This window comes from Pleurodeles waltl, chromosome 12 (genome assembly GCF_031143425.1).
Source record: "Pleurodeles waltl isolate 20211129_DDA chromosome 12, aPleWal1.hap1.20221129, whole genome shotgun sequence".
Lineage (NCBI taxonomy): Eukaryota > Metazoa > Chordata > Amphibia > Caudata > Salamandridae > Pleurodeles > Pleurodeles waltl.
In genome coordinates, this window is record NC_090451.1 from 69853064 (window position 1) to 69996663 (window position 143600).

The 143600-nt window shown below is 45.0% G+C and overlaps 5 protein-coding genes across 11 annotated transcripts; 4 read left to right on the forward strand and 1 right to left on the reverse strand.

The window, feature by feature from the left end:
* Positions 1-4729: 4729 nt before the first annotated feature.
* FZR1 (fizzy and cell division cycle 20 related 1) lies at positions 4730-55068 on the reverse strand. 7 transcript variants are annotated; one of them, XM_069217459.1, is made up of 14 exons: positions 54932-55068; positions 32933-33093; positions 22279-22404; positions 20336-20399; positions 19991-20118; positions 19358-19440; positions 17712-17895; positions 17215-17280; positions 16696-16798; positions 15843-16027; positions 15525-15758; positions 15334-15438; positions 14165-14257; positions 4730-9647 (listed from the first exon to the last, which is right to left on the reverse strand). In XM_069217459.1, the coding sequence occupies exons 2-14, from the start codon at positions 32999-33001 to the stop codon at positions 9606-9608; spliced, it is 1482 nt and encodes a 493-aa protein (XP_069073560.1). In that variant the 5' UTR covers positions 33002-33093; positions 54932-55068; the 3' UTR covers positions 4730-9605. The 7 variants fall into 7 exon arrangements, with proteins under 7 accessions (XP_069073560.1, XP_069073557.1, XP_069073562.1 ...); XM_069217456.1 differs by lacking the exon at positions 54932-55068 and adding an exon at positions 44256-44376; XM_069217461.1 differs by lacking the exons at positions 32933-33093; positions 54932-55068 and adding exons at positions 24706-24813; positions 44256-44373.
* A 78-nt stretch (positions 55069-55146) lies between these two features.
* On the forward strand, positions 55147-58858 carry LOC138268088 (uncharacterized). The gene is made up of 2 exons (XM_069217462.1): positions 55147-55335; positions 56614-58858. Exons 1-2 carry the CDS (start codon positions 55147-55149, stop codon positions 57745-57747), a joined length of 1323 nt encoding a protein of 440 aa, XP_069073563.1. The 3' UTR covers positions 57748-58858.
* Positions 58859-65704: 6846 nt separating this feature from the next.
* On the forward strand, positions 65705-94304 carry DOHH (deoxyhypusine hydroxylase). The gene is made up of 4 exons (XM_069215861.1): positions 65705-66097; positions 76837-76913; positions 83403-83640; positions 93722-94304. The coding sequence occupies exons 1-4, from the start codon at positions 65824-65826 to the stop codon at positions 94036-94038; spliced, it is 906 nt and encodes a 301-aa protein (XP_069071962.1). The 5' UTR covers positions 65705-65823; the 3' UTR covers positions 94039-94304.
* A 145-nt stretch (positions 94305-94449) lies between these two features.
* Positions 94450-107388, forward strand: SMIM44 (small integral membrane protein 44). The gene is made up of 3 exons (XM_069215862.1): positions 94450-98461; positions 100941-102717; positions 106207-107388. The coding sequence occupies exons 2-3, from the start codon at positions 102489-102491 to the stop codon at positions 106464-106466; spliced, it is 489 nt and encodes a 162-aa protein (XP_069071963.1). The 5' UTR covers positions 94450-98461; positions 100941-102488; the 3' UTR covers positions 106467-107388.
* A 15255-nt stretch (positions 107389-122643) lies between these two features.
* SMIM24 (small integral membrane protein 24) lies at positions 122644-142242 on the forward strand. Its single transcript, XM_069217329.1, has 5 exons — positions 122644-122950; positions 124854-124980; positions 126581-126604; positions 129728-129799; positions 140550-142242. Exons 1-5 carry the CDS (start codon positions 122887-122889, stop codon positions 140641-140643), a joined length of 381 nt encoding a protein of 126 aa, XP_069073430.1. The 5' UTR covers positions 122644-122886; the 3' UTR covers positions 140644-142242.
* The last annotated feature ends 1358 nt before the right edge of the window (positions 142243-143600 follow it).

Genomic DNA, 143600 nt, shown 5'->3' on the forward strand with positions numbered 1-143600 from the left:
AGTTCATTGTGAATCCCCAAAGTGTGGAGAAGGTCTTCTGTGTACGGAGTACGACTGACATTGTTGGATGGTATTGGCTTTGATGAGCCAGTAGTCCAAGTAGGGGAAGACATGAATGTGTTGTTTTCTGAGTAATATGACAACTACCGCTAGATATTTTGTGAATACTCCGAGTGCGGTTATTACTCAAATGGTAAAACCTTGAATTGATAGTGGTTTCCCGCAATGACAAATCTGTGGTATTTGCGATGTGCTGGATGAACAGGAGTATGAAAGTAAGCATCTTTCAGATCTAAAGCGGTCATGAAGTCACCTTGCTGTAGTAGGGTAATAACATCTTAAAGAGTGACCATATGAAAACGCTCTGATAAGACTACATAGCTTGAGAGATCTGAGATCTAGAATAGGTCTTAGTGACCCATCTTTCTTTGGTATAAGGAAGTATGCTCCTAACTCTTGTTGAGACAGGGGAACTGGTCCTATAACCCCTTTGAGACGCAGGGATTGCACCCCTTCCTTAAAAGAAGGAGATGGGTGTGTGAGAGGGGGGACTATTTGGTGGAGTGGAGAGAAGTTTTAGACACTAACCAGGTTAGATAATTGATAGAACCCATTGATCTGTGGTAATATTGGACCATCGGGGATAGACATGCATGAGTCTTCCCTCTACTGGAGAGGTGTGCGCTGGTGGATGGTGTAAGTCACTGGTGTGTTTTTGAGGCACAACCTCTAGAGGTGGATGCCTTACCTCTACCTGTATTCTTTGCACCTCTGAAGGAACATCTATTGTAGACGTGTGTGCCTGGTTTAGTTTGGGAGGTGGAAAACTCACTAGATGTTTTGAAGCCTCCCCTAAATTGTGGCCGGCGAAAATTACCCCTATGTGGTGTGGTGAGTAGGGCCCCCATAACTTTAGCTATTTCCGAATCCTTTTTGAGCTTGTCTATGGTGGTGTCAACTCTAGGCCAAACAAGTGTTCTCTATCGAAAGGCACGTTAAGAACTGCCTGCTGTATTTCTGGCTGGAGGCCTGAGCATCTGAGCCAAGCATGCCTTGTTTTTATAACCCTGGTATTTATACCATGTGCTGCAGTAGATCAAGGGCATGCTGGGTACAAATCATGGCCATTAGGGAGCATGGGATCTGGATCATATGAATCCCATGGGTCAAAATCCTGTGGACTTTCGCCCCAAATCATCTCTGTGAGCTGATGGTGAACTTTGTGGAGAAGATTGTGGCTCCATAATAGATGTAGGAGATTGTGGAGGTGGTGGAGGAGTAGGAGGTGGTTTAGGAGAGTGAGGTGGAGAAGGTTGAGGTTGAACTGGGCCTTGTCCTTGGAGATCTTTTTAGGAGAAGGAGCAGTGTCCAACGTCTCTTGAAAAGTAAGTCTCCGCTTGATTGGGACGGGGGAGAAGGAATTATTTTCCCTGTTCCCTTTTGTATGTGCATCTGGCACTGACGAGCGTCCATTACTTCCAGAATTGACTCTACTGGTGAAGCTGCCTCCATGGAATGAGTGGAGTCTTTAGAAGACAGCATCCTCTGTTCAGAAGTTTTCGGAGTGGAAACCTTAGGTCGGACGAAAGGTGTAGTCTCCAAAGCTGATGTGTAAGGCTTCTTTCTCGGAGCCTAAATGCTCGGATCGAAGAGTCGACTTGATCCAGAGACTGCGTGGGATGCTGCCGAACCAGAGGTCAATGCCAAAGACGTCTTAGCCTAGTCAATTTTCATTGCCGAGCCAGAGGCAATGTAAATGTAATTTTCAGATCAGACCATGGCCCGAAGGCAGTGTTGGACCGACAACCAGTTTGTATGGCTTTCTCAGAGTCTTTGGATGGGAAGTCAGGGCTGATGTACTCATGTTCTGCTGAGGTAAGTGGCTGACTCTTGATGTCAGATTTGAAGTCCGACCTAGAATCTCGAATAAAGAGGGCTACCTAGTGTCCAATCTATTCCTGTGCATGCTCCACTCCCAAAATATCAGGAGTGTCATCCAGTGTCGCCATCTCAAGCCAACGAGCTCTTTGGTCCCAGAGTGTCTTTTTAGATTGAAAAGACTGACAGGCATTGCAGTTCTCTTCTTTATGTTCTGTGGACAAGCACAAGTTACATACCAGGTGTTGATCGGGTGTGTGTGTGGGAATTTGGAAAGGCCTCAAGGGCAAAACCGAAATGCAGTCCATTCCATCAGCCATACATATTCAGACACCACATGGGGGAGTAGGCCCGAGAAGTTGACACCTCGAAGGACAGTAAACTGACCCCGACGCAGTAAGTCCGTTCAAGTATGTTAGGTTTTGGAAACGCGATCGAAATACAATACCGACGCTGAAATAAAGACGGAAGGGAAGAGATTGGGATAGACCGAGCCGAAGAATACCAGAGCGAGAGGAAACACGTCCAAACCCAACGGCGGAGAGAAAACAATCTAACAAAGGACTTGATGTCCATGCGCAGTATCTCCGAGAGGAGTCACCACTCGATTTTGTGACTTGAAAAGATTCTTTTAACAAAAACAACTTGCAGCACTCTGAGCCCAACACTAGATGGCAGACTTATGCAAGGCATGTGTATTACAGCCACACATGCCCCGAACATACCTTTATGCCGGGATGAAGGATTCAGGAAGAACGTTGGAAGATTTCAAATCCAGGGATGTATTGGAGTCAAGTATGGACCAAGGCACCACCTTCAGGTGTGTGTGTGAGACATGTCAACTTTTCATAATCCAGTCTGGCACCTCAGAAAGACTCTTGAGTGACTGAATCTGCAGTCAGAAGAACCTTTGGCGAAAGGGGTAAACAATCAACCCTTTGTGATGAAAAAAACATGAACCCATGGCTTCAGATTTTGAGAAAGCCCTAGAGCATGGACTCCAGTCCACTGGAAAGAAGGCTGTCACTTGCATGTTTCCAATTCTGAATCAAATGAACCTTTACATGCTTTGTGTACAGAGGAAGATAAAAGTATTCCTTATGAAGATGTTGGGAGCATATGCAATCACTTTGCTGTAGACTAGAAAGAATTTGATGACCCACCATGCGATCAATGACAGTGAAATTTTTGCTATGGGTTCTTATTTGTGACAAGTATAGGGATATGTTCCTATTCTAATGGCGTTTTTGAGCAGAGGTTTCTACTTACTTTTTATAGCATTGAACGCTGCGTTCATCAACAGCAAGTCCTGTAACAATCCGCCAAATGTGCTCATAAGTCAAGGACACAATAAAAACTAGAAAAAAGCAGATTTAGCAGTCAAAAACATCCTTCAAGAAGGCCACCAGAGTTCCCGATCCTTAATCATTGACTGGAAAGATGAACTGCAGGACTGGACCGAGGGCAACTCCATAGGGGTGGAAAATGTGTTGAGGATGTTTCACAGATGGGAGATGGTTCGCTGAAGAAGTGGAATTTTTCACACAATGTCTATGAAGTTGACTTATGGCTTGACAACATAAACATCAGCATCAAAGTTCTTGGGACAGAGTGGCTAAAGAAGCAGAGGTGGGGCAACCTTCGACATAAACAACACTGATAACGACACTGATATTAAGCAGAAAAGAAGCCAAAGAAATGCTAAGGAAGGAGAGACACAGGTAAATATGTGACATATCTAATTTTCTTTGTAAGTCGCTTCAAGTACTAGAGGATTAGCCGGTCCCCATGTAAAGGCGATGGAAGAAGGCAGAAGACGGTCCAGGAGAACGAACTTTCAGGCCAGCGTGCAACCATCACACTTCCTTAGTGTTTTCTATTTCCCTGCTTGTCAACGATCACAAGTGTGTACATCATGGACACCGTAAGTGTCCATTCTCTTTAAGCATCTTTCCCCAGACACTATAAAAAAAATTAAAACAAGGCAGATATAATTAACACAGAATACTCTCGAAGGAAGGCAAAAGGGTGCAAAGGTGTTGGGTGCCAGATGTGGGTCTGGGAGCTTGAAAGGGACCTCTTGCTCCTCCACACCCAGTCTATGCAACATGTAAAATAAAAGTTTGCTAAAGCGTTGCAAGGTTCTGTTAATACAAAAAATCCAGTTTTATCTGAAATGTAATTGGTTTTTGACTGTAACAGTGATGTTAGAATGGAGGTATTCCAGGGGGTCATCTTTAAGACATGAGTACCATGATGGAAAGCAACTAATATTTATCTGATAGTAAAAGAAACGGGCTGTGAGACCCCAAACCTTTGACTATGCTTGTGAAGGAGGACTAGGACATTGAACAAGGGACTTTTTTGGAACCCAATCAACCTTCTCTAGGGCACGGAGCAAGAAGGGAGTCATAGCTGTTGCCCTGTGAGCCTCCTAGGGAAAAAATAAAAAAATAAAAAAATAAAGTGTGCTCATTATACAATGTACCCTGGTGCGTTTGAGTCCTTTGGTGATCATTTGAGTGATACCACACCTTTGTAGCTGATGAATCTTGAACAAACCACCGTTAATGACCTGCCGAAGGAGAGACTCTAGCTTAATGTGAGCAAAAACTAAAGAAAAATCAAAAATCTTTTTTTGAACCCCCTACCCAGCGCTGTGAATAACCTTGCGTCTTTTTTTACTCCTCATGTTAACTACCAAGTTAAAACTAGAAGTAGAAGATCCCTTGGGTAATAGAAAAACACACAATCGGACTAGCATCAAGTTCAATTATTTCTTGCACCATGGAATCGAATTTCTTCACTTTTTATAGAAAAAAAGGTAAAGTAGACAACAGACACCAGAGTGTAAATTCACAATTGGTTTAATGTCAATGACATTTCTGTACATGAAGTTCACAATTTATTCCCACCTTCTCGGATGTTTGAAACCCAGAATGTCAGGTGGGCCATATACAATTCTCTTGAATTTACTTAGAGGATGAACTGTCACTTAAACCAAACAACTATACAACCTGGTTATTTTTTCCTCTTTCTTTACAGCTTTTACACTGAAAAATATGTTAAGTTGTATTTTACAGCCATCCCAATTTACAACCATATACTGAACACATTAAGACTGCCAATCAGCAACACAGGATTCAGGACAAAAACTACAAACACGCACAGCCATGCACACACAGCCCCCAACACTGGATGGCAACCTAAGTAGGAAGTATGCCAAATACTGCTCTGTTTATGCCATGACACTTTCTTGATTTCACCAAAAGAGCCTAGTACACAATGTTAAATAGCGACTTAAGCTGGACCGATGTTTATGTACCGTTTTGAATTCGCACTATGCTGTTTTACAAACCTAGCACTGGCTAATACCCATTATCTGATGTTTACATTATTGGGAGTGACAATAAGATTGCTTTGACCATACTAATTTTGACCTGACATGATGAGAAGGTGGTTCTGGCCTCCTAGGACAACGGGACAAATCTCTCCTTGCTTCAACATTGTTCGGTGAGCAGAGGTGAACAGGACGATGCTAACACAGTTTAGTAGGTGTTCCAAGCACTACATTTGTCCAAATGCACCTAGGATTGCTTCATTCCTTGCAAGCTAGGTCTAACCATCTTTAGGAAATTTGAATAAACAGGAAAAAGCGTGAAAACCTTCAATCATGTCACCTCTCCAGTGCTCCAAAAATATTGGAATATAAAAAACAAACATTTTCTCACTTACACTACTAAAGTCACTACATAAAACACCTCACGTGTCTGGGATATAAAGTTGGCAGAAAGACTAACACATTTTTTGCACTCTCCAAAAATCGGAGTTTACGGCCATGATGTATTTGTTCCTGTTTCTATCAGCATTCCTTTCATTATAGAGGGTTAATTATTCTTAGCATCAGTCATAATTGGAAACTGTAGATACCAAAGGCAAGGACAGTGTCCACTTTCAATGATGATGTAAAATGAGGTCTTCGCCACCACAAAAGTTTAAGAAATGGCACTGTATGAACACGAAACATTTACAAACTGAAAACGGATGCACTAGACCCGGTCTCTCATGCTTCGGTAAAAATGAGAGGACATTAATGCGACCACTTTCTGATTTTTTTTTTTTGCCCGTGTCAGGATCTTCTATTCACATGCAACACCAGTCAACAGAAGGTACAAATATGAAGTAGCAGAGAATAAGGCTAGGGCAGCATTTAAAAAAAATGAAAATATATGGGCAATTTTTTTTTTAGTGAAAACGAAATCTCTGCTAAACCGGCTCAAGGCCAAAATGGTACACTAATAAGGAGAAAATCAGCAGGGTGAACTGTCGATCTTTAGGTTAAGAAACCAGTTTGCATGGTAGGGAGTATAGGTCCTTAGCTTCCCCAAACCTGTGCCACTGGAGTAATTTCCAAAGTTACTTTAAACGGTGAGGAGGGTGTGTTTGAGAATTACTGCTTACGTTTCGAAGAAAGAAGTTATTTCAAAAGAAGAAACCGTGATTTAAGAATCCTGTGAAGCCTCCAAGAACAAAATAACTATCAGCAGTCCAGCTGCTCAAGCTCAAAAACAACTGTCGCCTAAAACAGGTATGCAAAAGAAATGGAGAGTGTCTCTTAAAAACTAGAAGGCAAAACAAAAAACAAACAGTGCTAAAAACTTAAATTATGCAGTGGGTGTTTAATAGGATCACAGGAAAAGTTAACTTTCTACATCAATCTTTACAAATTGTGGAATGTTTGGCACAGTTCAATGCATCCATGAAGTAACTGTGGTCAAATTAGATCTAAAAGGCTCGGTGTCAATTTGTTTGTGGTATACCAATGTTAAGGCAAGGGTGAGTTGACAGAACAGCAAGCCAGATTAAGGCTGCTCAAGAGCAATGTAGGAGCAAAAGATGTGGCAAGCTGAAACACCATCAGAAACATAAACTAGTCTCTTGCAGACCCTCTTTTTAATTCCCAGTCCTTTGCTAGTGTTCACAGAATGAGGCACCTAGAAGTGGGTAGGAGACGGGCATTATCCAGCAAGATGAAGGACTCAGAAACAAGAAGTCTAAACTTGAAATTTAGCTTAACGTGGAGTAAGTGCCTGTAAAACATGTCTATTTCTTAACAGGCCACTTTGCAAACAAGGCTTTGCATTACAACAATTTCACTTTAAACTAGGAACATGGGTTCTCTTTTCTGTCTCACCCTTCCAACAACAATCATCCCTGACATCAGTGGCCCCTCTTTGGGTCCAAACATGTAGCAAATCTGTCTGAAGTCTACATCCAGGATGCCAGAAGGCGCCAAGAGAACATACATAATACGCACACATCCGATGCAGTTACAGAGGTGATGGGATATGTTTTTGTACAATGGGTTTTCGGCAACTGGAAGGAGACAATTAGAAAGTTATTATTCCGAAAAACCAAAGAGGGCATTTCTTTAACATGAGCAAATAACCTAGGATCCAAAGGAATACAGAAACTGGACTTTTTAGATCACCCTTTATCAAGGATCGGCCAGGATGTTGAGAACAAATTCAAGACTAGTTGGGCACACTACCTTTAACAGCACGCTGGTAAGGCAAAGATCAAATCGCTATTGTCCCACATTTAAATCAATGACATAACCAAGAAAGACGGCACAGCAAAGATGCAAAGCCTATGCAAAAAAAAAACTGGCAGAGCAAAAGCGTGTGCAGTAGTGCGACAGTCAGAATGCTTCACTGCTTGGCAGCATTGTCCCCATTGCCTCCACATCGGTGCTGAAGTTTATCTTGCAAAATCTAGCATAATTCTTGAAAGACACAAATATTAAGTGCTTCCCTTTGCCTGACCCTCAAACATCCATACATTAAACATAATAATATTTTTTAAAAACAAAGTTAACAGCAACTGAGCCAGCTTTAGATGTCTTGCCCTGTGAAGGCATGATCTAACACAATTATTAAATATGGGCTGTTGGGTTTCTTTCACAGAAAGATGTAGAGAAAAATGTAATGTTGCCTCAGTGCTGGACATGTAAATGATTAAATAAATACCCCCCATAAGTGTAAGGATTTTTTTTCTTCCTTTTTTTTTTTTTTAAATCAGGTGATACACTTTCTTTGACCCCCTGATCTGCTCGGAATAATGTCACTTACCAGTTTTAAAAAAAAATGAAAACAAAGCATTTTCCCTGGCTAAGAAAGCAGAAATCTGGAAACATGTTCTAAATTTCGAACATTTTAAAAGATGGCACTCGGCTGGAAAGTTTTGGAGATCCCAGTAAAAGAACGCAAGAAACCTCAATTAAGATCTTTGACTGACAGGTTATTTAGAGCACAAAGTGGAAAGCAAAGTTTGCGCTTAACCAACAATGTATGCCTGGTATGCTTCGGTAGTTAAATTGGAAAAAGGACTTTGCACACAACTAAAGACAGAGACAATAAACTTAAATTACCTGCTATTATTTGCCCTCCCAGAACCTATCTCTCCTACACACCAGCATCCTCTCCTTTTCTAGCTTTACTTCTTCCTGCCACTTACTCACACCCCCACATCTACCCCCTTTCCAGCCACCGTACCATTTCCCAATCTTGTGCCCCCAGTACCTACCCCGCCCATGTTTGGCTGAAGGCTCTTAAAGCTGCTTTGGGCTTCAGGAGATCGCAGAGAAATCAAACAAATCGTTTGTTTCCAGCAAGAGGAACAGATTCCCCAGAATGGCCAGTTAAGCCACATTATAAATGGAAAGCAAAAAAAAAGCAGGAACACGTGCGGGCCAAACGTACAGCTAACCAGAAGATGAGAGCCCACCAGAGGCGGCCAAGCCCATCACTGGCCAGAGTAAACAAAGCCGGAAGACTTGCAACCACTTTGAAAAAAAAGTAAATATTATGTTGCTCTTAGTCAACCACTAAAGTTAAACGGTTATTGGTTACATTCACTTTTGTTTCAGTTACCTTTAGTCTATTGAACTGTGTTGCCTTACTTTAAACAACTTATTGAAAAAACGACTATTTGCTGGTACGTAAATCTAGCTTATTTTTGTACTTGTCCACTCATCTGGACTGCCCAATAGAAAATTCAGATCTGCCATCTTGGGAGTACAAGTGAATCCACAAAGCCAAGTGACAATCTACAACAAAACGTCCAGACGGTACAGATACACCTCTCCCTCAGTTATGCAGTGTGAATGTCCACGTGAAATGTCATATGATCTGGTTCCGTGTTCCATGTTCCAAAGCTCTGTCTGTTGAAAACCCGGGCAGCCTGAATCCAGATGCATGGCAAATTCTTAGGATAGTGCAACTGTGCTGGAGAAACAAGGTTTCGAATGCAAAAGGCAGAGTTCCTCACTGCGGAGCTCCAAGTCTTCCCAAAGAGCTATAGTTTATTTTCATGACTGTCCACACAGCCAAACCGATGTGCAAAGTAAAGATGCCATGATAGGTCGTTCCACTCCTCTGCCCTTAATCATTTTGCAAACGGAAAAAAAAAAAAAAAAAAAAAAAAAAAAAAAACTTGAGGCTGTTGGCGGCTTTCCCGTTCTCCCCAAACAATGTCCAACAAGATTCACAAATAGTTATTTATTAGGATCTCAAATGGGTCCACAAAGCGCCTGCTTTCCCTCCCATGCCCCTGTCCACTGAACACATCAGGCTCTTCAATGCTCAGGTCCATCATGCACACAGATATAGATTTGTGGTGCTTTCCCCAATGATTCACAACTGAATTATGTCCAAGAGTCAAGAAGTTTATCGTATCCTGGTGAAGAGGTTAAGCACGGAGACAGACTCCTAGAAAAACGAAGTGAAAAGTGGGAAACCATTAATGACAATGTTAACACCTGAACATGAGACTTCAGGCTGGCAGCATAACAAAGGCCATGAAAGAAGGTGAAGGGGGAAGGGGGGCGAAATCAACGAAGTGACAGGGCAACAGTCATGAACAGAAAGGTGGAATAAGCGGTCACCGGAAAACAATGAACCACAAAAACAAAGAAATAAAGAAGCTAAACTCAAGGAGGAAGACTGCCTTTAAAGGGCTGCATAGGGAATGACACTCTCAGGGGGCCAAGGATTCAAAAGTATTGAACAAGTTACTTACCTCTGGGAAAACTGTGCTGGATCATCTCAATGCAGATTGCTCAGGTTCAGAATATCCCCAGACGCAAAACTAGATCCTGAAATGTTCCCATCTATGCTCCCTGTGCACAGGTAGTGACGCCATATGACTCCACAGTAACTTCATACCGATATCAATGTCTTTCTACAAATTGCAGGGCAGTGTGCTAAAACCTAACTTGCAACATTATGACGATGGTCAGGCATCCACTTCATAGAAAGGGGAGGTGGGAGGGCAGTGAGGAATCCGCAATAAGATAAAGAATCCCCCATAAAGAGCGTTAATGAAGATAAGTAACTTGTTTTTCTGCTAGCCTCACTTATAGAACAGATACCAGAACGATAAAAAAGGCGGAGGGTTTAAGGAGTGAATTCAAAAGTCTTGCTGAACAAAGCAGACAAAATGGCCAAAGGACAGACGAGGCTGTCAAGGCAGTAGTGTTTCACAAACTTACATCAAAGCCCACATAGCAGCCTGGCAGACAACCTACAACTGGTGTTTTCTGGCAGACTGCACTGAGCCCACATTGAGTAGCTAATAACTATATACACAAACACATGCATCCTTGATCTCATACTACAAGCAGTGACCACTACCATAACTTTCGTAGAGACCTAGGGAGAGGCAAGAAAGTTCAAAGGCCATCATGGAGAATTTCAAACATTTCGTCGTCATCTGTAACCGCAGGCAAAGTCTCTGGGAGGACTTCAGGGTGGGTATATGAAAATACACAAACTGAATGTCCATCAAAACCAGTCAGTCGCCAGGATCCAGAGAAGAGAGGATCTGAGCCACAGTGAACATTCTGAGTTTGTCAATATCGAGAAAGGCATTCAATGGGCAGCACAGGTTGAGGACTCCATTCACCTGATGCAGTACCACGAATGGCACACCCCTCACCAATCTCAGAGCCCAGCACAGTTAGATGGTACCTTTGGTGGCACGAAATCAATTTCGAGTACCAAGATAGTGGTGTGATCTGTCAAAAATCACCCTGGTGTAATGGGAATAAGAGGTGGGGGGCAAAAGGAAAGGTAGGGCCTAGCCCTTTTGAACAATTTGTAAGGCTCATCAATCCAATATGTTAGACCTGCAGATGGGGAGGTATTATTGTATCCTGCCACCTACTAACTCTTCGTTATCCTGGTAGGGAAAATCAAAGTGGCTTGGAAACTGCTGCAGCGGAGAGGAAAAGCTGGAAAAGGTGTCATTGTTCATGTGAACAGCCACTACTATGACCTCTGCCTGAAAGAGCTGCGTCTGCTGCAGCACTGGCTGGGAATACTAGCGCTGCCACTAAAGTAGGCCTCTGGAAAAGCTCTTAAAACGTTATCAACTGCTAGAGACATTGTCTGGCTGTAGACAATACCTTTAAGTACCTAGCTATAGCACAACTAACTGTAAATTGTTCAAGCACCATGTCTGCCTTTTCTCCGAAAGGTCAAGATCCATCAAAGTGCTTCGTCCATAAGGGACCCTAGGACATCCCCTGAAAACACAACTAAATGCATCCAGGCATGCCTTCTAGGCACTACAATTCTGAAAATGGTACAGCCTGTGCAGTCATTGATGCCCTGGCCTGTGCCAACAGAACTCCGCTGCAGCCTGTCCTTTTGGATAGTTTGGGTTTGTGAGTGCCAGAGGTCCTCCAGAAAGGGTGCCAAAACCTCACTGGCCCTGTCCCATAGTGCATGGATGCACCTATTGAGAAGCCCAACACTATCTAAGGGTAGCAAAGCCAGGAAAAACGAGGCAAGCATTTCTTTTTACAAAGGCATCAGTACGTTTCAACTATCTATCTCGGGTCGGCGAGGGGGTTCGAGATAGAAGCTTTAAGATTGACTTTACTTTTGGATGCATGCACCATATGACTTTCAGGCATTAGGCGGGTAGCCAAAACTCTCAGCTGCCATGGGTTGGCTCTGAGGTCTGCCACGGGATGGCTGACAAAGGGTAGAGAGTGACTTAGACCAAGTGGCCACATGAGTGTCTGCAAGAGCCTTCTTATGTGTTAAAAGCGGCTCAAAGGAAGTAGGACCAGGTTGAAGAATTTCAGTCAATAAAATGGCTTTATTTACCGAGTGGGCTACTGCAACCTAGCACTTTAAAGGCTCTATGCACAACTACAGCAAAAGACCTACTTTCTTCTGTTCAAAGACATGGTGGAGAGTCCAGCTCTGCTGCTAGGGAAGCATTTAGCACACTGGCATTTCGTAAGTTTAAGTATACTGCCCTTCAATCAGCGTAAAGAGGGGAGAGTAGATGGTTTGCCTTTTAATCATCGTCAGTGTTGTGAGGAACATTAGGCACGCCCTGGAACGCATCAGAAAGGCCCTAAGACAGTTTTTAAACTCTGACAGGGCTGAATTCAAAGGAAAGGCTGAAGGTCTGGTGTAGAACTATTGAACAGCCATTTTAGTGATGCCTCTAGGAACGTTATTTTAGCAACTAGGCCTGCCGCTTGTGCCCTTAAGCCCTGTTACATTTTATTCTGCTTCATTTTTTTTCCCCCCCAGAATCAACCACATTCGTGGTGCTGTTTTATTGTCTTTATCTAATTGTTCTTTCACCCAGGAAAGCATTGCGTTCCTCAGCAAGACATTATTTTCACTTTGTGCTTTCCTCAAGGCTGCAGCGAGATGGGGTTGCCAGCAAAGTGGTACGCTGCGTCTCTAACATTCACAAACACACACATCCTTATGTGAGGATATTTTCTCAGATCATAAGCTGTTTTATTATAAAAACACTTCTCTGTTCCATGTACGTTAGAGGGAGATTCCAGCCAGATGACCACAACTGTATGCGGATTGACTCTGCTGCTTGCAGACTACTGGTCCCCTGGCCCAAATGGGGATGGTGTCTCTATAGACAACAGGCTTCCTTGTTTGGGTATGGTATGGGGGATGATGCCTTCCCAGGGTGGAATTCTGAAGGGCGGATTAGGGCTTATCATGCTGTGCTCCAACATAGCTTAGGTAGGAACCGCACATATTAGGCATAGTGACAGTATGGTGGGATGTTTCCTGTGTTTCACTTTTCTTGTCATTATTTTGCTTCTATTATGTTTCATCATTCTAATTATTGCAATTCATGCCATTTTATCGAAGACGCAGCTGATTCAATAAGTCTGATTGAACCATTTTCTGCTTCTGCATGTGCGAGACTAATGTAACTAAGAAAAAAAGATGAGGTCTGATACACCACGATTTCCCTAAGAAGTCATTAGGTCATGCGCCTGGTTGCCACAAATCATCCCTGCTCTTGGGCAGAGATGAGGCGCTGCTGGTTGGCCAGAAACGGATTAGGCTGACAGTTGTCACATGGTGTGGGATTGGACTCAGTTTTCCCACAATTCATGTGATGCTGCCACCCGAATCCAGCAGCCTCATTAGAATAATGAGAGTCCACGTGACACTACTACTGGTTATGTCTTAATTTGTAGTGCAACATAAGCCTGGTGTGGGTCCATGTTGGTTCAAAGTCAGAAACCTGCATCACAATTAATCAGCCAGCAGCAAAGTTGGCATCAGCAATGAAGGAAGTGGGGTAGTGTGAAGACTTTCAGCTTCTGGAGGCAATGTGATATTAACTTCCTGCAAACATGAAACCCCTTGTAGTCTGGTTGTAGTTAAAACATATTTGCAAAAACACACACACAAAAAAATGCTATGGTCAAAACGATTTATGCAGACAGTACACTGTAACATGCTATTTACAGCTTGTCTGGGGTGGGGGAAGGTGTATGGGGGAGGGTTATCATGAGCTACTCAAGATGTCAGTACTCGTGATATATACATACAATAAAATTAGCTATTGTTTTGGGTATAATTGACCTGCAACTCTAAGGAGCTATGGCACACAACAGATTTCTTTAATGTAGCAGCGGACTCAAACACCGGGTGTGTATGCAAGAGTAAAAGCATGCAAGTCAAGGTGTGCAAGATAGGACAGAATAAGAATCTGGGATGCAACAGAGTCCAGTTTTATACATTAAACTGTACAAATTTAGAGTTTAAGCCACAGGGAGATGAATTTGATTTTTGGATCAAGCTCCCAACAACCACTAACGTAACCACTAGATCTCACCTCCTTCTTTAAAAACACACAATATTTATGTAGTTGAACAGTGGAGGGAAGTGCATGAATTCATAGGAATCTGGAAACAAACACACAGAGACAGGTGTTTTACCTTGGTAGAGCGCGTCTTGCTGAAAACATTCCAGAACCTTAATGTTTCGTCCCCTGCACCTGTAACGATGGCCTCACCATCTGGAGACATTGCCTAAGGACAGGGGGATAAAGAGGATGAGAAGCAAGACCAGTGGACCCTTTAACAGACAGTTACGTTAAGCTGAATATCTATGTGGACCTTTCGGGTGCTCTCCTTTCAGCTAAAAATATGGCCAGGAATGCATCATTATGGGATTTCCCAAAAGCTTTTTTTAGTTGGCACCAAAGAACTACATTTCATGAAGGGTACGCTGCTTCTCTCAGAGATGTATAAAGTAAACTGAGCCCCTCTTACCTTTGAGAGCATTAATGATAGCCACTGAAGACATGAGGTTCAACCAGTCTGTGGCAACTTTTAGCCCCTCATTCTGGCTCAAGTCACATGCAGCTTCCAGTGAGATGCCACATACAGGAATGCCCTCTCATCTGATGAGCTTGCATTTCTCTCTCCCTACCTTGACCATGAACTACAAACACCTTAAAAAAATATATGTTTTCAGTTGTCATACTATGGTCACTCAATAGAGACATTGAAAACAAATGTTAGCTTGAAAGGCTGATGATCAGATATTATTCTACTCAATACATTTAATTGGGTTTAGCTCGCTGTACAAATGTAAAGAATGCACTGAAAACACCGTGGGTGACATGGACAGCAAAGACATGCTACCCTCATCCCTCCCTCAAAAACAAAAGAAAATGCCTGTTGCTCTGTACTGAAGCATAACAGGGAGTGAGGAAGCCAACAAGAACTGCAACACAAATGAATTACAATGTTGCTCTTCATGTTCATTTTGAAGCCAAACGTTACAATTTGCAATAATAACTTAATGGGATTTCAGACCATATTGTGGTAGCACAATCTCAGTGCTGTCCATAAACCTACAGAACACTTTCCCTTCTGGCCGAAAGTCTGAGAAACAAGCGACTCCGCTTCAGGAAGCTCTAACTACTCTCATCCTCCACTGAGATGGCCCCTGCTGGAAGCACTTGTACATCTGTGGGGATAAGCGCTAAAGAAATCCTCATTAATATCAACAAAAAACAGACCCACAGAGCAACAGATTACCTTTTTTTACTGGGGAGTCACAGACTGTAAATAGTCAGCAAACCAACAACCGCACTTACCAAATATAAAACCCTGTATGAATGTCCTGTTAACTTGGCCACTTGTGTCAAGGAGGGATACTTCCAGACAAGGATTTGGTTTTGAGAGTATCCATGGGTGCTCACCTGAAGTAAACACAATAGACGAACATTAAGGGTCTGGCTGACCAGAGCTCAGATCTGTATGCCCCACTTCATCCGCAGCTACTCACCAGTTCATTGGCATGTTTTGACCAGGCCAAGTTGCACACTTGGGAGCCTGTGTCAATGCACTGTAATGGCTGTCCTGTCAGGGTGTTCCAGAAGCGGATGCAGCGATCTGCTGTGCCACCACCCGAGGCGAGAAGGCCATGCTGGTGCGGAGACCAGGCAATCGCTTTCACGGCTGCTAAGTGCTCTGTGTACTGCTGGACTGGACTGAGGCTGGAGTGGTTCCACACCAGAAGCTGATGAGAGCAGAAAAAGGAATGTTAGAGACCAACATGTGAATGCTACACTTTAAAAAGTACATGAACAAAGTGCTAAATTACCTTGTTGTCATTGCCACCTGAAGCAAGGAGCTGATGATCGGTAGACCATTTCAACCCGCAGACCTCTTGCCGGTGACCTTGCAGCCGCCGCTCGGACTGGAGTGGAGGTGTTCTAATGTCTCGCTGCAAAATCATTCGATCTCTGCTTCCTGAGGACAACTGGTCAGCGTTCCATGCTAAAGCACCTGTGGCAATTGCCCAGAGGAAGAGGAAGTCTGAGAACCCATTGGCACCATGTCATCCCATCAGAGCAGGCCATTAATCAAACATTAATTCAAACAGCAATAAATGGCACTAGTCAAACAGACAATGCCATGTTTTTTTTTTTTACAGTGCAGGATTGCTATGTACTCTAGATATGGAGGGTAAAATTCAGCCCAGGAGGGACCCCTTCACGCAGACGCAGGGGTTGTTTGTACACAGCTTAGTGCGGGTGGGGGGGGGGGGCAGATGGCAGCACAAAAGGAGAACACAGAAAAGCAGCATTGAGAGTCCAAGACATTACCCCATGAACATTCAGACATAGACCAAGCATGAAACAAGGTTGATTACATGCCTGTAAAGCAAATAAAACGTGTGGTCTATGAGAAACTGCCTGTAAAGGAATGTATTAACTAGAATGTGTACAAAGGGGGGTGGGGTCTACAGATAGGTTCTCTACTTGGAAATGTAAAGTAATTACAGCAGAAGTGGTAACTCACAACAATTGAACAGATCTAGCAGAGCCATCTCACTCTCTAAATAGGAGTTGGCAGACTCCATAAAGAGCAAAGACCTGTTTCTGCCTTTCCCTCATAATAGAGAGAGGTATAACAAACTGCACCCAAAGTGAACAAGCTCTTTATTTGCTTACCAACTCTGGCCGTGTGCCCTTCAAGGATGGATAACTTTTTGCCAGCTGCTGCGTCCCATATCTGTACAAAACCCTTGTGTGTTCCTACTGCAACAAGGTTACCCTAACAAAACAAAGAAAGTTTTAATACAGTGCAAAGTAAGACAGAAACTGAAACAAATTAGCCTCTCCTTAGTCCACGACATTCCCGTGGTACAGTGCATCACTGCAGGCAAAGCTTCCTATGATCGAGGAAGAATGGTCACCCCTTTACGGTTTTAAATCTTCCTACTAAAACCTCAGGGCGTAAAATTAAGACTGCCCAAGCATTTCTCAGTCTTCTCCAATTTATTATTTGGCACGGTCCCCACTTCAAAGCACTGTAAAGACAATATGTAGAAAACATCTGAGAGACATTACCACAGTTTAAAAAGGGCACAGAACCTCAATATATGACATTAAGCATCAACTGGAAAACAACTTTTTTCAGAACAATACTGTGCAAGTATATCGAAATAAATTAATATGAGTTATACTGACCCTTTCTGACCAGCCCACTGACGTTACAGAGTCTCCTTCCACCGAGAGGTCGCATAACCTGGTTACCTGGAATGGTTGATGACAGGAAGCAAAATTTTAATTTGACCTGAAAGGCTAGCGACACTGCCTAAGGTTATAAAGCTGCTCTTCCATTCTCCACATTTCATCAGTCTTTATAGGGTGCACTGAGCCAAGAAAGAATTTCAGGAAATTGATATACTATATGCAGATAGTTCCAGTAGGAACACCAGAGTAGCTCTGAATTCATGGGCCAATTCTCAAATTCCCCGACTCGAAGGATAGAACAGTGGACACTCAGCCTAAAACTACTTCTTAAATGTTGGCTGTGCAGACTGCAAGCATAAATTGAACTTCTGTACCCAAATCACCATCAGCGCTGACATCCCCAGAACTCAAAATCAATTTGCAATATGTTTAGACTCTTCGGGCTGCTCTTTTGAGACTTCCACTGATGAGCGAAGCTTGCCGTTTCTCACCTGGCTCGTGCATGCACTCCACAGGTACACACACGTCCCAAGACCTACGCTGAGAACATTCAAAGAGGACCAGTCCACCAAATTTAAGTAGAAATCGTCTTGCAGTTCAGGTGCATCAAGGACTTTAAAGGGGATCTTTGAGATCTTTCTGGTTGGTTTTCGAGGGGACCGCAACAGCTTCTGACTGTAGGAAAGAGACACAAAATTAAGGTTGTGACTCTCACTGACCACAGAAATTAGTGCTTGTCGAGGTTATGACTATTAAAGAAGACATAAGAAAAAGAAACTTAATTGTAAGGGATTTCAGACTTTAGAAGTTATTAGCTGGCTGCCAAATCAATAATTCTTCTCTCTTCAGGGATGGAGTCTCCTGGGATGCTCTGCTACAAATGAACAGTTGCTCATATTTGTCTACTAGGTTAGGATTACCAATCTGCAAAGATACAGGTCTGTCAAACTACAGGTTTATGGATGCCCAAAGCTGGAGAATCATTAGTGCGATCAATAATCCGCCTCTCTTCTAACTGAAGTGTTATCCAGATTAAACAAGCAAACAACAAGTGTTATCCAGATTAATCAAGTAATTATCAAAAACGGGTAGTAGGAGAGTCTATGAGTCTACTACCTAAAAAAGATATTTGATGCATGTCTGTCCAAAAATGAAAAAAAATCAGTATAATGCAGAAAGAATATTTACAGAATGTTTGGCTGGATAGTCATATCACTGCCACACAACTATTACGGACATACATCACAGTGGCCCTGTACTGGTGCACGCAAGGGTATTTAAGTCAAATCGTTAGCTTTTGGAACTCTAAACAGCAGCGTTGTCCAGTATATTCGAACATGTGTAATATTTTAGTTTCTTTGATAGCATCAGTCTACTTAGACATCTTTGTCAGGTAGGTGGGGCCGAGAATGTGGTTTGCATTCCTTACCTTCTAAACCATTTTGCCGATCCAAAAAGGAAGGTGCTATGTAGACCATTCACATTTTCTTAAAATAACTACACAAAGCAATAATTTGGTTACCAGGCTCTATCTCGAAGCTGTCTATACATGTGCTATTTACCTTAATCCCATGCATACCAAATTCAACTAAATGCAACACTAAGCAAGAAGTGGGATTCAAGAAGGCATGCCTGTGGAATATTTTCAGAGTTGTGACAGGACAGCTTCTGTCTGTGGAAAGTGCCAAATAACCAGTAATCGTTCTCTCATGAACCCGGCCCTTATTAGTGGGCGCAGTCTGCGACGGGGCACCCTGAAGACCTTCAAAGAATTAGAGGGTCTCCACTGGTGATACTGCTGCAGCACTGTCTGCTCCCAGTATTACACCGGTGTTAAGAGAGGTGGCCTTCATTGAAGAGTTTGTTAGCCCATAAGAAAAGGGCTCCATTTAAACCTTGATGGAGACCACCGAGCAGCCATGAAAGGACAGTAGGTGGTACATGGACGGCACTACCATGCAGAGCATAAAAGCATCCCCTACGTGCCAGAGGAAAGGTTTGAGTAATCAAGGCCTACAGCAAGAAGAAAGCCATTATGGTTCTTACAATTGGTTGACATGGAGCAGAGCTTCATTGACTGCACGTGTTAGTTTAATATAATGGATTGTCCATGCCACCTGCCCTCGCCAAGACTCACCTTTTGTTGCTGATGGGCGACAAGGAATATGGAGATACTTCGTTTCCGTCATCTGGACTGGAGCGCTTTGAACTTAGGGAATACTGAAAGAAATATGCGAGGTGAGGAGTGAATCGTTTTTTATCGAATGGCTAAAAGAACACAGCAGTGGAAAAATAACTTTTGAGTTTACGAATGAAAAGTGTCGGTACGAGCAAGCAATATGCGTAAAAACTCAGCGTATACATAAACACAATGTATGTACTGAAATGGAGCACGTCTCTGGATTGATAATAAATATTTTTTGCAACATCACACCTAAAACATTGTTAGTAAAACTCGGTACATTTTCTGAAGCAGTAAAGTTATTCGTGAGTCGAAACACGGCCTTGTTGCCCCCAGATCACTGCAGCAGGCACACCAACTCACTGTGGTACCCATATTACACAACACACAGAAAGTGATGCAGAGAATAACGTGTTGGCTTCGGTTACACCATCAGATCTACCTGCCATCACAGCGCTGCCACCGTGTCTCACCCCTGGAGGCCGGCACGGCCTCCACCCCTCGCAGATCTGATTTAACTAGTCCCAGGAGACAATGAGTGAGGGGGGGGGGGGCTCCGGTGACGGGGTCTCCTGCTGTCAGGCTTACCGTGAAAAGGCTCCTCTTCTCCGGCGTGGAAGGCTGCAGCCTCCGGTCCTCGGTCTGCGGGTCCTGCACCTTCTCGATTCCCGCCCCCAGCAGCTCGTTCTTCAGCAGGGCAGAGTATGCCAGCCCATCTGCTCGATGGAAACAACAGGAGAAAGCCTGAGCATCTGCCTGACTGTGGGCCGGAGCACAAAGGAGGCAGGAGAGGGCGGGGTGCAGCGTCCGGGCCTTGCCCTTTCTAAGGTTTACATCCATCATGCATGACAAAGCCCCTCACAGATGGCATGAACAAAAGAAAAAGGAAGGGGTGGGGGGGAAGGGCACAACTGGCTGTGGCAAAGGCCATACCTTTGCCGTTGTCCGACGTGGCATCCTTTGCTTTCCTGTTCTGACTCGGGGACTTCTCATTCTCCTACAGAGTACAACCAAAAGAGACAGATTTCAGCCAGATGCGGCTAACCCTCACACCAGCGCTCCCATCTACACAAGATTCAAGTGCATCCTCGTTGCTGGGGACGACTTTTTTTTTTTTTTTTCCCAAAGGCGGTGACATAAAATAAAATGTGAAAATTATGAATTTAAAAAAAAATCCTCAAAGATGTTTTTTCAGAAAAGCAAAAATGCAATTTCGTATATTTCTCCAGATCTGAAAAATAAGTGTCTACTCTGCTTGCAGGTCCTCTGGCAATATTCTTGGTTACTTCATGAGCAGTGGGTCTAAATTGTTAAGCGGGTGAAAACAAAATAAGTGTTGATTCTGTGTGCTGTGACAGCAGCGTTTGTACCCAGCAGTATCCAATAACACGGCGGTAAGGAAGTGAATGCACGATGTGTTAAAACACTGTTGAGCCCCCACCCTCCCAGGTAGACACAGAGCTATCAAAATTCAAATTTTTAGTGAATAATTCAGCTCAGTTTTCTCTTACACTTCGGGTTCGTGTATTCTTACACATAATAATGGTCTAACAGAACTAAATGTAGGACAATGCGAAGAGAAAAATCCAAATAAGAACAGCTGCCCGCGTGTGGGACTCAGAAACCGGGAAGCTATGGATGCAAAACGATGATGGCCATTCAAGATGCACCAGCTAAAGCAAGGGGTCACCAGAGACTGAATATACTGGCGGGAGGGGGCCAACTGTATATATTTTTTTTAAAGGTTCATTTAAAAGATAGCTTTTGAAGAGAAATAACATGATAATCGCTAAAGCATTCGTATTTGATATCCACTATAAATGCCTTGCATACTGGATAATACCTTGGTTCAAACCTGCCTCGTCCATCCATTGAATCCTGTTAGCACTGATCAGGACACACTGTCCCCATGAGAAGCATACTCATGATCTCTGCCAGGAATAGCCACATTAACAGCTATTATTGACTGCACAGGAGATGGGGTGCTGCCGTGCACTGTACTAGAGCTCAAGGACAAGCGGTAGGAGGGCGAGGTGAAGAGTTACTATTAGAAGTTGTTCCATTGCTTACAAAGAACATGCAGAGCCATGTTACTCCACCAAGAAAGGTTTGCAGACACGACAGCCAACCCCCAAGAAGAAATAGATATTCTACCACCGAATGGCAGCTGGCCATCGCTAAACACACCTTTCAGTTTTCGCCCTGATGGTTTTGTGCTCAAGCCCTGTTAACATTCTGGATGTGGCTGACGTGTCAGTATGAATTACCTTATCTGAACAATTCTCAAACACAAGCATATTTTAACCATGTCACCTTTACGCGTTTAATGAAACCTGTGCTCCTCATCCATCTACAACCCAACCCCTTCTCCAGGGCAGGAGGAGCTCAGTTGCCATAGGCTAGATACAAGTTCACTCACATTTCTCCTATGGAGATTCATTAATCCATAAACCAATCATCGCAGACCTGCTAATCTGGAAACAAGCTAATTCACATTTACTCTGTGAAGTTAATTTATCTATACACCAATCCCTCTCCAGGCTAAGAGGAGATCAGCATCCACAGGCTGAATCTATAAACCAGTCCCTCACTGGGCGAAGAGGAGCTCAGCAACCACAGGTTGAATAAAAGCTCACTCACGTTTATCCTGTAGAGTTCATTCATCTATAAACCAGTCCCTCTCCAGGCTAAGAGGAGCTCAGCATCCACAGGCTGAATCTATAAACCAGTCCCTCACTAGGCTAAGAGGAGCTCAGCAACCACAGGTTGAATAAAAGCTCACTCACGTTTATCCTGTAGAGTCCATTTATCTATAAACCAATCCCTCTCCAAGCTAAGAGCCCAACCCTGTTAAGTGGGGAAAAAAGCTCACTCACATTTATCCTGTGGAAGTTGATGCTCCAATTTGCCCCAGCACGGGAGGGAATAAAGCGATCCCCGTGCTTACTAGGAGAGGACATGGGAGAATTGGAAGGAGTCAAAGTTCGCCTCATCTCCGGAGCCTGAAAGAAGAAGAGATAACCATGTTATACCTTTATCGATCACAACACCAACAGTACAAGTAGTGTAGAGTACTAGAAAACATGCAGTCAAGGCAGACGTTAGAATGAAGCGTGAATGGCAAGCACCGTCTAAATTTAATGATAAAGACCAGAACATTACAAGAAGAGGGTAGTCACTGAGCGGGAGTAAGTGTGGTTAGACCTATAAGGAGTAAGTTCTCTAAAGTTACTCTCAATTGGGGTCTTTAAAATGATATCAGTGAAATGACTGTGGCAAGTACAACAGACTCCAGTAAACGGATCCCGTTTACAAGAGTAATCTAGCGTCAGGAGATCTGCTTTCTTATTTATTTATAAAAACTGGCTTAATACTTGGAAACAAACGCTTGAAGAAAACTGTACGCTTAAAAAAAAAAAAAAAAAAAAGCTAAGACAGACTCCAAGTGTATCTCAAGTTAAACACCAGTCGTGGCTACTGCCCTGCAATAAATACACCATTATCTGTCTGAGTACTCTTAAGAGGCAGCATGGGACCTACACAAAAATCAACAGCTCTTAACCAAAACATACACTGAAGTCGCAAAACGAAGTATAGTTTAAGGTTGTTTTCCCTTGCATGGCAAAGGTTGGTCAAGGGTTGACACATGCCCAACCCCAGTTACCTTGGTCTGCAGCCTTCCTTTCAGTTCAACCTACAGTCTGCTTGGTTATTTTGCTAAAAGAGCAGTGGGAAGCCAATAGTTCTGGCTTTCAGGTGTCAAAGGTATTCAATCAAGGTATTAACAGTGCAAGCCACAATGGCGTTTATCACATTAAAGACAACCCTACGTGCTTTGCAAATCTGGGGAGAAAAGTAGCGAAAAGGGAAAGGCTTTCTGTACTGAACGCACTTAGGGGATGAATAAATGAATGTGACAAACAGTTTGATGACTGACTGTACTTTTCAGATGTAAAATAATCCTCATGCACGCCAATGGGAGGAGATCCAGGCTGGAAGGCGGGTTGACATGTCGAGCAGTCAATAACATGAGGTGGAGAGAAACACTGCTCTGGGTGAAGTCAGAGCCAACAATACATGTTCTTAAGAATTGGTAAAATGAGGTAACCAACGGCAGTGTGGTTGAGCAAGACCTAAAAACCATGGAAGCACAGTGAGGCCGCGAGGCAGATAGAATGAGGGAAATCACAGGTTTTCTGGCTGAAATATGCCGGTTGACGGAGAGTAGGATTTGCTGACGCGTCGGAGAGCTTTCAGGACAGGAGCAAACAAAGCTCCTATGGTCCAACTAAAGAAGAGGCTAGGCTCTTGGAACTGACGACAACCAATTCTACCTACAACTGCAGTGCTAAAAATCGAAGCTAAAACTACACTGGTAAATATTTTTGGGAACAAAAAAATACAGCTCAGCTGCAATGTCATCATTCAGTCACTTGTACCCATCTCTGGGCTTTTATTTTTCTTGCCTTTCGAAAATTCATACGTCTTGAATGTCAAACGAGCTTGAAGAGCCCTATTCTACACTTCTGAAACTTTTGAAGGTCTCCTTTTTTAAAGAATTTACCTGTTCTACGTTCTATCAAAGAATCACATACATTAATCCAAGGCACCACTTTTTCTAGATCTGCTATTACTCTGTGGCTAGCCATGGCTAGCAGTCAAATGGTTCAAGTTTGTGAGGGAAACTTGTTTCAGCCAATCCTGTTTTGTGAGCCCATCAAGTTGAGTTTATAATGCAAAGCTGAAACAAACTCTGACAGAAGCCACCAGGAGGCACTTTCTGTTAACTATATACAAGATAAAAACCTAATCAGGCAAGAAGCAGGAAAACTGGACCATGTCAAGGAGCTTTCGCACTACACGATAATGGGTCATCACTGCAATACGCATAGACCACAAACAAGCTTGCGAAGTCTGGCAAGAGAAGATGTCCAGGTTGCTCCACCTGATAAGCAAGAAAATCTTTTAACCAGTGGAAGAGCTCCAAATCTACCCCGAAATACTGACGCCACGGAGAGGGGGGGGGGGGGGTGCTACTTCTGCTTGGCAAAGCGGACACATTCTAGGTTAAACAGTAACGAAATAGGTATATTCCTTGGCATCAAGATGGTGTGTGGACATATTCCATTTTTTTTGACTGCCCTCGTTATGACCTTGAAAAAGAGCCCTACGACTGTCATACATACAAAGATGAGAAACTCTTACAGACAAAAAAAAAAAAAAAGTTATTTAACTCAAAAGCGGAGAAAAGGACAAGTGACAAAGCAATAACTTTTCTTATAGAGGGAAATTTAAATTCATACTGGCAAAACTGCATTCGGAATTCCAAACCGTAATTGGCCTTTATTTCATTTCTATCTCGAAGAAAGCAGATGGCTCGGTCTTCCTCATATCAAGACTGGAGACTGAAACTAGGGTGAAAGATGTAAAACTGCAAACGTTAATGACGAACATAAGGAAAGTAGGCTGAGGTTCATATTTCAAAGTATCGGGTGTCAAATACGAACTAAAACACTTAGACTGAATTTCAAAGAGCAAATATCATTTATACAGGGAGAAACCGAACCTTAAAGATGAAGAGATGTGATCCACAAAAGCAGGCCGCATAAAAAGTGAAAGAACATGAAACCTAAAGTTATCGGAAGACCGCAAGCAATTTACAATTCTTTCTCTATGTACATGCAGATATGGTCTATGTTTTAAAAGAGCATTCTGGAGGCAACAGAACCTTAAGAGAAGCCATGCACTATCTTTTATGAATTCTTCAGGAAATAATATATTTTAAATAGCCCAATATTCAACAGATAAGACACGGCCACGCAGTGCAAACTAGTTGGGGGTCACAGCCAGGATTACAGATTTTATTCAGAAGTTTTAACCCATAGCAGCATGTATTCTGATAACATTCCAGTCGAGACAGATTTATTGTTGAGGTGGTGGAAATACTATTAGCATGGATGTTGGAAACTAAACAAACAGCTTCTTCGTATGTGAACCACACAAGACAGTAAGTGGCACGTTGTATAGGATAGCAACAGAACAAATAGAGCAACCCCTTTACGTCAAAGGTGGCAGGGTTTCAAGTAGCAGTCAACAAAAATAGTTCCCTTCAACCCTTAGCGATTCAACATTGTAATTGTAATAACAATTATAATGTCACATGTATTGAGAGAAGCATTACCCCATACATAACAATTACATCAACCCTGTTTTATGAAACATATCACATGCATTACATCAACCCAAATGGCCTGTTGGATCGTACTGCCCGGATGACATTGATTAGTGGTGATTAAACAATGGGGTTGTAGAAATGTTCCTATTCGCAGTGAGGTAAGGACCAACAGACCATTGTGGTTGATGTAATACAGAAAGCAGGGAAACCATAAAGTGAGGTTCTGCGGCTCATGAAGAACGTTTCTCTCAACAGAGGTGACCTATGGTGGTTTTGCCAGTGATAAAGAATCTCAAGCCTTAGATAAGAGAACCTGACTGGATGGAATTAAATCAGAACTAGACCCTATAATACACAAGATTTAGATTTTTGCACACTACACCCATGAGAGAGAAGGTAGCTATAGGGTACAGTCCATTACCTTGAGAATGACCATAGTGATGGCCGAGTAAGATACAGAGGCCTGGATACCAGAAATGCAATAAGTATTGGAATAATGTCATATAAATGTTCATAAGGAATAGGTTATTCAAAGAGTACTGTCCTTTTGGTGCAAGACATTAGCGACATTGAGAATAGTGAGGTTGTACATTTTGTTCTTTTTAATCTATTTAATAATCACTGATCCTTTTGAAGAATGCCTTAGGATTTTGTTGTATTCAAAATAATATTTTTTAGACAAAATTACAGAAAAGGCTCATTTTTAATATTACAGCGAACAAAGCATAAAAAAAAAGAGAGAGAATTTTGAATTCTAAGGGCCCTGAAAGTCAGAAGGGAACAATTCCTGCCAAATGCTATGTAGGATGTCAGCATTAAGGTACCCGACACTCCAGTAAAGCTTAAAATAGTTTTGAATCTTCGAGATGGAGCCTCGAAAGATAGGTCATACTAAAAGAGTTGTCAAGCTAAAAGAAGTTTTCTTAAAGGACAAAGGCAATAGCACTGTATTCCATTTAAGTTACCTATTAAAGGCTACCTGAACAGAAACGGAAACAATATATTTTTTTTAAATAAATAAATCTGCATAGGTGAAAAATAAGGCTGCCAAGGTCATCGCCATATCCACATTTACGCATTTTAATAGAAAGAGTTTAATGGTTTCAATCGAAGACTTGAACAGATAGAGCTCAGAATGCCTGGAAAAATTACTTGGGATAGGTTTGTTGTTAAATTAAGCAAGTACCAGACCAAGCAAATGAATTCCAAAACGGAAGCAAACCTATACATTTTGAAACCTGATAAAAACCACATTCAGAACACTCAGACAATAAACCAATATCATTTAATCTTACTGCCGAAACAACTGCAAATGTTAGCAAAAGGAGGAAACAAAAAGATCAAATTCGCTGTTCAGTGCCACTAGAGAAGATATTCCAAAATAAAGGAAAATGGTGTTGCAAAGAGGCATCTTTACCATCACAATCAAAGAAGCCACGTTTAATCAAGTGAACAAAAAACTTGATGCCAAGTTGTGAAATTAATATTTGGTTTAAGGATTCTGCAGACAACTCAAATCCCTGCAAATCACAGACCTTGAAAAAAAATCTGTAATGTCTTGTAAGTCTACAATACTTTGGTGCAACACAAAGCTGTTTCATTGGAGACTTTCAAAGGGGTGACAGGAATCACAGTGGTACAGGAATCAATGCTAATCCAATTGCATACACCTCCTAGAAGAGACATTAAATAAGTGGAAGGTGAAGTAGTAATTTGTTTGATAATACATCTTATTGATTTCTACAACCCCAACGCAGAAGCAAAAATAAAGGCCGGAAGAAAACGATGATGTTAAGATGCGCACAGTAAATGTATTGGGTGTCTAAGTGGATTTTAAAATGGTATGGTGGGTGGGAATCACCAGATGGCCTACTGCATTTTGAACTCTACATTTTTATTGACAAACTGTGAAAGAAAAAGACGGGCGTTATAGTCTAAAAAAGAATCCACAATCAGGTTCAAAGTAACTATCTTAATTGTAGAGCTGGAGCTTTAAAACAGCAGAACAACTCTCACTTGATGGCAATCGCATTCCACATACCTCCATCACAATGATTCGTAAGTCATTGCTCTCACGTATTCCTCAAAGGTTTGAGGTGATGTTATAGTATAGTAAAACTACTGTATCAGTAACAAACATCTCTACCAGCACTGTACAAATAGCCTGGGTGGCGCCGGCCAGTAGCGCACATCTCAGAAACTAGCACCACTCATCTTCACAGGGTCACAGTATACACAGCAGAGTTACACAAGTTAACCATTTTAAATTCTTCCCTTAAGAAAACTTCTATAATGGTCTGCCTTTAGAGCATACGCGTAGCCGCAAGCCGAGCAGATAGGGCTCGCTCCACGGCAGAGTAAATATACATTATTAAATTTGAAACAACTTCTCATGCAGTCAGTTAAAGAGGATGCTAGGCACAAAAATACTTTCAGATTTAAAAAAAAATCTTAAAGGGAACCACCATGTTAGAGAATGGGTTACCAGAGCAACATAAATCACACTTGAGAAAAGGGACTATAAATCCCATATTTAACATGGCAGCATGTAAGTTTAAAAGGATATTCAAGGGAATTCTTAAACTTACTGAAGTAGGCAGCAGGAGTAAGTACGTTCAATATTAAAAACAAATGTTGAAAGTAGACACTGTAGTTTGCATTCACATTTTAAGAACACATTTTACAAAATGTCAAGGTAAAGTCGGCAGCAGGATGGTATTCCAATAAAGCAAATACCCTAAAAAGAAGGGAAAATTCATCACGCTAAGTGATAATGTACCTTTAAGTCCTACCATAATATATGCTCTTCGTAAACTCACATTCTGCAACTATAATCTCACATTAGAAAACCAATCACTCATTAACGATACCACTACTTTTGACACTTTGCTGGAAACACAATTTTAATACAGGAGTAAAATCAATAATAGAATAGAACATTCCACTACATATTCTCATGTTGAGACAACAGTCCAGAAATAAGTAACTGGCTTTAAAACTCCTCTTTCCCCTTGATCAATGGGCTAGAAGGATATTCTAGGCAGTTAAGTAGTCACACATTTCTCCTTAGGGTTAATTAATTGCCCCAGGAAACATAAACATGAATGGCCCTAAGCCATAATGAGAAGAAGGGGTATAAACACAATATTGAGCTTCAATAGCCAGAGATGGCGAAGGGTGTCACTTACACGCATAAATGGGTTTTGACTTTTTTGTTAAATATCAATGTTAGCTCCAGGGTGTTATGCTTGTTTGGGGATTTCGAGACCACCCAGGGCGGTAAAGGCAATTTACACTAGCTTTTTGAAAAATAATTATCCATAGTACACACACACACTCTCACTACTTCAATAATGAGAGAGATTTTCCTCATGTGAAGCAAACCGGATAATTTCTAATAAGGCAGTGGTGATGCTGTGTGATTAAGTTCATACCAGACAAAATGTGTCCAAAAGGGGAATACTAAAAGTGAAAGAATCATGCTGGCAAACTCTGAAAAGCGAATATGTGGTGAAAAATCTGCACACTTTGCTCGAGGACCCCTAGGTTTTAGCTTGGGAATTTGTGATAAGTCTTTACAATGAATCGGTCTCATTCAAACAGGCACAATAAGTAAGAATCATCTTATAGGTGTGCCTCATCTTCACTACCACTTGCTAAGATTTTTCAGTCTGATGGCGAAGGTGCTCTATTTTTTTTTTTTTTTTTTTACACTCTTCTATTTGGAACTGATCAACTTGGAGGGACATCATAGGTGACAATCATGATCTAAATTAGCTCCTCCACTTGACTGCTGTCCTCCCTTTTGAAAGAGCCTGCAAGGTGGTTGATATTCCTATATGTTCTGGAAAGAAAAGTCTGAGATTCCTGCTCTACGTAAGTGACCACCCCTCCCTTTTCCATTTTCTGTCCAACTTGGTAGTCGAGTTACCCACAATTCATTCACTGATCTTTTGTATTCAGCAGAAATGATTGCATAGTTATTCTAAATACATGTCCTGGGCTCCAGGACAATCTCACTAGACTGCGGCTTAGTATAGTATTAAGAGCACGTTTTCAACTTGGGTGCCACATCTGCAATGGCCAAGATGACTAGCTACCTGAGCACCAGTTTCATTGAAAACGTGGCCCAGATAAATACCTTGAGACCCATACTCCCTTCTCTCCCGTTATCTTAAATACATGTGAGGGTGCTCCCAGACTACTACTGGCCAACCACAGGATCAAAATCCACCAATAGGTCAACAAATGCTCAGCAAACCTGACCAGAGAAGTCATCCTGGTTGTCAACAACTCCTACCAGGCCTATGGTCATTAACGGCTCCCCGGCACGAACCAACTTGCATGTTGAGCCTGCACAAAAACAAGGCGCAGAGTTGCATGTGCTCATATTTGAGAACCACCTCTTGCTCAGAGTCCACCCAATAAAACCAAGCTATACACAGCACAGACCCAATTATTCGCACTCTGCAAAATAATGCCTTGCCTTCCAAAAGAGAACTATAGAACTGCCATTAGGTCCTGATGCAACGAGTGGTAAAGAGCACCCAACTTCCTGAAAGCAGAGCAACTTGAAAGCCTAAAGATAGGCAACCACATCTCACGAGAACAAACTACACAGACCATCTCTAGTGGGGCTGTCCCTATTAATCAAGAATCATCTCTTACTATGTGCCACACACTCACCTTTTGGCAAGGTTAGCACTACAGAAGTACCCATATATAGTGTGTCATCAGGAACCAGAAGGATTTCATGTTTTCTTTTCTGGATCACAGTGGAACGATAGATTTGTTGTTTGTTTCTAGATTAATTCACAAGCAGATCACCTTCACCCAAAACGTTTTCAGGCCTAATCAGTAAACATTCAAAATATAGCATGGCTGTAATGTGCAAAATCAGGTTGTGGAAGGTACAGGTTACAATGATAAACCATTCAACAGACACACTGTTATCCTACAAGGAAAGACATAACTGTGACTAAAGAAAATGTCTACACTGCCACCTGGCAGCTGGACTACCACCCTCATAATAGTAACAGCAAGCGTGACACAGAAAAGTGAGCTGAGCGTGGTAATTGCATATATTTTTATATATATATATATATATATATATATATATATATATATATATATATATATATATATAAATAAAAGATTTGAGGTACTTGTGAGAGGAACACATTCTAGAACTAACAAATTTGCTTCTATGTATCTAAACAGAGAATGGCACTATTTAATGGAGCCAATCATCAACGTCAAACCTTAACTTGACGCCACCACTGAAACCAGACTAGGAGTCAACTTCTGCAATAATGTAATCATTATTACAATTTTACATGGTGTAGACCGCTGAACATCTTCAGAGCAATATTGGTAAGACACACAGCAGCCTGGAAAAATATATACTTAAATTCCAATAGCCTTGCAGTAATTCTGTGGCCTGGAAGAAGGTAAGTTATGTGTATTGAATGTATATTCCCTAAGAGATTTGACTAATGATCTATAATGCTCTTATCATCTAGAGTTTGGTACACAAAAACATTAACGTTTTAATGCCATCAATCAAGCTGTAGAAGTAAGGAGTTCACTTTTGAATTGGAAGAAAAATTAGAAAAGAATGTAGAAGAACAGGAGATTAAACCTCCAACTCTCAGTAGCATAAAAAACAAAAACAAATCTATGGTGTTGAAACGAAGTCAAACCCAACTTGGTCCTGTAAAATGCCCACCTGAGAAACCAAATGCAAAAGTAATACCCATGGTTACAAGTCACAGTCAACTTGAGGGAGAAAGTCTAGCGAAGCATTTAGACAAAAGGGAATTTTTGTAACTAGGACCCAAGTCTGCAGATGTGAAGAGATGCTTTTTAATCAGTCTGTATATTTATTGTGTGCATTTTATGCACCACTACTATGTTGTCTCAAAGCCACTTCAGACATCTCTAGCATGCATTCCGTGCAACAAAATTAGTCAACTTGTGAAGCAAACCCAAATTCTAGTGAAGCATTCTGAAAGCACCATTAAATAAGAAGTAAGGTACATAAACTGGAGTGGTGGCTCCAAATTTGCATCTGTATTTCCTTTCTAAATGAACCAGGATTAAACCTGGCGACCACTTCCACCCCAGTCAAAGACCACACCCCTTCTCTTGTTGAAGGGGCCATCCCACTGACAATAGCGGTTGTCTTCTTCTAGGTCCCATTCTAACCAGCAGGTCTGGGGAGGTTAGAGTGTGTTACTTCTGTGCACAGCCCTTAGAGCTGGACCATTTAAGCACCAATCTAATTCTTGGTGGAGAACTTCTCCACCGCTACTTCTATAATATCAGATTAGTGCTTAGGATGGTGATGGAGATGGAAGGAACGCGCCTGGGACAGATTAAACTAGTCCACTCTGATGAGCTCCAAGTAACTGGAGACAGCCATACACCAGCCTCCAATAGCAGTCACAACGTGTACTCAACATGGCGCCTCCACTGTCCAAGATCATACTGGGCTCAAGAGCACTGTCTTCTAACCTATCCTACGTTAATGACTGGCAAAAGACTAACAAGTATATAATCCAAGAATCTGTTTTGATACCTTTAAATAACCAAGGGACTCTAGCAGCTAGGCTTCCAGACAATAAGCGGTCTTCACAACCTCCCAAATGTTCTTGCAACCAAAGAAATTTAAGAGTAATCATGCATTTTCTTTTATTTTCAAGCTCTCGTTTTAGGTGGTTTTACATTAAGCTTTGTCACAGAGAAATATGGTGGCTACTGATAAAGCACGGTGCTTAGCGTTGACAGAGTGGCAGATTGCAGTAGTCTCAGCATATGGAGAGGCCCTTGCCATAGGCTTGCAAAAATCATAAGCCCAGGGGCACATAGCACAGTGGCAGGATGGTAAAATAAAGGTGCAGAGATATGTGCAGACACACACACACACACACACACACACACACATATACTTAAAGATGGAATTCGATGAGGCAAAGTAATAAAGTGGGATTGTTTACATATTAAAATGTCTGATGATAGCAATGACGTCTTCATGGACTACCTTTGTTCACAGTATTACATTGTTCCATGGATTGATCACAAATCTCATTTTTTGGAAAAACACTACAGCAAAGGTGGGTGGCAGCTGTAGAGTCAAAAGACACGTATCGGGGCGAAGCTTGCCTCCACAGCCATCTACACTTTTGAACATCCAGTTTTCAGTATGCATGCAGCGCAGACCAGACCAGCAGAGGTTTAGCTCAGCAAAGGGAAGCAGCGGACACCCACCCCAAACTGGCAATCCCTGGCCTGCTCCAATGCTAGAGCGAGGCTTCGCATAGTGCGGCCATGCACAGTAGAGTTCTGCAACCTACACAAGGCATTGTGTTCTCATTCTGGATGTTGATCTGGCGTAGGAGGCGCCTCTCGTAATCCTGGTCCATGGCGAGACTGTGCGGCTGGGGGAGCGGGGAGAAGGATGTCAGCCCACCTCAGCTCCTTCTAGGCATGAACACTGAGACCCAATGCCAGTCAGCTATAACAGAAGAAATACATCAGATAAAAAGTATTTACTGAGAGCAGAAAGATACCTACACATAAAGCGTGCATCATGGAACCCTGTTGGGGAGTGGAACCAAAGAACTTCTTACCATAAACGTACAAGTGTGGGCAATCCTTAGATGTTCCATTACCTGCATCAATGTACAGAGACTCCAAACCAGTACTGCAGAGGTGATTTTTTTTTTTTAAACACGACAGAAGCAAGGTTAACGTCGGTGCTCAACCAATAGCGAGAACTGTACTAATACCTTCAAGTTTGTTAACTTAGGTGATCATAAGTCTAGCGCTTAAAATAAAACCGGTGTGTGAAAGTGCTGTAAGCCGAGTGATATGAAAGTAACTCAGTGTGTGTGTGTGTGTGTGTATGCTGAGAATACAGAGTGCGTTCTCAATGAAGTGGACTGAAAGAAACTCTGGTGTTGCAGGAGACCAGTGACACAGAGAACTGCAATATACACAGGAGGTGACAACAGTCACTCCACACTCACAGACACACACAAACCATGTACACCAACATGATGTGAATCTGTACATAGGTTGACTGGGCTTCACTACAAAACATACAGGCAGCGGAAGAAACCCTTTGTCAGGTACAAAGAGAAGATAACACGGAGACGAAATAAGATTGAAATGAAGGAACTACGGATTTGGAACCGTACAGTCAGATTCAACTTCCAGGTAGTTACTGCTTAACCTTATATTCTATGGCTGTGCAATGCATTTGTGATTACTGATAATATTACATTTAGTAACAAACCTTCATTTGAAAAGACAATGTGAGGTGCCTGAAGTGCAGATTAATGTAGGAAAGTGTGTGGAGGAGAGGGGGCTTCCAGGTGGTCTGACATGATAACTGCCCCATGGGCATATTTCCCAATAGACCCTGGTCTAGCTAGGAAGACACAGCAAGCAGCACACCAAGGAGTGCATGCGACACGTATAGAGGCTCACTTTGATCTGATTGTACTCTGAAGGGCTGCTACAGAAAAGACAATGTCCCTACTGCTGTGGATGAATACAAGACAGTCTCACATCCTATGCTGTGAGCTTGAAGTGGTGGCCGCCGACACACGGCTTTCACTGGTCACGGAGAACACCGGAGTCACAAATGCAACTTCTGTGTAAGCCACAGTCACAAACTAAAGCAGGAAACACATGCTCGAGGGCCTAATTTCACTTCTTTAAACAATGAAGTCCCCACCTGCACCTTCAGTGTGACGCTGTCATCGCAAGTTTGTTTACACAGGCCCTTGCACAAAGCAGGACCGCCTCCGCATAGCTCTGCTCTCCTTAGAACAGCTTCAAACAGCAACGGCGGAAGGGCCTGTGTCAGGAGCACAACACTTGACCATCCCAATCGGCAACAAAGCAGCCTGGTTTCCATACCGATTGGGATGTCAAAGAACAACGCTGCATGCTCCCCTTGCCAACCAATCATAACACGGTTACCAAACCAAACACAAGCAGTGGCTAAGATTTAATCTGTAAATGGACACGTGCTGTCCCCTCAGGTAAACACAACAGGTCGATAGCGAGCTACCAGTAGTTCAGAGCCTGCCTCTAATTAGCAAACGTGTAGCTGTAGGCTGCTTTGGGAATATGCAGCTGCCCAAATATGAAGGCAGCACTTTAAATATTATGTACTCAGTCATGTGACAACTGAGAAGCTGACGGTGCAGGATCATGCACTTCCCTTCACCTTCTCAAAACATATTTTTATTATTTTCTTTATCTACTTCGTCCTTTGTCTTTCTCTTCCTATTGTTGTCTTTCTCCTTTCCCCTACTTCCTTTCTTTGCCATGTGTTTTTCTTCCCCCTTTCGCTCATTTTTAGGGCTTTCCCACTAAAGAGCACAAGCTGTCTGTCGGCAAAAAAAAGTGATTGTGAGCTTACAGTGGGCCTAGAACGCGCCCACTGCTTTCCATTAGTTGGCTTTGTCACTCATCTCCTTGCTTCTTGTTCGTTACCCTGAGAGGCTTCACTTCCTCTTCTGTTTATCCCTCCCATGGAGCATGGGCGTATTACTTGTGTCCTTCCACTGCTCATTTTCCAGGTGCTCACCTTTTCTTGTGTTTTTTTCCACAAAAATACATCTTTTCTCCAGGCGTGTCTCGTTATCCAACCCGAACGCAGTGGAGGCGGGAGCTCTTCTTGGCCTGTGTGCTTCTCCCTGCCCACCCTCATGTGCTTGTTCTATCCACCCCACCACCACGTGTTGCTTTCTCTTCAGTTTGATTCTCCACCAGAGCTCAACGCTGCTCTCTGTCCAGTTTGTTTTTTCCCTCACCTGGCTTTCCCCCAATTTGCTGCCTGTCCTTCCTGCACCATCCATATTGCTTTCAACCACCTCCGCCCTCGATTCTGCACCTGCACCTTCTTATGATTCTATACCGTGTTCCTTCCCCTCACCAAACTGAAAGAAAAAACAAAGATTTACCGATCCTACTGAGATCGATAAAAAGGGGGGTGGGCTAGACACATGTGCATCATAGTTTTTCTTCTGCTCTTTAAAGCCATGGCGCACAACATCGGGGATACCGCAGAACATGACTAAAAACTATCAGCAAAGCCAACATGTTCTAAAGATGAGACCTATTGGCTCGGACAGTGCTTGGTTTCCTTTCCCTCACTTCTCTACTTCCTTCTTACTTTCCGTGGTTCTCTTTTCTTCCACTAGATTTCCCATTTTACTCTGCTTTATTCGTTTCTCTTTTCCTTTCTCATTTTCATCTTGCGCTTTTTTCTTTTCCTTGTTTTGTGGTCTCTTCCATTCTATCTGTTTTTCCCTTTACCACTCCTTTCTCTGATCCTTTTTCGTCCTTTAGTCTTTTTTGACTCCTTGTAAAGTTTCCCACACTTTAAAAAAAAAAAAAAAAAAACATTTCAAAATGTATAATTTCTTCCTCTTTTTTTCTCCTGTCACTTGCACATCTTTATTTTTTGTATACGTATTTCTATCCTTTTGTTAAGAGCAGGTGCCTTCTTAAAGCAGTCTCAAAATACATTAATTTGCAATATAGCCTTACAGGGCGACTGCAAAGACCTGTTTACTTGAAGAAAGCTATCAAGATGGCATGTGGTTTGCAAAGTGTATTATCAGGTCCACTGAAACTATGCGGCAGCGGAGCACCAAATTATGCGGCAAGGTTGACTGAATTATGTGGGACGACAGGCAATTTCTGCAGCATAATGTGGCACGGTTTATTGTATTACTTCATTATTTTGTGTTTTTTACACATATTAACATACTGTCTGGGCAAGTATTTTACATCATTGGTACCAGGTTAGCAATCAAATAAAGGAAATAAGCAACTGAAACATGACAAGTTAACCTTTTCAAAAGGCCTTGCGAACACAACGTAACATTTTAGTAATTTTTACCCCTGTCGGGTAATTAACTTTCTTGTTAAAATCTGCAGATAGCAGATTATGTGGCAAATCCAAAATTATGAAAGAAAAAAAAAAAAGATGCGGCCACAGAATTGCCAAGTGGTCCACATTAGTACTATTACTAAAGACTCTAGATATAAATGCATTTGTAGCCTAAAAGGGAACTTTCCAGTTCGCAAGTCTGGGACAAAAAATTAAGTTAGCCAGAAAGTTGAAGCATTTTCTGCCCTTGGTCTTCGGGGTACCGAAATCCTATGTACTTCATGACAATGAGACAATCATCTCTTAGCAGCAATTCATGAGAGCAAACGGGACGAAAATGAGGGTGGAATGCCTATAAGTAATCCTTTCCAAAAAGAGATCTTACACCATTAAAGATGTACTTGAGCAGAACTGATACTCCAAAAGTGGTGTTTAGATTTTCGGGCCTTATGAATCCTTATCGTATAAATTATTATACTTTGGGAATTACCTCTAAGTGAACTTCAGTAATCAGAAGTTACTTTCACTGTAGGAAAGGTTAGAGACCCCTGTGGTACACCACATTAAGATCTTAATATCTGGTGCTTTTGTCTGCTATATTGTGACCCTGGTAAACACTGGAGCTGCTACATTTGACTCCGAGCGCACACTTTAAAAAGCATTATTTGCAATGTGCGTCTGTGCTCCACTGGTGCTAAGCACTAGACAGCGAAAAATAACATTTTAAAAACAGTAAAAAAAAAAAACTAAAAAAAACACACAACAACAATATTTAACTGAGAGCACTATCCAATAACAAGAAATGTGTTTGATGTACGTGAGAATAGTTTGGAGACCTCCCAATACATAAGACCATGAACATGCAGGTCCACAATTTGCTGCTATGATGAGAAGATTCATAGCAGTTTTAAATCTCCCTTTTTAATAGGGCACAAAAATGCCCTTGCACATACACACTCAACTCCCTGCTCGCACCGATCTTGACACATTGTGTAAATACCAACTAGATCCCCTGGTCAATAGCAACAGGCAAATGATGACCTGGAAAACGTGATTTGGGCAACTTTTTCCTCAGTTTTGAATAAGGCAATGCAGACACTCGGCCTAAGTGTTCCTGAACAAGACGTTTGGACTTGGGGCATAAACCTCATTCATTCCCAAGGTACACTGAGATTTCCAATCAGCAGCTTCGAGACCCCGGAATCATAACCTGGATATTAAAAAGGCTCTAACTTTCACGTCATTATGGAGTCATGAAGTCTCCACTGGTCTGACACTTATGTCTTATTTGCTTGGATGGGCATTAATGTACATATAGCAGCCAGGTTCATTCCACCCGAAGCTGCTGCTGCTGCCCTCCTGTTAATAGCAAAGCATAAGCTTCTCACCTTTCAAAGTAATTTTGATTAAGTCTTCGATTTACAGTCTACTTTTCCATCCTCATGACTCCAGAACCCAGTTGGCCAGGGGGTGGTTTGGACAACAGGGGGCTGAATTATGCAAAGAATCCACAAGACCACGACTCATGGACGTGGACATTCCATTCCATTCCATTGTTGCCTTGAGTGTAATTTGAGTTGCTTTGAGTATCACTGGACATTAATTAGGTTGCAGATCACTAAAAAAGGGAGGAGCAAGATGACACGTTTTGAAAGCCCAAGACCCTGCACTAGGGTTTATGAGAAGCAAAACAGGGATGAATCCCAAAAGTGTATATTAGACAATATCACTAAGGACCTAATGACCACCATTCAATCAGTGGCAAGTAGTGATCCTTATTGGTGCAAGAATCATTGACAGTATCAAGAGCCTAATTGTATTTTTAATTTAACTAGATGTGGAGAGTTTGCAAACTACAGTGGGACCTATGTGCTACGGTGACAAACCATGGAGAGCTATCCCTTTCAGGAGTCTACACAATTCCAGGCTTGGAGCTTCTACCATTTCTCTATGGAAAATCGGCACGAATCCATTTCTGGCGAGTTAAAATGTAGTAGTAATTGTTAGAAGACTGCAAAAGTTTGATATTGTCGAAAAACGTCTGCCTTTGGATGGTAATTGTATGTGAAGCGTTTACATTACTGTTCTCAGTCCTGCTCGGAGTCTCTGTTTTGAGGGCAATAAAGTATGTGACCTTTTTGGGGTCTACAGCTCAGAGAAAGCAAGTGTTTCTCTCCCCCGACAGGGTCATAAGACCAATCCTGGTCCAAAAGGTCAAGCAGCGACTAAACAGATCCCCGATATAGAGTTAATTTGACATCCAGGTGTCATTTGTAAAAATAGACTAAGTATGAAGTTTCATGCCAGTTTAGACACTTATTGTGAATTTTAGGGGGCTGTCTGCCTTGTTTAGTATGACAGGTTTAACTGTCTCTCTTTACACCTGGACCCTCATCTGAAATTCAGACAACTTACTGGAGTGTGGCAACAGTCCTATTTAACAAAGCTCACAATATTCAATTGCACCCCTGCTTCATGGCCTCACCGGAATACCATGCAGTTATGAAGAATTTGCATAACCACTGAGAGAAAAGAACTCCCAAATTGTCTCAACGGTGATAGGGTTTCAGACAAGAAAAAAAATATATATATCCTCTTTATTTTTTATTCTCTCTCAGGCAGTAATGCAAGCAAGTTAAGCCTACATTATGCCTTCACGCCTATTAACCTTCTCTTCTCACATGACCCAACTCTTTCAGTCTGTACTCAATATGTGGCTCCTCATTGTTGTACGTTTGCATGCTCTTCCATCTTTCTATGTGCTGAATCATTTACTCTCAATTTCAGGGCACCATCATCTATAAACTTCTTCACCTGGTCCACCCCTCTTCCTTTCAGTCTTGGTTCCGTCACTTTTCTTTATAACTTCATGCCCTCCCTATAAGGTTCTCCTACTTTTCCTTTTAAGGCCTTGGTCAACTGATTATCCATGACAACCCCTCCTCCAATCATAATAATCCACCTGACGGCCACTGTCCATCTGCCATCTAGGTTCTCAGCTCTTCTGCTGTTATAGGTCACTCCTCACCTTGGACATCGGTTGCCTCTTGTGCCTTTGTTCCTCTTGTAGGATTACATGTCTTGCCTAGCACTAGATACTGAAGATTCAAAGAAAAAAGGAGAAAATACACAGCCAATGTATTTTTGTGAGACAATGGTCAGATAATGTATTAGCCTACAAAAACCTCAAGTGACTTCTCAGCAGATGGGAGAGATTGGCGAGCAGGGGCAATAAGAAGCTCATAGGAAGGATCTATGATCTAAAGCTCTTGGTCCTAGACATCATAGTTAAACCTCATATTTATGTGGAGTGATAAAAGAGCAATACCCAACGCCAGCACAGAACTTAGACAAGTGTATCATCCACATTCCAACTTTAAGAGGCAGATAGGTGGACTATATTGGTAGCAACACAGGCAGGATTACTGTTCAAAATCATTGCAGGCTTCCAAGCCAAGAGTTTCCCCACTATACGGAGCAGGGATTTGAATGTGGTAAATCCAAATTCTCAAAGCTCTGGTTTCCAGGGGACAACTTGCTTAACACTTCAACTCTGAACAAAGTTTCCAGCGGAAGGGACAGCTCGTAGTGGTTGCTATGTCTTCCAATGAAGTTGCCATTGCCAATACATACTAGAAGTTTGAATTCAGTCTATAAACACACCCAGGCTCACAAGGGCTTGACATGTCCTTATTTTATACTGCCTTCATATACATGATTTAGTCAACAGTAGAAAACAGTTACTCCCCACCTCACTTCTTTGTAAGAATATGACATGCTACCTAGAAAGGCAAGACTAGAGGAGTAGAGTATTGGCATACGTAAGGGCAAGATCAGGTAATCCATTTATGTGGTTAAAAGATAAAAGTTGTCCTCTATGGCTGTACAGTGTTTTGTTGAATAAAAACCTATTACTTACCCTTCCCCCTTTCATGAACTGCATGCAAGTTGTTTGAGAAACTAGATTATGTTTATTGGCCACAATGAACTGTCCTATTGCATAAAACATTGCAGCATTACAGGATCTATTAAGCTGGTGCGCCGCACTATAATATGTTTTGCTAGAATTTTAAAAATGTCACAGAAAATGTTCAGTTGCATACTGTGAAGCAGGAACTAAAGCTCAGGAACCCCAGCACGTCTGAGGATGTGTCATATGATACATGAAGTAGGAGCCCAAGCTGTCCTGCTGCAGCATACAAAACCTACACATGCACACTAATGGCATAGACACTAGGGGAGAGGGTAGGTTAGGGGATGGTGACCATTTAAAAAAGCCTGCAACCTGGTTTAGTGATTGAGATTTACAGAAGCTCTCAAGAAGGAACACAATATTTATTATGACAAGGCGTCACAGCCAGGTAGCTGTTGCTGTACCAAGCTATTGACTTGTAAAAACTGCTGTTATTCGAAAATGTGACTTCTCAATCTACCAACACAATTCTATCTGAAATCAAAAGCGGGGGCACCCCAACCAAATATATCAACTTCTAAATTGAGAACATGGCACCTCTGCCAAAGACAAATATAGCTAGCTAGGGTTTCTTTGGTATTTAAGAACAAGGCGGTAATACTTAACTCTACCAATGCACCTGTAATTCTACAGAGAGAATGTTTCTTTTCTTCAGGAACTAGCCCAACCCTTATTGTACCTCAATGCCAACACGTTAAAAGCAAAGGCAACAGGATAAAACACAATCAAGGTGTCTTGTACAGTGGTCCTAAGCAGTCAATCAGGCTTAAGCAGACGTAAGGATTTCACATATAAAATGACTGCTATCTACTAATAAAGCTTAAAAAGTGTGACACTGTGCCACCCCTTTCGATAGCACCTTTAAGTACATCTCTTTCTAACAGCTTGAATGCATTAAAGCACCATTCCAACCTTCCTGTTTTTAGAGTACTCAAAGAATTATGATTGACATCATGGCAAGCTTTCGAATTTTAAATAATTCAACAAGGATGTCACAAACATTTGACAAATTACTGAATCAGATCAAACCCATTCTGGTGGCTACCAGTAACCTGTTGCCTAACTATCAATTTGTTCCGTAGGATTACAAGAAATGGTCTGGTGATCTACATCTAAGCAGTGCCACACCATGCTTGCCTTGACAACAGCATCTGCTTAGGGTAAGTTGTGGCTGGAAAGCTAGCCATCTGCCACGCCTGGTTGAAGCACACTGGCGGGCATGATAAAGTTAATGTCCTATGTAGAAAAAATTGCCATTTTGTTATCCAAAGGAAGAATCAAAACACTTAGGGGGTCATTCCAAGCTTGGCGTGCGGCGGGAGCCGCCCGCCAAGCGGGAACCGCCAGAAGACCGTACCGCAGTCAAAAGACCGCGGCGGTCATTCTGGGTTTCCCACTGGGCTGGCGGGCGACCGCCAAAAGGCCGCTCGCCAGCCCAGTGGGAAACACCCTTCTACGAGGAAGCCGGCTCCGAATGGAGCCGGCGGAGTGGAAGGTGTGCGACGGGTGCAGTAGAAATTCAAAGTGGGGCCCTCTTACGGGGGCCCCACGACACCCCTCACCGCCATCCTGTTCCTGGCGGTCGAAACCGCCAGGAACAGGATGGCGGTGAGGGGGTCGGAATCCCCCATGGCGGCGCAGCAAGCTGCGCCGCCATGGGGGATTCCTCAGGGCAGCGGAAAACCGGCGGGACACCGCCAGTTTTCCGTTTCTGACCGCGGCCATACCGCCGCGGTCAGAATGCCCTTAGGAGCACCGCCAGCCTGTTGGCAGTGCTCCCGCCGACCCCGGCCCTGGCAGTCAAGGACCGCCGGGTCGGAATCACCCCCTTAATGTCTAATACAAGAGTTGTGTGCCAAATTTAGAAGACATCCAAATTATGGATAGTCTGGGCGCCAATAAAATGCAGCTATGCAACTTCTTGGAGGAATTCAACAGCGGTAGAATGAAAATAAATAGTTCAAAATGTAGGGCTCAAGAGGGTTGTTTAGTTATGGGAGACCATAAAAAGGTATTGGCTGCAGACTGTTTCTCCACAAACGGCAATCTGTTGATCTTCATGGAGAGACAACCAGTGTGGCAGGCCAAGCTAACTTCAACTAAAAAATCCCGCTTATACACACACAACAGAGCCACTCTTCCCAACTTCAGTGAATACAGTTTGCCAGTGATAATAGGCCTGAGTACGGTAAGTAAGTTCAAGCACGCCAGAGAGATGATTTATTGCATTCAATACATTCAAAATGCACCAGTAAGACGTGACAGGTGGAAAAAACAATATTATCTCAACCAGGAAATAAATACATGAGCACCCTACTGGTGGTAGATTTAAATTTACATCTCTTTGCAAGGCACAAACTCAACCAATTCATCGGATCGATTAGTAACAGTCAAACCTTAAAATTAAAGATCCATTGGGACAACTGGCATTCAGTAACTTAAGGTGCCTGGATCTTTCCGTTTGTACGGGAGTTTTCAGTAGCTACTGTCACCTTTTGGAACTGTGGGCCAACAATCATTAATCTCACAGATATTTCGAAATATGCAGAAACGTGGCATTTCCCGAACACACTTGGTGACTAAAGAAACCTTTCACAAATGTTACACAACCAATAGAGTTCTTCATAGGGCAGTATTTTCGACGAAAATGAGAATAGACGCCACGTATCCCCAAACACAAAGATAAAATATGTCCATAACGTAAACATATGTCAGAACAATCCATTTAAATTTAGAAACGTGCAATGACACGAAACACAGATGGCAAACTGTTACAGGTCACACAATGAACACGAAGTAGTAAAGGCTTGTTACAGTAGCTGAATGTGTGGAAAGGGGCCCATTGGCTACATCACAAAAATAAAGAGACTAAGTACATTGAGGCAATCAGCATAAAGGGATGTCAAAAGTCTGATAGGGGTAGCATTTTGATTTGACAGTTATGCACGTGTGGGTATTTATATTCAACAAAACTGTCCGCAGACGTTCTGCAGAACAACGGAGATGTCAGGCGATTTAAGTGTACATCATAAAAGGGTATTTATAAATTAGTATTGCATCCCACTTTAATGTACGCACTGAAATTATGGAACATATTTCCAATTGGATTCGAATGGAGAGTCGGTGATTAATTTTCACAGACCAATAATTTTGAATCAAGAATAAACTTCAGATTTCAAGGTTCAAGGCACCACATCTCTTATTATTGTGCCTGTGGTGAGGGGCATCACAAGGGGACGTGAGGGACCGGTCACCAGACAAGGGAGGGTTGGGAATGGAGAGCGAGCATCACAATGTTCAACAAAGGGATAGAAGGTAGCCGGTCACGGTGCCAAAGAAGGGTATTTAAGTGGGAGATGTCGCTAAAAATGAGATGAAAGGAGGGTGAAGGGGCAATAAAAGGTGGGTGCCAGGGATGGGTGGTGTCTCTAAAGTGGAAATGTGGGTGATGGGGTATTGGGGGAACAGCGGAAGGAGTGTAAACAGGGAGTCAGAAGAGGGGGTGACGAGGCAACTGCACAGGCTGAGGGGACATCAGAGGGGTACTGATGGGCTACCCTGGGATAAACGGTAAACCTTGCAAAACGTGATTTGAAGCTGTATCTTACCACAGCCGCAGCCGACAGGTTCCTCTTCCTATCCCAGCGGGCTTGTACCCCTCTCCTGCAGGCCCCTGTGCAACCCTCCCAGAGCAGGCCTCTCTGCCCAGCACCAGTCTCCTCCACCCCCTGCATGATTACCACCCCCTCCTCCGCCGCCCTGGACCGTGAATGGTTACGTGCGGCCTCACCTGCTTGCCTCTGACGGCCCCAGCTTCCTCCCAAAACCCGTTCTTCTTCTCTCTCCGCGCCCCCCACAACCTCCGGCCGGCCTCTCACAATATGGCGGCCACAAGTCGCCCGCCCCCTCCCTCCTGCCTCCGCGGCGCGGAGCATCACGGGCCGGTGTGACGTCAGGCTGTTCGAAAGAATACAAACCAGGGCTCGCGGCAGCTCCGAGTTGCTAGGCGACAGGGATTGGAGCAACATCGCGGCCAGTGGTCCAGAGCATCACAAGAACCAGGGCACATCTGGGGCCCCTGAGTGCGCCGGGGCCCCCGACGCAGCAGCGGGGGCTTTCAGGGGCACAAGCAGTAATGTACCCGGGAATCTAAGAACGGCGACGCTCGGCACTGCATACAGGGCGCTACCAATGGTGCACTAGAAAGCAAAATACCAAGAGAATGATATACAAAGCAGAAGGATTAAATACCGTGTCACAAAACACTGAACGGATTTATTTAATTATGCATTTGTATACAGCACGTGCATTTCGCAAAGGTGCTACAGTGCTTTACAGTAGACACGTCATTACATGCATCGCTGCACAGTTTCTCCGATCCATGCGTGTCAACGTAGGCGAGTCCCTTTTTTTCTTAACATTCTGGAACTTGTGTACTTATTTATCCCAGTAGAACACCAAGACCATATGTCTCAGGATTTTAAGAAAAAGCTGGGCCTGACCTAACTAATCACGCATTGACTCGAGAAACATGGAAGCTATGTACATGGATAATTACAGGGGGTTTAAGAATTACCAAATATTACCAAAAAGGGTAGTGGTACCTTAATTAGTTGCACTTTTTTAGCTAAAAATATAGTTGGAGGACGAGGGCTTTAAGATCCGTTTTGAATGTCACCAGCGAGGTGGTCGTACGTAGGTGTGGGGGTAATAGGTTTGGTTGCGCCACTTGAGACAGATTGTTCCAGGAGTCATTCATTTTTAAAGGTGGGGTTTCTAGCAGTACTGCGTTGGCCTTTCGTGATGGTCGAGAAGCCTGGCTCGAGCTTTCAGTGGCTCGCCCACCTGATACCAGCATAAATGCCAGCATTTGGAACCAGGAAAGAGTGAGATTCAAAGAAATAGATCAAAGGCGTTTATTTTTCCCCATTGACTTGTTTTGAAGAAGGGGAGAAAGGTAAAACAAAGCATTTTTTTTAACTTTAAAAACCACGAGTCTCCTGATATGTTAGGGTTGGCACCTTCCAAAGAGAAAAATACCATTCATTTGTTCGTGGTTTAAGTTTCTGCAAAGGTCAGGGCATGAGACATAATAGAAGTTTAAACAAAACTATTTGCTTCTATTTTTAACATGACTTCTCTGTCTTTGTTTACCCTTAGTTATAAGTCTGGGGACATTAATGCAGCTCTCCAAACCACACTCCAAATTTCTATTATATTATTCACTCTCAGCATTCCTAACACTAGCTAATACATACAAGGAATGAGGACACAAAGGATACTATACACCTTCATTTCTTACAAACAACAAAACAACAAACTGCCATTCCCTTACATATAAAGTGCAAGGGCAATCATTCACAATCAATCGCTAACATTTCCAGCAGACATATTCACTCAACAATCTATTAAACTGTGAAATACCGATGCAGACGAAACCCACATGATTTATTGTCAATGCATAATATGTACATGTGATGTAAAGCACTCTTACACTTTGCATTGGGAAAAGTAGCACTGAAGCAGTATAAAAGAAACAAAACAAAATAGTGGCATTTAAATCTTTATTTGTGTAAATACTGGAACAGCCCAACACATCTGGTATTCTTACAGTGCACACTTATGTCTTATATACAGGGGCTGAACGTAGCCAAATACATCCCTCTCAAGTACCTGTAAAGAGATAAGCTGTGTGTCTTTTCTTCCCCTCCATTGGTTTTAGGGGGTGAGGCTCCCAATAACTCCCAGCCAGGATACTTGAACAAAAGTAGGCCTGATGGCCCCTTAACTTCGGCCTTTGTTATGTGCCCAGCTGGAATCTGACAACCCTCCTCTTCACCTGCAAGTTTCTGCTCGGAATGAAAGCAGACAACGTGCAGGCGCTGCAGAATGTGTCCCAGTGTCTACAGAAATTACACCGGGACAAGCTTAGCAGATTTCTGTGGGGCCCACAATCTTTGCATGGTAGATAGCGTCAACCCTGTGAAAAAAGTGGGTAGACTGCTTTTACCTGCATCTAGCCTCGACTCAAGCCCTGATAGAAATGCTACATCCGGTCATAATATGAGAAACTCCACACCTCATATCAAAGAAATGAGACGGTTGGATTGTGACTACCATTGCACAAAGTCCAAGACATGCTACTCTTGTGACCTTCTTGGACACAATCCACTGCCAACACATCTATGCGCACTTGCGATAAGGCCTCACAACATTATGCACATAGGACAGGTAATTCAGTCACTTGACAGCCAGGGCATGAAACCCACTGGCTTCCTTTGACAAAGGGTTTCTTTGTCATCCCTAAGTCCACATATTCAAAACACACACTGAAATGTTTATCATACATTACCTAAACTCAAAAATCCATTGACTAAACTCAAACACAAAACTTGTCATCACAGCTACACTCATACAAAATGTCCCTAGGCAGACACCTCGCTTTAGTAAAATACACAGCACAACAAACTCTCACACATTCTCTATTTCACACAAGTAATACACACATGTTCCCATAACGACAACACATTGCACAACACTTCACTCACAGAAGTGTAACCCAGCACTCCAACATGCCTCCCACCCAGTCACACCTGCTGGCCAAACCTAAACAAGCGCCAGGTTGACAGTGATGACAGCTCCCAGTAGGTGCATAATGAAAAATTAACACACTAATCGAACACTAGACCAGTTCAGCAATACAACTATTCATGCTGGACCATGACAGTAAGTAAAGAAGTATTCACAACACACTAGAGATACATCAAATGCTACCATTCAAACACAACACATACCGACTTCAGCATATAAAAACTAAATAAAATGCATCACAAAACAATCACAAATGTACTCTTCCTCCTGTATCAGACATCTGTCAAGTTTCCCCATCTGTACTGAATGATGATTCAAGAGAAACTTGTAACGATCACCCACAACACCATGGGGTACTACACTTCTGGAGATATCACTTTATAGGCTCCTATCCATGCGCCCTTTAGTGCCTAAGTACTTTCCTTCTCATACATCACACCCATCGGGGACCGCACAATGCAACTTTTTGCTACAGGGTACTCCTTCTCTTCCAACTCAGCACACAGAAGTGTACTACCCCATGTAAGTCTTTACAATACGGTACTAAAATCTCTCAACTTCACATAACATCAGATACTTCCCCATAAAATCTCCAGCAAAAGGGAATGGCTCTTTCCCCAGTTCGCATCAACACATACACAAGTGTACTAGTCAGGGGCGGCTCCTTCGCAACGGCGAATGAGCGTCGCCCCATTGGCTAAGAGCCAGCAGCTAAAAAATAAAACAACATTTTACTATAGTTTTATTTTTCAGCTTCTGGCTCAGCCAGCATGTGCAGGGAGGGACAGGCCTGGGCCATGGGAGGGATGAGGAGTGGCATGCACTAGGTGGACATGTCAGTTTGACCGACCGTCTTAGGCTGGCCAAACTGACATGCGCACTTAGGTTTCTCCAACCTGGCTGTGTTGCACAGCTGGGTTGGAGAAACTGCACAGATTCCCATGCAGTGTCAGACCAAGCCACTCAGACCAATCCTGGCGTTGCTAGGTATAGAGAGCAGCACTAGGATTGCGTGGGGAGCCTGTTCTGGTGTCCCTGGGACTGCCTGGACACCATCATCATCGGGAGAGAAGAGGAGCAAGGTGGCCGGCAGCGGCAGCACTGGTAAATTATATTTTCTTATAATTATTATTTTTGTTTTATTTTATTCTTATTTTATTCTCCCCCGCCCACCTGCCCCTCCCCTTGAGGTTTTCTCTAAATTCCTGACATTTGGACACTCCCAGCCAGCACGTAACAACACAATAAAACAGAAATGGATATTAATCCTCTTCTGTAAACTGGTACCCAGGCTTCATGTTGAGGCAAATGTAAATGCTCACACTGTTCCCCCATGCAACCAACAGGTAAATAATTTAAACTTCCCCACCTTTCTTGCAGTTAAGCTTTCAGGACACCACAACCATAACATAAATTGCCATTTCCAAACAACGGAAGTCAACATACACAGTAACTGACTAACCCAGATGAGATAAATTTGGCATATATCAATATGCAATAATTACCAGCCAAACTATTCCCTAAACTAATGAACCTCACATTTAGTAGGAAACAACCCAAATTTCATAACAGTGGCACATAGAATGATAAAGAGTTCATGAGTGTCATATTAACATCACAAATATTCAAATCTCAGGCAGACATCATTTCAAATTTCCATGACTTCAGGATACACTATATCTCTAACAATACAGTCTCATGTCTATTTACCATGTCCCAAATTAGTCTTCCATAGTCACAGGGACCTTCTCACACAGGCCACCTCCTCTGCCAGAAATGCACCCTCCCTCAAAATACCTTCCAGATTTCACTCGAGAGCACACACCAGCATTCTATTACATCATTCACTCTCAGCATCCCAGACTCCAGCTCAGATAAACAGCGAATGGGCAAACATAGGATGCTAGAGCACTGCATTTTCTACTATTATTTTCTTGAAATGTGTTAGAAATGGGGTTTTTGATTGGCTAGGGCACTTAAGCCAGGCAGAACCCACCACTTTAGTCAGGGCAAGTAAGTTACACACCAAAGATAACCTGTGCTCATCCTCTGGTAACTTGGCACAGAGGAGTCAGGCTTTAGACTCACACCAGTGACACAATAAATACACCACAGAAGAAACTCCACACATGATTATAAAAATACCTTCTATATCATAGGCACATCACAAGACAAAAACAACATAATTTAGAGCTACTATGCATATAGTGCATCTTGTGCAAATGCTGAAATTGTACTCCATCCTGTTAATGCAGGAAGACAAGCGATATACAGTATGCAATACTTTCCAACTTACGTAGTTTAGTGCAGGGCTCAGGGGTTGCAAAACAACATAAAATACATAATCAGTCCAAGTAAGGCAATGGCTTTAGAACAACGTATAAATCCCCAAATAGAATCGTGGAGCGCCTGAACACCTGTGCTCCTACTAGATGATTTACGGTAGGTTTTATGAGCCCTTGCTGAAAGGAATATGATTATTGCCAAAGTCTAGGCCGCAGGAGCCCCTGCACATCTACCCATTGGGTTATGGTAATTCAAAATCTTTCTAATGTTAGCAAGATCATGGCAGAGATTGTACGCCTCCCTCGAGGTCCCACCCTGTAATATGGACCTGCCAGCCTAGTGCCCCCTAGGTATGCCACATGCCAATGGAAGGGGAGGACACACACTGTAGGAGTCAGTGGGAAGACCTCAACGGGTCCTCCATGTGCAGGATTACCAGTGCAGCTGCCCGAAGGCGTGTGGTGCAGCTGCGGAAGCACGGCCCCATTTTGACAAGCAGGGCCACCTGCAAAGGAGCACGGGATGGCGACCTTTCTCATTCGGGCCTCCGGGGTACCTTTGGGCAGACCAATGCAGTCACTAAAGATGCTGGGGGGCTTAGGACATGGGGCTCACATTGCTGTGCGGTGAGTTGTTTCTGCATGACTCCAAGGGTGAAGGCGGGGCTAGGGCAACGCAGGCATTGTGGTGCACTCCTAACTTGCTTTAGGTCCAGCACTCACTATAGGCTGATGGGAGAAGTGAAGTGACACACTCCCAAATTGATCCGGGTCCAGTGCTCACATGCGCTGATGGAGGGAGTGAAGTGACATACTCCCAACTTGATCCGCGTCCAGCACTTACCACATGCACTGGGAGATAACAACAAAATCTCACCACCCACTATTTAAAAAAAGGATTAGGTAGTCTCAGAACCCCACTGGCACGGGGACTCTGAGGGAGCAGGGTCCCTCTAGCCAGCCCCTGGAGAACAATAGGTGCAAGGTACAGAGGAAGCTAGCAAGTAACAGGTCAGCACATAGGACAGGTAGTCCTGATGGTAGTTCCTCCTAGCAAACATCAGACCTCTGGTAAACCAGAATCAGGGAGCAGATGGCAGCAGGTCAACAACCAGAAAAGCATTCCAGTGAGTCCTTTAGGCCACCCAGCAGATAGGCAGCAGAGCAACAGCAGAAGAGCAGTCCTGATGAGTCCTTTGTGCAGCGCAACAGTCCTTCTGACAAAGGTTCAGTTCCAGTTCCAAAAATGCTCTTACCACATGGGGTCAGAGCCTCTGCACTTATACTCCAAAATGTCTTTCTTCATGGGGTGACTTCAAAGGAACCCTTTCAAGTGTAACACAACCCCTTTCAATGCAGTCCTGGCTCCATACATCGGTAGGGGGTAAATCAACCCTTTGTGTGAAGGACGGATACAGCCTATTGACATGTAAGGTGTGAGCATTCTTCTCCCAGCCCAGGATGACTATCAGTATGCAGATGGATGCCAATGTTTCTCCTGTCACACCCAGCCCTTCCTGAATTTCAGCTGTCTGGAAAGTATGCACAAAGTGCAACTGTTACTCTGCCCTAGACGTTGACTGGAGTCAGGCTGCAAAACACTAGAGTATTAAGCACAGAGAAATGCCCACTTTCTAAAAGTTGCATTTCTAAAACAGTAATCTAAAATTCAACTACAGTAGTAAGCAAGATTTCTCACTACCATTCCAAACATGTCCACAACGCTCCTTTCAGATCAGAAATGACCACTTAAAAATTAATAAGAACATTCCCAATGCTAACCTCTGAGAGGAGCAGCCCTTACAGTAGTGAAGAACAAAATAGGCTGTTTGTCACTACTAAGACATGTAAAACATAAAAGAACATGTACTACTGTTGAGACTTACTATTGTTCTCCCCTTTTTTCCCACCAATCCTGCCCCCACACACTTCATTTGACTTGGTACTTTCCAATTGAGTGCATTTAGAATGTTGGAAATGTAGTCAGTCAGAGAGTGATGAGAAAGAGCTGTGGTGAGGTTGGAGACACTGTATTGACATTGATTTCTACTTATAAATAAAGACTTATAAAGTTACCTCACAGTGGCATAACCTCAGAATGGCAGAGAGGATAGGAAGCTGTGTAAGGGACAGCGTAGTGTCTACACCCCTGTAATTTGTTCCTCATCACTTCTCCAGAGCGAGGTAATAGCTTGATGCAGAGAGGTATACTGCTGTCCACTCTGCTGCATTATCGATCCTAGATAACCAGCGGATCTACTTCTGATGGCCGGATTAGCAGTTCTTTCTCAACTCTCCAGCCATCGTTTTTTTTTTAAAAGGGGCTGTGGTGTACAGAACGTCTAGGGTTGCCTCATTCCTGGTTGTTCTCTTCAGGAGAGGCTGCAGTAACATCAGGAAGAACATTTACCTAATTAGTGCTCCAGAGGGCGGCTGATGTGATCTGGAGCCCAGCGCCAACCAGGAAGACCACACCTCGGAGGACTTGTATCCTAGGCCGCCTTGGATCAAAGGGCCTGATTGACGTCCCCTAGCACACACCCTCAGCTGCCTTAGTTTTGCCGGCTGACCTTACCGGGGTGTAGATTCCCTGCACTTGCCGGAGTGAATTTCAGACCGTGTTGTTGTTGCTCTGGTTTATGAAGCGTGGTCTCCACGCTTGAGAGGGAGTATCTCGACCGTGTCAGATTTAATTAAGGTAATACTCGCCTTCTTCCTGATGTTTATGTAAAGTTGCTTGAAATTTTCCAGTAAATTCTCTTATACGCTGTCAGGCACAGCTTCCCTGTGGTTGTCGAGCATACGTTCCTCACACGCTGGTGCACAGCTTTCATGGTACTAACTTGCCTGTCCATACACAACTGAGTGACATTGATGTTAAGTCACTTAAAATTGTTGAGTGCATTCTCTTATATGCTGACAGGCACAGCTTCCCTGTGGTTGTCGAGCATATGCTCCTTCACACGCTGACAGGCACAGCTTTCATGTGCCTAACTTGCCTGTCCATAATCAATTAAAGACTATACTTGCGGACAGGCATGCGTAAACACTCACTCCAGGTGGGCTTTCTTCCTATAACGCAGATGGCACAATGTTTCTGTATTTGAACTGCATATTTCTATACAAATTGATGCTGTAGTACACAGATTAGGACAGTCTTTTAGTACTGCAGTACATTGTATATTTTGTACTCAGTTATTTATATTCTCAATGAATACTACTGTTAAAATACTTGCTTTAATATTCTCCATCCAAGAGTTACTTTGAATTGATTGCCCCAGGTTGGTTGCCTGAATTGTTAACTTTGGAAATTATTGTACGGGGGCTGCAGGAGCCTTTGTTATGCCACTGGTCCCATCACAAGTGCTACAGCCATGTTGAGCAGTCCTAATGTACAATGCAGTTACAGGGGCCCCTCCCATGAAAGTTGCTACTGTGGTTATTATTGTCGCTTCTAATATAGTGGGTCTGCTGAAAGTGCCGGACCTGTAAGCAATAAGTAGGTGCCACATGTATAACAGGTCCACTGAGATGGCTGGCACTGTCCATTAAAATAATACTTAAGTATACAAAAATGTGATGGATGGAATGCTTGAATTAATCTCAGCCACTGGTAGTTACTCGGGGTGGCATACCATTCTTATTTTGCACTCCATTCTACCTCAGTTTGTACCCAGGTTTATGCAAATCAGTCTTGGCCCTTCTCTAATGGGAACATTCCAACCAGTCACGGCTCACACCGCGTGGAAGGGGGGGGGTTCCGGTGGGAATACAAATTAAATTTAAAATAAACACAAACACTTACCTCCTCCGTCATGCCGCTCATCTCCGTTGCTGCAGGCAGGCACAGGCTCCCAGCCTACCCTGCGGCCAATCTTGACGCTGCTCAGACAGCAGCGTCAGGATTGGTTGGGAGCACCCAGCCAGGGAGCTTCCAGGCAGACTGGGAGCCTGTGCAGGCTCTCTCCAGCCCGGCAACTGTTTTGCTGGGCTAGAGAGAGCCCGCTGCGCATGTGTGTTTGGCCAGCCCCAGGCGGTTGGCGAAACACACATGCACTCTGAGGGGGAGTGCTGTGCACTCACCCTCACTGCTCATCAACCCTGTGGCCCCGCTCTTTTATAAGGAAACTATAATAAACAGAGTTTATTATCGTTTCCTTTTAAAGGTTTGTAGCTGCCGCTGCTGCCTGGGGCCATGCTCCTCCGCCCTAATGGAGGAACCACGCCTGATTCCAACCTGCAACGTCCCTAAAACGAGGACCTTGCTTTGCAGTTCGGGTTGAACTGTTCCCTTTGGAGCAAGGTCAGGACTGAAGATTGAAGTCTTTGTATACTCGATTATTATAATAGAACAGGCCTGATCAGAAAGAAGGGGTGGCCACGGAACATTAGTGTGTTGTGGTGTGCTTCAGATACTGCACTCTCTGCAGAGATGCCGAGAAGATGAATGGGCATGTAACCTGAACACCTCTGTGGCCCACTGACAGACACAGTGAGGAGCTCCCACCGCCTTTAGCCTCGGCTCCAGAGCTCTACATCCTGCCCCCTCATGAGTACATAGCAACAACCTCAACTATTCCAAACACTTAGGGGCGACTCAGGTCACCACGTACTACACACCAGTCATATGTTTCATGAAAAACGACATTATGACATCTGGACATTAGGGAATGTAAGATGAAGTAAAGTGTAAACAGTGACTACACCCCTAAACTGGATTACCTTAAGAGTTTTTAGTTTTACAGTTCTTTTGCCAGTAAGGTTAAGCGCATGATTATATGGCCCAACGTAGACCAGTTTCATGTGAAAGTTAGCCTTTACTTACTGTCAGGACTGCCCACCTTACAGGTCTATGTCACTATAATTTCCTGGCGCGTGCGCTGCAAGGAACAGCGCAAACTCGCAAAACAAATATGTTATGCTTCTGACCGGCAGGGGGCGCGGTAGTTTCGTGAAAGCTTCAGTAGTCCAGCAGTTCCATCTTGTTTTCTTTTCAGTGTTTGGAGTCAAGGGAGGAGACAGTGTATCCGTGCAGACTGGGGTGCGGATGGTCCTAGGGGCAGGCAGCAATAGTTATTACACGCCCCCAAGCCCCTTCCCACTCCCTCTCCGTTAGCAGATTACTCGGCGTCACCTGGATACGATTTTGCAAATCGTAGATTTCCATTCATGGAAATTACTGTGTTCAGGTTTGTTACTCTCATTGAACTGAGTGAATACTACAATTCCCAGAGTGCACATCTTTGTAAACGCAAAACTCAGGGAAATCCACGAGAGCCCCGGTGGCATTTAACTAACCCTGCCCCTTCTCGTGCAGTTGCAGTACTCGAGCCCCTGACAGCCTCCTCACACATTGTGGTCTCTTGTGACCCCATACATCGGGAGTGTGCAGGCCTTTCTCTGCCCCGCATGATCAGTCGCTATCTAACCACTCCCACCTGCCCCGCAAGTTACCCCCATGACTGTGGAACAATCCCCAGGTCCTACAAAGCCACCCAGTGACCCAGAGGGGTGCCCATGGATTGCTGTGCCCATCTTGTGTTCACCAACCGAGATTAGACCTCCATCCTTACAGGGCACGGAAGTGTACCTTAGAAATGTGCAAGTTCTCCTCCATTCTTTCGTGGTTCCATGTCCCACAGGCAGGTTGAAGACAGCTTCTTGAGGTAGCCAGTGACTCCCGGCCTGTGGCGGGCTCTCGCTGCTGCGCAGGGGCGTCTGATGACCTCTAGAACAGGTGGGCATCACAGGCAGGCCTTGGCAAGGTCGTGTAGGTAGGCCACTCCTGGGTGCAGGCCCCCTGCCATGCCTGGAGGGCTGGAAGGGCCCGAGGAGGCCCCCCAGGACCTGGTGCTCCTATCCCTCTACCTGCTGCTCCTGAGGAGGAAGGGCCGGACCAGGGCACCGGAAGAGGCTTCCCGGAGGGTGCAGGAGGCGCAGCGGAGGGGCTTACTGCGGCAGTACCACGCTCTACGACAGAAGAGGCTGCTCCTGGTAATACCAACAACTTGCTTTTCATAACGCTATGCCGCCGCATACTGCCCTTGCGCAGCGCCAATACTGTTTTTCATTTCTACAGTAATCATTTTATCGACCCCATGAGGATAAACGACAAAATGTATTGCAAAGGCTCACAGTTGGAACCTACAGGTTTCGCACTCCTCCTGCATATACTTACTTAACTACATTACAGGTGTATGCAAGTTTCCATTACGTCCGTAGTCCACAAATGCTCCATTCAGCCACGCCTGACCGATTTCAATTCGGGTTTCTTTGCACAAGATTTTGTGGTGACTTATGGCCCCCCTTCCCTCCCAACACACCCACACCTGGAACCTTCAAATTAACACACAAAAGGGCCCACACCAGGCACTAGGCTGGTTATCCTCTCAAAGAGAACATTTCGCTGGAAGTGGGTTTATTTGTGAGGGGTATTTGTCATGGAATTTTTGTGGTAAACCTTCGAGCTGCACAATTCAGTACACATGTGAGCACAATAAACAGCAGACATCTTCCTGGAAGGCTTATCATGGTTTCTCACAATAATGCTAACCCTTGTGTACACGCTAAACCATTGTGGAGGGGTTTATTTGGGTACAAAGTAATATTTAATGGTCTTTTTCAAATCAAGTAAAAGTTGAAATGGTCTCTCAAAGGGAAATTTGAAAAGCATTTTTTTTTTTTTTTTTTTTTTACACAATAAACCAAGTAGTACTAACTATATATATATATATATATATATATATATATATATATACACACATACACACACAACCCCAACCCCCGTCAGGGATCTGATTTTAATCCTCTGAGACGTTTTGACAGGCATTACATTACTTGGTAGTTCTTCTTTGCTAACCTTAACATATGAACAATTAATTGCAACAGTGGCCATTTATCTCACTAAAAGGAGGCCACGTTGCCAGGTACATGGGTGCAACAGTTGGGGTTTCTATAGACTCTGGTAAAGAAACTTTAATCATTCCTCTTTGCCGAAGCCTCACACTTTAGTGGATATCCCAGTATACCCCCAAGTGGAGGTCAGTCCCAGTGTGTGAACTCACTCCACAAACAATTCCCTTGCCTTTTGAATGAATAGAACGGTTCTATTAAAAAGTTTTAAAGGTGTAATTTCACTGAAGTGGAAGACAGAAGAGCACCTGAGGGGTGTTGTATGTGTACATACGTGGAGCACTTCGGTTTTCTGTGATTGATTGCTTATGCCTTTGTGTGCATTGCTATTAAAGGTGGTCTTTCTTTATCTATTTCTAGCTACTGATGGCCCGACGGTGGCAGAGCAGGATCTCTTCTGAGCTTGGCACCGACGGCCACCATGAATGGTGGGAGCAGGTGGCCCTCAAGGAGTTCGGGCCCCAAGACTGGCTGGAGAACTTTCGTTTGCCGAAGTCCACCTTCCTCCAAATTTGCAACCAATTGAGACCAAAGCTTTGCCACCGGAACACCAGCTTAAACCCGGAGAAGAAGGTGGCTTTGGCACTCTGGCGTTTGGCCACGAACATTGAGTGTCACCTCGCAGCCTCTCTGTTCGGTGTAAGGCCATTGGTGGTACTGAAATGCGTGAAAGAGGTGTGCCAAGCGGTCATTTCCCTCCTGAAGCCACTCTACCTCCGCTTGCCCCATGATCACGAGTTGGAGAACATGGCCCGGATTTTCAGTACCTGGTGGGGGTTCCCTCACTGTGTTGGGGCCGTGGACACCACCCATATCCCTGTTGTGGCCCCAACACACTGTGACGATGACTACAAAAACGGGGAGCACTGGCACGCAATGGTGCTGCAGGGCGCAGTAGATGGGCTTGGACAGTTCTGGGATATATGTACTGGTTTCCCAGGCGGGATGCATAACGGGGATATTCTCCAAAATTCCTCCCTGTGGACCTTGTCTAGGGATGGTGGCCTGTTGTCCCAGCCTCAGAGACTCTTCAGTGGCAGGTCTTTTAAGTACGTACTGTTGGGCGACACATCGTATCCGCTGCAGGACTGGCTCCTGAAGCCTTACTTGGACAGTGAGAGACTAACTTCACCCCAGTTGCTCTTTAACTACCAGCTGGAGCGGGCCCGCAGCGTGATCAAGAGCACGTTTCAGCGTCTGAGGGCGCGCTGGCAGTGCCTCCTGCAGCCACACAACCCCACAGTGGTGCCCACCATGGTGCTGGCCTGCTGCGTCCTTCACAATGTTTGTGAGATGCACGCCAGCCCTTTCAACAGTGCTTGGCTGGGGACTGTGGAGATGTCCCACTTCCACCAGCCAACGCATCCGTCCTCGCGGGCCCTGGATGACTGCGCAGCTGAGGAAGTGCGCCAACTCTTCTCTAGCTATTTCCAAAATACAGACACAAATATTTCCAGGCAGGCTTGTAATGGTCCTGAATGCCCCAGTAACTAAAGTTCTTGCAAACTTTCCATTCTTCATCAAAAAGCAAAAATTGATTAAATGGCACATTCATTTTAGCGTGATTGAAAATCCCATTAATCTTGGTGTCCAGCAACAAACTTCATCAGTACAGAGAGTTCTTTATGGTACAACCACTGTTGTGGAGGTTAATTCATATCCTTCCCTTGGAGGGACCAAAATTGTTTTCTGTTACAGCAACAAAGGGAGCATCATAAAGTTATACAATGATTTTTTAGTTAAGCAGACCACTCTTCATGCATCTTACCCCAGTAGATCAGTTCGCCCATACACCCCCCCACAAAGGGACAACTATGGAATGCCCTATATAAATAACCTTGTAATGCGACACAGTGGCTTGAGCTTCACCGTTTACGTGGTTAAGTCTGACCAATGCAAGATTCAGGGTGGCATTTGGTGGGAATTAAAAAGAACATCCTATGGAAACATTAAGCATGTTTCCTTTTCCTTTAATCTGCTGGAACACAGCAGCTGTTTTCTGAAAGGGTGTGTTGCACAACACAAAGTGCAATAAATAATACCATGACAAAATTAACCCCTGTGGTACTCCTAGAGTACAGGGCATCATTTAACTATATATATATATATATATATATATATATATACACAGAGGCAGTTGTTTGTTAGGAAAGCATTAGATGTAGAAGGAATTATGCTTAGAGGAGGACTAAATTATGTAGCAGCTTTGACTAAATTATGTTTCATGCTCAGGTAAATTACGGGGCAAATTCTTTGGCAATGTTATTTTGCTGTTTTGTCATTGTAACACCCTACTCTGTACAGAAATATTTTCAGTGCCAATGTATCACGTGTATAGAGCAAAATGTAAGTGAAAGGTGACCGGTTAAACTTTACAAAGGCTGTATCACTGTGCGACCCTACATGTAGACTTTTTTTTTTAAATATACTTTTAGTCTATTTGCGATAGTAACATATTTTATTAAATCTGCAAATTAAGCAGCAGATGATGGATTCTATGGCGAGTGCAGGAAATCCATCATTATGCAGACAATGACACAGGATCGCATAATTCCAGTGGCCCAACGATTTAGTACACTTAGGGCCATATGTACAAACACTTTTTCCCATAGGCACAGAATGGGGAAAAACCTTTCCTACATCTGGCCCTTAGTGTGAATTTAGTTTTTGCAGTTGTCCTAGCCATTTAGAGGCACTGACTTGTCAAGGAATATGTTTTTTTTACAGGTGTGCTCACCTTTAAACATGATGTGCCTCCAGTCCCTCTCTGTGCATCTAATTCTGGGAAGAGGCCTCTGGGAGTCCCCAGTAATATAAGCTAGTATTAAGATGAGGTGCCCTCAAAGTGAGCTTTCGTGGCAATACAGTGCTCACTAAAATATCAACAGACGTGGCATATGGTTAATGTTGGTCTAATTCCAGCGAATGCCAATACAGACTGCCAGGGATCGTTTTAAGTTTGCATGCTCTTTGAATGATTTTTTGATTTTCATTTTGGTGGGCTTAAGCATAACAAATATGAACACTTATACCACTGACAAGCAATGGGTGGAGTGGGCTCCAAGAAGGTACAAAAGGGAGATGCCCACACTGGCTTACTCAGTCTGCAATGCATGTGGACAAGCAGGAAGGCTTATAAATACCAAGGTGCAGGGGTGCAAAGCCAATGGTACGATGAGCGGGGCCCAGGCAGGCGATTAACTACTGGCAGATAAGATATTAGTTCCATAAATGTGCAAGATTCTTACATAAAGATGATGAATCTAGCTTTTAAACCACACTTTGATTTGAAGTGTTCCTATGAGACCTAATGGTAGAAAATAGGCCTCGCGAAATTTTAATTATAGTGGAGTAATCGGAGTAATTTAGGTAATTTCACTTTAGTATTATGATGCAAAATTACTAAAAAGTATGTGGTTAAGCCCGTTTGTGTGAATATGAGTAATTTGGCACAAACTCTGAGCACAGGAACAACACATTTAATTTGTGTAAGCGCCCGCTACCGTTTTGTTGCATTTAGAGCTCCTTGATTTTGCACTAAGAAAAAAGCGCTAAATGTATCATGGACGTCACAGTGCATTTTGTTCTCAAAAAGTAAAGCCAAATGCTGGGTTACGCTCCTCGCTTAATTCTGTGTAATCTTGCAGAATTGTGTTGTAATTATGCAAATTATGCAAGTTACACCCCTTCTAGTAAAAAGCATGGAAAAGAAAAATACGGTTTTGGGAAAAAGTTTGAGTTTTTTTGTTTGTCAGTATTTGATTTATAATTTTTATGATTATGGTATGTTTAGTCTGAAGGAAGACGGGGGTGGTTCTCGTTCGTCGGCGCAAACCTTGATGCATGATTCCTATTCAGACCTATGTGTGGGTCTGTTGCCTGTGTCGCTTTTCCATAAAGACCGACTCAGTACGGTTGTGGACTGATCGGCAAAGGTAGTGCTTATGTGAAGGCTATGTTAGACTTACTGTTGTGTGTATGCTTCTGGCTCTCGGCGTTATATGTTGTTAAGTATTGTCTACTATCCACACTCCACCAACAATGCTTTCATTGCCAAGATCCAAACAATTGCTGTTTGATATTTATTGTTAATTTTTTTTCTCATGTCAGTTGAAAACTCTATCCAAATAAAAAAAAAAAAAAAACTCTTTGGCTTCTTTTTTACTTTTATACGTTTATTAGCACTAAGTGAACCTTACCTGTTAGCGGGTTGTTGTTTGACCAGGTTATCGCCTGGGATAGGTTCATGGGTTAGGAAGAATGGCTCTCATCAGAACTTTGTGGTCTGGTATACTGATCACTTAACTTAGGCCTGCTTATTTGTTTTGGTGAAAAAACTATACGACATGCAAATATATAAACAAAAGCATACAATGCAATATTATTTGAAATACATCTGCAGTGCAAATATTCTGTATAATATAAAAATACTCTCTGGTGTGTGATGCAATCTGTTGGTACACACTATGGTTCTGAATTTTCATTGAATGTCTTATTTTGGTATTGTGGGTAATGCTGCAATTTCGAAACTTCTACGACCTGTAAAAATGTGCATTACTATAATGCTGAGCACCATGGGAATCTAATTTATTGCAGATGACTGCACGGCAGAAGGAGTGCGTCAACTCTTTTGTAGCTATTTCAAGAATACAGACTGAAACAATCCGAGGCAGGCTTTTAATGGTCCTGAATGTCGCAGTAACGAAAGCCCCCTCAAATTTTCCAAACTTCAGTAAAATCTGATTAAATGGAATATTAATTTTAGTGTGATTGAAAATCACATTGATCTTTTTCAGCAATATTGCACAGAAGAACAATATACAATTATACTGTCTTCCAGCTTCAGTGGGGCATGTGTCCTCCCAGGCTGAAATGAGGGCAGAGAAATTAATGCAGGATGCATGGAAGGGTAATGGGAATACAAAGTGATTTGAGTTTAGCAGCTCACTCTTCCATTGCCTCTCCCCCATTCCACCCCTTTCCAGAAGATCACTTTCTCCATACACGTCACCCCCAAAAGAACAACTGTATTTTACACATATATTTTCTCTAAGTCCATCAAATCCTGAAATGTTGTAGATCCAAACTTGTACTTTGTAGGTCGAACCCACCAGTCAGCACAAGCTGTCTGGTTGCGAAAGATTTATCATGGGCTTACCGAGAACCTGGAGGGGCTTGCAGCTCGCCCATTGGTTGGCTTTTCTGCAGCTTTCATTTGCTTGCTTCTTAGTCGATGGCTTGCCTTGTCCATCTTGGTGCACACACCTACAAAATGACACGGATGGCAACATCATTGACGTTTTTTATTCTTCTTCAGCCGTGGCACGCAGCTTCAGGGATGCTGTACAGCATCACTAAAAACCATTGGCAGAGCAAGCAGGTCCCAGGAGTGAGTCTTATTGGCTTTGCCAATGCCTGTTATATTATGTGTCTGCATGTTATTATAGTCTTATCTCTGAAATCACTGCAAATTTCCACCCAAAATGCTGTAAGATTGGCCCACAAATTACCCAACAAGTAGCACACTGTTCTGTAAACCATTCACCTTAATCACCTTTAGCCTGTCATAAATGGTTGCTGTTTGACCATGATAGGTACAATATACTGTAAGCCTTGCATTGTAAATGATCTTAGTCTTTCTACAAGGTATGCTAAATTTGTCTCCAAAATTGTTTTCCTTCCCAAATTTGCTTTTCTTCCCACAAATGGTGTTTGATTTCATTAAAAAAATGTTTACTTTTACTGATATTTATGAAAATGTTTCCCCAATTCTGATGTGGAAATATAATTAAGGATGTCACTGTTCTTTTGGCAGCTGTCATAGAATTTATCCCCAAATATAGTTTAATCCCCCCCTTTAAAATGCCACTCATCAGAGTCGCAGAGTGACGGTGTCATGCATGCTGTGACTTTGCTCCAAGATACCAGCTCTGCCAAGTACCATGCATCACGTGTTAGATTTACACATATAGATAATGTCTCTGCATCACCACGATGCTTGAAGACAGTCATGAAAATGCGTGGCACTTGACAATGCTGAAAGCAGCTGAACAAATAAAGTTGTCCCTACTTAACTGGCCCTGCTGCTTGTTTATGGAAAACAGGAGAAGATTACAGCGCCATTGGCTATGTAAGCTACCTTGCACTTTTGGGCTGTACTTTTGCCATGAAAACTCAGGTATGCGCCATCTCCTCCTTTACACAGTAATAATTGTTACTAATATATCTGGTGGCCCACCTATTCACTCAGGAGAAAAAAAGGCAAGGAGATTTAAGTGGTAGCTCACCACCCCCACTCACAGACGGATGTCACCTGGCTGCCAGAAAAAGTATACTAAATTTCAGTAGTATGTGCCTCTTGTGGACGTAACTTCTAATATTTGTAACTGAGCCTAGGGCTGCTGAAGCTCACACTGGCAGTCACAAGGCAAGCAGAGCTGCTTTGCACCACAGGAAGAACCTAACTCAGAAAAAAATGCTTAGGCCTTCATTAAAAAGTAAAATATATATAAATGATTCATGCAGTTCTTTACCAGGTTTAAAAACGTGTTTATGTGGCCCATTTTGATGGATGTTTTGCAACTTAATTGAGAAAAATATAATCACATAAAACAAATGGTGTTTTTTTTTTTATTATGACAATGCTAAAAGTGTAATGTTTTCTTTGAAAGGAAAGATTAGCAGGTATAAGTTGTTTCTTAGGCCGCAAGATTTTTCGGTAAATCAAACTACATACTCCTACCGGAGTGTGTTCCTTCATTGTAATATCATTGGCTCTGTTGCAGTGATTGTGTTTAATTTCAGTCAATCAAGTGAAATTTGGGGTGATTGTATACTACTTTGGAGATTTACTGGCATGCTACACGTTTATAGCAACGTAGCTCAGTAGCTTCAGACTGGCTGCCTAATCTAAAGGTATACAAAAAACAAATGCGCCTGTGCCGTCCAGAAACCCTTCTAAACTCGGAGGCTTCACTGCCTGTACATAGAAAACTTTGTCTATTGTGTGCTGGATTCTAAGCCGCAGCCAACCACCGTTAAAGAATGCAGGCCATTTGCCAAAAATGTTCAGAATTACCTCACACACCACCTGGGGTCATGCTTCATCACTGGCCATCCTGTGCTCGCCAAAGCATACTCTAGTGGTGGGCTGGCCCTCGTCATCCAACTGAGGGAAATTATCTAGCGCATGGCAGGGAAAGGGGGGGTGGTGGTAGTCCAGCCACAAATCTCAAATCCCTACCCCCTACCCGGAGTGCAATCTAACTTTATTCAAGGGCAGATGAGGGATAATTAAAAACAAAGAACGGGGTAAAGGAGATGCAATTATGATTTCCTTGTCCCCCTTAAGTTGACATGTTTCAGGCCTCCAATAGCCCCATGCAGGATCCAGGGCTTTTATCAGGAGCAAACAGACCCAATGTGACCCTATCTTGTTTCCCTATTGACAACACTCGTACACATTAATTGTGCACATCCAATCTATACCAGATCACTAATCTCTGACCATTCCTTATAGGTGTATATTCCTTCTTGGAAAGCAGTCCCTAACTCAAGGAAATCCAGACTTCACAAAGGAGAGGAGCAGGGGAGCCTTGTAGTCACACATTTGTCAGAGGTCACCCCCGGCCTGAACACCTATTCATTTTTCTTACTCCTACTGATGCTGAGAATTGGGAGAACTAAGGAAAACAAACTCCTCCTGACTGCTTTCCAAGAAAGACTATTCGTCCAAAAGGAATTGTCAGAGATTAGTGATCTGGTATAGAGTGGATGTACACAATTAATGTGTGTGAGTGTTGTGAATAGGGTCACATAAGGTCTTTTGGGTCCTTATAAAGGCCCTGGATCCCATCTAGGGCCGTTGAAGGGCTGAAACATGTCGACCTAAGGGGGGACAAGGACGCCATAATTGCATCTCCTTTGCCCCGCTCTCTGTTTTCAACTATCCCTCCTCTGCCCTTGAATAAAGTTGGATTGTATTCCGGGTAGTGGGGTAGGTATTTTAAGATGGACTTCCCTCCACCCCCTCTTTCCCTGCCTTTCCCTAGATAATTTACCTCAGTTGGACAGTAAGGGCTGGCCAGTGATGAAGAATGACACCTGGTATGTGAGGTCATCCCAAACATTTTTGGCAAATTCTCTGCATACTTTAACAGTAGTTGGCTAGGACTTAGGATCCTGCCCACAATAGACAAAGTTTTCTATGTACAGGCGGTGGAGCCCCCGAGTTTAGAAGGGTCTCTGGACAGCAAGGGTTATGTGATAGGATTAATGTGGGCGAGCACAAACGGTTGCCCTATAGATTTTGCTCCTTCCTCTGAAACCTGGTAAATTGAAAGGGGTTTTTCTTTGTTTGATAAACATAATTTAAAGGTCACATATTAAAATACCAGTCAAGCCTACTTCCCCTTTCAATACTCTGAGCTGAAAGAATGAGTGCTATTGAAACCCATGTTGTCTTGTGGTGCTAATATGAAATGCTTGGCTCATTCGAGAGTTGTCATTTAATAACCTAATGCATGCTGGTAATTGTAGTTTCCATTCACTTAAGCACGGATAACATACCAGATTATGGTGGTTTCACGTAAAATTATATTGCTGTTTTTAGGTCCTATAATATGCAAAAATAAACCAAAAAGAACAGTTTCCAAGATTTGACATTCTGTGTATTTGTGGACACTAGTGTGTGTGTGTGTGTGTGTGTGTGTGGGGGGGGGGGGGGAGAGAGGTTATGTCTGTTTGTGGGCTCACAGTCAGGGGTCATGATGGAAAAGTGGGAAACCCATGATGTGTGTGTGGTTATGTCTGTTTGTGGGCTCACAGTCAGGGGTCATGATGGAAAAGTGGCAAACCCATGATATAGTTGGCAAGCAGCCCCAAACATGTATTACTTACACATTTGGTCTGTCCTTTGTTTGCCAGGAATACTTTGTTCTAAAAGCACTTCTAAACCATTATGTTGCACAAAGTGTGTATTTTTTTAATATTTATTCCAATCCATGGAAATAACAGCTTTGTTCTATTCGCAATAAAGTGCAACTCAAAGGGCCACATTTACGGCATTAAAATATCACAACGAAAACATGGAAGTATCACACACAAGCAAACTGAAAACTTGGCAGCTATGAAATAGTATAGCTCAACAGTAAACTGCCATACCATTCTCTCTAAATTTTGGGACAACTCAGTACGTTTACATATTGTCCTTCTTTGGTTTCAGCGTTCTGTCACATCTCCCAGAGCAGGCGTTGTCTGCGTTTTATTTCCGTTTCGCACCTGGTCAATACCATTTGGGAGCCTAGCGAGGGGTGCATGTTTTGTGAAAGATTGGGTCTTTCATCGAACAAATCCTTAACGTCGTAAACGTCAGGGTTAAAAGAAAATAAAACTGTACTTCATAGTACGCCTGAGCATTGTCCGCCCTATAAACATGTGAAATAAGATGTAGTTCGTGCGGTGGTTGGTCCCGGGTGTTACGTTCTGCCAGCCCTAAGATGGCCGCGCTCTGTGCCTAGCACCGGTTGAGGCACCGGAGACAGACACACGCCGGCGGGGTCTAGGGAAGCGATGGTGCCGAAGGAGGAGGTACAGCGCCTCGGCCGGGAGCTGGTGGACCAGAGCCTGCCTTTGAGCCAACGCTTCCGGGCTCTGTTTACTCTCCGCGCCCTGGGCGGCCCGGAGGCCGTTGCCGGTATCAGCGGGGCCTTCCAGGATCCGTCTGCTCTCCTGAAGCACGAGGCGGCCTACTGTCTGGGACAGATGGGGGACCGCGTGGCCGAGCCGGCTCTCAGGGCCGTGCTGATGGACCGAGAGCAGGAGCCCATGGTGCGCCATGAAGCGGGTGAGGCTGCCAGTGCGGGCACGGCGAGGCCAGTTATCATGACATTATATGCAGTTATTGCCAAGCAGTGAGTCGCCCGGCAGTAGTGCTTTTTAGTGGATTAGAAACAAAGAACAAGGGCACCAGGCTTCTTGCTTTACAAGCAGGGGTCTTTGCAGCATAAACCACTGTCACTATGGTGTGATATGTAACGTGCACCTAAGGGAGTGGACAAGTGAATGCGAGCAGTGTCACCTGTCGGGAAAAGTGATTATTGACTTTATCTTTAATACACGCAGCGTATAGCAGAATGAGCGAAAATAGCTTAGTCTGCCCTCAACGAGGACTATTATCAATAAAACACATGGCAAAGTACATGTACACAAGCAGGAACGGCTCTAAATCAGAAAGACATGTTGGTATTTATTGTGGCGGGCGGGGATTGTTTGTAGTGTGACGGCAGGGGGTGTGAGCAAGATGGGGGAAGGGCAGAGTGTTGATGAGCAGTGGGTTGATGGGGTGCAACAGTCACGCTGAGGTATATTAAGGGCTGATTACGAAGTCTTTAACGGGATCCAATTGAGACCAAGTGGGCTGGACGAGCTGCTGTTTTCATGACATTGTCAGGCAGCTCCCTGCTACACCCCTCGAAATATTGGCACCCCGGACCTGGAACCAACTTGCCCGCGCCCAAGGCCGGCCCTACACACAAGTTACCATACCTCAGGGACCAAATGCCTGTCCCTTGTAAGCCCTGAATCGGCAACGGGGATGTTTTAACTCCAGTCTACAACGGAAACACTAGAACTGCATGAGAATACTCCCTCACAGTTTCACAGAGCTGTACGCAATGCTAACAGTACTAAACAGTCAAGCAATCGACCCACCAAGTTTTATTTTTCTAAATACAATGCACGGTGTCATAACAATATTGCATCCCATTGTTGTGTCTCTTTACAAGTGACTGGTTTCCTAGCTGTCAAAAGACCACTTGCGCCACTGTAAAACTTTGAACCTACTTGAGCTTACAACTGAAAGTGCATGCGGTAGAGTGGATAATTTGGAGGATCATGACAAGAATGACTGTTTTTGTTTAAAAAAAATATTCTATGTGTTGTTAGACAAGAGATTTTGTTTTTCATTTTTTAAATGTATACATATAAATACGCTCTTCTTCCGTTGGTATGTTAACCCATTCTCATTTTATTTTCCACCACTGCAGTATACAGCACAGGGCAATGTGCCAACTTTAGTCTACATTTTACACAGAAACCCTATACATTAGGTAGTTACTAGCTGGTGTAGAAGTAGGGACCCTGATGAAAGGCCTGGTCTCTGGGCGTGTCACAAATCTATAAAGCTGATAATGGTAATGAGGCATGCATGTGATCCTCCCTGGAATGGAGACCCTTCCTGGAAGGATTACTACTTGAAACTCAAAGAACCATGCCTGATGAAATAAGGATTGTCAAAAATAAAAAGTCTTGCCTTTTGTATCTATTGATTGGATTTGCCGATTCTGTAGGGCATTCGTAAAAAGCTAAATGCTTTATGTCGTAGCACAAGAAGGAGAGGGCTGGAAAAGACATGCACTCTCATGGAGAACTGAATGAAATGGGGAAATTAATAGTTCTTTAAAGCAGTGAGCAATGGAAGGATACACATCATCCAGTCAAAAGGCTGGTAAAGAGATTATGCTCCAGAAAAAAGGCAAACCGAAGGAAGTGAGGGTCAAATTAATGAAGCTGGGAGGGAAACTTGGGGGGCATTCGACTACCAGACCGGAGCTATGGTATTCAATTGCAGTACACCTTTGCTCTGGCCTGAGCAAGTCTGAGCCCAGTCCTTTCAATCCCAAACTATATGACACGAGTGACCACAAGTCTCATTTAAGGAATGCATGAATGGCTCCACCACAACAAGGTATCTTACCAGGTTGTGTGAAGCAACTAATCTGAGGTCTCGGATTCTGAGCTTGTCCTTCCACCTGCAGTGAGACCCACACTCTCGTCCACTGGTGCTGTTTAACTTACTGTCCCAAATGTTACACCAGAATGAACTTCTCAGATCCACTGCTGGCAGCATATTGCTACTGTAGTCCTTCCTGATCTTCCTGATGACAAGAAAGTGGAGACTGATGTATGGAAAGATTTTGCAGGGCCACTAAGCTAGAGCTACAGGTATACCAAAATAGAGGAAATCTTTCAGTGAAACCGTCAGCCTGAAGACCTACTACTTTTCTAGTATTAGGCAGGTCCTATCTACAAGGTGCGTCATTGGAACAGCTCACTGGGGTGAAACAATTTCTTCACCAAATCTGCTAGCCCCAGCCAGGAAAAAGGGTAGAACACTATGAGCCAAGGAAGTACCCAAAATCGCGAAAGCTATAATCTGGTACTGTGGAAGAGGTCCCTTTTCTTTTTCAGTAGTCTCTAAACTTATAGGATAAGTTGGGCTCAGCAGTACCAAAAAATTGCATTCACAATTACAAGAAATAGTGGAAATACTTATATTTTACATTTTGAGAGTTTGGTTTGCATTACAAAAATCATCGAAAGGCAGTGCATCACAAATGAGTGCATTGAGCGTTTCTTGACTGAGCCGTTAAATGTCCCACCAAAGAACCGTGTTTTCTATCTTAGCATTGATTACCATGTGACATATGTTTTGCAGCAAAGACAGCACCAGCGTCCGCTATTCCGCTGAACCTACACAGGACGATGTACCAATTATATCTCCTCAGAGTTTGGATTTGTTGATAGTTCCTTCTGCTATTCGCTGTATGATAAAGATAGAAGCAATGATTATTTTTTCAGATGTACAACACTTGTCACTTTAATTTGACCACACCCTTGGCTACATTGCAGTAGACCACCTCTCTGTAATGGCTACTTATTGATTTCTACTGTTTAGGCCATTGTTCTGTAAAAGACGATGTTGAATACCTTGTTCAATTGTTACTCATCCGCCTTAAAGCACTATTGCGGTCCTTTGGGTTGCTGGTGCTTTTCTTTGTCTGCACAGGATAGAAGTTCTTATGAGAGAACTAAGCAGTATTGACCCGCCTTTCATTCATTGCTCTTGGGTGACCCTCATTTAGAGGCAGTCATTTTTCCTACAGTTTTTCTTTAAAAAAAAAAAAGTACCACTTACTGAAAATGGACCCAACCAGCCCAATGAAATGACCATTGGTCATAAAGTGTATTGCATGTAGGGAGCCGTGCAGAACACTTTAGTGAAATGGGTTGGGAAACATCAGGGTGGACTGCCACTTGCACCCTCTCAAAAGCGCCCAATCTTCTCTCCAATGCAGTTATCTTTGCTTCTGTGCAATCCACCTTCTTCAGGAGGCTTTCAAGGGAAACCACAAACTGCCTGTGCCTGTTTTTGATATGGAAGAGGGTTGTCAGCAGTTCTATCCCCTTAGTGAGCCTCAGCCTGAGATTTGGAGATTCCGACTGAAGATAGTCGGACATTGATGTGGAAGCCCATGCGCCTCCCTTACTGCGTGGTGGCCATTACCATCCACTGTATGTTATCATTTAGTTTGGATCGATGGCCACACATTTTTCTCTCACTCTTCCGGAACAAATGTAGTGTTTAAAGGGACCTGTGCTTCTTTTTCCAACAAAACAATTACCAAGGTGTAAGAATCTCCACTCCGAGTGAGTCTAGAAATTACTTTATTTCTTCAAGTACATGGACAAAGAGGGAGACGTGCAGTTGCTCCGTCCGCCGTTCAAAACCGTCACTACCTCCGTTCTCGAATGCCTCTAACACATACCAGCGCGTGTGGAATTCCCCGCGCACGGCATTCGAGAACGGTAGGCATTTACCAACACTACATATCTTCTCTCTTTACAGAAGAAACCATATGAAAATAAACAATATATATATATATATATATATATATATATATATATATATATATATATATAAACAATATGACGATAACCATATATAATCCTATAAATAGATATAAACCTATAAATAAAACAGTTGAACACATCCTAATAAACAGTTTCTATAGAACATTACCATGAATAATAATCTTTTAACTTGTTTGGTTTTACAATTCTCCTGCCAGATCTACTCCACCTACCACTCCTACAATGGATTCCCTCCAATCTACTAGAGTCACTGGAACTGTTAGATGACCTCCGATCATTTGATGGAAGAAGACAATCATCAGTACTTCCTGAATTCTCTCTATATTGACATTGATGAACATGTTCTTCTCTTCCCTCATTCTTCTCTTCCAACCATTCTTTCCACATATGACTTTTCGGAGTACTAGTCTCCGTTCCCAAGGTGACTCCAGTACTTTTACATAATGACAAAGCAGATACATGCCACACTTTACCATCATTGAGTCGCACTGAATTATTGTACACAGCAATTACTCTCATGGGGGAAGAAAATTTACTTTGGCCTTTCACAGTGTGTTTATTGCTCTTGACTCTCACAACATCTCCAACACACAATTTAACCTCCTTACACTTGTGTCTGTCATCATAATACTTCTTATATTTATCCTGAGCTTTCTCAATATTTGTCTTCACCTCCTCCGGACACCATTCTACTCTTTTAGCAGCTTTGAGCCAACCAACATTATCCTTTGACATGGGAGTTCTACCCCTCATGAGTTCAAACGGACTGGCATTTGTACTGTCACAAGCAGTAATCCTAAAGGCCCACAAGTTTTTCCATAATTCTCTTTCCCAAACTAAATTGTTGCAATTAGACCATTGAATCATTCCTTTAAGTACACGGTTAAATCTTTCTACAGAACCATTACCTGCAGGATGGTAAATTGAAGTAGTATGATGTTTTATTCCATTCCTTCCCACATAATCTTGGAAAGCAGAAGACGTGAATTGTGTCCCATTGTCCGACACAATACATTTTGGTAAACCCTCTGTTACAAAAATGTCATCCATAAATTTGATGATACTGTTTACATCAGCCTTCCTTACAATACCTACCTCTGGCCACTTGGAAAAGTGATCTACAAGCACTAACAGGAAAGTTTGCTCTTCACCGTCACCAATTGGTCCCATCACATCAATACCTACTCTTTCCCATGACATGTTGGGAGAAGGAATGGGATGTAAAGGTGGTCTCAACATCACATGTGTTTTATCTGCATTTTCACAAACATGGCAATCTCTCACCATTCTTTCTACCTCCTTATCTATCCCCGGCCACCAGTACCAATGTTTCACTCTATTGTTAGTTTTCCCTATGCCAAGATGGCCTTCGTGACAAATCTCAAGAATTTTCCCCCTTAAGGTGATGGGAGGTATAACCTTCCCATTCCTAAGAAATAAACCATCTTCCATAGTTAATTAGTCCCTTACTTCCCAAAAAGGTAACACATTTTTATTAACCATTTTCTTTAACGGCCACCCTTTAGTAATCATGGCACTCAATTCTTTCATCCCCTCATCCAAGTTCTGCTCTGTATTCCATTCATCTCGCATAATACCATTGCATACACCTTCCTCTACAATAGCCACCCACATGTCATCTTTACTATCTTCATCAGAATTCTGAAACTCATCCGTATCGTTGGATGGCAAAGGCATGCGGCTTAAAAAATCTGCAACTATATTCTTCACTCCAGGTAAGTATTGCACCGCATAGTTGTAATCAAACAATCGTACAGACATTCTGGCAAGCCTAGGAGAAGCCTTATACAACCCCTTTGTGGTTAAAACCTTCACAAGTGGTTTGTGGTCACATCTTAATATGACTGTGGTACCCCACACATACTGTCTAAAATGTTCCAATGCCCATACACATGCAAGTGCCTCCCGCTCAATAACTGAATACTTCTCTTCAGTAGGAGTTAATGAACGTGAGACAAAAGCAATAGTGTCTTCATACCCCTCCTTATTTATTTGGGTGAGAACCGCTTCTATTCCCTTGCAACTAGCATCCGTTGTAATGACACATCTAAGACTTGGATCAAAGCCTTGCAAAGGTGGAGCTTTGCAAATATCATTTTTCCACATGTCAAAAGCATTTTGACACGCCTCTGTCCACAAAAACTTGTTCCTTACTTTGAGCAATTGCCTTAAATCATATGTTTTCGTAGAAAAGTTATTAACAAATTTGGAATAGAATTCTACGAAACCTAGAAAAGCACGAACCTCATCCTTATTGTGAGGATTAGGTGCCTTGCTTATTGCAGACAATAACTCCTCCTTAGGTTTAATTCCCTGAGCAGATACAACATGCCCCAAGTAATTGACATGGTCACAAGCAAATTTGCATTTACCAAATTCTGCCGTCAGGCCCTTTTCATCCAACATATTCAATACTTTTAATAAGGTCTGATCATGATCATCTCTAGACCTCCCCATCACCAGGATATCATCTTGGAAGACCATTGTATTATCTATTCCTGCAAGAATTGAGCACATTAACCTTTGGAACATGGCTGCTGCCGATGCCAAACCAAATGGCACTCGCCGAAACCTGTAACATCCAAAGGGTGTAATGAAAGCAGTCAAGTCCCTACTACTGGGATGTAACCGTACCTGATGATAGGCCGCTTTTAAATCAATGGTGGAAAACCATTTCATTCCTCTAGTGCGTGATAACATTTCACTAATATGTGGTAAGGGGAATTGATCAACTAGTATATTCTTATTAAGATCTCTCAAATCAATGCATAATCGTAAACCCCCATTGGCTTTCTTCACCACAACTAATGGGGCCACCCACTCAGAAGATTCAATAGGTTCTATAATTTTCTCTTCTTGTAATTTATCCAATTGCAGTTTAACATCTTCCTTTAAGGGAATGGGAATATTTCTTACTTTATGCACCTGTGGCACAGCATCCTTTTTTAAATGAATAAGGTGCATAAAGCCTTTCATTTTGCCAATCTTTCCCGTAAATACTTTGGAGAATTTCTGCAGAACCAGTTGACCAATTCCTACCCCTTTTTCTATAGACCATACCGGTTCAGGATTATTGGGGTCCAATATTATACCCAATTTCCTCTGATCAATCCATCCCAAAACGGAAGGGCCAGTGACTGCATTATACAATTTTCCGATCATTTCTCTGTTCTTATACTGGAATTTCAATTCCTTGTAGCCTAACAATTCGATAATTTCCCCAGTAAATGTCTTGACTGTTATGTCTGGTGAACATAACTCTTCACCCACAATATGTTTGAGACTTCTTTTCCACACATTTTGATTAATAATAGTGTATGGAGACCCTGAATCTACTACAATGCGCATAGTCACTCCTCCCAACATAATCTCACAACTTGTTTTTTTCATTCTATTTTTCTCTTCTTGTCTCATACAAAGAATAGTGTCTTCGTCAGAAGAATTTACACACAAAATACACATGTTCAAATCATCATCCTCAGAAGAATTTGTGTCTTCCAGATCCAAGATTTTGCTACCCCCATTCTTTCTCTGACACACTTTTTGGAAATGGCCTACAATACCACATTTTAAACATTTCTGTTTCTTTGCCAGACACAATTTATCATTCGCCAAGTGATCATAACTGCCACATCTGTAACACTTCTTTTTATCATCAGACTTAAAATTCTTAGATTCTGTTCCTGTTCTCCCTGTGCTTCTCTTCTTAAAATCTTTAGTGTTATTCTTTCCTTTCACTCTTGCAATTATGGTCTCCTCTCTTTTATTTTCATTTAAAACTTCTTTCGCACACCTTCCTGTCAGTTCTGCCCTTTTTACAATGTCAATGACCTTCTGCAAAGAGCTTTCACCTTTGGCCCACAGATTGTCTTGAACGTTCGAGTTTGACGATTGCATAACAATCTGGTCAGGAATAAGTTTGTCATGTAAATCACCAAATCTGCAATTTATTGCTAAATTCTTTAAGGCAGACACGTAATTCTCTACTGGTTCTTCCTTCCCTTGCTTCCGATGAAAAAACTTATAGCGATCCACAGCTATGCAAACTCTAGGTCTGTAATAGTTATCTAAGTCTTCAAGTGCATTCTTATACAGATCACCATCACCCGCTTGCCTAGGTTTCTTATTAATGTTTTTGAAAATTTTCAGACCACCTGGTCCTAAACAATGTAAGAGGATCCTATATTTCTTTTCAGCAGAAAGTTCTTCTTCCTACTCAATGGCGGAGATATAATTCCTGAAATATTCACTCCATTCCTCCCATTTTAATATAGGTGAACCAGTAACAGGAATAAATGATTGTGGAGGTGATAAGTTCCATGGGTTGTTCGCCGCCATGTATTTGCACTGTCTCCCTTCTAAAATTATCCACTTAAGTAGAGGTAACCACTATAATTGCTAATAGTTGGTTACAAATGGTTTAAAAGATGTATTAAACTAATAAAAAAAACTACAGGCAATTTTTAATGATAGTCAAGCTAGCCATAAATTTGTTAGCACGTACTTTCCCAATTTAAAATGGCTGCCGCATAAATAACGTATAAATTAAAATGGCTGCCGCTCTGTTTGTAGAACTATCCCAACTTAAAATGGCCGCCACTTAGAAATGCTGCATGGTCACGTTTTGACCAATCCAAAATGGCCGCAGAAACAGGATGACGTCAGTTGGAGGCAGTCCCGGTAGTAGTACACACCCACACAGTCACTGCTTCACTCAACGATGATCTTAGACTGCTGCAAACATGTTTCCCAGCTCCTAACTCACAGTGTAGAAAAGTCGATCTTCAGCTGCAGCCCAAAATGCTTCACAGCCCCAGAATAGTGGCTACCCACTGTGCAGCACACTCCTCAAGATGACACGTTCGGATAAATTCTTCCCCTCGTCGCCAATTGTAAGAATCTCCACTCCGAGTGAGTCTAGAAATTACTTTATTTCTTCAAGTACATGGACAAAGAGGGAGACGTGCAGTTGCTCCGTCCGCCGTTCAAAACCGTCACTACCTCCGTTCTCGAATGCCTCTAACACATACCAGCGCGTGTGGAATTTCCAGCGCACGGCATTCGAGAACGGTAGGCATTTACCAACACTACACAAGGTTGCTTTTATTTATTTCGTTTTTTACATTTCTTTATGGAGTTCCATTTAGGTGACAACAGACCACACTGGTCACTGCCTATATACAGAGAATCATGGTGAAGTAATGCACCTATAGTAGCTGGGCCGCTGCTGCGTGAAGGTGTGCAGATTGTGAAACAGACACACACATATATATTATTATATATAAGCATTGCACTGATAACACGTTCTACTTAGGTGCACATTCATGAGGGTGGGGATATGGGAGCACTTGGCTGCTTGATCTATGCAGTGGCCTCATGTACACCCCTTCTGCTAGTTCCATAACTATACAGTCCTGGCTATGGTATCCAGGGGCTTGACTGCAGGTCAGCCTGATTTTGCTATGCTCATGTTTGCGCCGGTGGTGGTCCTATCTTCCCCCAAAATCAGTGTAGGGGGCATGTTGACTCTCAGTGCGGTCTACCGTCATGTTTGACTTCTAGATTTGACATATCCAAGATAGTAGCAATTGGGCCCCCTTCGCTCCGCAGTTGGGTCTTTATCAGTGCTTGAAATGGAAAAATTAAAGTGCAGGTACTCTGTGCCAGAGTACCTGCTTGTTTTCCAGAAGTGCCGGTACTCTCCAATTAAAAGTGTTATATTTTTCTTGAGGTGTGCCGGTACTCTCCCTCTCACAAAAAAAATTGACGGTACTCAGTACCGGCCCATTTAAAGCACTGATCTTTATGATAACATCTGCTTCCACTTCGGTCCATTTCAATAAGTCCCTAAACCAGCTTTTCGTGTCAGGTGCTGCACAGGCCTTCCAGGACATTGCTATTTGCCTTTTAAAGATTACTAGGACTTGGTCTATGAACCTGTGCATATGTTTATACCCTTTAGTGTTTGGTCTGAAGCTGAGCAAACGTGTTTCCAGTGTGGGGAATATAATTTGGCCCATTAGGTTGGAGATGATCCCTGTCACAGCTTCCCATGTACAGTGGGTCACCGGACAGTCCCAAACCATGTGATAAAACAATTGCCTTGTTTACTGCTTTCCCTTCTTAGAGGTTTTGTTTCATCACTTGTGGTGAACAGTGTTTGAAAATTGGATAGTTAAAAGTTTTTGTTGCAATATAGTAATATTCACTATGACTGACACGTGTATTTTGGTTCACAATGTGGTTAACAACTTTCTGTAACTCCTTGTTTTGTTTCATAAAAACTTTTATTGAAGTTGCTTAAAACATAGAAGAAGAATTTTATTTCCGGAGAACTCTCATAATTTGACAGAAGCTCACCTTGAACCTGTGTGCTGCAAGTGAAGGTTGCAAGGACCCAGATTAAGCCTTTGCTATCACAGCATCTCACACTTTCTAACTCTATGAAAGCTCAACTGTTCGGTCAGTGCTTCCCGTTGCCCAAGAGGTAGTTCTGATTGATATTTCACTACCATATTTTTTTAGGTCGAGCTCAAAGTTGGTCATGCTGCTCATATAAAAAGAGCAGTTGTGTTTATTGCTGCTGGCTGACCTGGAAGTAAATAGAATATCCGTGTATCACGTGGTCCGTCGTCTTACTGTTATACCATGTGATGTAATAGTCTTTGGGTGGTGAGAGGGTGATGCTTTGCACTCACTGATGTTTACGGTCCTCAAGTGTAGCTGCTTCAGTATTCTGCACATCACACCTCTCCGTGGCTCGTTCCACAGTTAATAGGACATGTACTGGGCATCATGTCTGCGTTCTTCCTCCATGGCTAAAGTTATTGTCTCCTTCTTTCCTTCCAGGAGAGGCACTGGGAGCTATTGGTAGTCCTGAATCCCTGGATCTCCTGAGGGAGTATTGCACAGATCCTGTAATAGAGGTAAATGCCTGCCCAACTCGCTCTCCACTATACTTTCTGTGCTGTAATATGTTCCAGATCCTCTGAAATGAAACATTGTCTTTGCAAGGTGTATATTCCTCAGAACGCCTGTGATCTTTACCATTTTACTTATAGGGAGAGATCTTCTTGTGACCCTATTGTAATGTGATCGTGATGCGACAGTGCCTGTTCACTGGGCTATCGAAGGGTGATCTTCTCAGTAGTAACCACAAGCAAATAAGAGAGGGATTCCCTCTTTACACCTAGTACATTGGGGTAACATTAGGTTCGGTGGCATGTGTAGCTGCAGATACACATGCTGTGCATAGTCCGCCGTCTGGTGTTGGGTCGGAGTGTTACAAGTTGTTTTTCTTCGAAGAAGTCTTTTCGAGTCACGAGACCGAGGGACTCCTCCTCCTTTGTTTCCATTGCGCATGGGCGTCGACTCCATCTTCGATTGTTTTTTTTCCGCCATCGGGTTCGGACGTGTTCCTTTTCGCTCTGGGTTTCGGGACGGAAAGATAGTCAAAACTTCGGAAAACTACGTCGGTATTGTTTCGTTCGGTATCGGGTTAGATAGAATCGACACCGAATCGTGAAGAGCTCCGGTAGCCCTTCGGGGTAACTTCGACCCCCCGTCGGGGCCTGGTCGGCCCGACCGCGTGTAACATCGACACCGATGGAACGGACCCCGTTCCGATTCTGTCCTAAATGCCACAGCAAATATCCATATACAGACCAACATTTGGTCTGTAACTTGTGCCTGTCGCCCGAGCACAAGGAAGAAACGTGTGAGGCCTGTCGTGCGTTTCGGTCCCGAAAGACGCTCCGTGACCGAAGAGCCAGAAGATTGCAAATGGCGTCCACGCCGACAGGACAACAAGAGTTCGAGGAACAAGGAGAAGAAGAGGAAGCCATCTCTATCCATGAATCGGACTCGGAGGGGTTCGACGTCGAAGAAACCGTGAGTAAGACGTCAAAACAAACACCACATGGGAAAACAGACAAGGCCCAGGGGATGCCACTGCCAACAGGCCATGGCTCAACCCATAAAATAGGTGACCGTCCATCGGCACCGAAAAAGGGCGAACTGGTGCCGAGATCGTCCGACTCGGGTCGAGACACAGGCACGCAGCAATCTCGGGACCGAGAAAGTGCTGCCGAAAAGGGTCGATGCCGAGACAGCGGAACCGAAGCTGCTCGACGCAGAGACAGCGGCACCGAGGATGATCGACGCCGAGAAAGCTCGACTACAAAAAAGAGAAAATTCTCTTCGGAGCCGAAAGCAAGCAAAGACACAGTTTCGGTTCCAAAACGCCCTGCAACCGAACCGACTGCCAGCTCATATTCAGAGGAACAATCACTGTCCTCTCAAATGCGCAAACACAGATTTGAAGAAGAGTTACAAACCACTAATGTAGACCACACTCAAAAGCGGATCTTCATACAGAGTGGGACAGGGAAGATCAGCACTCTTCCCCCAATCAGGAGGAAAAGGAGACTCGAGTTCCAAACTCAAGAACAAACACCACCAGCAAAAGTGGTGAAGAAAGTAACTCCACCACCCTCTCCTCCACCTGTAACTCATACATCACCGGCACAAACTCCGTCACATTCACCAGCTCATACCACCATGAGCCAAGATGACCAGGACGCTTGGGACCTATATGACGCCCCAGTATCAGACAATAGTCCTGAGTTGTACCCTACCAAGCCCTCACCACCTGAGGACAGCACAGCGTATGCACAGGTGGTAGCTAGGGCAGCAGAGTTCCATAACGTGTCGTTACACTCAGAACCTGTCAAGGATGACTTCCTTTTCAACACCCTCTCCTCCACCCATAGCACCTATCAATACCTGCCTATGCTCCCGGGAATGCTAAGGCACGCAAAACAGATCTTTAAAGACCCTGTCAAAAGCAGAGCGATAACTCCACGGGTGGAGAAAAAATATAAAGCACCGCCCACAGACCCTGCTTTTATCACATCACAACTGCCACCAGATTCAGTTGTAGTAGGGGCAGCTCGCAAGAGAGCCAACTCGCACACATCAGGCGACGCCCCACCTCCGAACAAAGAGAGCCGCAAGTTCGACGCAGCTGGAAAAAGGGTTGCTGTACAAGCTGCAAACCAGTGGCGCATCGCGAACTCTCAGGCGCTCCTAGCGTGATATGACAGAGCCCATTGGGATGAGATGCAACATCTCATCGAGCATCTACCCAAAGAATTACAGAAACGAGCAAAACAAGTAGTCGAGGAGGGACAAAATATCTCGAATAACCAAATACGCTCCTCTATGGATGCAGCGGATACAGCTGCAAGAACAATAAATACCGCGGTAACCATAAGAAGACACGCATGGTTGCGCACATCCGGGTTTAAACCCGAGATACAACAAGCAGTGCTCAATATGCCGTTCAACGAACAACAATTGTTTGGACCTGATGTGGACACGGCAATTGAGAAATTGAAAAAGGACACTGACACAGCCAAGGCCATGGGCGCACTCTATTCCCCGCAGGGCAGAGGCACTTTTGGCACATTTCGCAGAACACCCTTCAGAGGGGGGTTTCGGGGTCAAGCCACACAAACCAACACCTCACAATCTACACCGTCTACCTACCAAGGACAGTACCAAAGGGGAGGCTTTCGGGGCCAGTACAGAGGGGGACAATTCCCTAGAAACCGGGGAAAATTTCAAGGTCCCAAAACCCCTACAACCAAACAGTGACTCACAAGTCACTCAACCCCTTCACACAACACCAGTGGGGGGGAGACTAAGCCAATTTTACAAAGCTTGGGAGGAGATAACAACATACACTTGGGTCTTAGCAATTATCCAGCATGGTTATTGCATAGAATTTCTCCAAATCCCTCCAAATGTCCCACCAAAAACACAAAACATGTCAAAACAGCATTTAGACCTTCTGGAATTAGAAGTTCAGGCATTACTGCAAAAGGACGCAATAGAACTTGTACCACGTACACAAAGGAACACAGGAGTTTACTCACTGTACTTTCTAATACCAAAAAAAGACAAAACACTGAGACCAATCTTAGATCTCAGAACACTAAACATCTACATCAAATCGGAACACTTTCACATGGTCACGCTACAAGACGTATTACCACTGCTAAAACAACAAGACTATATGACAACCTTCGATCTAAAAGACGCGTATTTCCACATACCGATACATCCCTCGCACAGGAAATACCTAAGGTTCGTATTCAAGGGAATACATTACCAATTCAAAGTGTTGCCGTTCGGTATAACAACCGCACCAAGAGTATTTACGAAATGCCTAGCAGTAGTAGCTGCACATATCAGAAGGCAGCAAATACATGTGTTCCCCTACCTAGACGATTGGCTAATCAAAACCAACTCCCTAACAAAGTGTTCACACCACACAGAGTATGTCATACAAACTCGGTTTCTCCATCAACTATGCAAAATCACACATTCTGCCGTGCAAAACACAACAATACTTAGGAGCGACCATCGACACAACAAATGGGATAGCCACTCCAAGTCCACAAAGAGTTCAACATTTTTACAAGGTTATACAAGCCATGTATCCGACACAAAAAATACATGCAAAGATGGTATTAAAACTCCTAGGCATGATGTCTTCATGCATAGCCATTGTCCCAAACGCAAGACTGCACATGAGGCCCTTACAACAGTGCCTAGCATCGCAATGGTCACAGGCACAGGGTCACCTTCTAGATCTGGTGTTGATAGACCGCCAAACTTACATCTCGCTTCTATGGTGGAACAGTATAAATTTAAACAAAGGGCGGCCTTTCCAAGACCCAGTGCCACAATACGTGATAACAACAGATGCTTCCATGACAGGGTGGGGAGCACACCTCAATCAACACAGCATCCAAGGACAATGGGACGTACATCAAACAAAGTTGCATATAAATCACCTAGAATTGTTAGCAGTGTTCTTAGCGTTGAAAGCATTTCAACCCATCATAACCCACAAATACATTCTTGTCAAAACAGACAACATGACAACAATGTATTATCTAAACAAACGGGGGAACACACTCGACACAGCTGTGCCTCCTGGCACAAAAGATATGGCATTGGGCGATTCACAACCACATTCGCCTAATAGCACAGTTTATTCCAGGGATCCAGAATCAACTAGCAGACAACCTCTCTCGAGATCACCAAAAAGTCCACGAATGGGAGATTCACCCCCAAATTCTAAACACTTACTTCCACCTTTGGGGAACACCTCAAATAGACCTATTTGCAACAAAGGAGAACGCAAAATGCCAAAACTTCGCATCCAGGTACCCACACGGGCAGTCTCAAGGCAATGCTCTATGGATGAATTGGTCAGGGATATTTGCATACGCTTTTCCCCCTCTCCCTCTCATTCCAAATCTAGTAAACAAATTGAGTCAAAACAAACTCAAACTCATACTAATAGCACCAACATGGGCAAGACAACCCTGGTACACAACACTACTAGACCTGTCAGTAGTACCCCATGTCAAGCTACCCAACAGGCCAGATCTGCTAACACAACACAAACAACAGATCAGGCATCCAAACCCAGCATCGCTGAATCTAGCAATCTGGCTCCTGAAATCCTAGAATTCGGACATTTAAACCTCACCCAAGAATGTATGGAGGTCATAAAACAGGCTAGAAGGCCATCCACTAGACACTGCTATGCAAGTAAATGGAAAAGATTTGTTTGCTACTGCCATAGTAATCAAGTTCAACCATTACATGCATCTCCAAAGGATGTAGTAGGATACTTACTACATTTGCAGAAATCAAATCTGGCCTTCTCTTCCATAAAGATACCCCTCGCGGCAATTTCTGCATACCTGCAGATTACCCATTCAACTTCACTATTTAGGATACCTGTCATTAAAGCGTTTATGGAAGGCCTCAAAAGAATTATACCACCAAGAACACCACCTGTTCCCTCATGGAACCTCAACATCGTCTTAACAAGACTCATGGGTCCACCTTTCGAACCCATGCATTCTTGCGAAATGCAATTCTTAACGTGGAAGGTTGCATTTCTCGTTGCCATTACATCTCTAAGAAGAGTAAGCGAAATTCAAGCGTTTACTATACAGGAACCTTTTATTCAAATACACAAAAATAAGGTAGTTCTAAGAACCAATCCTAAATTTTTCCAAAAGTTATTTCACCGTTCCACTTAAATCAAACAGTAGAACTACCAGTGTTCTTTCCACAGCCAGACTCAGTAGCTGAAAGGGCACTACATACATTAGACATCAGAAGAGCACTAATGTACTACATTGACAGAACAAAACTAATTAGGAAAACAAAACAACTGTTTATTGCATTTCAAAAACCTCATACAGGAAACCCAATATCAAAACAGGGTATAGCCAGATGGATAGTTAAGTGTATCCAAACCTGCTACCTTAAAGCAAAGAGAGAGCTGCCCATTACACCAAAGGCACACTCAACCAGAAAGAAAGGCGCTACCATGGCCTTCCTAGGAAATATTCCAATGAACGAAATATGTAAGGCGGCCACATGGTCTACGCCTCACACATTTACTAAGCACTACTGTGTAGACGTGCTATCCGCACAACAAGCCACAGTAGGTCAAGCCGTACTAAGAACTTTATTTCAAACTACTTCCACTCCTACAGGCTGAGCCACCGCTTTTGGGGAGATAACTGCTTACTAGTCTATGCACAGCATGTGTATCTGCAGCTACACATGCCACCGAACTGAAAATGTCTCTTACCCAGTGTACATCTGTTCGTGGCATTAGTCGCTGCAGATTCACATGCGCCCACCCGCCTCCCCGGGAGCCTGTAGCCGTATGGAAGTAATCTTCAACATTTGTACATTTGTAAATATATTTCTTAAACTTTATTTTGTACATACTTATTCATTCCATTGCATGGGCACTATTACTAACATACACAACTCCTACCTCACCCTCTGCGGGGAAAACAATAGAAGATGGAGTCGACGCCCATGCGCAATGGAAACAAAGGAGGAGGAGTCCCTCGGTCTTGTGACTCGAAAAGACTTCTTCGAAGAAAAACAACTTGTAACACTCCGACCCAACACCAGACAGCGGACTATGCACAGCATGTGAATCTGCAGCGACTAATGCCACGAACAGATGTACACTGGGTAAGTGACATTTTCATTATTACACAAAGAATCCCTGAGATTCTGAGCATTGTGCTAGTCCAGTGACATCCAGTAAATATTGAGAAATGTTTCTGTAGGTTTTGTATGATTATTTAGAAATGTATTCACTTGAGTATATGATATATCGTGAACCCAACTAGAGAGAACATTTTTGTTGTAGCTTGAGCATCTGAAACACAAGTAGTATTGTGTGTGAGTGTGTTTAAGTGGGAAGGTAGGTGGAGGAAAGGCTTCCCAAATCAGTCCTCCATGGACGTGCTGCTTCATTGTTACTGGTTCACTGTATTCTTGTGGTTTTACCTTCCCAGGTGGCGGAGACCTGCCAGCTGGCTGTGAGGAGGATAGAGTGGCTGCAGAAGAACAAAGATAACCCTGATGCGAACCCTTTTCAGTCTGTGGATCCGGCTCCCCCTCTTGAAGAGAAGGATGTGGTGAAACTGAGAGCGGCGCTCCTGGATGACTCTCTGCCGCTCTTTGACCGGTACCGGGCCATGTTTGCTCTTCGGAACCTGGGTGGGGAAGCAGCCGTGCTGGCATTGGCCGATGGTGAGTTCTCCTTGACCGGCAGATTTGAAAGTGTTCATCCCTGGCTTCTATTAGTCACTATTGTCTTTCATTTTATTGGTCTTCATTATAACTACCCATTTCTCATCTCTGCCCCGTAACGGGCACATGTTAGTCTTCTGAGTTCTGGCTCCCCAGCGAACAACCCGTTCCATACCTTCATTAAAGCGGCTGTTTCAAAGTGAGTAAAGGTTCCTCGTGGAGATAACAGTGGCAGCTTGGAGTAGGCCAGCATGCCTGGCTAAGTGTTCCAAGTGGTTAGTATATGAGTAAGTCCGATAATGGGCAGAGCCATTGACTTTCAGCATTCTCCTAGTAGTGGCTGTTTTCATGTAGGTTGTTTGCAGAAGGAACTGAAGGGCTTGGTGAACCAGAAGATCCTGTGTTGGACGTCTGCCGCAGCACCAACCCTCCCCCTCTCAGGTCTTGCAAATCAGGAACAAGGCAAGACTTACCATACTGCAAACATTATTCACATTGGAGCTACTTTTTAAAATTCGTCTGATAGCCTACTTGCGTCTAATGGATTCAGTAAACCAAATGTGTCTTGGGTTCAGAAGAACTAAGTAGCAGAAATTAAGTAGAAGAAACGTTCTTGGAAATATTTTTAGACTTCTAAAGAAAGTAAAACTTTGTTACTTTTACTTGGATTTTTCATCTGCCTTGTTCCTTAAGAAAATGCCAAGTCTTTTTCTCCTTTTTATTCATCATCTAGTCATCATCGGCCACAGGTATTCTCTCCAACTTTTAAACTTTGTACTCCCATACTTGTTCTTCAGATTACTAGACAAAACAATAGTTTGCAGATTTTTTTTTTTTTTCCAGCTGTCATTAGTTTTGCTTCCATCCCTTCTCCTTTAAGGCCATTTCATGTCAGTGTCGGAGTTTGGTCTGTGGTGAAATAAGGCCCCTGGATTTATGTGATTGTATGGCTGCGGTGTTTTTGCATCATTTTTGATTTGATGCATTTTGAGCATAATCCATCATCTGTTGCATAATCTGTCAATTTTAACAAAAAAAGTTTCTAGCTCAAAAGGTTCAAAAGTTGCTAAAAAATGCAGCAACACATGCTGCTTTCTGTTGCTTGTTGCTATAGTTCCATGTTAAACTGGTACCCATAAGTTGCAATCTAAACCAGTAGAGCATATGTCTTCAAACTGGGGAGGGTCGTGGATGCATTCCCAGGGGGGCGCAGATGGCTCAACAAGTACTTGTAAATGAAGATGGCCTGGAAGCGAGAATTGGCAAGTTTCAAGACTGTCTTCGTTTACATCCAGTCCTTGAAGTGTTTAAAAAAACATACATGCAGAATGTAATGTAAAATAATGTATTGATAGCTGATTAGCTAAACCTGTGTTTATATTTCGTTTAAGAATTCTGTATTATTTTATATCCTGGAAACTGAAAGAGGAAAATCAATACACAGGATATTTTTTTACTTTTAGCAACATGGTGCAGGGTCAGAAACGTGGCTAAAAAGACCAAAATATTCTTCAAGTGTTTTGTTTTTCACTTTCAGTTAACTGCATATAAAATAATGCAGAATGCTTAAAAGAAAAATAAATGCAAGGTAAACTAATCTTATAGAAATACATTATTTGTGTAATAAGACAACTGCAGATGTGAGGAATGGACACTTGTGTATTTATAGTGCTACAAGGTCTCAGTCTGGACCAGAAAGCACTACGAATATGCAAGTCATTATTTTAAAATGGTATTATTCACAGTGTGTAAGGTAGACTGCTGCTAAATGATTTGGTATTTGAAGATAAAACAGGTGCTTTCTCCACATACTTTAGTAATAGGTAATCTATACCTAGTGCAAACATTTGTCTATCAAAAATACATTTTCTAGAACTCAATTTATAACACCCTGACTTTATGTATCAAAAAGAGTAACTCATTATGCCCCATGAAGCCTCAGGTGACTTCATCAATTAAAGCCTAAACTGGCCTCTAAACAGCCTTTACATTTGGGGGCAAATTTACAAGCCCTGCTCTGCCACTGAAGCGTCACTCCTGTGGCACAAACTACAGACCCATATCTACAAGCCCACGTAAAGCGACCCTGTGTGGTTTTTCATGTCCTTGTGGATATGGCGTGAGACTGCAGTGCACGTCGCTGCGTTGCCTCACATTGTGTTAGTGAGGCATGCCATGGACATTACAGTGGGTGTTCCCATGTAACACCCATGGAATTTTATACATTCCCAGATGTACGAGAAATTGTAAACCTGGGGATGAGTCAAAACCCTATGCCTCCCCAGGGAGGTGCAACAGGGAGAAATAACATTATTTCTCCCTGCAGAATGCAGCACACATAGAAGAAGGAAATTGCCTCCATTGATTGTTTTGGGCAGGAAGGTGTCCTTTCCTGCACAGAATCAATCCTCCCCACAACGCAGACACCACTGTGCAAGGGTGCCTGCATTGGTGCATGGCAGCCATTTGTGTGCCAACGCTTGGGGAGAGGACAGAAATGTGCCCTGTCTTGTAGATCTGGGACATTTCTGCCCTTTCCTGGTGGCGTAGGGCAAACCCCTGCGACATGGGGCTTGTAAATATGCACCTTGGTGATTAACCAATTGCACACATTTACATTATTTTGGGGTGCAGGCACCCTAGTGAGAATGCCTTTTTCCACCATAGCTTTGTGTTCCTTCCGATCTTCACAGCAGAGGAAAATTTCTCTTCACTCCAACCCTGCCCTCCCTTTACTTTTACGCAGAGGCACTTGAAGGGCCACAATGACTGTTCAGTGTTGATTGTGTTTGTTAAAGAATAGTATGCTTTTGTTAAATTAAAAAAGCCTGGGGCATGTGGGTCCCCATAGATCGCGTCCACTTCGACCTCTGTTTGCATGCACATGTCCTTCAAAGTGAGCTGAGGGAGTGACAGGGAGGAGGCGCACTAATCGTCTGGACCTCTTGAGCTTCAGAGTGATGGTCCAGGAGTAAGAGGAAAGTGGTGAGATCCTTGGATGGCATCAAAGAGATAGCCCAGAGGAAGTGTTGCTATATTGGGGGGGTCATTTTGTAGATTACAGATGATAGAAACCGCTTCTTTAGAGAGATGCCTTGAGGACCATGTGGAGTTTTCATTTTTTTTAGGTGCAGTTGCATTTGGACCCAGACTCCCAACACCCCAATTGTGTGGCCTAGTGTTTTTGGTCAGTTTCTGTTTTGGTTTGCTATATTAGTCATTTTATGTCTTACATATAGCATGGATTGTGAGCTACAGAAAAATACATCTGAAATAATCTCCTAAGCGCCGTTACAGAGCTCACCCTGCTCCTCCTACTCTCCCTACTCTTGCCATACATTTTTGGTGGGGGTGGGCGACTTCAAAATATTTTGCTCAGGGGGTGGGGCTCGGAGCTGAAAAGATTGAAGACCTCTGCCGTAGAGTGTTAACAAGTGTAGCAAGCATTTGCAATGCAGTGGGTCTCGCATTGACTTGAGTTAGAGCTATTGACGTTGTAAATTTGTAACTGGACTTTTCTTGCCACATAAATTGGTCAACCCTGCCTTATAATTTGGCCTGTTCCTGCCACATAATTCCAGTGGCCCTGCATATAACTAGAGCACTTCCATTTACCTTCTTACTCTGCCTGCAGCCAAAAATGAATATGTTCCCATCTAGCATCCTAATTTAAATCTGCCATGCTAATGCCAGAGGAATACCACTTTCACCACCCCACCACCAGAGTTGCTGGCTGGCTAACACAATTCCCAAGACAAGACAGCCATGGAGGAGTAACAAGAGTGCTCAAACAATCATAATGTAATAAGGATGTTAAGTTGGCCTGAATCATGGTCATAATTGCAATAAGGGGAGATTAATAAAACATACAATTATCATATAAACCCAATAAAACCCTTTATCGGAAATAAACATTTGACTGTAATGCTCAGAGGACACCACAATTAAAATAGCATTTGGTATTAAATGTGGTCATTTTACCATATAGTTAGCCCCTCAAGGGCATAACCGCATGAAAAGAAAATGACTAAGTATTTCAGTGTAGCCATATATTTAGCCCCTAGAGGGCATAGTGCTTTACACATATTCAGGGCTAGCAGGCCTACTGCAATGATATTACAAACAAGGCCCTTAACCCCTTCGCTGCCAGGCCTTTTCCCCCCTCAGCTGCCAGGCCTTTTTTTGGGGCTATTTGGTGCAGGGCGCGCTTAGGCCCTCATAACTTTTTGTCCACATAAGCTACCCACGCCAAATTTGTGTCCTTTTTTTCCAACATCCTAGGGATTCTAGAGGTACCCAGACTTTGTGGGTTCCCCTGAGGGAGGCCAAGAAATTATCCAAAATACAGTGAAAATTTTGTTTAAAAAAAAAAAATGGAAAAAAGGGCTGCAGAAGAAGGCTTGTGTTTTTTTCCCCTTGAAATTGGCATCAACAAAGGGTTTGCAGTGCTAAAATCACCAGCTTCCCAGCTTTCAGGAACAGGCAGACTTGAATCAGAAAACCCAATTTCTTTCAACACAATTTTGGCATTTTACTGGGACATACCCGATTTTTACGAAAACATTTCTGAAAAGTAGACAAAATTCTGAATTCAGCAATGGGTAATTTGTGTAGATCCTATAAGGGTTTCCTACAGAAAATAACAACTGAAATCTGTAACTTTTTCCTGCAATGTCAGATATTTGAAAGCAATATACTGTTGCGTCTGCTGGACTCTTCTGGTTGCGGGGATATATAGGGCTTGTAGGTTCATCAAGAACCCTAGGTACCCGGAGCCAATAAATGAGCTGCACCTTGCAGTGGGTTTTCATTCTCTACCGGGTATACAGCAATTCGGGCCAGATATAGCAAAGGGTTTTACCCATTCTGTGTCTATGGGAAAATGTGTTCATACATATGGCCCTTAATTTGCTGAAATATAAAGAGTCAAAAATAGGTATCAAGAAAACCTTTTGTATTTCCAAAATGGGCACAAGATAAGGTGTTGAGGAGCCATTGTTCTTTGCACATCTCTGAATTCTGGGGTGCCCATACTGGCATGTGAATTATAGTGCCTTTCTCAAATAGACGTCTTTTTTACATACTGTTTTATATTTGGAAGGAAAAAATGTAGAGAAAGACAAGGGGCAATAACACTTGCTTTGCTATTCTGTGTTCCCCCAAGTCTCTTAATAAAAATGGTACCTCACTTGTGTGGGTAGGCCCAGTGCCTGTGACAGGAAATGCCCCAAAACACAAAGTGGACACATAACATTTTCTCAAAGAAAACGGAGGTGTTTTTTGCAAAGTGCCTACCTGTGGATTTTGGCCTCTAGCTCAGCCGCCACCTAGGGAAACCTACCAAACCTGTTCATTGTATAAAACTAGAGACCTAGGGGAATCTAAGACTGGGTGACTTGTCGGGCTCTCACCGGGTTCTGTTACCCAGAATCCTTTGCAAACATCAAAATGTGGCTAAAAAAACACTTTTTCCTTACATTTCAGTGACAGAAAGTTCTGGAATCTGAGAGGAGCCACAAATTTCCTTCCACCCAGCGTTCCCCCAAGTCTCCCGATAAAAATGGTACCTCACTTGTGTGGGTAGGCCCAGTGCACGCGACAGGAAATGCCCCAAAACAAAAAGTGGACACATCACATTTTCTCAAAGAAAACAGAGGTGTTTTTTGCAAAATGCCTACCTGTGGATTTTGGCCTCTAGCTCAGCCGCCACCTAGGGAAACCTACCAAACCTGTGCATTTTTTAAAACTAGAGACCTAGGGGAATCCAAGATGGGGTGACTTGTGGGGCTCTCACCAGGTTCTGTTACCCAGAATCCTTTGCAAACCTCAAAATGTGGCTTAAAAAAACACTTTTTCCTCACATTTCGGTGACAGAAAGTTCTGGAATCGGAGAGGGGCCACAAATGTCCTCCCACCCAGCGCTCCCCCAAGTCTCCCGATAGAAATGGTACCTTACTTGTGTGGGTGGGCCAAGTGTTTGTGACCGGAAAGAGCCAAAAACACGTTGAAATTGAGGGGGAGCCAAAGTGGGTTCAAAAGGGCAGTTTGGAAAAAAAACATTTTTAGGCCGACAAGTGCAGCAGAAATTTTATCGGTATAGATGAGACAATGCTGGGTGGTAAGAATTTTGTGGATTCCTGCAGATTCTGGAAGGTTCCATCACGAAAATGTGTGCTTTCCAGCAAAGTTGAAGGTTTGCAGGGCATTTTGGCTAAGGAAATGATGCGGGTCCATGGGAAGCACACCACCCTGGAATCAACTAGATGTTTAGTTTTCAGATGTGTCTAGGTCTTGTGGATTTTTCTACAATGCAGCTTCCCAAAGTAAAAAAAAAAGTGCATCCCTCACCATTCCAAGTGGGACGATTTTGAGAGTTACCAAGCTCTCATGGCCCAAATGTAAAACAAAAACCAGAAATAATCAAATGTCCTCTTGCTTGTCATGGGATAAGATGTTTTAATGTGCGGGGGAGAGCTGAATGACTGTTAGACCCTTCAGTTCTGGTGGGGGCATAACCAGACGCATACTGCTTGGTAGCCACCACCCCACTATTTTATTTTATTGTTTTTATTCCCTGACATCTAGTAGACTTTCTGCCCTGGGGTGTGGATTGGGGGCAGAACAACTTTGGCCCCATTTATTTGGGGTGGGGGTATGGCCATACCCCCAACCTCTTAATTTGAAAAAAAAAAATCTTCTCTGGTGGGCCTTCCAAAAATAGGCCCATCTGCCCCCTAGGGGGGCAGTTATGGCCAACAGTAATGTGCCCCCATGGGGAGCGACTCTTGCCCAAGGGGCTGCTCCCTCTCTTCCCCCCCCCCCCCACCCCCTAAAACAAAACACACACATTCACACACACCAATCCATGGTGTCTAGAGGTTTCTGCCCCCTTTGGGGGCATATTGGCCTAACAAAAATAGGCCGATCTGCCCTCGGGGGGGGGGCAGAAATGTCCTAATAATAATGGGGGGGGCAGAAATGTCCTAATAATAATTCCCCCCCCCCCCCCAACATAAAAAAAATTAAAATAAATAAAAAAAATTATCCCTGGTGTCTAGTGGTTTTCTGCCCCCCCCCCTGGGGGCAGATCAGCCTAATAATTTTAGGCCGATCTGCCCCCAGGGGAGACAGAAATGGCCTAAAAATAATTTGCCCCCCTGGAGAGCGGCCCTTTCCCAAGGGGCCGGTCCCCTTTTTGTGCAAGTACAAAAAAAAAAATCCCTGGTGTCTAGTGGTTTCTGCCCCTCGGGGGCAGATCGCAGGGCCGATCTGCCCTCAGGGGGGGGGGCAGAAATGGCCTAATAATAATTTCCCCCTCCCCTCCCCCCGGGAGCGACCCTTGCCCAAGGGGTCGCTCCCCAAACAAAAAATAAACAATTAATAAAATGGTCCCTGGTGTCTAGCGGAGGCAGAAATGGCCTAGAAATAATATGCCCCCGAGAAGCGGCCCTAGCCCAAGGGGACGCTCTCCGTGTTTAATATTCCCTTGTGTCTAGTTGCGATCAGGCAGCAGCAATGCTCAGAGAGACATGAAAGGAGAGGAAAGGCCTTTCCTCTCCTTTCATGCCTCTCTGCCCCTCCACGTGATCGGAGGAGAAATGCTTTTGCATTTCTCCTTCGATCAGGTGCTGGAAGCTGAGCCACGGGGAGGTGGGGGTGGAAGGGGAAGCAATTCCCCTTCCATCTCTGCTCAGGGGAGGGGGGTGCTGGGCCAACGGGGGGCGTTAGCGCTCCCCGGGGCTCCCAAGGGGTTAAAACACAAACTACTCTCAGCTGTAAAACAAAAGTTCTAGCCTTTAGAGAGGCTAAAAAGACACTGAATGGAGGGAGGAGTTATTATTTTGGGGTCCCCACTAACCTAGTGTGGGGACCCAGAGATGATCTAGACAGAAAGAGCAGGTTGTGGTGAACGTTTTGAAGGTGGTCCTATTGTCCTATAACAACCACAGGGTTGAGTTATGAGCAAAAATGTTTTGTAAAAGAATGCCCTGCAAAGCATTATGTGATGACTGAGTGCAGCAAATATTGTATTATGTTGACGGTAATGCTTAGAACAGCCCCTAAAGGGCAGCACAATAAAAATTGCATTTGTAAGAAACATGGTCATGTAACCATATAATTTGTCCCTAGAGGGCATAACCACATGAAAATAGAATGGCACAAAGTAATGCAGTGCAACCATATATTTAGCCCCTAGAGGGTGTAGTGTCTTACACATTTTCAGGCCTAGTAGGCCTACTGGACTAATAAGGCCCTTAGAACACAAACTACTCCAATCTGTAAAACAAAAGTTCCAGCCATAAGAGAACTTCATAATAAGGGACTGAATGGTGGGAGGGGTTATTATTTGGGGTCCCCACTAACCCAGTGTGGGGACCCAGAGATGACCTAAAGAGAGAGAGTGTCATGCTGAACATTTTGGTGGTGGTCCCTTTGTCCTAGGATCACCACAGCCTTGAGTAATGGGCAAAAATATTTTGAAAAAGAATGATTGTAAAACATGGGGTGAGTTTTCGTGAGTTCAGTGAATATTATAGGATCGGCTCTTCCGCTGTGCCTGGAGAGCCATTACCAATATCTGTGGTTGGGTTTTTTTTTTTTTTTAAGTAGAGCATTTATCAATTTGAAGTGTTTTTTGGAAAGCTATGGAGCTTGAAGGGGATAACCAAAAGAAAAGACTCTGGTTAGGTAACAGTGTGATTAGTGTGACCAGCGCTCCAATACCGCCAATGGAGTTTGCACTGTTCACGCTGGCCACCATGGAGCACGAAGGAGAGAGACCAAAGAAAAAAGTAGTTTGCCCACTCTGAAGTATATCAGCAATCGTGCAATTATCCATGTAACAGGGTCCGTCTTCAAGGCTGAAACAAAACCGCCCCTCGGCGGGACAAATGTAAAGCATTTACTAACGACATCAAGGGATTTTTGAAATGCAAGCCCACAAACGAATTAAAATGATGGGCGTGGTGAAAAGGCCACAGATGGATAATAACAGATCGGAAAGCGCTTGCGCGCTCCACCTAGAAAATGACAAAGTAATGAAATAATACTATCACAAACTGTGCCGCATTATGCTGCATAATGTGCATTTTTTTTGGTGCATAATTTGGTCAACCCTGTCTCATAATGTGGCCCTCTCCTGCTGCATAATTTCAGTGGCCCGGGCAAAAATGTCTTGTGCATCATTGATGAAGAAGCAGCCATTCTTTTGGTGATGTTGGCCTCCTTCGAAAACATGGACCAACGCATAAGAAATTCAATTTTCCATTGGATGGTTTCATTCCTTTTGGAGCAAAGATCACAATAGCTGCCGTCCATTTGGCATCAAGTAATTTGCACGCATCCACTCACAGTTTAGCAGTTCGTGTAAATGAAATAAAAGTAAATCTATTGCTGGCTAGGCATCGTGTTTACACCCGAAAGACCAGCTTGGGTATAATGGAAATCTAAACTATGTTCCAATTGTTAATGAGGAGATGTATTCATGATTTGCACAGTTGTGTCCACAATATAAGGTTATTTCAGACAGCACTATCTTAACATAGTAAAATTGTATTTTCTTTCCGTCCGCTGTATGTTTGTAGTGTTAAAGTATTCGTTTTTTTTTTTCTTTAATATTAGAATGTATTTAGGGTATTTTGTTTGGAATCTTGAAATTGTCCTTTACGTTTCTTGCGCAGTGAACTTGTTATAAAGTTGGTCTTGGGAGTTTCAGTCCTGTGGGTTTGAAACTGTTTCCTGATTCTGGTTATACAGCCTGTAGGGCTGCAGACTTTGGGTCTACAGCCTCCGCTAGCTACTGGGCGACCCGGGCAGAAGAGAAATATTAAGCAGTTACTCTTCAAGTGGTTGGTGGGAGGTGAATGCAAGGATCCCGATGTAGTTTTAAGAAGCAGAAAAGAATCATTAACTTCCATCTGTAACATAGCATGCATTACATATTGAAACCTTGCTCATTTAACCAACCGGTTAACTCTGATTTTATTTTTGCACGCATTTCTTATTTGGGCGATAGGAGTTAGTTGAAGCTCTCTAATTTTTTTTGAATCTGCGTGTTTGTTTTTTCTTGATTCCTCGGCAGGACTGAAGTGTGGCAGCGCCCTCTTTCGGCATGAGATTGGATATGTACTTGGGCAGATGCAGCACGAGGCCTGCATCCCGCAGCTGAGGGCCGCGCTGGAGTCTGCGCAGGAGAACCCCATGGTGCGCCACGAATGTGCCGAGGCGCTAGGCTCCATTGCCAAGGACTCCTGTCTGGACACCCTGCGGGCGTACGCCCGGGACGAGGAGCGGGTTGTGCGAGAGAGCTGTGAGGTAGCGCTGGACATGTTGGAGTACGAGAAGAGTGACCAGTTCCAGTATGCTGATGGACTGAGTAAGCTTCGGACTGTGGAGTAGACCTCACTGGGCCTCCAAAGGTACCACTGGTGGCTTAGCAGGCCGAACTTGCTCTCAGACAAACATGGATAGAACATTTGGGATTTCTGTTACATCTGATGCAGTCCCTTATGTCTGGCCTTCCCTCTCAGTTGTGGCCCCCCCCTGCACATCTTTAATCCAAGCCCCTGTCCGCCTTAAATTGCAACTCCAGCCCCAGGAAAGTAAGATAACGTGTGAACCCAACTTCCTGGAGTATGAATTGAATTAAAAGGAATCCACCGAAATACGTTGCCTTATCACACTTTATTTTCAATGTCGTGTCCCTAGCGATGATGGTGATTATTTTTTAAATCCTCTGTGCTTCGGTAAGTTAGAGTAGCCCTTCCGCATGGTGTGTAGAGGTCGCAAATGATTGGAGCCATTTTATAGTCTGTATTTGACAGAAGGTCTTTCAAGGTGTTACAAGTGTGTGAAATCAGCAAGTGCCTGGGAGTGCACCAAACTGGGAAGTTTTGTGGTTACGGTAAGTCATGAACGGGACTTGGCAGAAAAAACACAAGAAGCTAGGAGGGCAGAATAAAAAAGAAAGGCCAAATGTTTTTGGGAAAAATAAGAAAGGTCAGATGTTGTCAAGACCTTAAGATGCTGCGAAGTATCCTCTGAAAAGTAGGTGAAACGTGACAGGGTTAGGAACTTTGTGGGTGTTTCTGGAAGCAAAGTGAGGTGCCCTTATTCGAAGACTAAACTAACCCGCAGCAGTTCTTTGAGAATGACAAACTTCACCATCACATAACAGCTGCCGGAACATGTTTCCATGTCTGAAAGGGTCGTGGCTCCAGGAAACATGTTGTCCATTACACCCAGGGTTCCCTGGTATGCAGCAACTAGGTACACCTGTGTCTGGCCTGAACCACTGAGGCTCTGCCTGTTCTGCCAGTGTGCCTGTCGAGCACAGATGCTTCCTGGGGCACTAGTCACCCCCCTCGTGACTCTGCCCCATGAGCCCAAAAAACCTCCATTTGGAACACGTAATATGTTTGCGGCTTTGTGTAACCCAAACGGTAAGCCCCTCCAAGAACACTAACCGTAGTATCTACACCTCCCAGGATAACTGCTGCCGGCGTTGCACATCCATCTGTTCATTCATGGGTTTCTTTCTCTTATCAATGCGCATGCAACGCAATGTCCTTGCATAGACTGCTGTCGATGAACTGGGGGAAGGGGCTCCCGGCACAAAGACAATAAATCCATGATGCCCTGGTTAATGCCCTCTGCTTTCTTTGCACTGCTTGTGTTTGGAGTAGTGTGTGTGTTTGTTTATTTTGTCAGCTGTCTTTTCAACTTAGCTCATCATGGGCACCGGGTGCTCCTACATATTGTTTTTATTTGTAATCCAGTACAGAGACGTACATAACTTTGCAATACAGAAGTCAGCTCATTACTCTGGCATCCATCACTGCCCGCTCTACAAGTCCAGTGCACCGCTTTGTAACTGTTACCACAGATCCGGCACCCAGGCCTCTGAACCTCCTTCCTTTGGGCTTCTAACGCTCCTTCACAGGGGCCGGTGTGACTGTCGGGTTGCATGGCTGTTGTACTACCTGACATCCAGGTACCTTACCCAGCGCTCCTTACACTCCTGCCTCTGCTGCTGTGGACCACTGCACAACCCTGGTGCACCCAGTGCTGCAGCACCTGCAGCTTTACTACTGCCCCATCCTTGCCCCTCTATCCAGTAGCCCGGATGGAGTTTCTGCATCCCCCCCAGCTGCATCCTTGCCCCAGTATCGGTGAACTCTTCCTGAAACCGTGAACTCATGCCATGCTTGGACAGCTGCCATTCACCTGCCTTCCCTAGCTCTGACCCACAGGGGGCAGTCGAATCCTGTTTTACAGATATCCCATCTTGGCTGCAGCACCTCCCAGCGTTTCTAGAACCAAAATCCGTAACTTCAGCCTCACCAACCAGCCCCCCTTCACCCTTCACCCTTCAATACAATTGTAAAGCAAAACCCACTGGTCGTAATTGATGCAGCAAAAAACCGCGGGGCCACTTTGGAAACCTCAATTATTATAAGTTAAACTTATAAGTGTCTTCAATAAACATGTGTGCAAGTTTATTAAGAATCTCGTGCTTTACAGGACAGCTCGAGCAAGACAACATCTCATTGTACGCTGATACTCCACACACTGTATTATTTCAGTTCTCTGGATCTTGACAATCACGATTCGTGTTCATGGGTTTTAGGTGGATCAGCGATGAGCTCCCAGATTCGTTTTCAATTGATATATAAAAGACATAGAAGAAATAGTTGAATGAGGTTCCAGGTGAGATTTTGTTTTCCACAATTTTGCATATTTTTTGCCCTGTGGAGACCGGTATGTGGAGAAGGTGTCTCGTTGAGAAACATTTTCTTCTCAAACCTGTTTCCTGTCCGTATCTCATGAAGTATGCCTTTGCGTGGGAAAAAAGTGATACAAGATACCAAGAATTTATACATCGTACTTAAAAGGCAATTGTGTAAAGTTTTCATTACATTTTGAAAAAAAAAAAGAGTATAGGAATTTGCACTATTTTTGTCCCAAAAAACTTGGATGGTCAAATTCCCAGCTTGGTAGAAGAGGCCTTAGCCCTTATTACGATTTCCTGGTAAATCTCTATTTGACTATAAACAAACGTTTTCAGCTGTGTTGCCCTTATGAGGGCAGTACGAAAACTGGCACAGGGTGTAATTTTTCACCAGTAGACTGGTGCAATTGCCTATCACTAGCACCCCAGGATATCCGTAATTGTGGGTGTGGTTTTATCACACATTTTTAACACCTAATGAGGCCCATAGTGTGTTAGATCCTGATCTGTGGAATCTCTCCCTGCACAATTCACTGGAAGACAAGCACTGACTGTATCGTAAAGTAATTCCTATTTCGCCTTGGTGTTTGCCACTTGCCTCGGTTTCTTCTCTGCTCTGAGTGCCCTGAGGCAGGTTAGCGCTGGCTGTAGCGCTGTGCGAGCAGCAAAGACTAACTCCACTCATGTGCAACCTTCATTTATTCCAATAACCTCCATGGCTCTGCCAGTGTCCCCCACTCCTTCTACACCACACTGCTAAGTAGCTTATTACTAAACCCCAAAGCTGAATTGCAACCCTTCCTAATTGCTCACTTTTTGGAGTTAAAAAAATGCGGCTTTTCCACTGCACTGGATTTGCAATCCGCAACTCTCTATTTATTCTGTTTCGAGCGTCACCAGACCTCCCCCCAATATTTCCGTGAAAGATGCATGAAATTATGCAACAGGCTTATCCTTGCACTTTCTGCGTTATACAAGGGAATAAAATATAATCCCAGATTGTCTGCAGTCTCTTCCTGTACGTTGCATTTACTGTGACCTCTGAAAGCTTTTGTGATGCGTTCTCCTTATCCTCTTAATGCGATAAATCCTCTCTTCCTGCACCTGCTGCTGCACTCTGGAAGGGCTAGTCCATCACGCGCAACCGCTTAGCCAGAAGAAGTAACCACACGCTTTCCAAAAAGACATAGCAATCCAAATACCGAAGGGGCAAGCGGATAAGTGCCAGTGGGAGTGCGTACTTCTTAGCCATTGGACCTCCGCGAAAAGCCTGGTGCCATTGAGATGGTGCAGAAAAATACATGATCTTTGGGAGAAGCCTGGTGCCACTGAGATGGTGCAGAGGAATCCATGACCTTTGGGAGAAGTCTGGTGCCATTCAGATGGAGCAGATGAATCCGTGACCTTTGGGGGAAGTCTGGTGCCATTCAGATGGAGCAGATGAATCCATGACCTTTGGGAGAAGCCTGGTGCCATTCAGATGGAGCAGATGAATCCATGACCTTTGGTAGAAGTCTGGTGCCATTCAGATGGAGCAGATGAATCCATGACCTTTGGGGGAAGCCTGGTGCCATTCAGATGGAGCAGATGAATCCATGACCTTTGGGAGAAGCCTGGTGCCATGCAGATGGAGCACATGAATCCATGACCTTTGGGAGAAGCCTGGTGCCACTGAGATGGTGCAGAGGAATCCATGACCTTTGGGAGAAGCCTGGTGCCATGCAGATGGAGCACATGAATCCATGACCTTTGGTGGAAGCCTGTTGCCATGCAGATGGAGCACATGAATCCATGACCTTTGGGAGAAGCCTGGTGCCATGCAGATGGAGCAGATGAATCCATGACCTTTGGGGGAAGTCTGGTGCCATTCAGATGGAGCAGATGAATCCATGACCTTTGGAAGAAGCCTGGTGCCATGCAGATGGAGTACATGAATCCATGACCTTTGGGAGAAGCCTGGTGCCATGCAGATGGAGCAGATGAATCCATGACCTTTGGGAGAAGCCTGGTGCCATGCAGATGGAGCAGATGAATTCCAGTACAAATAAATCAGGACTGCAGCAGGAATTTGGAGACTCAGTGAATGAGCAGGTAGGACTGGGAGTTGGGATTGTTGTCACGGAAATGGGTTTAGCATGTATAACACACACAACATACGAACATTATTATTCATTACAAAACAGTTAGTCAGCTATTAATATCTTGAAATGTTTTGTATCTAATCTTCATTTATCCTGAGAAGTAGTTAAGGAGATTAGTGGGATCAGAGGTCTTTGCAGCGCTTGTCATTTATTGCTTCTACGTCATCGGTACATTTGCATGTACGTCAGATATCCCTGGTGCCCTGATGTTTCTCTATCAATGTTCCTTGAGTCCTGGTTCGAAGAGTGGGTTGTAACACATTTTATTTATTCACTTCACAGTATCTGAAGCAACTTCTCTTGCAGAGTATTTGAGCAATTAGGAATTTGTTGAAGGATCATGCATTGTTGTTTAGAACTTGATAATCTTTTGCTAGAAAGAATAGCAGGTGAGAGCTATCGTAGGTATACTTTTTTGCTTTTTCTGGTGTTTTTGGAGTTGGTGAAGGTGGTAAAGCAATGTATGGGTTTAGGGAAGGTCTTTGGGGCAGCTAGAACGGATGGTGTGGATTTGGACATGGAGAAAGGAGCCTGAGAGTGACAGTTGTTGGGCGTCTGGTGCTCATTCTTTGGTTTTGTGTAATTATGGAAGCTTCATTTATTTTGGACAGATGCTGCTGTTGACTTTGCCTCTCGGTTAAGGACAACCGTGCTCAGTTCGAGATTCTAAGTTTGGGCATGGCCTTTTACTACTGTGGACCGATTTTTTTTTATTTTTTTTTATTTTTTTTTATTTTTTATAATAAGATTGTGCTTATCTCTGTTTTGCTTTAGAAACTGAGGGGTGTGGATGCCAGTGTTGTTGTTTACATGTCTTTCGCTGATGTTTCTGTCAAATGATGGCATCGCTAAAGGGCACAAAACCTAAACCTTCCACAGCAGGTCAGGATGACTCTGTGTTCTTCTGTGCCAACCGCTCCACCTCCCAGAACCAGCGAGTTTAGATGGACAGCCATTGTGTGTGACAAGTTTCCGAGTGGGCTTGTGAAAAATATTGTCAAATGTCCTATTACAGATATACCTGCTTTTGCAGAAATATTGTTTTTTTGTCTCTCATACCTTAAATAAAATGTACGAGAAAGTAAAAATCCAATTAAAGTGAGTTCTATTATCTGTTTTAGTGTCACTATTTTGTACAGTTATATGTGGGATACTGAATTTTGGCATTGGACTCTGATGCTGTACCAAAATGGTTGGTCTCTGTTGACGAATTACACACTTGTACGATTCTCCAAACATGTTTTAAAGCTAGTTGTCCTGATTAAGTCAATGTCTTTGTGTCTGTGGTTTATCCTGATATCATCACAGGTCACCCAGAGCATAAGGGGATAGGGGCAAAGGTATTGAGTTCGCTTTATAAAAAATGTTAGGCTAGTACTCCAATTGGATCTTATAGGAGAGTAGCACTGATATGCGGCCTACCCACCTGGAAAAGACATATGCATTTCCATGTATAATATGACCAAGGGAAATTGGGGGTGGGATTGGTAACTGTACAGGAAGCTAAAATCATATGAGGTCTGTTTAAAAAGGCATAGATCATCGGATAACCAAACCCACACATAGCTAAAATATATGGCATGTTGTTAGTCATCATTTTAGTGTGAGATCAACAAGTTTCAGCTTTTTCCACAGTTAGCAAACCTCCATCTCGAATCTTATACCAAAACGCAGGGTATATTGTGAGATGAGGGGAACGTTTAGCCGGAAGACTGCATAGCGTGATGCCTGCAAGGTAGTGATACAAAGTTGAAGTAAAGCCTCCGACATTTCCTGACCTCCATCTGTTCCTACTGTTGACCATTGTCAGTAGCTAGAGCTTCTCAAAGTGCTCAAAATCAAAACCTCCAGTCACCGGTCTAAGGGTGAACACTTCTTTCTTCAAAATCTCAGTTTCTTTCTTCAAAATACCAGTTCACTGGAAGATTGACTGGAGTATTCCTGTTTTAAGTATGCAGGCATGCCGTCTGTCACTGAATAAACATTGAAAGAAAAAGTGATGTACCCATGATCTTTGATTGGTGTAAACGCATTACACTCCAGAGCTTAAAAGTGTCTTGGATAACTGAACTGTTTAGCATAGAGTCAGAAAAAGTCTTGCAGTAAGTTTTAAACTAAAAGCCAATACTGAGAAGTGCAGCCTATTATGTTTACATGCATGATGGAACTTTGAGGAGGGGAGGATTTACTGAAAAGGGGGATGTGCTAGGCAACCTTCATCCACAAATGCATTTCTGAATGAAAACAAGTTGAAGATGGGAATCCGGTGAGTTTCTTAAAACCATCAAAAGAAGTGTGGTTTGAGGTCTGAAGCCTCTGATAAAATCTCCTTTTAATGGGTAGTGGAAAATCTAGTGACATGTTTTTTTTGTGAAAATTCCTTGCATGAATTGCTGTACATAAGAACAAACCTATCTTTTTCATTGCAGAACGAAGATCAAGCTGGACTCTTTATGGTCCATGGTGGAGCTCATTCATAATGTGACATTCCATTGAGAGGGCTGGAAACTTGCATCCATGACAAGTTTCTCAGCTGGCCACTCTTCTCAGATCAGCACTTCTCTTGAAGACCACAGTTGTGTTTTGCCAAGCGTTTTCCCAGCAACCACTTTTCCAGCATGCTTGGTTCTTCATGAGGCTTGCATTGTTTCCTTCTAAGGAAACCATTCCCTTCAAGATGTTCCAGGTGCCTGGTTCCTGAGCGTCTTGGATCGTCGTTCATTCCTCAAATTCACTGATCATCTCAAGTTTTAAACAAGGATCTGCTTTGCAGAAGCTTCCATCATCTACCTTTGTGACATTCATAAGAATATCTCAAGGTCTTTCTCCTCTTCGGTGTCTGCAGTTGCTCACATCATCTGAAAGTTCTTCCGACACCTCCCTCCAAAAGACCTTCCAGGAAATGGTGTTCATTTTTGTCCATCATTACAATTTGACCTGCATTGGAATCTTGCATAATTTCTTCGCAAATCTCCGAGAGTTTTATTCACAAAATCTTCCCAACTTCAATCTCCTAAAGATCTTCTTAATATTGTTCTCGTCAATATCTATTTCAGATCTGTCTCCTGAAAGTCATCTCGCCATCGTTCGTCTTATATCTTCCCAGCATTTATTTTAACAAGATCTCCCCTGCATTGCTTTTCAATATATGATTTACAGACTCCCTTTTCCAAATATTTTTTTAAAGGTTACTCCTTGGAAGGGGTAAGAAGGAAGCGAGTTAAAGAACAGAAGATGTATAAAAGACACAGAAAGCAAGGAGGAAAATTGGAAGAATGATAAGCGAAAGCAAGCAGAAAACAAATGTAAAAAAGAGAAAGAAAGCAGGGGAGGGATAGAGGCAAAAAACAGTCACGTGATAATAGAAGGCAGAAAAATGAAGACAGATGTGAAAAGAGGGAAAGGAGGAAATTAGGAGAGCACAACCCGGAAAGACTGATTTAAGACAAGACACATAGTAAAGCTTTGTGCAATAAGAAAAAGATGGAATGAAATTAAAGCCTGTGGGTTTCCGTGGGCATCAGTGTCAAAATACAAATAGCAGAATAGGACATGCCTCCGAGAGACCCAGTTGTGTAGTCAGTTCTGTCAAATCTTTGTAAAAATGCTTTGCTACAAATAATTCAGATGATGCCTGTACACCTGAACCCATCATAGACTAAACCAGTTTTGAATTTTTGGAAAGCTATATATGAGCTTGTCTCCGGAACCGGATGCCGTGAGTCCATTCAATGTGTGTCCTTCCTGTTCCAGGAACCAAGCTCTCGTAGGAATGAAAACACAGAAACAATAATGCAAAGCTCAGTTGTAGAACTGAAAATCAAATCACTTCTTCGAAACATTTTCATTTTTATTAGAATTATAACTTACAATCCTATGCAGCCAGCAGCGTAGATTGTTCTTCAAAAAGGCGTGCGAGGTGGAGAAGCGAGGGTCTGAAGTTCATATTGGCGAGCAGGACTGGAAAACCCAGGACAATGGACCTGCACAACTGGGATGCCAACCACACCCTGGAGGCGCAGCGCCTCTTCCAATATGCAGAGGTGGAGGAGGAGCCATTGTACACGGACTACAAGCCCCCGCCACTTGATGCCATCCGCCTGCCCAAGTACCTCATCTACCTACTCATGGCAGCCTTTGTGGTGGCGGCGGTGGCCTACGCCATTGTGGGGCACCTAATCAAAGACCTGATGCATGACCTTGCTGGTAAGGCCAGGAAATGGCATTGGGAATATAAGGGGACTGATGTGTTTGTGTCATGTTTTCACTGTTTAGGAGGGGGAGTAAGGGAAAGAATGGATGAGCGGGGAAGCTGGAGGATGGGACAACCTGGAGCACAAGAGGGTCTGCTTACTTAATAAGGACAAAGAAGAGGGGAGAGCAGGAAAACACGTGATCTTCCCTGGGATGCTGAAGAGAGAAAGAGTAGTTCCCTGAATGAGCAGTGGAAGGAGTCATCCAATCAAAGCGGTAGTAACGAGGCTATGCTCCAGGGGAGGGGCAAACAAAATAACAGGCAGGAAAGCCATCAAATGAAACCCAAGCAAATTAAGTTAACTAGGAAACCAGTCAATGGCAAGCAGTGGTTTAGTGCAAAGCAAACTACAAATATTGGTGCTGTCGACCATAGATCTTCAACAACAGACAGCTGCAAGTAGTTATACCGATTATTGGCATGAGATTACCAGTCTAGAGGAAGGCTAGTTGTCAATTGTTGCAAATGCAGACTCTGGTTATGGATCAGTTTGCAATCCCAACTGTGTCCTTGGTTAAAGGGAATGGAGGAACAATATGTTATTCTATTGGTTTGTCCTAATTCACGGTTGTTGTATGGCAGCAGTGCTGTTTGAGAATACACTGGCACGGATTGTGGGTCATGCTTACTGGGGGGATCAGACAGGCTGCTGGGAAATGCTGAGTCGGGTTTAGTTTGGAAGGTCAAGCAGTGTGGGGCAGAGGGCAGCATGGACTGAGGTGGATTCATTTAGCAGGATATGGTACAAGCCTATTATGCAAGTCATGTGGGCTTAGATGATTGCTCACCTGCTGTGTCGTGTGTTCTTTGTGCTGGTAGTAACACAACATCTGTAAAGGTACCAGTATGTAAATGATGTCTGGCTGAAAAAGGTGTCACTACTGGTTCAAAGTCCTGGTTTTCACATGTTTATGAAAACTCGCAGGTATGATTTGGCTCACAGAACAAAAGCAAAGCATATTTCATTGTTTTAGAAGAAGAGCAGTTTTGTCACATGTGGCTGTTCAACATTTGAGGACCTCTAGGTGGAAAAAACAAAGAACTTCCGACCTCCATTTTTGTGCTATCTAAATGTGGCTACTGGAAAATCAGGTGTAGCTTGGCAAATGGACCGTATGCGTTGTGACTCTTGCTTTGCAGAAGACTCTGTGGCAGACAGTGGTCCGTGGGGCTGACGTGGTCAGGTCGGCTTATGCCAGTAAATATCCGGATTGCCACAGTCGGAACCTGTTGGAATCTGTCCAACGGTTTAATAGATGCATCCAGGTAGATGGAACTCCTGTAGTCTAATTTGCATTTTAGAAAAGCACTGGCCACTGGTACACACTGCAGGTTCTGGTAAAAGGCTTTTTTGAGGGATTTCAGTTGAAAAAGGCATCTATCAGGCATCTTAGCCACCAGGCTTTCTAGAGAGGTTTGCAGCGAATAAGTACCAACATTGTGCACACTGCTGGAAGACAGCGGTGGTGGGCTCGTAATGCCCACCGAGGGGTTACGGTCCAGCTACAGAAGTTGTTTTTGGTTGAGAGAGGCTTGCTCTTCAAGTGGCTGATTTCAAGAATTTGACAGCCATCCACCAGTGCACGAGGGAGAGGAAGTCTGTCATGCTGATTGACACATGTTTCCCTCTGTCTGATCATGTCAGACTGACGGTCAGCTGTGGGTTATTGACGTGCATACAAAAGTTAAATTAAGGTAGAGCAGTTTATCCGGGGGACTCAAGTAATGCTGGACCGTATCAACCTACGAGGGACACCATAGCTAATCATTTTGGGATCTGAACTGAAAGGAGACAATGCCAACTGTCCCAACTTTTGTCAGTCTGAGGGTGGTGCAAATGCTCAATCGTGTCAAGGGCAGCAAAACGTTTTTAACAACACCAGTCCTATAACACCATCACTGTTGAGTTGGAAAAGGTCACCTGCATTGCTTTGGAGATCAGACTCTCCTGCTGCCAGCACCCATTGCACGCTTCTGTTAGCTGTACACTTTCACCTTCCCCATGTATGACCATCAAACATGTGCACTGCGGACTCCCTATGAGATGGAATGAGCCCCAGAGTTAACTTCTGTGGTCTTGACAGGTAAACCATGTCCCCCATCCTCTACTGGGCATGTCTAGAGTCCTCTCATTAGGTGGACAGTTGGAGGTGGCCATAATGAATTACAGGGACAAAGCACATCCCCTGTCACCTACCTGGGAGCATTGCCTCCCACTCTTTTTTTATTTATTGTTCTGCCAGTCCCATGGAACAAGGCCTTTCACTCCATTCATGTTCCACTTCGAACTTTCAATGTCAAATAGTCAGAGGGTAGCTCCCCTTCAGCAACAAGATATAAACCTGATATTAAGGGACCCAAGTGTGATGTCTGTTTCTATACTCGTTTACCAGAATTGCAACACAAGTTTCAAGGAGCTTGGGGCGAGATCGGAGACCATGATAAGCCTGAAGGTCTCCTTTTCGCTTGGTTTAGCAGCTGGTTTCTTAAGGCTCGAACACTTCCAATGTGTAGACGATCCAGAATTGAGCCTTATAGGAAGAAGTTTACAATGTTGAGCAAGAGAAGACCGAACATTCATACAGTTCATTGCATTATGCTAAGGGGTTGTAAAGCAAGGCTTTAGTTTCATAGACCACTTTCTTGAAGGTCTGAATAGTTGTAGGGTTTGAAAGCACACTACTGGGAGGGGTATGATTTGTAAGACATTATTGATAGCGAGTTAGGATATGGCGGGATGGTGCATTGACCACTTATTCGCCTTACTCGACCACCGTAATGTTCATGTAATATTGTTAATTAAACTTATGGACACAAATACATTTTTAGATCAGAAATAAAAACTCGGAGCATAAATAAAACAGTAAAGGTAAAATAGACACAGCCCCCCCCCCCCTTTTTTTGGGAGGGGGGGCTACAATGAAAACATCCGAGATTGACTAGCCTACATGGAAAGTGGTTGAGCTGCTGAGTTTTCGTTTAGCTAATATCTAAAAGTTTAATAGGTCTTGACCGTTGTCTGTCATAGTCCACCTAGGCCATCTTGCCACCTGAACATAGAAAGTTAAAAAAAAAAAAATCCAGGTATAAAAGAAGTTTAGAAACTAACTGTGACGTACTAGAAGAGGGTTCAATGGTTTAAGAGCATTGGTGGAAAATGTCTGGCTTTGAGCTTTGGATCACTTGACTAATGGAATCTGAGGAATTTCACGATGGACCTGGGGTTCATGACAAAAGGGTTCGTATTCACTCTTCAGTGTTAGACTAAAGGGAATGGTAATAATCCTACTTACGTGCAGGGGTATTCGCATGGAGCTCTGGCTAAAACAAAGATATTCTGAAAATTAGTAGGACGATTGTGAGGTATTGCCTGCAGTGATCCAGAGAGCTTTCACCTACACAAAGTATGAGGCCTCATGACCCTCTTCTTTCTTTCTCAGATTGGGCGTTTGGACCAAAACCAGAAGAGGACAAAGTGCCTGGGTCCCCGAGTTCTTCAGATGATAAGCAGTGGCCTAAGGAGGCCGAAGCCCCCCGGAGAGCCGAGGAGATCTTTGTGATTATGGGGGAAGAAATGGGGGAATTTCCCTACAGCAGCAGTGTCCTACCACTTCTGGACAGCGACCCGCTGCCCCGCCGCACGGGCCACCGTTCTTCTATCACTTTTGCCAAGGAGACAAGTCGAAACAAGTTCTTCTAGTCGCCATGGGACATGATTAGAAGCGGTACTGATCTTTCGATGGACTCTGAGACTACATACCATATTACAGCCAGGCAAGAACTCAAATGTCACTTTGTGTAACACCGGGTCATACGGTCAGTGTACTCCCTCGTTTGCCAGAACAGATGAACGATTGGGTGTTCTGTTGGCCAACGATGGTCTTTGCTATCGTGAAAGGCATTGTAGGATTCAAAATTAGCCAATGTTCATGACTTCATATGGCTGGTGAAATAAAATTTAGCCACTGCTTTTCCTTAAAAAGAATGTTGGTCAAGGCTGGTTTATGTCATTAATACAAGCTTGTTTGACACAAATGTTGGCAAATTACTTTTATTGAATCTCTGATTAGAAGCGGGCACAGAAGGATCCTGCAGGCTGCTGTAGTACAGCTGTTCAGGTAAAAAAACTGGAATTGTTCCTATTTTGGACGTAATCTGGACTCCCCAGCCCCTGATTACACTTGACAAAGAAAGAGTCTCTGGATTTTATGAACCGCACCAGTACAGTATTTCAACCTATTTCTGTAATCTGCCATAGTATTACCATTTGATTAGCATATACAAGAGTTGCTAGAACCCCCTGGTGCAAAATCCTTTTGACCTGTTCCAAATGGTTTCTACTGGATCCAATGTGGCAAATTAAAGCTTGGACTCTGTATGCCCAGCCATGAAAAGAAAGTTGGAGTGGTAACGAAGAAAATAACAGAAATCATTGGACGCCTACAGCCAGTTTCTAGTTGCAACTGGTATGTTTTCTAAGAAGTCATTTTTAGTTTTAAAAAAAAGTTCAAATTATGCCAACTGCATACAGACGAAAAATGGTGTAATTGGTCCAAAAACAGTTGAAAAACTCCAGAAATGTTGGTGACTTTGTGGCCAATAAAATGAATTTCCCGCTGTATTGCTTCATCCCATAGTATGTGCCTTTGGCTTGTTCCATTAGAATATCAGCCAATCAGAGAAAGGTTCAAGCTGAGCCCACCCCTGCCTATCCATCACTCTTCTTCTGCTCTTCTGTGACAGAGCGGCTCACATCCTCCTTCCCGTCTGTCACCTACTACTGTTTTAGATTCATCTGAGCATCCCACTGGCCCCAGGCATGTGTGCCACTTGATCCTCCTGTCTTGACTTCTTAGTCAAGAACAATTTGCATGTGGGGAATTTAGTTTTACCGTTTTCATTTGGGATTTAGAAATCCCAGAATGCAGTAGGCCTGTTCTAAAGAACTAAGATTGGCCAAAGGTGTCGCACGTGACTAGGGATCTCAGCGGGCATTAATTTAGGACTCCTTGAAGAGTTTGGGCTGGTGGTAGTGAGGGGAATGAGTAGTAAGGAGGGCCCCTAACTGTGTGGTGGGAAAAACACATCAACTAAAGTAACTAGGAGGCTCCATGGGAACAGTCTCTAGTTTTGGGATTTAACAGCCTAATGACTGAATTTGACCAATTTGATGAAGGTAGTAGGTGCTATGGTTTGTAAATAGAAGCTCAGGATTGCAGCCCGTGTCGGTGGTAAATCTAACATGAAGAAAATTGCTCCTTTCGTTTTAATTACATTTTTAGAAACTAACATTCCAGCTCTATTGGTACAACAACTCTCCATCCATGTTGTGTGTGTTTGTGTTTGTGTGCGTGCGCGCACAGAGACCACTTTTTATTTATATATACTTTTAATGAGACTACAGGGCACTCCAAAGCTGGGTTGCTATGCCTGTACGCATTCTGCCACTGATAAAAAACGAAGGCCCTCATTATAACATTGCCGGTAAATACCGCCTACCGCCGCAGTGACTGCCACCAACATACCGCCACAACGGATACCATCCGTTGGCCATATTATGACCACTGCCTGACTTCCGCCACAATAAGGGCGGAAATCCGGCAGTGTTCATAGTGGCGAAAGGTGGTAGCCTGGCGCTGCTAACACCAGCACCGCCACGCCAGTAGAACGCCACCAGTCGTATTATGGTGAGTAATGGCGGTAGCAGTGCCCCTTACCGTTCCCTGCCAGACGACCTCCTCGCTGGACAAGGTAAGTCGCGTGTCCGACAGGGGAGGGTGTGGTGTTGTGTGTTTGTGTGTGCATGAATGTGCGAGTGTGTGTGTGTGTGTGTGGATGCGCCTGTGTGTGTTGTGTTTGCGTGGTTGTATGCGTGTGAGTGAATGGGTGTAAGAATGCTGAAGTGAGTGTGTCTGCATGTCAGTGTGATTGTGTTTGAGTATGTCTGCAAGTATGCTTGTATGAATGCGTGTATGCCAATGTAAGTGAATGGGTGTATGCATGGTGCGTGTGGGTGTCTGTGTGTGTGTGTGTATGCGGGGAGGGGGGGTGTGGGGTGAGGGGTGCTATGACTAGTGGGGGTGGGGGGCTGATGTGTGCTGTGACTAGTAGGGGTGGGGGTGATGTGTGGCTGTGGGGGTTGGGGTCAGTTGTGTGGGGTGTGCGTGTTTGGAGGAGTGTGGGGGGTGAGTGAGTGGATCGGAGGGGGGTGGACGGCTTAGTTTATCGGGTGGGTGAGTTTGGATAGGGGGGTGGGGGCGTTAGTTGAGTGTTGGGGGAGTGGGGGAGCTGCTTACCGGTGATAGGGAAGGAATTCCTCGTCACCGGTAGCGCCTACCGCCATGATTTTCGTGGCATTGCTAATACCCTGAAAACCATGGTGCTAGGCCGGCTCATAATGCCATGGGCGGTACTTTCAGCCGCCGGGCTGGAGATAGACATCTCTGACCCGGAGGCTCATACCGCCATGGCAGTATGAGTGGAGCAGTGGCGGGTTGGCTGCAGCTAACCCGCCAATCTCATAATGTGACGGTATGTACCACCAGGGATATAATGAGGGCATATATATATAGCGTATGTATAATGCATTGCAGGGTACAAGTTTTGCTTTGATACACATTGCAGAGTACGAGCTTCTGTGTTGCGGAGGGCCCGACACAGCTTTCCTTTGAGAGATAGATATATATCTCTCTCTATATATATGAGAGAGATGTAAATATTTTCAGCAAACCACATTGCTTTGCAATGGAAGGTTTTGAACCAGTTAATGTGTATGCAAGGTGCTGTGTCTGTTTTTTTCTGTGCCACTTCCTTGTACACTCAACAGTTGTGTTGGTGGGGCCAAGACAAATAGAGCTGGGGCATGGGCCCCACTCTAGAGATGCCAGTGAGAACGCCCTCAGACACTCGCCTTCTATTTTCCATGGGATGCCGCCCATTACGCTAAGTGCACAGTGGATAATGCATGTGGCGCAGGCTCGGCTGGCCAAGGAGTTCCTCTCTAGGTGAAGTGTACTTTGGAGCTGTCACCATGGTGACAGCTTGGCCTCAGGAAAGCAAAGTCTGGAATCCAGAGTCCTTGTTGCCAGGTGCAGGCATGTTTTGGCCCTGTTCCCAGATGGAAGGGGGCTCCTTTCTTAGGAAGTATAAGAGCATCTGCTCTCTTCCAGCTGTTTAACAAATCAGGACATGAGTAGTTCATCCAGTCCAGGTTTGTGCTGTTCATTATGGGGCCTTAGCCCTCTTTATCCCGCTACGTATCAGGACTATTAAGTCCCAGAATGCAAATCAAAAACCTGGTCTGAATGTGCACTTATGCTTCAACTAGACAAAATTAAGACCTTGGTTGATGATGAAATTGACTTTGAATCACTGCCTGCAGAGGCCCACCAGAGTCCCAAGTACGTACGGATGCATGAAAGAATGAATGTTGCAAGGGTGTTCTGGAAGTTGTAGTTGTGACTTCTCCCATTGAACCAATAGGAATATCATCTCAAAATAAGGATTTGCAGCAGAAAACCCAATCACTGTAAACGTGGTCATTGCTGTACACATAGTTTCCATGTTTCCTACAAATTCTGGATTTTGGAGTCCGTTTTATAATGGAGTAAACAAGAATGCAAGTCCCAGAATTCAAAGAATAATCCTGGACTGTAGCTGCACATCACACATGGACCGAGAAACTTGGCAGAGCTGTGTAAAGTGGCTCATGTCACATGTGGCACCTGCAACCAGTCCCTGCTTCCTAGCAAACTGCACTTTTCACTCTGAAACTTGTAATTTTATTTTTAACAAGATATATATGGGATCAAAAATGTATGTTGTGCAAAGTAGTACTCGGTAAAAAGCTGCCACTGGTTGTAGGGTGTTGCACATGACAAGGGGCCATATGGCAACTGTGCATGGTGTCTTGGAAGGTTCTGGGGCGCTGTAGCTAGAGGTGTGACAGATGCTGCAGCTCCCCCAGACCTAGAGGCATATATATATATATATATATATATATATATATATATATATAGGGATGAGGGTATAACCTTAAGTAGGAGGGCTGTAAGGCTATTCGAAGATTCCACCCACTAAAGGTAGAATGTTCTAAGTTAAAAAGGGAAAAACAGAAAGACAGATATTGGAATGTTTCAGCCTATACCAGCCATTATAAGCCCAGAGCCAATTCGTGGTCTCCAGTGGCGCTCTCAACATTCCAATGAAAGATATTGTATCATGTTGCATGAGTGAAATATATATCTTTCTGAAAAATGCCTTCGACTACCATCTTATCTACCTCTTTATCTCCCCCAAATGCACGTGACCCGCATATGCCCTAATTACGACCTCATGGTATTCCTGTGCCTTAGCGTGGCCCAGTACCATGCAATTACGAGTAAAACCCATTGGAGTGGGGAAATACCACGTGGAGCTGACTCGTTTGGCCATAAAATCACATGGAATCCCCTAATCCATGTTGTTTTACTGCAGGCATCTGAACATATGTAAGTGGGGGTGGTATGTGGAATGGGAGGGGTCAAGGAGGGCGGTGGGGAGGGAAGGGGACTTTTTTTGTTGTTGTTTTGTTTTTAGCACAGGGGAACATTGGTTGCTTCTCCATTATAAAAAGAGGCATACAAGTCTGTGCTTTCTTCTAGTTACAGGTCTGTGTTTCCTTCCAGGCCTGCCTGGGCCTGTACTGTCTTCCAGTGCAAACACTCTGCTTCCTTTTATTACTTTCTGGCTCCATGCTTTTTTCAGTTCCTTGTCTAGCCGTCCTTCCAGCCATATGCCTGGGCTTCCTTCCAGTGCTGCTTTTGGGCCTGTGCTTCTTTCCATTTCTGAATCTGTCCATCTTTTTTTAAACATATCTTTTTATTGGCATTTGGAATACAGCAGTTTCCAAACCTAGCACTGTCATATATCTCACAAGATTATTGAGCATCATCTCCAATCCCTCCCACCACCCTCGTCCAGGGTAGCAGGTAGGTGGTATTCTTGTAGTGGTCTCAAGATAGGCCACATCAGGCCCAGATTAAGCAAGATCTCCACATAGTTGACCTCTGTATGCATTCCAGTCCTTTTAAAACTTGCCCCTTTTTTGTGGACAGCCTTTACTTTCATACACCACCTTTTCTGCCAACATTTACCAGTCCATGTTGCGTTTCCAGACACCTAGTTCAGGTGTCTGTGCTGTGCCCGACTTTCGCTGTATTCCTTTTGGCCACTGCCTGGCCCAGTGTCATCCATGTCCATTGCAGTCTGCCGGCCTTCATTTTCTCTAAATATTAAGCACACACCACTAGGTGGAGACTGGCATGCCCCCCCCCCCCCACCTCTTGCTTCACCTATGCAATTTACCACTGCAGACCAGAGCCCTTGTACTGCTGGCCAGTCCCATAGAGCTTAGAAAAAGGTAAACATCCTATCTGTCCGCACCCATGTAAACAGTATGTGTTCTTAGCTTTCCCCATCTTAGCCAGTGTTGTTTGGGTGTAATAAGAGCGACGGAGGAGCTTTTGCTGGGCTAGTCTAAACCTTGAGCATAAAGCCACTTAAGTCTGTCCATCTTTTGAGTGATGGACCTGTGTTCCTTTTGGTGCTTCTTGGATCAGTGCTTTATTCCTTTGCTAGCCTACCCATCCTTCCAGTGTTGGGCCTGTATTTCTTTACTGTGGTTCTTGGACCTATGCTTTTCCCCACTACTGGGCCTCTGTTTTATTTGAATGCTTCCTGGGTCAATGCTTTCTTCTAACGCCAAACCTATCCGTCTTTACAGCAATGGACCTCTGCTTTCTGCCACTGTCACTAGGTCTGTGCTTTCTTCTAGTGACGGGTCTCTACTTCCTTCCTGTGCTGCCTGGATCTATGCTTTACTCCAGTGCAGAGCCCCTGCTTCCTTTCAGTGCTCCTTTGGTCTATACTTTGTTCCAATGTTGACCTGTCCATCCTTCCCGTGATGTTGGGTCGGTGTTTTCTTCTAAAGATTAGCCTTTGCTTCCTTCCAGTGCTACCTGGGCCTGTGCTTTCTTCCACTGCCAAGCCTGCCAATCTTTCCAGTGGTGGGCCTGTGCTTTCGCTGTCCTGTGATGGGTCCTTGCATCCATCCAGTGATTCCTTGTCCTGTGCTTTCTTCTGATGCCAAGCCTGTCAATCTTTCTGTGATGGGCCTGTGCTTCCTTCCAGTGCTGCCTGGACCCATGCTGATGGGCCTCTGCTTCAGTCTAGTGCTTCCTTGTGCTGTGCTTTCTTCTGATGCAAATCTATACATTGCTTCCTTCCACTGCTGCCTGGGCCTGTGCTTCCTTCCAGTGCGGCCTGGGTCTATGCTTTCTTCCAGTGCCAGGGCTGGTCAGTCTGTTCTTTCTTTCAGCGGTAGGCCTATGCTTCCTTCCTTTGCTGTCTGGACCTGACCACTGACTCCTTCCATTGCTTTCTGAGTAATGCCTTCTTCCAGTGCCGAACCTGTATATCTTTGCAGTACTGCTGGGCTCATGCTTTCTTCCAGTGATGGGCATATGCTTCCTTCCAGTACTGCCTGGGCCTCTGCTTCCTTCCACTGCTACTGGGTCTGTGTTTGCTATCTTTGATGGGCCTCTGCTTCCCCTTCCAGTGCTGCTAGGACCTCTGCTTCCTTTGAGTGCTGGGCCTCTGCTTCCTTTCAGCGCTTCCTGGGTCCATGCTTTCATCCAGTGCAGAGTCAGTTCATCTTTCCTGCAATGGGTCAATGCTTACTGCCTGGGCCTCTGCTTCCTTCCAGTACTGCCTGGGGCTGTACCTCCTGCCAGTGCTGGGCCCGTGCTTCCTTTCACTGCTGTGGGAGTGTGCTTCCTTCCTCTTCTGCCTGGATATGCGCTTCCTTCCAGTGCTGCTGGGCTCATGCTTTCTTCAAATGATGGACCTGTGCTTCCTCCCAGTGTTGGCTGGGCCTGTTTCCTTCTTCTTCAGCCTGGATATGTACTTCCTACTAGTGCTGCTGGGCCCATGCTTTGTTCCAGCAATAGAAGTGTGCTTCCTTCCAGTGTTGGTTGGGTCTGTGCTTCCTTCCAGTGAGGTCTGGGCCTGTGCTTCTTCCAGTGCTGGCTTGGCCTGTATGTCCTTCCTCTTCTGCCTGGATATGTGCGTCCTTCCAGTGCTGTTGTTTCCATGCCTTCTTCCAGTGATGGACCTGTGCTTCCTTCCAGTGTTGGCTGGCCGGTGCTTCCTTCCTCTTCTGTCTGGATATGTGCTTCCTTCCAGTGCTTTTTAGTCCATGCTTTCTTCCAGCTATGATCTGTGCTTCCTTCCAGTGTTGGCTTGGCCTGTACTTCCTTCCAGTGTTGGCTCAGCCTGTACTTCCTTCCAGTGCTGGCTGGGCCTGTACGTTCTTCCAGTGCTGTCTGTGCCTGTACGTTCTTCCAGTGCTGTCTGGGCCTGCACTTCCTTCTAGTGGTGGCTTGGTCCATGATTTCTTCCAGTGATGGGCCCATACTTCCTTCCAGTACTGCCTGCGCCTTCGTCTTCTTCTAGTGTTGGCTGGACCTGTGCTTCCTTCCAATGCTGTCTGGGCCTGTGCTTCATTCCAGTGGTGGCTTAGCCTGTGCTTCCGTCCATTGTTGGCTGGTCCTCTGCTTTATTGCAGTGCTGAGCCTGTACTTCCTTCCAGTGTTGGCTGAGTCTGTGCTTTATTCCAGTGCTGGCTGAGCCTGTGCTTCCTTCCAGTGCTGGCTGAGCCTGTGCTTCCTTCCAGTGCTGGCTGAGCCTGTGCTTCCTTCCAGTGCTGGCTGAGCCTGTGCTTCCTTCCAGTGTTGGCTGGACCTGTGCTTCCTTCCAGTACTACCTGGGCCCGTGCTTCCTTCCAGTGTCGGCTGGGCCCTTGCTTCTTCCAGTGCTGGCTGGGCCTGCGTTTCCTTGCAGTGCTGGTGGTCCATGCTTTCTTCCAGTGATAGTCTTGTATTTCCTTCCAGTATTGATGGGCACATGCTTCTTTCCAGTATTGGCTGGGCCCATGCTTCCTTCCCGTGCTGAGCCTGTGCTTCCTTCCAGTGATGGCTGAGCCTGTGCTTCTGTCCATTGTTGGCTAGACCTGGCTTCCTTCCAGTGCTGGCTGAGCTTGTGCTTCATTCATTTGTTGGCTGGGCCCATACTTCACTCCAGTACTGCCGGACCTGTGCTTCCTTCCAGTGCTGGCTGAGCTTGTGCTTCATTCATTTGTTGGCTGGGCCCATACTTCCCTCCAGTACTGCCGGGCCTGTTCATCCTTCCAGTGGTAGCAGAGCCTGTGCTTCTTTCCAGTGCTGGCTGGGCCAGCACTTCCTTCCAGTGCTGGTGGGTACATGCTTTCTTCCAGTGATGGTCACATACTTCTTCCAGTAATGGCTGGGCCTGCACTTACTTCCAGTGCTGGTGGTCCAAGCTTTCTTCCAGTGATAGTCCTGTACTTCCTTCCAGTACTGCCTGGGCCCATGCTTCTTTCCAGTGTTGGCTGGGCCAATGCTTCCTTCCAGTGCCGGCTGAGCCTGTGCTTCTGTCCTATGTTGGCTGGGCCTGTGCTTCCTTCCAGTGCTGGCTGGGCCCGTGCTTCCTTTCAGTACTACCTGGCCCTGTGCTTCCCTCCGTTCCTGTCTGGCCCATGCATCTTTCCAGTGGCAGTTGGGACTGTGCTTTGTTCCAGGGTTGGCTGGACCTGTGCTTTGTTCCAGGGTTGGCTGGGCCTGTGCTTTGTTCCAGGGTTGGCTGGGCCTGTGCTTTGTTCCAGGGTTGACTGGGCCTGTGCTTCCTTCCAGTGCTGGCTGGGCCTGGGCTTCCTTCCAGTGCTGGCTGGGCCTGTGCTTCCTTCCAGTGCTGGCTGGGCTTGTGCTTCCTTCCAGTACTAGCTGGGCCTGCGCTTCCTTCCAGTGCTGGCTGGGCCCGTGCTTCCTTTCAGTACTACCTGGCCCTGTGCTTCCCTCCGTTCCTGTCTGGCCCATGCATCTTTCCAGTGGCAGTTGGGACTGTGCTTTGTTCCAGGGTTGGCTGGACCTGTGCTTTGTTCCAGGGTTGGCTGGGCCTGTGCTTTGTTCCAGGGTTGGCTGGGCCTGTGCTTTGTTCCAGGGTTGACTGGGCCTGTGCTTCCTTCCAGTGCTGGCTGGGCCTGGGCTTCCTTCCAGTGCTGGCTGGGCCTGTGCTTCCTTCCAGTGCTGGCTGGGCTTGTGCTTCCTTCCAGTACTAGCTGGGCCTGCGCTTCCTTCCAGTGCTGGTGGGGTCCATGCTTTCTTCCAGTGATAGTCCTGTACTTCCTTCCAGCGTTGGCTGGGCCTGTGCTTCCTTCCAGCATTGGCTGGGCCTGTGCTTCCTTCCAGTTTTAGCTGGACCCATGCTTTCCTTCCAGTGCTGAGTCTGTGCTTCCTTCCAGTGTTGGCTGGGCTGTGCTTCCTTCCAGTACTGCCAGGGACCTTGCTTTGTTAGTGTTGGCTGGGCCCATGCTTCCTTCCAGTGATTGGCTGGGCCTGTGCTTCATTCCAGTGCTGGCTGAGCCTGTGCTTCCTTCCAGTGTTGGCTGGACCTGTGCTTCCTTCCAGTACTCCCTGGGCGTGTGCTTCCTTCCAGTGTCAGCTGGGCCCTTGCTTCTTCCAGTGCTGGCCGGGCCTGCGCTTCCTTGCAGTGCTGGTGGTCCATACTTTCTTCCAGTGATGGTCACATACTTCTTCCAGTGCTGGCTGGGCCTGCACTTCCTTCCAGTGCTGGTGGTCCAAGCTTTCTTCCAGTGATAGTCCCGTACTTCCTTCCAGTACTGCTTTGGCCCATGCTTCTTTCCAGTGTTGGCTGGGCCCATGCCTCCTTCCCGTGCTGAGCCCGCGCTTCCTTCCAGTGTTGGCTGGCCCTGTGCTTCCTTCCAGTACTACCTGGGCCCGTGCTTCCTTCCAGTGTCGGCTGGGCCCTTGCTTCTTCCAGTGCTGGCTGGGCCTGCGCTTCCTTGCAGTGCTGGTGGTCCATGCTTTCTTCCAGGGATTGTCTTGTATTTCCTTCCAGTACTGATGGGTACATGCTTCTTTCCAGTATTGGCTGGGCCCATGCTTCCTTCCCGTGCTGAGCCTGTGCTTCCTTCCAGTCCTGGCTGAGCCTGTGCTTCTGTCCATTGTTGGCTGGACCTGTGCTTCCTTCCAGTGCTGGCTGAGCTTGTGCTTCATTCATTTGTTGGCTGGGTCCGTACTTCCCTCCAGTACTGCCGGGCCTGTTCATCCTTCCAGTGGTAGCTGAGCCTGTGCTTCTTTCCAGTGCTGGCTGGGCCTGCACTTCCTTCCAGTGCTGGTGGTCCAAGCTTTCTTCCAGTGATAGTCCTGTACTTCTTTCCAGTGTTGGCTGGGCCCATACTTCTTTCCAGTGTTGGCTGGGCCCATGCTTCCTTCCAGTGCCGGCTGAGCCCGTGCTTCCTTCCAGTGCCGGCTGAGCCTGTGCTTCTGTCCAATGTTGGCTGGGCCTGTGCTTCCTTCCAGTGCTGGCTGGGCCTTTGCTTCCTTTCAGTACTACCTGGGCCTGTGCTTCCCTCTGTTCCTGTCTGGCCCATGCATCTTTCCAGTGGCAGTTGGGCCTCTGCTTTGTTCCAGGGTTGGCTGGGCTTGTGCTTCCTTCCAGTGCTGGCTGGGCTTGTGCTTCCTTCCAGTGCTGGCTGGGCTTGTGCTTCCTTCCAGTGCTGGCTGGGCTTGTGCTTCCTTCCAGTGCTGGCTGGGCTTGTGCTTCCTTCCAGTGCTAGCTGGGCCTGCGCTTCCTTCCAGTGCTGGTGGGTCCATGCTTTCTTCCAGTGATAGTCCTGTACTTCCTTCCAGCGTTGGCTGGGCCTGTGCTTCCTTCCAGCGTTGGCTGGGCCTGTGCTTCCTTCCAGCGTTGGCTGGGCCTGTGCTTCCTTCCAGCGTTGGCTGGGCCTGTGCTTCCTTCCAGCGTTGGCTGGGCCTGTGCTTCCTTCCAGCGTTGGCTGGGCCTGTGCTTCCTACCAGCGTTGGCTGGACCCGTGCTTCCTTCCAATGCTGAGTCTGTGCTTCCTTCCAGTGTTGGCTGGGCCGTGCTTCCTTCCAGTACTGCCAGGGACTGTGCTTCCTTCCAGTGTTGGCTGGACCTGTGCTTTCTTCCAGTACTGCCTGGACCTGTGCTTTCTTCCAGTACTGCCTGGACCTGAGCTTCCTTCCATTGTTGGCTGGGCCTGGTCTTCCTTTCAGTTCTACATGGGCTGTGCTTCCCTCCAGTACTGTCTGGTCTGTGCTTCCTTCCAGTGGTGGCTGGGCCTGTGCTTCCTTCCAGTGGTGGCCGGCCTGTGCTTTGTTCCAGGGTTGGCTGGGCCTCCCCTACCTTCCAGTGCTGGTGGGTCCATGTTTTCTTCCAGTGATGGTCAAGTACTTCTTCCAGTGCTGGCTGGGCCTGCGCTTCCTTCCAGTGCTGGTGGTCTATACTTTCTTCCAGTGATAGTCCTGTAATTCCTTCCAGTACTATCTGGGCCCGTGCTTTCTTCCAGTGTTGGCTGGGCCCGTGCTCCCTTTCAGTACTACCTGGGCCTGTGCTTCCCTCCATTACTGTCTGGCCCATGCATCCTTCCAGTGGTGGCTGGACCTGTGCTTCCTTCCAATGCTGGTTGAGCCTCTGCTTCCTTCCAGTGCAATCTGGGCCTGCAATTCCTTCCAGTGCTGGTGGGACCATGCTTTCCTCCAGTGATAGTCATGTACTTCCTTCCAGTACTGCCTGGGCCTGTGCTTCCTACCAGTATTGGGTGGAACCATGCTTCCTTCCAGTGTTGGCTGGGCCGTGCTTCCTTCCAGTGTTGGCTGGGCCGTGCTTCCTTCCAGTGTTGGCTGGGCCGTGCTTCCTTCCAGTGCTGGCTGGGCCTATGCTTCCTTCCAGTGCTGAGCCTGTGCTTCCTTCCAGTACTGGCTGAGCCTGTGCTTCGTTTCAGTGATTGGCTGGGCCTGTGCTTCCTTTCAGTGATTGGCTGGGCCTGTGCTTCCTTTCAGTGATTGGCTGGGCCTGTGCTTCCTTCCAGTGCTGGATGGGCGTTTTTTCCTTCCAGCGTTGGCTGGGCCGTGCTTCCTTCCAGTGTTGGCTGGGCCGTGCTTCCTTCCAGTGTTGGCTGGGCCGTGCTTCCTTCCAGTGTTGGCTGGGCTGTGCTTCCTTCCAGTGTTGGCTGGGCTGTGCTTCCTTCCAGTGTTGGCTGGGCTGTGCTTCCTTCCAGTGTTGGCTGGGCTGTGCTTCCTTCCATTGTTGGCTGGGCTGTGCTTCCTTCCAGTGTTTGCTGGGCAGAGCTTCCTTCCAGTGCTGGCTGGGCCTGTGCTTCCTTCCACTGCTGGGCCTGTGCTTCCTTCCAGTGATTGGCTGGGCCTGTGCTTCCTTCCAGTGATTGGCTGGGCAGAGCTTCCTTCCAGTGCTGGCTGGGCCTGTGCTTCCTTCCAGTGTTGGCTGGGCTGTGCTTCCTTCCAGTGTTGGCTGGGCCGTGCTTCCTTCCAGTTTTTGCTGGGCAGAGCTTCCTTCCAGTGCTGGCTGGGCCTGTGCTTCCTTCCACTGCTGGGCCTGTGCTTCCTTCCAGTGATTGGCTGGGCCTGTGCTTCCATCCACTACTGCCTGGGCAGAGCTTCCTTCCAGTGCTGGCTGGGCCTGTACTTCCATCCAGTACTGCCTGGGCCTGTGCTTCCTTCCAGTACTGCCTGGGCCTGTGCTAACTTCCAGTACTGCCTGGGCCTGTGCTAACTTCCAGTGTTGGCTGGGCCTGTGCTTCCTTCCAGTGTTGGCTGGGCATGTGCTTCCTTCCAGTTTTGGCTGGACCCATGCTTCCTTCCAGTACTGCCTGTGCCTGTGCTTCCATCCAGTGCTGGCTGGGCCGTAATTCCCTCCAGTGCTGGCTGGGCAGAGCTTCCTTCCAGTGCTGGCTGGGCCTGTGCTTCCATCCAGTACTGCCTGGGCCTGTGCTTCCTTCCAGTACTGCCTGGGCCTGTGCTAACTTCCAGTGTTGGCTGGGCCTGTGCTAACTTCCAGTGCTGGCTGGGCCTGTGCTTCCATCCAGTACTGCCTGGGCCTGTGCTTCCTTCCAGTGTTTGCTGGGCAGAGCTTCCTTCCAGTGCTGCCTGGGCCTGTGCTTCCTTCCAGTACTGCCTGGGCCTGAGCTTCCTTCCAGTGTTGGCTGGGCCTGGTCTTCCTTTCAGTTCTACATGGGCTGTGCTTCCCTCCAGTACTGTCTGGTCTTTGCTTCCTTCCAGTGGTGGCCGGCCTGTGCTTTGTTCCAGGGTTGGCTGGGCCTCCCCTACCTTCCAGTGCTGGTGGGTCCATGTTTTCTTCCAGTGATGGTCAAGTACTTCTTCCAGTGCTGGCTGGGCCTGCGCTTCCTTCCAGTGCTGGTTGTCTATACTTTCTTCCAGTGATAGTCTTGTAATTCCTTCCAGTACTATCTGGGCCCGTGCTTTCTTCCAGTGTTGGCTGGGCCCGTGCTTCCTTCCAGTACTACCTGGGCCTGTGCTAACTTCCAGTGTTGGCTGGGCCTGTGCTAACTTCCAGTGCTGGCTGGGCCTGTGCTTCCATCCAGTACTGCCTGGGCCTGTGCTTCCTTCCAGTGTTTGCTGGGCAGAGCTTCCTTCCAGTGCTGCCTGGGCCTGTGCTTCCTTCCAGTACTGCCTGGGCCTGTGCTTCCATCCAGTACTGGCTGGGCCTGTGCTTCCTTCCAGTGTTTGCTGGGCAGAGCTTCCTTCCAGTGCTGCCTGGGCCTGTGCTTCCTTCCAGTCCTGCCTGGGCCTGTGCTTCCTTCCAGTACTGCCTGGGCCTGAGCTTCCTTCCAGTGTTGGCTGGGCCTGGTCTTCCTTTCAGTTCTACATGGGCTGTGCTTCCCTCCAGTACTGTCTGGTCTGTGCTTCCTTCCAGTGGTGGCTGGGCCTGTGCTTCCTTCCAGTGGTGGCCGGCCTGTGCTTTGTTCCAGGGTTGGCTGGGCCTCCCCTACCTTCCAGTGCTGGTGGGTCCATGTTTTCTTCCAGTGATGGTCAAGTACTTCTTCCAGTGCTGGCTGGGCCTGCGCTTCCTTCCAGTGCTGGTGGTCTATACTTTCTTCCAGTGATAGTCCTGTAATTCCTTCCAGTACTATCTGGGCCCGTGCTTTCTTCCAGTGTTGGCTGGGCCCGTGCTCCCTTTCAGTACTACCTGGGCCTGTGCTTCCCTCCATTACTGTCTGGCCCATGCATCCTTCCAGTGGTGGCTGGACCTGTGCTTCCTTCCAATGCTGGTTGAGCCTCTGCTTCCTTCCAGTGCAATCTGGGCCTGCAATTCCTTCCAGTGCTGGTGGGACCATGCTTTCCTCCAGTGATAGTCATGTACTTCCTTCCAGTACTGCCTGGGCCTGTGCTTCCTACCAGTATTGGGTGGAACCATGCTTCCTTCCAGTGTTGGCTGGGCCGTGCTTCCTTCCAGTGTTGGCTGGGCCGTGCTTCCTTCCAGTGTTGGCTGGGCCGTGCTTCCTTCCAGTGTTGGCTGGGCCGTGCTTCCTTCCAGTGCTGGCTGGGCCTGTGCTTCCTTCCACTGCTGAGCCTGTGCTTCCTTCCAGTACTGGCTGAGCCTGTGCTTCGTTTCAGTGATTGGCTGGGCCTGTGCTTCGTTTCAGTGATTGGCTGGGCCTGTGCTTCCTTTCAGTGATTGGCTGGGCCTGTGCTTCCTTTCAGTGATTGGCTGGGCCTGTGCTTCCTTCCAGTGCTGGATGGGCGTTTTTTCCTTCCAGCGTTGGCTGGGCCGTGCTTCCTTCCAGTGTTGGCTGGGCCGTGCTTCCTTCCAGTGTTGGCTGGGCCGTGCTTCCTTCCAGTGTTGGCTGGGCTGTGCTTCCTTCCAGTGTTGGTTGGGCTGTGCTTCCTTCCAGTGTTGGCTGGGCTGTGCTTCCTTCCAGTGCTTGCTGGGCAGAGCTTCCTTCCAGTGCTGGCTGGGCCTGTGCTTCCTTCCACTGCTGGGCCTGTGCTTCCTTCCAGTGATTGGCTGGGCCTGTGCTTCCTTCCAGTGATTGGCTGGGCAGAGCTTCCTTCCAGTGCTGGCTGGGCCTGTGCTTCCTTCCAGTGTTGGCTGGGCCGTGCTTCCTTCCAGTTTTTGCTGGGCAGAGCTTCCTTCCAGTGCTGGCTGGGCCTGTGCTTCCTTCCACTGCTGGGCCTGTGCTTCCTTCCAGTGATTGGCTGGGCCTGTGCTTCCATCCACTACTGCCTGGGCAGAGCTTCCTTCCAGTGCTGGCTGGGCCTGTGCTTCCATCCAGTACTGCCTGGGCCTGTGCTTCCTTCCAGTACTGCCTGGGCCTGTGCTAACTTCCAGTACTGCCTGGGCCTGTGCTAACTTCCAGTGTTGGCTGGGCCTGTGCTTCCTTCCAGTGTTGGCTGGGCCTGTGCTTCCTTCCAGTTTTGGCTGGACCAATGCTTCCTTCCAGTGTTTGCTGGGCAGAGCTTCCTTCCAGTACTGCCTGTGCCTGTGCTTCCATCCAGTGCGGGCTGGGCCGTAATTCCTTCCAGTGCTGGCTGGGCAGAGCTTCCATCCAGTGCTGGCTGGGCCTGTGCTTCCATCCAGTACTGCCTGGGCCTGTGCTTCCATCCAGTACTGCCTGGGCCTGTGCTTCCTTCCAGTGTTGGCTGGGCCTGTGCTAACTTCCAGTGTTGGCTGGGCCTGTGCTAACTTCCAGTGCTGGCTGGGCCTGTGCTTCCATCCAGTACTGCCTGGGCCTGTGCTTCCATCCAGTGTTTGCTGGGCAGAGCTTCCTTCCAGTGCTGCCTGGGCCTGTGCTTCCTTCCAGTACTGCCTGGGCCTGTGCTTCCATCCAGTACTGGCTGGGCCGTAATTCCTTCCAGTGCTGGCTGGGCAGAGCTTCCTTCCTCTCACTGCTCCCAGGGCTCTGGTTTTCAAAGAGTTAACTGGATTTCGTTGCCATGACTCGCCTTAGCGCCACTGGATTTTGCCCTCCTTGGTGCCATAAAAGAGCCAAGGACAGTCCAGGCAGATTTCTGTCTTCCACGGAACAGACCACACTGGTCGATAACAGGTGGGGCCCTGGGTATCTCGCTCGGTGCCCTGTGGTGCAGGGTCCAGTGCTTCGCCCCGGAGTCACCTGCGCGCTCAGCAACTCTGGGCAGCTCTCGCCGCTCTGGCACTGGCACCGGGACATCCTGAGAAGCAGGCGGCATCCGGCGGGCACCATGGCTTCCTCTTACCCCATCCTGATGGCCCTGGTGCTCCTCGCCTCCGCAGAGGCGCAGCAGGGTAGGTGACGGCTCACCCGCAGGGGTGGCATGAAGTGGGGCGAGTGTTCGAGAACTTAGCTAAGATCTAGAGCGCCCAGCTGGGAGGCGTCCGCCTTTGGGAGCTATGGGGACATTAGAGGGAGTAGAGCTGGGAGAACCACTGAGGGCATCTCGGCCCGAGAGGGTCCTTCATCCAAAAACGAGCCGAGCTTTGAGTGCCTGACCTCAGCAGCACATGGCATGAGCCAAAGGAGGAAGGAAGGCAGAATGGAGATGAAAAGGAAGGGGGTGGGGGGAGAGAGACGGGTCAAGTAAGATACACCTGGTGAGAAAGAGGCAGGGCAGAGAGAGGGAGATGTGGACAAGAAAGGAGAGGACATCTAGCATTGGGAGTCTTGAGAAATGGAGAAGGGGGAGCCGGGAGAGTGGGGCTGAGTCAGGAGTCTGACTGCAGGCCTATCGGGGGCACCAACCTTTCAAGCCATGCCTGGTCTGCCGGGTAGAAGTGAATTGAAATACGAGGTCTTATAGGTGAGACATTCAGTGGGAGACTGACAAACATTTTGTGCTGGGATAGCATCACAAATGTGATCTTAACCAGCACAAAATGTTTTTTTTCTAATTTACTTTCAGTGCAAAACTTGTTTTGCGCTGGAAAGTGCCCTAAAAGTAACACAAAGCACTACTTTGCATTACTTAGCGCCAAGAGGGACATTACATGGGTGGTATATTGGCGTTCCCATGCAACCACCCATACCTTTTGACGCAAAACCCTATCTACAAACAATAGTAGACAGGGTTTTGCACCAAAAGTTAACGCTTTTTAAAAGCAGGCGTTAAAAGGAGAAATATTTTAATTTCTCCTTCCTTTTCCGACTTTGCATGCGTGTTGCACTGTGCCGCACACATACAGCATGAGAACAGTTTTGAAAGTTGTCTATCATAGTATCTTGTACAGCAGGGGTACTCTTCCAGTACAAAACCTTTGCTAGCCTCACGCACACAAACTTTCACTGGGGCGCAAAGCTGTGTGCGTGGCGCAGGGCAGCTGAAACCAGCACCGGTGCTACGAGACGGGAGGAGAGAGCCTTCTCTCTTGGCACTGTCACGCAACGCAGCATTTTTCGCTGCTTCACTGCGCTGCGTGACTATTAGGTAAATCTGGGCCTCAGTCTTGTATGTGGAGTAATATTCAAGAGTAAGGCATTTTAGCGATTCGAGCTCAGCTGTTATTTTGTCAAATTTTCTTTCGCCAGTGATCAGCCTCGATGGTTGTGATGGGCATAAAGTGGATTCTGGTAATCGAGTCAGTAGAGTGTTTCCATACCCAACACGTGACATGAAACGTGACATGAAAAGTTTTCAAATGTTTTCTTGAAATAAATTAAGGTGGAATCCGGCAGTTTGTGGGTTTTTTTTTTTCTGATGTGCAAGTCAAGATTGCGGTCTCGATCCAGCTTCCAAATGAGAGAGAAAGTTGCCTAAACGGATTCATTTTACAAGTTGATAATCTTGGCTTCTCACATACGCCTTCTGTGTGATCCTGTGCATTAGATGGTAGTTCCATGTACCGCAATGGCCCTATCTTCCAAAATGTGGGTTACCCAGAAATATTGTGAACACAAAGTAGATGTTGCACTATGGGCCAGTATCTCCCAAAAGCTATGTGGACCGCCTTGATACTTTTCCCTACATTTTGCTGGGGATGACGCAAGCCCTCCATGGCCTGCAACGAGTTACCACGCATCTGATGCCTCAGTCGCGTGGAGGGCTGCCGGTGGACCACTATTTCAAGACCTTTGGTCAAACACCAAAGGTGCAACAGTCCTTAAGAGGTTGGATATTGCCTTGTAGGACAGTCAGTCTTTGGTAGGGTCCTCATCTGTGACCTCACTTTACGTTTGTGTTTTGTATCCACGCAGCCAACAGAGCCACTGGTACCACGAGGGTCCTACAGCCGTGGCTGGTGGGCCTGACGGCCGTGGTGGTCTTCCTCTTCATCGTCTTCGTGCTGATGATCGTCAACAGGCTCTGGTGTAAAAAGAAGAGGTAGGTCCTCGGGCATCCATCACCAATCAGCGTGATCGGCTATCGATTGGTAAGGCCTCCCCGGAGGAGGTGACACCTGAGGTGCAGTCCAGGGACTTGATCTCAGATTGGGCTTTTTGTGCCTGGTGCGAGGTGTATGTGCTTGCTGTTTTTATGAGGTGTGTATGTGAGCCTGAGCTGTATGCCATGTATATTTCTCTCCATCAGTGTGTATTTCCAGACTGTGTACATCTGTCTGTGTCAGTGATATATGTGTTCTTGCATCTGTGAGTACCAGTATGTCCTTCTATTTGGTTTGTATTGTGTGTTTTTGGGATGGTTGTGGTGTGTACGCTGCCAGTGTGTGGTTTGTGTGCATGTCACCATGTGTAGTTGTAGTCAGTTTGCGGTGTGCGTGTATTTATTGTAGTTTGAAGTATTTGTGTTGTATGTGAATCTGTTTTTGTGGCACACGTGGCATACATTCATGTGTGAGTGTCTCCAGTGGGTTTGTAGTGCTCTTGTGTACGTGTATTCCGTGTTATTAATTTATATTTGGTTTGTGTTGTGTATGTCTGGGGTTTTCTGGTGTGTACGCTGCCAGTGTGTGGTTTCTGTGCATGTCTTTGTGTGTGTGTGTGTATTCAGTTTGTAGTGTGTTTATTGTACTTTGAAGTGTTTGTGCTGTATGTGAGTCTGTTTTTGTGGCACACGTGTGACATACGTTCATGTGTAAGTGTCTCCAGGTGGTCACAGTCCGCTTGTGTGTCCTGTGTCTATGTGCATAATATATGATTGTATAGAATGTGGTTTGGCTGTGGATGGTGTGTTTGTATCTCTGGTTCGTAGTTTATGTTGTGTGTAGTTCAGTTGCAGTTTTTGTTTGTTCTGTGTTTATGATGAATGTGATTTGTCTGGGCCTTGAAGTGCCTGTCCTGGGGATTTCTAAAATGGTTTAAGTGGGTATTGTCATGCATTGTAATCCCTCTCTGGGCAGTGCAGTTTCATGGCCACACGTATCCAAGCACACCTGGGTGCAGAGGTGGTGAAGGAAATGTGTTTGTGGATCAGGGATGTGGAACCTTTGTGCAAAGTGCACTCACCCTCCTTAGTTTGCATACAACAGGAAATTGTGACGTTTCATCTCCGCCCCTACGCATCCTAGCACTAGTATATTCAAAGCATTCAGATTTTGGTCACTTTGCACATTTGCACAATTCAAAGATACAAATCCACTAATCATGTTTATGTAACAGCAATTGTTTTGTAAAACTACCCTATGAGCAAGTGTATACCGATAGAATTTTTTGCAACCCTAAGAGTAGTCGCGGTTTCCATATTTATATATGAGTAGTTTTGCGTAAGAATAGTTATCTAAGGGATGAAGAGGTTCGCGGATATTTCAAATTGCAACACTTGTCCTTTTTGAAGAGTTTGCAAACGTGTGCATTCAAATTAAAACTAACATTTTTGCATAATTTATTGGACTTAAATTCATTCCCACTAAAACCAGATGTTCTGTGGGTGGGTTTAGTCAATTGCGGATATAATGATTGCTCTACGGTGATGTCGCAGACGTCTCCCGCGTCCTAACACAATTCTCTTTCTTCTTCCTCTCCAGGCATGAAGACCCCATTTCCTCCAGGTAAGATCTCACCTCCCCAGAGCCTTTGTATAAACTTTACATTTTGTGATCGCTTTTTTCACTGATTTCGTCGATGTAGTGGACGGCGGTATCTGTGCCTCGCTACAGCAGGCCTTCTCCGACAAGCGACCCATTCGGGTGGCACCTTGAGTGGTGATAGGGTTTTTAACTAAGGAGGTATCAATGAGATGTAGAGAACTGCTTCCTAATTGTGTATTGTAAATTATGTTAGTATTAAACCAGTTTTTATGGAAGTACAGATTGAGTCCCAATCACTAACTGGAATCAATGCAGTCTTTAATAGAAAAAGTGGCTTTATAAATGTTGGTGAGGGAGACACTCTTGCTGCCTCTCCCAGGCCTTTGCTTGACATGTTCAGAAGCCTTGAGGAAGCCGCACTGGAGTCGAAACAAGGCTTGTTTAGTCTTTACACTCTTAAGAATGCCAAACATGTTGGAAACCGAGCAGAGGCGGTGGTGCTAGTGGGAACGCGTACCTACAGAAACAGGCAGAGAAACAGGGCGCACGATGTAACTTACTTAATGAAAGGTTATTCACAAAATAAATGCATAAATAAATAATATGTTCAAAAAATAAAATAATGTGTTAAACATCTCTCGATAGAAAACAACTATTTGTTAATTGACCTTTCTTGATGAGAAACAAGCAATAGTAGACAGGGTTTTGCACCAAGAGTGATTTGAATTAATTCCTCTAAATATCTGATCAAGCCCCAAGAAACTGTGCAAGTGATGGTTCTTATAAACCAGCATAGTGTGTTCTTAGAAACATAATTGCACAGGAGAAGGGATTGGATGCCATAACCTCACCAAAGCAAAGCCGTTTGGGCCCATATTTATACTTTTGTAGTGCCGCATTTGCGTCATTTCTTGACGCAAAAGCAGTGCAAACTTACAAAATACAATTATATTTTGTAAGTTTGCGTCAAAAAATGACGGTAATGTGGTGCAAAAAAAGTATAAATGTGGGCCCTGATTTGTGGAAAGCTCTAGGCTGGAAATGATTGACAGCTGCTGCACCCGCCCAGCCAGGGACAGCTGCCATGACAGAGGTTCCCCTTGTGCCACCTGAGCTGTAGTCTCTGTATGAGAGGCCTCCGCCATCTAAACTCCTCAGGGTCAGGTACATGTCCTGAAAGGAAGAGAATAAGGAATGAGGGGAAATTGTGTCTTGGGGACAGAAAGAGTCACACAAGGGGCACATGGCTGGAACACAGGCCTGTTGAGCCAGCTTCTAAAGCACATGTCACCTGTGCTGCCAGCAATCACATGATTGGCTGGCATTCCCTTATGGAGTAATATCACATGATTCCACTCGAAATTATCAGTGTGGGCTTCCAGGGCCCACCCTTCAAGACTAAACCCAATATTCTCATCTTTCATAGTCTTGCCAGCGTCTTGGGGGATATTTCGAGTTACAATTGCAAGGCACAGGGCTAGAGGCCAAGGTGAGGTGGTACAAAAACCTTCAGATGCACAGAGGATGGTCAAGGACTGGTGAAAATCGTTCAAGTCTTGCAAACCCTGCTCCTAAGTTCTACAACTTTTCAATAGTTTCAGGACATCCAGCTCATATTTATAACCTGTTCTGTTGGTCCCATCGTATACTGGGCTGGAGAGTGGAAACTAGAGGACCCGCCCCCTTAGACACCCCCTCCCAAAGAAGAACTCGGGTGCCTACTGCTGGCCCCTCCTTCCACCCTAGTGCTCACATTGGCTGTTCATTTCCACTCCCCCCAAATATATTTAATTCACAAGAGGGTGCTTGTCACCATATCAAGTCCACAACATCGACTGTCAGATATATCACGTCCACTGAACTGCAGGTAGTTCAGCAAGAATAAGCTAAAATATTAACATAGCTGTGGGAGGAGGACTAACAGAAAAACGAAAAGCGACCTAAAAGGTTGCAGAGAGAAAGAAAAAATATATGGGAATGGCAAAGAAAAAATTATGTATCGGCAAATGGAGGGAGACAGCACAAAGGAAAGAAAGTGAAATGAAAATCATGAAAAAAGAAACAAAAAAGGAAGCATGAGGGGATGAGGGAGGGAGCAAAAGAACACACAAAAAGAAAAAATGTAAAAGAAGAAAAAAGGAGGAAAGAAAAAGCATGAAGGTTCGAAATGAAAAGGACGGAACAGAAATAAAAGAAAAATGGAAGAAGAGAAAATGGAAAGCAGAAAACTATAATGAAATAAAGAATACCAAAGAAGAAGCGCGAGTTTAAAAATAGGTGATTGAAGGAAAGCAGAGAAAGAAATAATTAAATAATGGCAGGAATACAAAAAGATAAGATGCAAAGATGGAGGAAAGGAGTGACGGGGCGAGATAAAAGTAAAGGACAGAAAAAGGACAGGTGGAATGAGAGAAGCACAAACAGGAGGAGAGAACGTTGGAAAGAAAGAATGAAGCACACATAAAAACAAAAGAAAAATGATAGAAAGCGGAAAGGGAAGAGGCATAAAAAGAGAAAGAAGACGGAATGGATGAATGACAGAATGAAGTCAATGCTGGTAAATTTGTAGTTTTGTGCCAATTTCCTTTAAAATCATGCAATAATAATAATACTTTTCCACATATTTTTGCACATTTCCCCAGGGGTACAGCTGCAATTGCCCTTTATAGGAAGGATTAGGGTGCACACTTTACTCGCACATTAACTGCTATATATGGGTCAAAGTGAGGCGGGGGGGGGGGGGGGTATTTTTTTTTTTCTGTTCTCCCTTGGTTGTAAGGCTTATGATTGGCAACCATGATGCACCGCCTTTGATGTCTCCACACTGAACCCCTGAGATATTTATATGTCACCGGACATGATGTGTGGATCCCTTTGCCGCATAATTGAGCAAACACTGTTTCATAGTTTTGTCTTTAATTGCCATATGAAGGCCCTGGATATTGGTAACCACAGAGAGGAGAGTAACATTCTGAAAAACTGTGACCTCCTCTTGACCTCTCAATGCCCAAAATGTAAGCAGTTCTCTCTGGCCGAGTAAGCCGCTGCCAGGTGCTGCTGGGAGGGCGGCTTCAGGTCTGTGGCTCGGAGGTCGGTGGATCACTGATGGTTTGAGTTCTAAGACCCATATCTTACTTCCCCCAGGCTGGCAGTGAACCCCTACGACAACCCCGCGATGGACCTGGGAGAAGACGGGGAGAGGAAAGAGCTGTCCAGGTGAGATGCTAATGACCGACAGGGAGAGGGAGGAGCTGCCCAGGTGAAAGGTTAATAACCAGAAGGGGAGAGGGAGGAGCTGCCCAGGTGAAAGGTTAATAACCAGAAGGGGAGAGGAAAGAGCTGCCCAGGTGAGAGGTTAATAACCGAAGGGGAGAGGGAGGAGCTGCCCAGGTGAAAGGTTAATAACCGAAGGGGAGAGGGAGGAGCTGCCCAGGTGGAAGGTTAATACCAGAAGGGGAGAGGAAAGAGCTGCCCAGGTGGAAGGTTAATAACCAGAAGGGGAGAGGAAAGAGCTGCCCAGGTGGAAGGTTAATACCAGAAGGGGAGAGGAAAGAGCTGCCCAGGTGAGATGCTAATGACCGACAGGGAGAGGGAGGAGCTGCCCAGGTGAAAGGTTAATAACCAGAAGGGGAGAGGGAGGAGCTGCCCAGGTGAAAGGTTAATAACCAGAAGGGGAGAGGAAAGAGCTGCCCAGGTGGAAGGTTAATAACCAGAAGGGGAGAGGAAAGAGCTGCCCAGGTGAAAGGTTAATAACCAGAAGGGGAGAGGGAGGAGCTGCCCAGGTGAAAGGTTAATAACCAGAAGGGGAGAGGAAAGAGCTGCCCAGGTGAAAGGTTAATAACCAGAAGGGGAGAGGAAAGAGCTGCCCAGGTGAAAGGTTAATAACCAGAAGGGGAGAGGAAAGAGCTGCCCAGGTGAAAGGTTAATAACCAGAAGGGGAGAGGAAAGAGCTGCCCAGGTGAGAGGTTAATAACCAGAAGGGGAGAGGAAAGAGCTGCCCAGGTGAAAGGTTAATAACCAGAAGGGGAGAGGAAAGAGCTCCCAGGTGAGAGGTTAATAACCAGAAGGGGAGAGGAAAGAGCTGCCCAGGTGAAAGGTTAATAACCAGAAGGGGAGAGGAAAGAGCTCCCAGGTGAGAGGTTAATAACCAGAAGGGGAGAGGAAAGAGCTGCCCAGGTGAAAGGTTAATAACCGAAGGGGAGAGGAAAGAGCTGCCCAGGTGAGAGGTTAATAACCAGAAGGGGAGAGGAAAGAGCTGCCCAGGTGAAAGGTTAATAACCAGAAGGGGAGAGGAAAGAGCTGCCCAGGTGAAAGGTTAATAACCGAAGGGGAGAGGAAAGAGCTGCCCAGGTGAAAGGTTAATAACCAGAAGGGGAGAGGAAAGAGCTGCCCAGGTGAAAGGTTAATACCAGAAGGGGAGAGGAAAGAGCTGCCCAGGTGAGAGGTTAATAACCAGAAGGGGAGAGGAAAGAGCTGCCCAGGTGAAAGGTTAATACCAGAAGGGGAGAGGAAAGAGCTGCCCAGGTGAGAGGTTAATAACCAGAAGGGGAGAGGAAAGAGCTGCCCAGGTGAAAGGTTAATACCAGAAGGGGAGAGGAAAGAGCTGCCCAGGTGAAAGGTTAATAACCAGAAGGGGAGAGGAAAGAGCTGCCCAGGTGAAAGGTTAATACCAGAAGGGGAGAGGAAAGAGCTCCCAGGTGAGAGGTTAATAACCAGAAGGGGAGAGGAAAGAGCTGCCCAGGTGAAAGGTTAATAACCGAAGGGGAGAGGAAAGAGCTGCCCAGGTGAGAGGTTAATAACCAGAAGGGGAGAGGAAAGAGCTGCCCAGGTGAAAGGTTAATAACCAGAAGGGGAGAGGAAAGAGCTGCCCAGGTGAAAGGTTAATACCAGAAGGGGAGAGGAAAGAGCTGCCCAGGTGAAAGGTTAATAACCAGAAGGGGAGAGGAAAGAGCTGCCCAGGTGAAAGGTTAATACCAGAAGGGGAGAGGAAAGAGCTGCCCAGGTGAAAGGTTAATACCAGAAGGGGAGAGGAAAGAGCTGCCCAGGTGGAAGGTTAATAACCAGAAGGGGAGAGGAAAGAGCTGCCCAGGTGAAAGGTTAATAACCAGAAGGGGAGAGGAAAGAGCTGCCCAGGTGAGAGGTTAATAACCGAAGGGGAGAGGGAGGAGCTGCCCAGGTGGAAGGTTAATACCAGAAGGGGAGAGGAAAGAGCTGCCCAGGTGGAAGGTTAATAACCAGAAGGGGAGAGGAAAGAGCTGCCCAGGTGGAAGGTTAATACCAGAAGGCGAGAGGAAAGAGCTGCCCAGGTGAGATGCTAATGACCGACAGGGAGAGGGAGGAGCTGCCCAGGTGGAAGGTTAATACAAGAAGGGGAGAGGAAAGAGCTGCCCAGGTGAAAGGTTAATAACCAGAAGGGGAGAGGAAAGAGCTGCCCAGGTGGAAAGTTAATACCAGAAGGGGAGAGGAAAGAGCTGCCCAGGTGAAAGGTTAATACCAGAAGGGGAGAGGAAAGAGCTGCCCAGGTGAAAGGTTAATAACCAGAAGGGGAGAGGAAAGAGCTGCCCAGGTGAAAGGTTAATAACCAGAAGCGGAGAGGAAAGAGCTGCCCAGGTGAAAGGTTAATAACCAGAAGGGGAGAGGAAAGAGCTGCCCAGGTGGAAGGTTAATACCAGAAGGGGAGAGGAAAGAGCTGCCCAGGTGAAAGGTTAATAACCAGAAGGGGAGAGGAAAGAGCTGCCCAGGTGAAAGGTTAATACCAGAAGGGGAGAGGAAAGAGCTGCCCAGGTGAAAGGTTAATACCAGAAGGGGAGAGGAAAGAGCTGCCCAGGTGAAAGGTTAATACCAGAAGGGGAGAGGAAAGAGCTGCCCAGGTGGAAGGTTAATAACCAGAAGGGGAGAGGAAAGAGCTGCCCAGGTGAAAGGTTAATAACCAGAAGGGGAGAGGAAAGAGCTGCCCAGGTGAGAGGTTAATAACCGAAGGGGAGAGGGAGGAGCTGCCCAGGTGGAAGGTTAATACCAGAAGGGGAGAGGAAAGAGCTGCCCAGGTGGAAGGTTAATAACCAGAAGGGGAGAGGAAAGAGCTGCCCAGGTGGAAGGTTAATACCAGAAGGGGAGAGGAAAGAGCTGCCCAGGTGAGATGCTAATGACCGACAGGGAGAGGGAGGAGCTGCCCAGGTGGAAGGTTAATACAAGAAGGGGAGAGGAAAGAGCTGCCCAGGTGAAAGGTTAATAACCAGAAGGGGAGAGGAAAGAGCTGCCCAGGTGGAAAGTTAATACCAGAAGGGGAGAGGAAAGAGCTGCCCAGGTGAAAGGTTAATACCAGAAGGGGAGAGGAAAGAGCTGCCCAGGTGAAAGGTTAATAACCAGAAGGGGAGAGGAAAGAGCTGCCCAGGTGAAAGGTTAATAACCAGAAGGGGAGAGGAAAGAGCTGCCCAGGTGAAAGGTTAATAACCAGAAGGGGAGAGGAAAGAGCTGCCCAGGTGGAAGGTTAATACCAGAAGGGGAGAGGAAAGAGCTGCCCAGGTGAAAGGTTAATAACCAGAAGGGGAGAGGAAAGAGCTGCCCAGGTGGAAGGTTAATACCAGAAGGGGAGAGGAAAGAGCTGCCCAGGTGGAAGGTTAATACCAGAAGGGGAGAGGAAAGAGCTGCCCAGGTGAAAGGTTAATAACCGAAGGGGAGAGGAAAGAGCTGCCCAGGTGAAAGGTTAATACCAGAAGGGGAGAGGAAAGAGCTGCCCAGGTGAGATGCTAATGACCGACAGGGAGAGGGAGGAGCTGCCCAGGTGGAAGGTTAATACAAGAAGGGGAGAGGAAAGAGCTGCCCAGGTGAAAGGTTAATAACCAGAAGGGGAGAGGAAAGAGCTGCCCAGGTGGAAAGTTAATACCAGAAGGGGAGAGGAAAGAGCTGCCCAGGTGAAAGGTTAATACCAGAAGGGGAGAGGAAAGAGCTGCCCAGGTGAAAGGTTAATAACCAGAAGGGGAGAGGAAAGAGCTGCCCAGGTGAAAGGTTAATAACCAGAAGGGGAGAGGAAAGAGCTGCCCAGGTGGAAGGTTAATACCAGAAGGGGAGAGGAAAGAGCTGCCCAGGTGAAAGGTTAATAACCAGAAGGGGAGAGGAAAGAGCTGCCCAGGTGAAAGGTTAATAACCAGAAGGGGAGAGGAAAGAGCTGCCCAGGTGAAAGGTTAATAACCAGAAGGGGAGAGGAAAGAGCTGCCCAGGTGGAAGGTTAATACCAGAAGGGGAGAGGAAAGAGCTGCCCAGGTGAAAGGTTAATAACCAGAAGGGGAGAGGAAAGAGCTGCCCAGGTGGAAGGTTAATACCAGAAGGGGAGAGGAAAGAGCTGCCCAGGTGGAAGGTTAATACCAGAAGGGGAGAGGAAAGAGCTGCCCAGGTGGAAGGTTAATACCAGAAGGGGAGAGGAAAGAGCTGCCCAGGTGAAAGGTTAATAACCGAAGGGGAGAGGAAAGAGCTGTCCAGGTGAGAGGTTGTGGGAGAAGGGTAAACAAAAGAGTTGTCCAGGTGAAAGAGTAATCACCAAAGTGGAAAGAAAAGAGCTGCAACAGGTGGGAGGGAAAGCCCCAAAGACGACAGGAAGGAGCCGCACAGGTGAAAGGTTAATCATGGATGGAGGAAGAAAAGAGCTCTCCAGGTGAGAGATTAATTACTGAGGGTGAAAGAAAAGTGCTGAGGGGTTAGTAACTGAAAAGGAATGGATATATATATATATATATATATATAGTAATTCCAAAAAGTATTCACCACACTCCACAAAGTCCAAAAATAGCGCCTTTATTTGAAGTTTAACAGCCACCAACGTGTTTCTACTCATATAGAGTCTTGCTGACAGAGAGTGAGTCCCTCTTTCTTTTCCCTTACATGCAATCACTCCACACTGCTGACATTGACGCTTTCTGGATGTTGTAGTGTTAAACTGAATATGTGCAGAGTAAAACAAACATAAATTCATAATCCACTAATGATGGCAAAATGTAATTTATATATAGTTTATATATTCCACTACATGCAAGTGTCATTAATATGGAGGATTTTCTTGAGTAATTACAGCTAAGTGCTAGTCAATCATTCTCACAAGAATTTATATAATTTAAAATGAACCCTCACATTTTGAGCTCAGTGCTCACAATCCATGATTTATCATATACATCTATAATAATCACCTCATCACATTTTCCATTCTTCTTTCTTTTCCTAGTGCAATTCACTACTGGAGTTCATATATATATAGAATACTTTTTACTATTGATATTTGGATAATAATGACCAAATCTGGATTGCAATCCTTTAAATTCAGTTTTCACTTTTCTTAAAAGAATGTTCAACTTCCTAGCTATTGAAACTCATATATTTGACCTTCGAAATAACATCTAACATATATTGCTTGGTATACCTCCTCAATTGTGTCCAAACTAAAGACTTCTTCAATTTTAAAACTGGAGAAAAAAATCCACATCCATGTTTAGTCCATAAGGTGTCTTTGTGTGCAATCAGATGACAGATTTACTTTCCAGTTGTCGCAATTTGAGAGTCCTATCACCCCCATGTTCATCTTTCTTTATTTGTGGCAGACAAAAAAACAGATACTTTTCCACCCTCTCGTGTTGTGTCATATAGTGTCTTGTGACAGTCAGTATGTGGTTTACTTGATTGAATGTGGCTTACAGTACATAGGCAGCGCTATCTGTCCTTTAAAGAAAAGATTACTCGAACATGTAAGAGCGATACAACATAAAGATCAGAGTTCTGCTGTTGCAAGACACTATGGGGGTCATTACGACCCTGGCGGATTTCCTCCGCCAGGGCCGCGGGACGCGGTGGCACCGCCGACAGGCCGGCGGTGCCCCGCGGGGCATTCTGACCGCGGCGGCTTAGCCGCGGTCAGTAAAGGGAAACCGGCGGTCTCCCGCCGGTTTCCCGCTGCCCCCAGGAATCCTCCAAGCCGGCGCAGCTTGCTGCGCCGGCTTGGGGATTCCGACTCCCCCTCCCGCCATCCAGTTCCTGGCGGTTCTCCCGCCGGGAACCGGATGGCGGGAGGGGGAGTCGCGGGGCCCCTGGGGGCCCCTGCAGTGCCCATGCCAATGGCATGGGCACTGCAGGGGCCCCCGTAAGAGGGCCCCTACAAGTATTTCACTGTCTGCTTGGCAGACAGTGAAATACGCGACGGGTGCAAATGCACCCGTCGCACCTTCCCACTCCGCCGGCTCGATTACGAGCCGGCATCCTCGTGGGAAGGTCGTTTTCCCCTGGGCTGGCGGGCGGCCTTTTGGCGGCCGCCCGCCAGCCCAGGGGAAAACTTGAAATACCCGCCGCGGTCTTTTGACCGCGGCGTGGTATTTTGGAGGGCGGAATTCTGGCGGGCGGCCTCCGCCGCCCGCCAGAATCAGAATCAGGCCCTATATGACACAACACATGAGAGGTTGGAAAATATCTTTTTTTTTTGTCTGGCACAAATAAATAAAGATGAACATGGGGGTGATAGGACTCTCAAATTGCGACAACTGGAAAGTAAATATATCATCCCATCCCAACAAATTTTCCTCACATTTCAGCGATGCAAACTTCTGGAATCTGAGGGGAGCCACAAACTTCCTTCCACCCACCATTCCCCCAAGTCTCCCGATAAAGATGGTACCTCACTTGTGTGGGTAGGCCTAGTGCCCTCAACAGGAAATGCCCCAAAACACAACATGGACACATCACATTTTTCCCATGAAAACTGATGCATTTTTTTTTTTTTTTGCAAAGTTGCCAGATGTGGACTTTGGGCTCTTGTTTAGCTGGCACACAGGGAAACCTACCAAACCTATACATTTTTTTAAAACTAGGCACCTAGGGGAATCCAGAATGGGGTGACTTGTGGGGCTCTTGCCGGAGTTTGTTTCCCAGACTCCTTTGCAAACCTCAACATTTGGCTAAAAAAACTTTTCCCGCACATTTTGGCGATGGAAAGTTCTGGAATCTTACTGGAGCCACAAACTTCCTCCCACCCAGCGTTGCCCCAAGTCTCCCAATAAAGATGGTACCTCACTTGTGTTGGTAGGCCCAGTGCCCGCGACAGGGAAGATCCAAAACGTATTGTGGCGATAATGATAACTAAGGTGAGTGTACTAATTAGTCCTGGGACCGAAAACCACTTAGGGAAACCTATCAAACTCCGACATTTATGAAAAGTAGACATCAAGTGGAGTCCAGGGAGGTATCGCTTGTGAGAATTCCTCAATGTTTTTTCCCCCAGAATGCCCTGCAGAGGTAAAATGTTGGATAAAAGCACCATTTGTCCTTGCATTTCTGCGACGTAAACTACAGGAATACTTAGGGATCCACAAACTGCTTCCCACTCAGCATTCCCCAACTTGTCCTGATAAAAACGTTACCCTACTGGTGTGCCTGGGCTTAGTGCCCGTGACAGGAATGGATCACACAACGGTCAGTGGTGGTCCTTACATGAGGGCTACCGTTGACCCCGGGGTGATCCGTTCCTGACGCAGGCACCAGGCAGAGGCACACAAGTGGGGTAAGCCTTTTTATCAGGACAAGTGAGGAAACGCTGGGTGGTAGGAATTTTGTAGATCCCTGCATATTCTTGTAGTTGGTGTGACAGAAATGCAAGGAAATATATAGATTTTATTCAATGTTTCACCTTTGCAGGGTATTCTGCATAAGAAAGAAGCTTTGGGAAATCCACACAAGCCACACCTCTTTGGACTCCCCCGGGCAACTAGTTTTCAGAAATGTCTGGGTTTGGTAGGTTTCACTATATGGCCACTAAAGTCATGACCAAAAATGCAGGTGCCCGCCTTGCAAAAACAGGTTGTTTTGTGTTAGGTAATTTTGATGTCTGCACAACGCTATTTGGGCCCTTCCCTGTCGTGGCCCTGTGCAAAGATGGGGGTTGCCCAAACTGTGCGAGTCGTCCAGTAGGACTGCAAGGTGGGTTTCTGCGCTAACCCCATTTTGAGCGTAAGGCCCAAAGATTTCTTCAACTCTGCCAGCGAAGTGGGAGTCCACTGGAGTGCCCTAGAATGGGGCCCTAGAGTGCCTCCACACACCCTCAGAAATTCTTCAGCACACACAATTTGCTGAAGAAAGTCAACATCCAAAAAAAGATGGACACAGTCAATTGGCAAAAAGTTGGCTGTATCTACTTCACATCCAGCGTCACCAGTAAAATTAGGAATTTGGGGCTGAACTGAATTGGGGAGCTGCTAAGAGAGAGCACTCTGTGCTTGCCGCCGCACGCACCAGCTCTCTGGGTTGGGCTAACACACTGCTGTCCCCCTGCACAGACGTTGCTTGTGAAGAAACAGCACGACGGTCCTCATCGTCTCCCTCAGAATCACAGGAAGAGGAGTTTTCGGATGGGACCCCTCAGCCTGAAAAATCACTCAGAGTCTGCGCCATTGTCCTATGCCTCAGATGCTGTCTCAGTCTCTGATTCTGCCTCAGAGGTGTCCTCCATAACCCAAGTTAGGGATTGAGCAGCAGTCATCCAACGAGACACTATCCCTGCTACTGGCTAAACTGTCCCTTTAAACCACTAGCCTACATAGAAGGCAGATATAGTCACAAAATTGCTGGTGTGTGTGATGTGTGCAACAGTAAATGTCAGTCACCTTACCTTCGCTTCTTCTCTTCATCAGCAGGTTCTTTAAAGACACTGAAAAAAAACAAAAAAGACACACTATTACTTCACCTTACCAAATACCCATCATCACAGCTTGTGGAGCCCAGTGCGACAAGCTTTTTTGGTGCTCCCACTCCCACTCCCATGACCTCTTCCTCAGATTCCCTCACTACCACCCAGAAAAAGTGCCCTTCATCTCTCCATAGTCCCCCTCGCACGTACATTTTATTTGTTTTAAAGCGCAAGTAACGACTGGCTTTACTAATCCACTCAGCTATTCACTAAAATACAGATTTGTAAACCTGCTGTGCTTCTTTATGGCATCAAAAGTCCGATCTCTTTCTCTAGCAGGAACATGATCACAAGAGTTATCTTGACATTTTTATTGCTGCCTAAAAGCTAGGGTCGAAATGCGTTGGTTGGAGTATGTGCGTTGCTTTGAGAATTAATAAAATTGGTGAGGAAAGAAATCCCTGGAGTGTAGCGTTATTCTGGTGATGAGTACATGTTACAGAGGTATGTCACTGGCAAAGAAGTGAGCTGTGAGAGCGATCACTTTTATATGTCTGTGTGGTTTCCATAGGGGCCGATCGCAGCTCCCAGGCATGCATTGACAAAAGTGATCTTGCTATATATATATATATATATATATATATATATATATATATATATATATATATATATATATATATATATATATATATATAATAAAATAATCTTCAACAGTTGGAATGATAACCATCTGTCTGCTGCACCAATCCCATTGGTTAAATCCCGACCATTTGAACAAAGTCGTATACAACAATGCCAAATTAAATTGCATCAAATTTATTTCTTGTAATGGTTTCACAAAGTCCTGCAGTTAGATGTCAGCGTGTTTCAGTAGAACGCCTTCTACTGGACAAAAAAGTGTATATATATATATATATATATATATATATATATATATATATATATATATACACATATGTATATAAAATATACATGAGAGAGATTTATTTCCCTCTAGAGAGCCTCTCTCTCTCTTTCTTTATAAATATCTTTTTTTTATTTTTATAGATGTGTGGTTACCCTGGGGGAGGGGGGAATCGTGGCCCCCAGGGTAAACACACATCTTAAAAAAAAAAAAAAAAAAGAAATGCCCCCACAGGGGGTCAGCCCTGCTCACAGGTGACCCCCCCTGTCAATTTAGTTAAAAAAAATATATATATATTTGTAACTACTCGGGGTACTATCGTGCCCCCCCAGGGATAAACCAACTTATTTATTTTTTTCTAAATGCCCCCATGGGTTGGGTCGTCAGCCCATTTTCACGAGGGCCCGACCCCCCCCCCCCTCTCCCCCCACAAGAGTAAAGCACTGCTGTCTAGTGGGATTTCCTGGCTGTGGATCGTAGCACGGCCACGATCCACGGCCAGGTAACCCTTTCAGGAAGACCTTGTTTTAAAAAAGGGGAGAGTCTCCTCTTTCAAACGAGGCCTCTCTGAAAGCTGTGGAGGCATTTTTAGGCCTGTTTTCCCCACCGGAGTAGAAAGCAGCCTTACCTGCAGCTTGCTGCTCTGGTAGGGAAAACAACTGTGACTTCAGCGTGCCACGGGCGGGAGGGCGGAGGGAGACACAGAAGCTCTTCTGTGTCCCCGAAGGGGATTCAAATTTTTTTTTTTAAACAAATCCTCCAGTGCAAATCACCAGAGAATTGTTATAACCGCTCCCTGGTGTCGGCCAGTGGTAATGGCCCGCACCAAGGAGTGTCCGTGTGTCAGCCAATGGCCGACACATCCTCCAATAGGGTTAATGGACTTGTGGTCGCACAGTTATTTCACAGTAGTATTTCCAAACCTTCTAATGGACAGAGACTGTAATTTAAAAAGGAGTATTTGGGACCCAGGGATGGAGGTCTGTTGTCCCTTGCAGGACTTCATCTGCCATATAAGTTTGCTGAGTGGCCACATGAAACAAGATGGCCGCGCCCCATACTTTCAGCGCCGTCAGTGAAGCTGGTGCGCATGTGCCTCCTCTGGAGGCACAACGATCTCGGCATGAATGGCGAGGCTCTCTAATATGTTGAGTGGCGGTTGGGCCAGAAAGGCAAAGGTAGTGTGACCTCCATCCCCCGAAGAGATAGCAGCCCACCCGCCAAACCCTATATCAGACCCTTAGCCTTTCATCTGTCTGTGGTCAATAAAATGCTTGCTATTCAGTTGGGTAACAACATGCACTTTTAAGTGACATGGGCAATCCTGTTTGTGGTGTGTGCTGTATAAATGAACAATATTGATGTCATCAAAACACCATCATCTGATACATCTTCTTCCTCCATACCAGTCTCAATGAAGATAAGCACAAAAAAACCACTGAGAAGGTCAAGTGGCAAAAAGAAGAAAACGCAGAGGAAGGAGAAAAAATCACCTCCATGTAAAGTGAATTTCATCTGTTCAAAGCCTCCACTGAACTACGGGATTCTGGGTTGAAATGGAAGCTGACATCTGACAGTGACCTCTGACCCTCATGGAGGAGGGTCAAATTATTGTTCTGAAAATTCTGTGTTGTTGTCTGCGGCACCAACTGCTGGTGTGGTTGTGCCTTATTTTCTATATGTTTGTTTCAGCCTTGTGTAACCAATATTAGATCTTACGGGGATCATTGGAAGACTGACTACCTCGGTGTGTCCTCTCAGGCCCAGTCTGTCTCCCGCAATGTGTCTCATCGGTAGCAGGCTGACCATTCCAATGCATTATCCAAGGGCCAGACTGACCACCTCTGTTCTTTCTCTCAAAGCAACAATAGAGACCACATCAATGCTTCATCTCGGGGCCAAACTAGTCACATTTGTATGGTCTCTAGGGGGCAAACTAACCACCCCAATGTTTCACCAAGGGGAGGCTGACCACTTCCATGTGTCCTCTCAGAGCCAGACTGACCGCTTTAATAATTAATGGACAGGCAGCTTGATTACTTTAATATTTCATCCCACTGGCTGAATGACCGCCTCAAATTTTCATCTCAAGGCCAGACCAACAACCTCAGTCCTTCAGCTTAGGGTCAGATTGACCACCTCAAAGTTTCATCTCAAGACCAGACTTATGACCTCAATCCTTAAACTCAGGGTCATATTGACCACCTCAAAGTTTCAACTAAACTCCAGACTGACGACCTCAATCCTCAAATCAGGGTCAGATTAACAATCTCAAAGTTTCACCCCTGCAGCTGTGCTGGCATGATGTCCTCAGTGACCTGGAGCCATCTTGGAACCTTTTCATGTGGTTTGCCAAGAGTGGATGAGGTGGGGTTGGCCAAGAAAGACATGTAAAGAGAGAGTTAGTAAAATGAGGAGGACATAGGTGTTGTCCCTGGACCAAGGGCTCCTCTGTGGATGCTAAGGTTGGAAAAAGTAGTCGTAGACATCTCCAAGCTTCTAGTCTAATATTGAGGAGGTGATAATTAGAACTCAGAGTTAGATCCTTGTGGGTATGGTCAAATGGGGAGATTCCCCAGAAGTCCTTGCCCCTAAAGGTAGAGTGTGGCTTGGACAGTCAGCCACCTTTCAGGTGAGATTAGCCAACCATGCACTACTTTTAGCCTCTAATATCCTCAATTATTCCAACTTGAGGTTGCTGCAAGTGAATTATGGCAACTAAGGAAAGGAGTCTAGGGGACGCGCCTTGAAGTCATATAGTTTGGAATGCTGCACTATACCCGATCCCACATTCTATCATTCAATATAGTAAAGAGCCCATCCATATTATAGTCTTGCACCACTCTTCAAATGCAGCAGTTTAAGCCTGGTAAAACCATAAGTAGAGAAACCTGAGGTCTAAGTGCAGCATTGTGACGAGCTTTTTTTTTATAATTCATTTAGTCACGAATAACCTCCCTAATCATATAAATCAAGACTTTTTATTGTATGTCAAATCTCAAAATGTTTCACTTCATTTTGCTATTCTGGTAATTTTCCAAATAATCGTGAGTGATGTTGCTGTCCAATGCGTGACAACGAATAAAATCACCCTGGAATGAATGGCTCAGTTTGTTTCCTCCTGATTCGGGGGTCATGTGTTTTCACATTCTGCTTTATTCATGCTACCAGAATGTAAAGCTTCATTGTGGGCTTTGTGATCGCTGCTTATCAAGGAAGGGCAGGGAATTATTTTGGGATTTCTTGTGTCATTGGGGAGCATTTTAAAACAATTCCTATATTCACAGTGCCAGGGTCAGTCATCTACTCTACTAATGTGCCAATCAGTGCGTGTCTCACTGAAAGAAGGAGGACCTTTGTATGCATTCTCAAGTGCAGGCCTGGCCCCAATAAAGACCTCCATTGTACACCCGGTCTCTTATCAGTCTTCCATCAGAGAACATTATTTGCAGTGTGATTTTCCTGCTTGTTGTCCTCACAGCAGATTAATGGAGACCTCAGAAGTGGGGGTAGGGGGGTTGTTACAGGTGTTTTGAACCTGCTGCACCACAGCCTGCAGTAAAACGTCAGCATATGGAACACATGTGTTCCCTTGTAAGTAGCAAAACAAATAAATGAATCCAATTGTCAACATTGTGAACACCAAATGTAAGATTTTATATTGTTTCCACTCACCCAAAACCATTCCATCCATCCATCCATCCATCCATCCACCCACCCACCCACCCACCCACCCACCTACCTTGTTTGTGCCTGTACCTCTGAACGTACAGTGTGTTTTTATGCATACCTGTCCGGATATCTGTGCATCTGTGTTTTCTGTGCACGGAGACACCACTGTGTGTTTGTTTGCATGTGCATGCCTGTGTGACTGCTGGTCACTCTGGTAGTCCGAGTCAATGTTGCTCTGTCGACATGGGTGCTGCCTGCATCCTGTAAGCAGTCATTATATATATTTAAGTTTCCACTCCAAAAAATGAACAAATAAGATCTCATTATGAAATGAGAATGACGAGAAACACGGACACGGTGACAGCAGACACAGGGCTCCAAGACCAACTACCAAACCAAGAATTCATTTTGGGTGTGGCCCCCCCAACCACTTTAGCTGCACCCCAACCCATCCCACCAAGGCCTGGTGTTTCTCCCTGGGAAGTCATGACTGTGGTCACGTAAGACACAACGCCTGGAGTCCCTGCCCTGGGATCATTTATTTTAAATGTATTTTCACTACACGCGCTCTTCTTTGTTTCTGCTACAATACGTTTTGATGCTAGAGTTATGAAATCGGTGCATGTAGGCAGGGCTCCATGACTTTTACAAATCTGTTATCAAGTGACTGGCTCTGAGAGTTCATGCACGAGCCAAGCCATGAAAATATTTGCATGTATATCGTTTAACAAACATAATGTGAAAATATGCAACTTTACAGATTGTTAAGTCAATTATAAGAAGGTAAT

What these genes read in the sequence shown, in the direction of transcription:
- FZR1 (XM_069217455.1), bottom strand. Translation starts at nt 44,199, where the DNA reads ATGCAGGGGGTGGAGGAGACTGGTGCTGGGCAGAGAGGCCTGCTCTGG. An exon ending in AGAAGAGGAGCCTTTTCACG is followed by an intron (nt 19,441 to 19,990) that starts GTAAGCCTGACA and finishes TATTTCTTTCAG; the next exon opens with TATTCCCTAAGTTCAAAGCG. An exon ending in CAGGTGGCAATGACAACAAG is followed by an intron (nt 15,759 to 15,842) that starts GTAATTTAGCAC and finishes TGCTCTCATCAG; the next exon opens with CTTCTGGTGTGGAACCACTC.
- LOC138268088 (XM_069217462.1), top strand. Translation starts at nt 55,147, where the DNA reads ATGCCTGGAGGGCTGGAAGGGCCCGAGGAGGCCCCCCAGGACCTGGTG. An exon ending in GACAGAAGAGGCTGCTCCTG is followed by an intron (nt 55,336 to 56,613) that starts GTAATACCAACA and finishes ATCTATTTCTAG; the next exon opens with CTACTGATGGCCCGACGGTG.
- DOHH (XM_069215861.1), top strand. Translation starts at nt 65,824, where the DNA reads ATGGTGCCGAAGGAGGAGGTACAGCGCCTCGGCCGGGAGCTGGTGGAC. An exon ending in CATGGTGCGCCATGAAGCGG is followed by an intron (nt 66,098 to 76,836) that starts GTGAGGCTGCCA and finishes CTTTCCTTCCAG; the next exon opens with GAGAGGCACTGGGAGCTATT. An exon ending in GCACAGATCCTGTAATAGAG is followed by an intron (nt 76,914 to 83,402) that starts GTAAATGCCTGC and finishes TTACCTTCCCAG; the next exon opens with GTGGCGGAGACCTGCCAGCT.
- SMIM44 (XM_069215862.1), top strand. Translation starts at nt 102,489, where the DNA reads ATGGACCTGCACAACTGGGATGCCAACCACACCCTGGAGGCGCAGCGC. An exon ending in CCTGATGCATGACCTTGCTG is followed by an intron (nt 102,718 to 106,206) that starts GTAAGGCCAGGA and finishes TTTCTTTCTCAG; the next exon opens with ATTGGGCGTTTGGACCAAAA.
- SMIM24 (XM_069217329.1), top strand. Translation starts at nt 122,887, where the DNA reads ATGGCTTCCTCTTACCCCATCCTGATGGCCCTGGTGCTCCTCGCCTCC. An exon ending in GAAGACCCCATTTCCTCCAG is followed by an intron (nt 126,605 to 129,727) that starts GTAAGATCTCAC and finishes TACTTCCCCCAG; the next exon opens with GCTGGCAGTGAACCCCTACG. An exon ending in GAGAGGAAAGAGCTGTCCAG is followed by an intron (nt 129,800 to 140,549) that starts GTGAGATGCTAA and finishes CCTCCATACCAG; the next exon opens with TCTCAATGAAGATAAGCACA.